This window comes from Aethalodelphis obliquidens, unplaced genomic scaffold (assembly GCF_003676395.1).
Source record: "Aethalodelphis obliquidens isolate GAN/ISIS:26980383/991018 unplaced genomic scaffold, ASM367639v1 scaffold4, whole genome shotgun sequence".
NCBI classification, from domain to species: domain Eukaryota; kingdom Metazoa; phylum Chordata; class Mammalia; order Artiodactyla; family Delphinidae; genus Aethalodelphis; species Aethalodelphis obliquidens.
Window position 1 is genome coordinate 73,595,060 of NW_020837948.1, and position 144,179 is coordinate 73,739,238.

At 41.4% G+C, this 144,179-nt stretch overlaps 1 long non-coding RNA gene across 3 annotated transcripts; it reads left to right on the forward strand.

Moving 5' to 3' along the window:
- The first annotated feature begins 41,993 nt into the window (after positions 1–41,993).
- LOC113617528 (uncharacterized) lies at positions 41,994–102,557 on the forward strand. 3 transcript variants are annotated; one of them, XR_003431681.1, is made up of 7 exons: positions 41,994–42,108; positions 45,692–45,907; positions 46,087–46,217; positions 47,786–49,058; positions 67,150–67,250; positions 100,306–100,365; positions 100,904–102,557. It is a non-coding gene; the product is annotated as an uncharacterized LOC113617528 (long non-coding RNA). The 3 variants fall into 3 exon arrangements; XR_003431682.1 differs by lacking the exons at positions 67,150–67,250; positions 100,306–100,365; positions 100,904–102,557 and adding an exon at positions 63,077–63,171 and having other exon boundaries at positions 47,786–47,887; XR_003431683.1 differs by lacking the exons at positions 67,150–67,250; positions 100,306–100,365; positions 100,904–102,557 and adding an exon at positions 60,002–63,014 and having other exon boundaries at positions 47,786–47,887.
- Positions 102,558–144,179: the final 41,622 nt, after the last annotated feature.

The following is a 144,179-nucleotide window of genomic DNA, read 5'->3' on the forward strand; positions in this document are numbered from 1 at the left end:
AGCCTGTGGTATTTTGTTGTAACAGCCTGAATGAATTAGGACAACTAGCACACTAAACACAGCGTTTTTCAGTTTGCTTTTCTTCATTCAACAATATTTTGAGATTTATCCATCCTGAAATGCGTGCGTCAATTTATTCATTGTATTCATTGTTTATCATTCTGCTGTATTCACATTGAGTCAAAACATTCAAATCCATTTCTTCCATGAGGGCCAGTTAGGTTGTTCAAAAACTTTAAAAAAGTTAAAAAAAAAAATAACAAACAGCACTGCCACAAACATTTTTGCACACATCTCACGCAAACAAGAATTTTTCTAGGTTAGAAAACTAGAAGTGGAATTGGTATCATAGAGCAGGTTGGGAAGTGATAACTTAACAATGTAACCTGGACATGCAGAACTGAAGTGGATGTAAACAGTAAGGGACTACTTATTGGAACTATCACTAGTTACTTGATTAGATTATGTGTCATTTTTACTAGATTTATTCTAAGGGCTGCTGTTTTTTATTGTAAAGATGTGATGATGGATGAGTTTGACCATCTGTTGTCATCATTTGATTACATGGCTGAATCTTCTAGAAAGCAGGCCTTCCAATGGATTGCTGCCAGCCTTGGCCTTACAACTTCCCAAAGTATTTTGTCACTTGTTAGACAACTTGAGATAATGATATTGTAAATCCAATCAAATTGGTTTCAGACTCCTGAAATGGTAAATACAAAGGTATCCTCAATTTTGAAAAATAGTTTTTTAATCAGGAATCTGAATTAAGATAGAGTGGTTATTATAGAAGCAGATAACTCAGAGGCAGTTGTTAACTGAAATCAGTTAACCTCTTACTTCTCCAAAAATGTGTTTGGCAGAGGGACTGCATAAAGGACCTTATTCTTAGCCTCTGATGTGGCATTACTGACCTGGATGCCGAGGCAGCACACAAGACTGTCCTCTCACCTGGATGGCTGGTCATCAAACAATGAGAACTGGTCGACTATATACCAACATTGAGAATCGGCCTCAGCCGGAAGTTCTTTGCAAGACCTACTTTAAACTTCATTAAATGCTTTCATGTTAAAATAAACATCACACTCCCCAACATTCCAAACCAGCCAAAGACAATAAAAATAAAACCTGACAAAACCTGGTTTTTGTGGAGAGTAAAATGGTAGTTACCAGAGGCTGGGGAGTAGGGGAAAAAGGAGATACTGATCAAAGGGTATAAACTTACAGTTATAAGATGAATGTATAGCACAGTGACTATAGTTAGCAATTTTCAAGAGATCTCAAGTGTTCTCAGCACACACACACCAAGAAAACGTAACTATGGGAGGTGATGGATATGTTAATTAGTTTGATCGCGGTAATCATTTCACAGTGTAAACATATATAAAAACATTACTTTGTATACCTTAAATATATACAATTTTTATTTGTTAAAAATAACAAATTTTTTAAAATTTTAAAAACTGAAAAGACCTATCCTATTTAAATTATGATTTTTAATAATATTGCTATTGGCTTTTATAGTTCCATAGATTTTATTGAATTTCTTTTTAAAATTTATTTATTTATTTTTGGCTGTGTTGGGTCTTCGTTTCTGTGCGTGGGCTTTCTCCAGGTGCAGTGAGCAGGGGCCACTCTTCATCGCGGTGCGCGGGCCTCTCATTGTCGTGGCCTCCCTTGTTGCGGAGCACAGGCTCCAGATGCGCAGGCTCAGTAGTTGTGGCTCACGGGCCTAGTTGCTCCGCGGCATGTGGGATCTTCCCAGACCAGGGCTCGAACCTGTGTCCCCTGCACTGGCAGGCAGATTCCTAACCACTGCACCACCAGGGAAGCCCTTTATTGAATCTTTTGATTGCTACATGCCTGGGTCAATTGCAACAGAGAATATCGTTTTACATATAAAAATCAGACCAAAATCTTTAGAAAGTAAAATAGATGTTCAAAAGCTAAGTCATTGAAGTTGCCAGAATGTATAATTGCTAATCCCATCGCATATCAGGCTATTTTTCATCCCAGAAATAGGTAGACCCTGTCTGTGATGCAGAAAGCCATTAGGAGATGCTTCCGTTTGAACTAGTGAATCGGTATATTAGCAAGATTGCTCGTTTGATTTGAGCCAGAAGGCCTGGGATTGAAGCCTGGTTCTGTCATTTACTATTTGGACAGTATTGGGCAAGTCTCTCAGCTTGTCTGAATTCTCAATTTTCTCATCTATCGAAAGGTGATGACAAAACCATACTTACCTCAAAGGACTGTTCTGATGATTTGACAATATGGTGCATGGAACCATTGCTGAGGAACTGTAAAATCTGTCAATTGTCACATAAACGTTAATGGTTCCCTAGTAGTCACTGAATGCCCAGGTCCTGAGCGAGAGTAGTGCATTTGCTACATATTGATTATGTTATCGGTATGAAATGTCATGTTCTGGTTTTTTTCTTGTTTCTCTATTTTCTATGAGATTTTGATTTTTGCCCACTTCCGTTGTGCTAACCATGATGCAATTCATGGACCTAACCCAGACAGATTGATAAGGGATTATATTACAAATTGGGGCCATGACCTTGGAAGAACAATCTGTCTGAGGAGTGGAGGTTGTTACATTTTTTTGTTTGGCTGAAGTTTAACCAGTTGTTTCGATAAGACGTTCAAGAGTTTTGAGATAAAGGCAGTTAAGCGTCCCCAGCTGTTCATCCTGTGAAGTCTAAATGTTCTCAGGTCCTGGCTGACGATTGCTCACATTATAACGAGTCACAATAATTTGTGCCAAGGCATGGGTTATGATCCTGACAAATTAAATTGTATTAATCCCGGACGTTATTCATTAGATGTAAGGAACACAAAGTGCTTGTGAAATGAACAATACATATATCACATGAAACATGACAAAGGATCAAACATTCCACGGAGATGTTTTGATACAGCTGGTGTGGAGAAATCAATTTTGCCAACCATCCTCCCACCCATACACGCCAGCACAGATCTATGATTCAAAACAGGATTTCCTGTACGCTACCAGAAGCATTCGTCGTGACCCTTTTTTTTTTTTTTTGCCAATTCTAAATTTCCCCATTTGGGCCTTTCAATCTCTTGCACACATTCTTCCCGAGCCCCACGTGTTATATGTGCGGGCTCTGCCTTGCAGAAGGGCACCTGGCCAAAGGGAAGAGCGAGGGCTGAAATCTAGCCCTGCGCCTTCACATGTTTGTGTGTGCTCAGAGAAAGGGATGCCTCCTTCTAATTTGCATAAAGCTGTACGGCTAGCAGAGGCTGTGCTGTCTTAATGTCTGTCTTACCTACATTCTCCCCCATACCCTATTTTCCATTCTCAGGCCTTTAAGCTGCCTCATCACCACCCATGAAGCTGATCTCCTTCTAGGAAACCTCTTACCCTCTGTGTCTCTCCAGGCATCCCAAGGCCATCCCAAAGCTCCCTCACCCTCTTGTTTCCAAGGAATCTCTTCTAATTCCACTACCTCTTATAAGATGTATTCAAGTGTATTTTTAATAGCATCATTCAAAGCACATGAGATCAAACAAACTTCACTAGTTTGGTGCGTTCATTTTCATGACTACAAAAACAATTTAAAAGAGGAAAGCTAGGTTGAGCTGAAGTGTAAAATTATCAAAAGCAAAACAGGAAACAAATGTTTGCTCAGCCAACCATTTCCTACTGAGGGCTCTCTGTGGAACGTGGTCTATGAAGGGCTCACTGTTGAACCTTAAACAGATTGAAGTAATCCATGTGGGGAAGTAGCACCAAATCCAAGGGCTGCATGGAAGCAATGTGGAGTGCCAGGCCCCTGAGCCGCTGCAGAAAGGCAGGCTGTGAAGGGCTCTGTATCTGTGAGGAAGGGAAGTCTTTGAAAGCTATCTTTTTAACAGGACGAATGTGAAAGCCACTGGGAGGGGAAGAAAAAAAAGGCAGCACAAAACTGGCATTTGAGCATTGCTTCCTGCCCATGTCCCTCTAGCTCTTTGCTGACAGTTATTCTTAGGCCTTCTTTGGCTTCAAAGGTTTCCTCTCTTCTATTTTTGGTAGCAGAATATGGATTTAGACCTGCGTTACCCCTCTCGACTATTAATCCGAGCCCCGAAGAGAGTAGGGCTGCTGTTTTCTGTTAGCGATCAGTTCTCTTTCTTTTCAGCACCTCTAAATGATTTTTAATATTAAGGACACAGATCTATGAGAAGGAGCCATTGAGTTTTCAAACTGATTTGTGGTCTCCTAATTTGCACATTCCTTTCTCCAGCAGGGGCATCTCAAGAGATCATCTCCGCGGGCTTGACTTCCGTGATGAGTGAGAGAATCCAGGTTGGTAAAACAGATGGCCATCGAATGAGCAAAAAGTAAGCAAGGATGATTTGCATTGGAGTAACGTGTAACTGCTTAAGCACAATCCCACTTTGGAAAGAAATAATTGATGCCCATGTAATCTAAGATTAGCTTAATCTATATGGATTGCAACAAAAGCTACACGTTTTTGGAATGTTTTGGAATGCTGACGACCCTGACCTGTGCAAAGGAAAACACATTGTGTCAAAGCAACATTTCCACTTTCACGGGTATTTAATTCCAGGTCCTCTGATTCTGTTTCTTGAATCACTTCAGTTTTTCCCGATTTCACGACCACCTAACTTTGCTGGACCACGAATAATAATAATAACCTCGCCTGGGTTGTCTTTCATATCCAGATAACTCAACCTTATTTTATTTTATTTATTTTTTATTTTTTGCGGTACGCTGGCCTCTCACCGCCGTGGCCTCTCCTGTTGCGGAGCACAGGCTCCGGACGCGCAGACTCAGCGGCCATGGCTCACGGGCCCAGCCGCTCCGCGGCACGTGGGATCTTCCCGGACCGGGGCACTAACCCGCGTCGCCTGCATCGGCAGTGGACTCCCAACCACTGCGCCACCAGGGAAGCCCTCAACTTTATTTTTAAGAAAGAAGAAGCATCAAGCCCTTGAGTCCTCTCATAAAAATATGGGGCTGCCCACTTGGATGAAGGCGGAGCTGGGGCTCAGGAATGCTGCCCCCCTCAGCCCAGCTGCCTCTGCTCACATGGTCTTAATCAGGGTCTCCCTCAGGGCTTTCAAAGGGTGACCATCTTATGCTCGAGGAGGATTATTGTGGCAAATTGTAAACTGAAGCATCAAGCCTGTTGCCCCACCACCCCAAGGTTATCCACACGCACCTGGCTTGACCTTCACAACCCTCTAGAAACCATGAACCCACACTCCACCAATAGTCTACGTGTGCCATTGATTTTATTTTGTTTTGCATAGAACAAAATGAACAGAAGCATATTGGGATTGGGGGGAGGGGGTGGAATTTTGAGAATTAACTTTAAGTACTTTGCAAATGGATAACTGAGAAGGAAAAAAAAAAAAAAAAACCCCAAATCTAGGTCACATAGTGGGTTTCCAGCACTGAAGAAGGTGTTTTTAAATATATTTTACATAATGTGTTTGAGCAGCAGGCAGCATTATCTGCTAAGTGGCTGTAGAGACAGTGAGCTAAAAAGCTACAGAATAGAGTTCAAAAGAAAGCCTTCCTTAAGTTTTCTCCAGAGCATTTTTACCCTGTGGAATTTTTTAGGGTTATTTTAAATGTGTCCCAATGTCAGACTTGTTCAGAAAGAGCACTGTGTCTCCCAAGAGAATGATGATTTGCTCTCTTGCTCTCTCTTTTTTTTAGTGGAGCAAAATGCTAACTTTTAATAGACTATCTAGCCTTTTTTTCTGTACAGAATTCCTATGCAAATATTCAAACTCAAGGACTGGGAAAAGGTTAAAAGGAGCTGAAAAAGTCTATAGTGGCTCTTTCTGAGATGCACTCCAACACTTGGCAGGATGAGGTGTTCATAGCAGGTGCTGGATTTGCTATAAATGGACAATTTATAAACAGAGCTGACAACTGGGAAAACAGAGCAGTGGGGAATGCTGGCATTCCAGGGGCCAGCGGTTGATTTCCTATCAGATGCTCCTCAGCATGGAATTATTGATAGCCGCTGCTCTGAAAGAAAGCCAGTTGGCTGGCGCATAAAAGGGCCGTACCTCAATGCATGCCTGATCTGCTGCTAGATATTTTAAATAGGTCAGTGCAAATTAGCTTCTTCAGGTTGGTATTTCCTTAATTAGCAATTTAATTGCAAAGTCTTCTCCCCCCTCCACCTTGACTGAATCTCTCTTCCTTCTCTGTAATGCCTGAGGAGTGGGTCCTGGGAGAAGTCTGACTGAAACAAAAGAGGAGCCTGAGGGCAGCGGGGGAGGATTCAGAGCAGCCTTTAGTGCCCAAGGCCAACACAGAACCTGGCCAGGGCAAGTCCCATGTGCATCTTAAGGCAGCATCTTTGGCCTTGTGTCCTGGGGGAGAAAGGAGCAGAGCCTTTGAGCACTGAGCCCTCTCCTTTCTCTTTTGCTGTTAGTCAAGGGCTGCCAGAACACTAGGACATTCCTGAGACCCCTCAGCAAGGTTCTGCTTTCCAAGTATTCCCATGGTGCATTCCAATAATCACACGGTAATTTCCAGCGTTTTTGTTTTTTGGGAAAATTTTCCCCCCACCGGAAAGTTTGGTGGTGGTTCCTGGATAGACGGCATTGGATGGTGCTGCTAGGTATACATCTGTGGCCTGCACTGGTGCAGGGTTCTGCTCAGGGCTAGTGGAGTGGTCATACCTGTTTGTTCTAGCTGCATGAATGGTTTTTCCAGGAGACATTTGTTTGGCTGGGTCTCTACTTTTCTCCCAACCACACCCTGTTGTTTTTCTCTTCAGAGGAACAGACGGAGGGCCTGATCCTGCAAAGACGTCTGACTTCCTTACAAGGAGTGAAAATTGCACAGGCCTGAGATTCAGTTATTGAACTGGACGCACATCCCAACACGAGGGTTGGCCTGGACAGGAGGCCTGTCGGATTATAAAGCATAGGGCTTTCAGGGAATCCAGAAGAGGGACTGTTTGGTGCTGCATAATGGCAAACATCCCTGGATGAGAGAGGGATCTGAGGCACTGAGGCAACTGATACTTCTGTCAGTGGTAGGAAGTCTTGTCTGTGAGCGGATGCTCCTGAGAATCTTGCTTCTGGGAATCTCAGTTTCATCAACTGTGGTGAGCTCTCTGGTAAACAGGTGAGAAATCTTACTGAGCGTCTATTTACAAAGGACTGTACCAGGGACAGGAGGTACAAGGAAGTATAGGCACAGTACTGCCAGACAGAAGTTTATGATGTGCTTAAGGAGATACACCATATTCTTGTGAAAAGATAGTAACTCGGGAGAAGCAGGACATGTAAAAGCCGTGGATGACAAGGAAGGTCCTAGAAGTGTCCAGGACCTGGTGGGACCTGGTGGGTGTGGGAAGGATTGACAAGAAAGATAGGACTGGGCTTCCCTGGTGGTGCAGTGGTTGAGAGTCCACGGGCCGATGCAGGGGACACGGGTTCGTGCCCCGGTCCGGGAGGATCCCACATGCTGCGGAACGACTGGGCCCGTGAGCCGTGGCCGCTGAGCCTGCGCGCGTCCGGAGCCTGTGCTCCGCAACGGGAGAGGCCCCAACAGTGAGAGGCCCGCGTATCGCAAAAAAACAAAACAAAACAAAACAAAAAACAACAACAAAAAAAGAAAGATAGGACTGAAGCGGGGCCTTGGGAAGTAGGAGTATTTCAGTCATTGGAAATGTGAAAGGGAGACTTTCCAGGTAGGGGAATCCATGCTGTGAGACCTGGCTGAGGAGACGGCTTCTGAGCTTGGGAGGAGAAAAAAGAATGTCCTGGGAAGTAAGGCTGAGGATCCCATAGATCTAGAGGTCACAGAGAGTTTGCAGTTCAACTTGCTAGACGTGTGTGATCGGGGAGGGAGGTGAGGAAAGCAGAATGTCCGGAAGGTGAAGGCAAAGGAGACAGTGGTACCCACTGCAGGAGGACCTCACTGGGTCCAGTCTCAAGGTGGCCAAAGACTTAAGTCTGCAGAGGTTTGTGGACTGCGTAGAGAGCCCTACGAGCCGCTGTGTGTACACGGAGCCCTCTTCCTCCTTCAGCCCCTGCCCACCATCTGACGGGCAGGGCTACCTAAGCTTCTGCTTACGGAGTTTCCCCACAGGCCCAGAGCCAAAGCGAAACAAAGGCAGATTCTTTTTTTTTTTTTAAAGTTCACTGCTTGACTCTTGGATTCCCATTAGTGTCGCCCTGATTGATTTGAGGCCTTACTGGACATTTGGATAATTGCTTATTTTCATAGCTAACTCAGAAGGTCATCTTTGAGATCTGGTAGCATCTGCTCAACTTGGCAGATGGTTGAAGAAAGAGCCATGGATCTTGGGGTGTGGAGGGGTGTGGAGTCTGCCCTGGTCAGGGAGGGCTCATCTACTCACTGCCCTGCCCCCCAAGCCCTGGGAGGAAATGAATGTGGAATCCTCTTTCCTGACACTTTCCCCCCCATTTTCTGACATCTCAACCTATGGCCTATAGTCAGACAGCTTGGGCATCACCTGAGAGTTAGTTAAAGATACAGAATCTGAAGCTCCAGCCTAGACCTCCTGGATCGGGATCTGTGAACTCTGCAAGATCCTGAGGGATTCAGCTGCACATTAGAGTTTGAGAAGTGCTAAGGATCACCTGAGGAGCTTTTAAAACATTCCCTGGCATACTGCCTACCCAAGACAGATTACGTCAGAATCTCTAGGGGTAGAGCCCTGACGCTGGTTTTTTTTTTTTTTTTAAGTTTCTAAAAGATTCCATGAGCAGCCTGAAAACCACTGGTCTGAGTTAGCCACTCTGTTTCCAAGGCACCAAATTCCCCTCATGTTGTAAAACAAAACACTGCTAACCTTTTAGTCACAGACCCAGACGGAGTGAAAATAATGCTAACTAAGCATTTACCCAGAAGCTGGTTAGGAAACTCCTGGCCAAGAGCAGAAGTAAATCACTGGAGTCACTTGAAAGTGTCAAGACAGTAGCTTGTTAAAATTCCTAGTCTTCTCTTCTGGCTTTGGCATGTGGCTCCGTGTAGAACCTGGCAGATGGGTGCCCCTGCCGGTGATCTTGATATCTAAGGAGACGGTTCCCAGGCCTGTGCCCAGAGGAGCCATGTCCCCTGTCCAATGACAGCAGACACACACTGAGGAATTCAAAGTACTGATTTTTCACGCAAATGCTCACTTTCAGGAAACACAAAGATCTGAAAGCAGTTTTCCACCAACCCTCAGGCTAGGGTAGATGTCAAATGTTAATAACTACTGTAGTTATCTCAGTACATTTTCTTTCCCATTGGGGCCTTTCAGTTACTTAATGCCAGGGTGCTGAGAACCTTCCTGGTGAATTTCATTGAATCTCAAGGTAGTCTCTGATTTCCCTTAGTTTACTCCCCCAATCCGGCTCTGCTGTAATATCAAGGATCTTCCACCAATAGATTCCAATCTGGAACCAATCTTGGTCAAAGCTGGGAGGGTATTAGCAACTCTGCTTCTTCTTCCTGGCTTACACCTGGCTCTCATCCCTGGGATGCTTGTGGGTCTGAGCATTGCAGTAGGAGCTTCGGCCTTCCTCCTCATGCCTTACTTTTTGTCCTCTGGGAACCAGGTTTGAAGTGTAGCCTGCTTAGTCGGAGTCTATATGTGTTCTCCTTAATCCTTTCTAGAGATATTTTTTTCTGGGCTAGATCCTGCTTTGAACCAGGACATCCTGGAATTAGTGTGCTGGTACCTGTCTGTCTGGGGTCTCCAGGCGCTGTGTCCACTTAGCAACTCAGAGCGTCATGCATACTGGTCTGTGCTGAGCCTGAGGTCACCTTGCTCCTTTGTACATTCTAGTTCTGGCTGCTCCCCTTAGGGGCTCACTTCCTGCTGGCCACACTTCCTTAGCTTCGGCTCCTTCCTCTCTTGGTTTTCTCTGGGCTTTAGGGTCTCAGCACAGCTCACTGCTCCTGCCCCACTCAAGACACCACAGTAGCAGCACCTGCTCAGATGAGACCGTGGGGACAATGCCACCAAGACCATCGTTCTCAATAACACTGGTAACTTTTTTTTTGCTGATGAGGAAACAGATTTGGGGATGAACCAGACAGTGGTGGTAAGATCCCAACTTCCTCATTTCTAGTTTGAAACATCTGAGGCTTCTCCATCATAACATTGCAAGTCAAGATGACCATGGAAACAATTTGAATAAGTAAATTGAAATCCAGCATTGATGTAAACTGAAGTGACATTTCTGTTTGGCTTCGTGCTTGGTTCATTTTATATATATATATTTGTGTGTATATATATATATATAAATTATTTATAAAAATACATATATACTGAAATATATATATATATACACACATACATACATGTATATACACTGAAAACATACTGGGGTGTTTGTGAAGTGGGCACCAAGTCCAGAAATAAACATTGTTGCTCCACTAAAAGTAAGGAACTCCTTGCTAATTGCGCTGTGAGGTTCCTAGGCTGCCGGTCCTAGGCTCCTTCAGGGACAGCGGAACACTTTACTACTCTCTGGAAGCAGCTTCATGAGGAAGATCAGAGGATTGGAGACATTGTTGCTGTCTATAAAAGAATTTATAATTGCAACTTGCTGTGCTCCCAGGCACTCTTGTTCTGGTGCTTGAAGCTGCTATGCCTTTTGTCCAGACAAGTAACTTCGTGGGCTATTCATTATGGAATTAAAAGTCAAAGCCTTCTAATTTTAAAAGATAATAAAATGTTTAAAGGTATGCTGCTTATAAACTGATTTTATTTTTTATCTTTCCATTTATTCCTATTTTATTGCCTTTTGTTGTGGGCTGGCTGACAGGCCAAGCCAAGCTAATTACTGCCCTATTGCTCTAGGAAGACTAGGTTACACCAAGGCTATTAATGAGTCAATAAACTGGGGCTGCAGGCGAGCCTGGCTGCTTTCCTCTTGCCCCATCTTGTTAGGTGTGTTGTTCTGCTATGGCAAATCTGAGAGGATGGGCACCAGGAAGCTGGCTGTCAATATGACTGAGAGCACTGGTTGATAAAGAAAATATCAAGGTGGGTGGAGACTCCAGGGACCAGGAGAGCAAGAGAGTCAAGTGGACCACCATAATGGGAGAAAGGAAAGGGGGAGAATTCAAAACTGAGAATTCCACCCTATGTTCGTTAGAAAAGTGTCTCTACTCTGATCAAGACTCGAGTCAATCTTACGTTGACTGTTACACATACCTGAACTAGAATGAAATCTGGCAGTTGCATGGTGTCTACGGAAAACATAAATGTTAAAGGGTCAGAGTAGTCTCTCTTCTTCCTATCTTATCATTAAATCTAACCCATTCTTAAAATGAAATCAGATCTAGCAAAACTTTTTATCCTGGACTCTTGCTGTTTTTAAACTTTATAAAGACTGATCATCTATTTTTGGAGGAATAATATAGTGCCTAACACATAATGGCACTTAAAAAATTATACAACAAATGAATTGTTGCTTTCTTGATAAAACTCTATTTTCCCAAGAGTTCTGTTGGCTGTATCTTTATTTTTAGATTTATTTTAAAATTAAAGTGTATTTCTTTTCATTACAAAAGTAATAATGGTAAATACAGAGTAAAAAATTAAAAAAAAAATTATCCCTGCTGTTACAGACCTCCTCTATTAATATTTTTGTGTATTTTCTTGCAGACTTTTCTATCAAGAGGTGCTTTTTTGTTTTTGTTTTTGGTGGGGGGGGGGCGGGCATTGGGAAGGTGGAATGTGGGAAACACACAGTTTTTAATTTAATTCAATTAAAATGAATTTGGTTTGGAGGCTTCCACCAACATTTGGAGTCACTGGGGTGTCTTCAGCACATTGTAAATTTCTGTTCTGAGAATTTTGAATAATAGTGTTCGAGCTGGAACAGAAAGAAGGCTCCTTGTTGATGAAATGAGATGTAGAGAGATTTGATGACCAGTTAGCTGAGTGTAGAATCTCATCTAGGACTCCCAGCCCGTTTGGGAGTCCTTCAAATAAGTATCCTCTTAGTGTAGTCACAGCAAGAGAAGCAACCAGAGAAAATGAAGGACGACCTGGAATTCCTGCAAAATATCTTGATGTGAAATAAGCCAATACATTAGAGAAGATGAAGTGACCTCAAGTAATAGCAAAATGTTTTAAAGCGTGTGTTCAAGAGGTATAGTCTTGGATCCAAATACGGGGTCCACCAAATACTAGCTCAGTGGCCTTAGACAGATTTCTTCAATCATTTCATTATTGAACAGATATGTATTAAGCACCAAGTACGTGCCTAGTACTCTCTGTGCTGGGGATATAGCAGTGGACAAAGCAAAGCCCCTTTCCCATGAGGCTTATAAGCTACAAGGGTAAGATAGACAGCAAAAAATGTAAATGTAGGCTGTGTCAGGTTGGCAATACATGGCAGGGAGAAAAATAAAGCACGATAATGGGGGAGAAGGGAGTGCCAAGGAGGGGTTGCTGTTTTATGAAGGGAGCACTTCACAGATAAGGTAACATTTGAGGGGAGATCTAAAGGAAGTCTCAGTCTTTCTCAGCCTCAGTTTTCTCCTCCTAAATGGGATAATGATAGTACCTCCCTCATAAGGCAGCATTGAGAATTAGAGGATGCATTAAAGCAAAGTGCTTTATTGATGGTAGCCAGAGTTATTATAATTTGTTTCCTCCTCTGTCAAATGAAAAAATTAAGTAGATTTGTAAAGACCTTTGTGGCAATAATACTGCTGTGATGCTTGGTCTTTGACTTGTGTGATGACACGTGCTCTTGATGGAATTTTGGATCTAATTCTCTCTCCCTGCTTATACTTAGCATATCTGCCAAAACTGCCAACCTATTTGACATCAGGTAGAGCTCTTAATGCACAGCTGAGAACAACAAGCCATATACAAAGGATGAGAACTCAACGTTCAATTCCTATGCAATGCAACTTTTCGCTGCAAACTTTAAACCAAGATTCTATCTAGTGGAGGAAATTAAGCTATACTTCTGTTCAGATTTATAGGGATGTTTCTGTGGATACAAGGCACACCTTGCTTGAAAGGATAACATTAAGACTCATTAAATTTTGAGCAAAGTGTACAATTGTGCTTATTATGAAGAAACTGAAAAAAAAAACTAAGGGCTTTACCTGGTTGGCATTTCTAAAGTTAATGCATCTTGAGTTAAAAACCAGCGCTTCCACAAGGTTCTGGAGTCTTCACATTTTTCAACCAACATCTGAGGAATGATTTTGTTGCATTTGAAAGTTGAATAAAGTGCTTAAATCTGTATGAAAATGTCTTTTATCAGGAAATGTGTTTTTTAAAGAGCGATGGGAAATTGTCTTCTAAAGCAAGCATTTGGGGAATTCCTCCCATGACTTTTGAACATGTTTCTTTCTTTCTTTTGAATAAGGACTGCCTTCTCTAAATCCTGTGTTAGGACTTCAGTCAGCAACGTGGGTCACTGAAAGGCACTGATATCCATGAGTGTTTTGACTTCTTCATGGATGTTATGCTAGATCTTTTTTTTTTTTTAAAGAAGATGTTGGGGGTAGGAGTTTATTAATTTATTTTTATTTATTTTTGCTGTGTTGGGTCTTCGTTTCTGTGTAAAGGCTTTCTCTAGTTGTGGCAAGCGGGGGCCACTCTTCATCGCGGTGCGCGGGCCTCTCACTATCGCGGTCTCTCTTGTTGCGGAGCACAGGCGTCAGACGCTCAGGCTCAGTAGTTGTGGCACACGGGCCTAGTTGCTCCGCGGCATGTGGGAGCCTCCCAGACCAGGGCTCGAACCCGTGTCCCCTGCATTAGCAGGCAGATTCTCAACCACTGCGACACCAGGGAAGCCCCAAGATCTTTTTTTATTATTATTAAATTATAGTTAATTTAAAAACTGTGTTAGTTTCAGGTGTACAGCAAAGTGATTCATTTATATATACATATTTCTCAAGATACTCTGGAGAGGACCTTGCAGATCAATCTAAGATTAAAGTTGGACCTGGTTACTACGGCTGTGCATTACAGAACTCCTTCTTCTGGCTAATTCCAGATTTATAAATTGATTTGTATTTATGGAAGAATTTGACCTACCCATTTTAAAGATATTTCTTATTTTAAAGGTACACATTAGCTGGTGTTCCTTTTTTCACTTCTGGCAAAGACGCATTCTGCTGATCTGAAAGAATTTACTGGACTGAAGGAGGCTGAACCCACTTATCAGCAGTGTTTATGTCTAGGCTCAAGCATGGCTAACTTATGGTCAGTGTCTGATTGTTTGAGGCTGCACTTTCCCCAACCATCTTTTCCTTGGCCTCTTCTCCATGAGTCCTCCTGGAACACCAAAGGGTCTTTAAAAATGATTTGACTCTAAAAGTCCTTCAGTCTGTATTTGTAGAAATTTGTAGCAGAAGGAGGTCTCAATACGTTTGGGCTACCTTTTTTTTTTTTAAACAAAAGGGGAAAACAAAATAAGTGCTGTTTTTTCAGTGGTAATAGAAACACCTAGTGTGCCTCTTCCATACCAAGTAGCAAAGATCTCCAAAAACAGGAAATGATATGCGACAAAGACGCAAGAAAATATGAATTTTTTGGTTGTTTGATCTTTGTATAAAGTCAGCTTGCACAGTGAGAGCCTGTGGTATATTATCTTTCTTATATTAACTTTTGTGGCAGCAGCGGGTTCATATGACACTTTCTTTCTTGTTTCTTCTTTTAAATTTATTTTACTGAAGTATAGTTGATTTATAATGTGTTAATTTCTGCTGTACAGCAAAGTGATTCACTTACTTATACACACATATATATTCTTTTTCGTATTCTTTTCCATTATGGTTTATCTCAGGATATTGAATATAGTTCCCTGTGCTATACAGTAGGACCTTGTTTTTTATCCATCCTATATATAATAGTTTGCATCTGCTCACCCCAAACTCCTAATCCAGTCCCCTTCCTCACCCCAGCAACCACAAGTCTGTTCTCTATGTCTATGAGTCTGTTTCTGTTTTGTAGATAAGTTCATTTGTACCCTTTTTTATAAGCTTCCGCATATAAGTGATATCATATGGTATTTGTCTTTCTTTTCCTGACTTACTTCACTTAATATGATAATCTCTAGGTCTATCCATGTTGCTGCAAATGACATTATTTCATTCTTTTTTATGGCTGAGTAGGATTCCATCGTATATATGTACCAAATCATCTTTATCCATTCATCTGTGGATGGACCTTTAGGTTGCTTCCATGTCTTGGCTATTGTGAATAGTGCTGCTATGAACATTGGGGTGCAGATATTCTTTTGAATTAGAGTTTTGTTCAGACATATGCCCAGGGGTGAGATTGCTGGATCACATGACAACACTATTTTTAGTTTTTTGAAGAAATTACATTCTGTTTTCCATGACACTTTCCTTCTTAACATACACCTTGGTGTGATCTACTAGCCTTCGTCATGGACTTTGCGTATCCAGGATTTATAGATTCACAATAATGCCAGATTGCTTTTCTAGCCTCACCAGCATAGCCATTAATTACACAAAGAGGCATGTGGCTAAGGACAGAGGTCACCAGTAATGTGATTAGGAGGCCCACTGTGCTTCAAAATTTTTCATGGATTAACATATGTCTTTTCAGTATCTGTTGACTGAGAAATAACACAATGTAAAAAAAAAAAAAAAAGATGACGCTATTGTGAATTCAGTTACATGGCCTCTTTTTAAGTGTACTTAAATACAACTGTTTATTAACTTCAGTTATACAACCTGTAAAGCTGGAGCCTCCTTCCCATCTCATGACCTGAGCTCCAATTCCAGGCCCCTCCCTGGAAGGAACTGGTATTAGTACCATAGATTGTATCCATCCATAACTTTTCTCTGCTCTCATATACAGATGTGCATCTATAAAAATAGTTGGTACTACTTTTTAACGTGTGGTATATGCATTTTTAACAAACTACATCCTACGGTATTATGCTGCAGCTCAACACAGTGTCTTGAAAGTTGTTTCATGTCAGTTCATAGAGAGCCCCACTTTTTTTAACCCCTGTGTAATATCATAGTTTATTCATTGCCCTTTTGTTGGTCATTTATATTTTCCCTCACATTTTGCTACTATGAAATGTGTTGCACAATCATCATTTGGTGTGTATGTGTGTATCCATCTGTGTGTATGTATATGTAATCTCCTTAGGACTATATGGCCAGTATCTCTGAATTAGACCCCAGGAAGTAGACTTGCTGGTGGATATGTGTTGCTTAGATATTTCTTTTTTTTTTTAACTACCTCTGATTTTGTTGTAGCAGTATAATAAAACCAAAGTTATTTTTTATTAAAAAAAAAAAGAAGTAGACTTGCTGGGAGTTTTACTTTTAAATGAAGTTATATTTCATTAATCACAAAATCAAACAGATATATTCGAAACATAATAGAATATATGTGTTAAGGCATTGCTTATTGAGCCTGAACACAGTTCTTAGTGCCAAAAGGTTGAAGAACACCCTGACTAGGAATCTCTAGCAGAGTGGACCTGAGGTGTAGTTCCAGAAGGGAAAGAATATAGGTCTAGATGTCACCAGCTTTGCTTCATCATGCATTAGCTCTGTGACTTAAGATGTCTGAATTTCTATTCCCTCATCTCTAAAATTGGGAAAATATGTTAACTTCCCTGTCCTGATAAGTAAATGAAAAAATTACATAAAAGTTCTTTAGATTGTTGGTCCCAGAAACATGACAGACTATCATGGAAGTTCTGTACACACACACACACACACACACACACAAAATAACAATAATTAATTTTTTTAAAAAAAGATTGAAATAATGCCATTCGCAACAACACTGGTGGACCTGGAAATTATCATACTAAGTGAAGTAAGTCAGACAGAGAAAGACAAATATCGTATGATATCACTTACATGCGGAATTTTTAAAAAAATGATACAAATGAACTTATTTACAAAACAGAAACAGACTCACAGACATAGAGAAAGAATTTATGATTACCGGGGGAAAGGTTGGGGGGAGGGATAGATTCAGAGTTTGGGATTGACATGTACACACTGCTATATTTAAAACAGATAACCAACAAGGACCTACTGTATAGCACAGGGGACTCTGCTCAGTATTCTGCAATAACCTAAATGGGAAAAGAATTTGAAAAAGAATAGATACATGTACATGTATAACTGAATCACTTTGCTGTACACCTGAAACACAGCATTGTTAATCAACTATACTCCAGTATAAAATAAAAATTTTTAAAAAACCACATAAAATGTTAAAAATAGAAAGTTGTACCCAAAAGGAAGAAAGGGAAATCTCCAGGTATCTGAAAAAAAGAGGGAACTCAAAATCAGAATGATAAGTTCATGAGCAGCTGTTATCACGGCCCAGAAGAGAATTAGACTTTGATATATGCACCAGATGCCTAGGGAGATGGTAGGGTTTCAATGCCCAAAGATCTGTCCCTGGCCTACTCCAGGCTGCTGAGATCCTAGCCTGAAGCCAGGGCCATGGATGCCTGCCCTTTCAATAAAAGGTGAACTTTAAAAACTCCGCAAAGGCCCAGGGAATCTCCAAGGAAGCTCATGAGTACCCAGGGTCCTGGTGGAAAAAATATTTTCCACGACAAATTGAAACTCTATGAGTGTGCTATGCATGGTGTGGAATCCAAATTTACCCTACTTGCTTCTTGGGGAATCCCAAGCTGAAAAAATTAATATAGGAACTTACTGTAGACTAATGAAACCCCTGGGCTTCTTTTACAGAAAAAAATAAAAATCATTCTCTAAATACAGTTCACAGCATACAGAATTCACACACACATACACACTCCACATGCCACAAAATGAAATAGAATAAAAATTAGGAAAATTTATACCCCAGGAACTTATTAAGGCAATATGAAAATTAGGATATTATAAAATAAGTGTCTAAAATAAAATAAGGGGAAATCATAATAATGGAACAGAATACTAAAAAGGACAGGCTTATTTGAAAGATATCACATAACTCTTTAGAAAGGAAAATTACAGTTATTGAAATTGTGCTTTGTAAATAAATACTCATGATAAAAGATAGGGCTTATTATTTTAAGATATAATTATTAGTGACTGAATAGTGAAAATAAAGCAATGATGCATGTTAGGGCATACTAATATGCTATAAATGCATTGACTTGTCATGATTTTCCATTCATCTCATTTTAATACCAATTTTTTTTTTTTTTTTTTTGCGGTATGCGGGCCTCTCACTGTTGCAGCCTCTCCCATTGCGGAGCAGAGGCTCTGGACACACAGGCTCAGCGGCCATGGCTCACGGGCCCAGCCACTCCGCGGCATGTGGGATCTTCCCGGGGGCACGAACCCGTGTCCCCTGCATCGGCAGGCGGACTCTCAACCACTGCACCACCAGGGAAGCCCATAATACCAATTTTTTATAAAGAAAGGACAAGTTCTCCTTACCCACAATATCCCAATCCACACAAATAATAACCCCAAGGAGCAAAATATAAATCAAATCCAAAGTCTTCAGAAACCTCTGGACTTTAAGTCTTTCAGCCTTTATTCTTCTTTGAGTTTGGACTCCTTTTTTAGGGAATAAATTTCCTTGTGGGAATTAAGGGACCATACCTTGTATAAAGTATAAAGTAATTCTGGAGACAAAGGGAAGTGCTTGTAAAAGTTGAACTCTAAACCTTAGAAACATCTTGCGTCCCATCATAACAATAAAGACAATCTTGTTTTGCCTCTGGGACTTGGCATGGCTGTAGCCTGAGGAGCTAGATCCTGCTTTTCTTCAGCAGTAAAGTTGTCCAATATGCTTAGACTGCGAAGAAGTTCTTATTGAGTGTGCTGCTAATGAAACTGTTGCTTATTTTCCATGCTTATGGGACAGTGGGCACAGGAAGAAACCCAAAGAATTTCTACTTTATAATAGACAGTTCAGAGACTTTTCTGAAATGTCCCTTTTTGTTGATGTTGCTGCTGGTAAGAACCTCACCCTCCTCCTGATTCACTGCTGAAAGGTCTAGACCTTTTCTGCACAACTGTCAAGTGTTTTCCTGCTCTTTAAAAATAAGACTCCCCCAGGAATGCTCATATTTTTGTTTCTACAACATTTGTGATGCCAAGTTCTGAGCTGAGCAGAAATATGAAATTTGCTAAATATGAGAGAATATTTATTAGGATATCAGTTCTTGTCTGAACTTTCTAGTCATCTCCTTTGCTTAGGAATGTTTTCTGTTGTTGTTATTGTTAATATTATGTATCGATGAGAATAATGCTAAGTTATTTATTAAAATAAGATGAGAAAGCTAAATTATCGTAGGAAAGGTAACTTTTCTAGAGATCGTAGGGAGAGACTCTGCAACTTTGACTTATTGGACGGCTTAGACTTGTTGGACGGCTTAGAACAAATTAGCTTAAAATGTGAAACTGATGTAACCAGCTAAAGGGAAAAGAAATGAAGTTTAGAATTCGGTTATCCCCCAGAAGAAAAAAAGGTCCTATTAAGTTCATGTAAGAACAACTGAAAGTAAGACATGCGCCATCCATTTTGAAAATAATTGAATTTGTTTCAATCATGACATGTTTCCAGCATTAAAGACTGTAGACTCATGTAGGATCTTGGAACCAGATTCAGAGCTTGACAGTGCAGGATGGGGAGAGAGGGAGGAATGGCTGTCTTGTTGGAAACATTTAACTGTTAATAATTTCTTCTGAACCTCTTTCGGTAGAAACCAAAACGTGCTATGGTGGTGTATACAAGATGCCAAATCAGAATACAGACCCATCTACGGATGCATGCTTTACTTTCATTCCATATGTAGGAACTGTCTTTGGAATGGCAGCCCCATTCTAAGCAAGGATCGGGGAATGGCAGTCAGGGAACAGGGAGCTATTTCTGCTTCCCAGTTGACACTCTCTGAGGCTTCCTTCAGTCCTCCAACTTGCTTTTGCTGGCTTTGCTCCTGCTAAGAACTGCACCCTCTTCCTGCTTCCCTTTGTCCTTGTTTCTCACTTAACCTCCTTGAGGCTCAGTTTCCTCATTTGTCAAAGCCTAGGGCCTGGACCATGGTAAAAACTTAGATAACATTGATTTCCTTCTTAATATACCCTATTTTCTATCCACTTAAGTGGTGATATGATAATAGCAAAATGGAGGAAAATGAGACAGGAAGCTAATTCTCCAGTAGGTTTTCTCCTTTAATATTCCTGTGGTCCCTCGTGGAAGAAGCCTCATCTGTACCTTACCCTTTCACTCTCCTTTCTTACTCTCCAGGGGCCCTAATGTTCAGGGGAGTCATTGGAATGGAATGTTCCTCTGAAATGTAGATGATTGTTTTGTTTCCTCTAGACCCCTGTGATCTCTAATCTCACTTTATGCCCTTACTACCACTGCCACCCTCGTCTTTCTATAGAATATTAAAATTATGGTTGGACTTTGGGCGGAGATTTCACTTTCTCTTTCTTAGTAATCTTTTTATTTTTTTATTTTTGGCCTCGCTGTGCAGCTTGTGGAATCTTAGTTACAGGACCAGGGGTCAAACCCGTGCCCCCTGCAGTGGAAGCGTGGAGTCTTAACCACTGGACCACCAAAGGAAGCCCTCTTTCTTAGTATTCTTAGCAACACAAACTCCTAGACAACCTTAAAAAAGATTTTAAGCTTGTTATAGGAAAAGGAAGGCTTAAAAGAATTTGGGAAGTGGACAAAGGTAGGGAGCCAACCTTGAGGGGTGTCAATAGATGGTGATGGCAGAACGTTGAAGCAGGTAGACCCACCCTGAGGTGCTCAGAGCAAAGTATCTGGAAGGTGACCCACACTGAGAAGGCTCTGAGAAGGAGACACATTTCCCTGGAGCCCTTGAGCCTTCTTTTCGGGACTTTGCTTCTTTGAGTGTCCCGAGATTGCTCTCTGGAATCCTAACTCCTGCTGCTGGGTAGCTGGGGTGAAAGATAAGAAAAAAAGTCACTGATCTCACCAAAGTACTCTGAATTCATGTTCTCCCAGTATGATTATTACACTAGTATATGGTACCCCTAGCATGGCATATTATGCCTCTGGTTCATTGTCAGGTAGCTACCGCTTAGATCTTGTTTCTTTGGGAGAATGTTTTCTGAGAGCTCCAAACAACCAGGTTGAAGCCAAACATTGGGAACCAAACATTGGGAATAAAAGCTGTTCAAAAGTTAAGTCCAACTGATAATGCAGTCAATTACACAAATTTTTCTAGATAACCATATGGTGTGATGCTATGCCATCTAATGGGATGAAAGGTTTCAGATGTTTGCAAGTAAATAACCGATAGCTAAGGACATAGTGCCATCCCAGGTCATGACACAACTAAGCCAGCCTATTGTAACACCTAAAATCACACAAAACAAGCTATCTCTTATTTAAAGGAGGTGAACTTTATTTGATTGTACATATGGCTGTTTTGAGAAATACAGCCGGCTTAAGTTTCCTCGGTAGTTTATACCAGCAATAAATCTTTCCTGATGCTCTCAGTTTTAGTGTTTTCAATTTAATTGGCTGCACTTAAATTGTCTGATCTTGAAAAGCAATAGGAAAGTGCATTAAGATGAGTGCAATCAAATACAAATGGCTCAAGGTTACATTAAAAAGGGGAAAAATCCATATATTATTCCATTTAATCTATTGTACTCAATGTTAAAGTCTGAATAAGAATAGTAATTATAGTCATTTAAAAAATGTGTTTTCAGAGAATATTTCATGGCTTAAGAATATGCTGTCATTATATTGAGTGGAAAAAAGATCACAAAACTGTATTTTGGAATGATCCCAATATTGTAAAATAACTGATTATATGTACAAACATACGTACAATATATGTATATGCATATATACATGCAAACACAAAGAAAAATTAAAAGACTTGAAATCAATAAAGACAAAGATTAACAGTGGTAATCCATGTGGTGGGATTAGGTATGACTTTAATTTTTTTCTTTGTATTTTTTTCTGTATATTCTATAATGGACAACTTTTAATTTATTTTCATAGATTTTTTTAAAGAAAAAAACATTATAGGAGAAAAGAAAATTAAAATGAATGTAATCTAACCCTAGTATGAAAGGAAATTTCCATTGCAAAGGAAAACAAAATACTTTCAAGTAAGGAAAGAAGCTGCTGAACAGGCAGGGAAAAAAAGAGTAAGGAAGATAGTCAATGGGTCAGGAATATATACAACTTTCTCCTTAAAGCATGAGCATTTTTCTTTCCACAACTGCATCCTACCTCTCCAGAGCTAATTTCCTTTGATCTCTGGAAGGCAAGTTTCTGAACTAATCAGAAGAAAGATCACTTTTGGCCCTGACGAAGCGGCCCAACTGGCATTGCATTTGTGAGCAGTGTTCGTTTCAGGGTTGCTGACTGTACAGGCTGCTTCATGGGCTACTTTTTGGGCAGCTGTCCTGATCTGGTTTTGTGTGGCGTTGCCATAGGCTTTCCTGGTTTCCTCCGTGCACCAACAGGCACATTGGAAAACTTGCGTCTGATTCCGTCAGGATCCACGGCTGTCACACTGTGAGCCTCCTGTCTCCCTTCAGCCTGAACTGGTCTCCAGACTTGACAATTGTTCCACATTAACTTGTGGTCGGGTCTCCATCTTTTGTTCCCAGATATTCTCTTATTCAGCTTATTCAGATCCTCAGCTTTTATCCTGAGATCTAGCCACATGGTGACATTGCTCTGAGATTGCCCCAAATGCTGATCCCCAAAAAGAAATGTGCACTTCTGTCTGGGCCTGCCAGCCACACCCAGTGAAGTCGGACTTTTATGTAAAGGCTGGGTTTTCAAACAAAAGCATGAGATTGAGACAAGGACAACTTCAAGGTTGAGTTTAGAGGACTGTGTTATGCTCTTTTGGCTTGTTTCTGAGCCAAGATTTTATATATATATACATATATATATGTATATATATATATATATTTAAATCAGGGTTTGCAAAGTAGCTGATAAAGTGGCTGTAATTATTTTGGTGAAATAATTTCTCTAAACATAATAATCTCTAGCATAGATTCTGTGCTATAGGCATGAAGGTAAATCTTTGTTCCAAATATGATTTTCAAAAGAGGTAATGCATGTAGGTGATTAATCCGTAGAGTAAGCATTCAATAACTGTTAATTCCTTGTGGTTAGCTGAAGCACTAGGGCTGTATGTTGCAAGCAATGGGCCGTGGTTCCTCTGTGTCACAGAACAATTTTAATTTTGGCAGTGGTGCTTTTGCTTCTAGACTAGAAATCTGTCTCAACTCTAAGGTATTTATGTTATTCACATTGTAAGTTCCTTATGGAAAACATTTCCTCTTGGGTTACTATCAATTTCTTCCTTTATGTCTGTTAATATTTGCTTATATATTTAGGAGGTCCTATGTTGGGTGCATATATATCTACGTGTGTTATATCTTCTTCTTGGGTTGATCCCTTGATGATTATATAATGTCTTCTTTGTCTCCTGTAATAGTCTTAGTTTTAAAGTCTATCGTGGGGACTTCCCTGGTGGCACAGTGGTTAGGAATCTGCCTGCCAGTGCAGGCGACATGGGTTTGAGCCCTGGTCTAGGGGCTTCCTGGTCCAGGAAGATCCCACATGCCACGGAGCAACTAAGCCCGTGTGCCACAACTACTGAGCCCGCATGCCACATCTACTGAAGCCCACGCACCTAGAGCCCATGCTCCGCAACAAGAGAAGCCACCACAATGAGAAAAGTCCACACACAGCAACGAGAGTAGCCCCCACTTGCTGCAACTAGAGAAAGCCCACGTGCAGCAATGAAGACCAAACGCAACCAAAAATAAAATAAATAAATTTATTTTTAAAAAAAGTCTACTGTGTTTGATATAAGTATTTTTACCCCGGCTTTCTTTTGATTTCCAGTTGCCTGGGATACCTTTTTCCATCCCCTCACTTTCAGTCTGTGTTTGTCTTTAGACAAAGTGAATGTCTATACACTTTATTTATTTATTTATTTATTTTGTGGTACGCGGGCCTCTCACTGTTGTGGCCTCTCCTGTTGCGGAGCACAGGCTCCGGACGCGCAGGCTCAGTGGCCATGGTCCACGGGCCCAGCCGCTCCGCAGCATGTGGGATCTTCTCAGACCGGGGCACGAACCTGTGTCCCCTGCATCGGCAGGCGGCCTCTCAATCACTGCGCCACCAGGGAAGCCCTGTATACACTTTAGACAAAGTGAATGTGATATACCACATTAACAAATTAAGGTATAAAAACCAAATGATCATCTCAATAGATCCAGAAAAAGCTTTTGACAAAATTCAACATCCATTTATGATAAAAACCCTCCAGAAAATGGGCATAGAGGGAACCTACGTCAACATAATAAAGGTCATATATGACAAACCCACAGCAAGCATCATACTCAATGGTGAAAAACTGAAAGCATTTCCACTAAGATCAGGAACAAGACAAGGTTGTCCACTCTTGCCACTCTTATTCAACATAGTTTTGGAAGTCCTAGCCATGGCAATCAGAGAAGAAAAAGAAATAAAAGGAATACAAATTGGAAAAGAAGAAGTTAAACTGTCACTGTTTGCCCATGACATGATACTATACATAGAAAATCCTAAAGAGGCCACCAGAAAACTATTAAAACTAATCAATGAATCTGGTAACGTTGCAGGATACAAAATTAATGCACAGAAATCTCTGGCATTCCTATACACCAATAACAAAAAAATCAGAAAGAGAAATTAAGGAAACACTTCCATTTACCATTGCAACAAAAAGAATAAAATACCTAGGAATAAACCTGCCTAAGGAGGTGAAAGACTTGAACTCAGAAAGCTATAAAACACTGATGAAAGAAATCAAAGATGACATTAACAGATGGAAAAATATACCACATTCTTGGATTGGAAGAATCAATATTGTGAAAATGACTATACTACCCAAAGCAATCTACAGATGCAATGCAATCCCTGTCAAACTACCAAAGGCATTCTTCACAGAATTAGAACAAAAAATTTCACAATTCATATGGAAACACAAAAGACCCTGAATAGCCAAAGCAATATTGAGAAAGAAAAAAGAAGTTGGAGGAATCAGGCTTCCCGACTTCAAACTATACCACAAAGCTACAGTAATCAAGACAGTATGGTACTGGCACAAAAACAGAAATACAGATCAATGGTACAGGATAGAATGCCCAGAGATAAACCCACACACATATGTTAACCTAATTTACAACAAAGGAGGCAAGAACCTACAATGGAGAAAAGACAGCCTCTTCAATAAGTGGTGCTGGGAAAACTGGACAGCTACATGTAAAAGAATGAAATTAGAATACTCCCTAACACCATACACAAACATAAATTCCAAATGGATTTAAGACTTAAATGTAAGACCAGATACTATAAAACTCTTAGAGGAAAACATAGGAAAAACACTCTTTGACATAGACCACAGCAAGGTCTTTTTTGACCCACCTCCTGGAGTAATGGAAATAAAAACAAAAATAAACAAATGGGACTTAATAAAGTGAATCTCTTATAGACAGTTTATATGTAGGTCTTATTTTGGTATCCATTCAGCCACTTGGTGTCTTTTGATTGGAGCATTTAGTCAATTTACATTTAAAGTAATTATTGATATGTATGTTCTTATTGCCATTTTGTTAATTGTTTGGGGGTTGTTTTTGTAAAAAAACATTTTCTCTTGGAAGAATGGGGAAAGGAGGACAGTGACACATAATATGTCACATCCTACTTTTTCTGACCCCCCCCCTTCCTTTATTTTTGTGTGTTTTGTTTTTGTTTTTGACTCCATGGAATGAATGACTCGATCATACAACCACCTGGAGAAAATTTCTCCTAATTCAGATCCCTTCTGGATGGCCAGAGGGACGTAGCCAGTAACCTGGTGAGATGGGCATTGCCTGAACAACAGCCCTCTTTCCTACTTAGTAGGTTATTTACTCAAGTTTTTTTCCTCTGGAGACTTGGAGGCAATCTACTGCCAGCAGGATCTGAGCACTGGGAAGACTGGAGGGTGCCTATCTCTCTTGGAAAGAAAACACTCATTCCATTCTGGATTAGGGTGGGGGTGGGGATTAACATGATTAAGTTTGGTAAATTCCTTCATTAATGTGGCTGTTATCTAGCAGTCAAAAATCAAAATTCAAAGAATCATACATCCTTGGCAAAGTTGCTTCTTCAAGCCGCTCCTCCAGGGCATGAGGAATCTGCTGGGTGGAGCGGGGAGCTCTTGCATCCCATTAGAAGTGGAGAAATGAATAGACTTTCCTCTTAGGGCTCTCCCATTATATCATGCTTGCTCTTGAAATCTGTCCCTTTTCCTCACTTCCTCTTAAACTTGTGTCAAACCAAGAGAATTAGGGATTTCATTCCTCCTTTCCTCTTTCCTTCTGTACATTTTTTGTTTTGCCTTTTCCTTTGAAGGGACACACTTTTCATTCATTGCCTTTTTTTTGAGTATCCACTCTGTGATAGCACCTTATTTCTAATAATATAGAACAAAAATATTCTATCTCCTTCAAACTCCTTTAGTTCTGTATCTCAGAATATGCCCCCTCATTGCTGGAAAAGGCATATGCAGGAGACCAATGAACATTACACAGTGGATGGTTTCTTTTGGGAAGGTTTTCCCATCAGATTCTCTGTGAACTCCTATGTTCTCTCTCATTGGAATGGGTACTTGCTGGGATGAGAATTTGCCTAAGTGGTACCATTATTATGATTGTCAAAATATTTTTGATTTCACCAAAAATGTTTGCCAATAATTCCGAGTATTTGTGTGGTCACTTTAAAATCTTTAAAAATACCTATCTTTTCAGTAACAGCATGTTCTCCTTAGCATGAAGTTTCTACTTTCTATTAAATATGATGGTTTTGTTATTTCTGCTTCAGAGGAGAGTACCCTACCATTGAGCAGAACCCTGGGTGAAATGGCTGTAAAGGAGGCAACATTTTAGGTGTCCCTTCTTTATAGGAAAGGCAGAGATGCGAGGTTTGATAAAAATGGGGGGTACATATATACAATGGAATATTACTCAGCCATAAAAAGAAAAAAATTAATGACATTTGCAGCAACATGGATGGACCTAGAGATTGTCATACTGAGTGAAGTAAGTCAGAGAAAGACAAGTAATTCATATGATATCACTTATATGTGGAATCTTTAAAAAAAGGGTATAAATGAACTTATCTACAAAACAGAAATAGAGGGGCTTCCCTGGTGGTGCAGTGGTTGGGAGTCCACCTGCTGATGCAGGGGACACAGGTTCGTGCCCTGGTCTGGGAAGATCCCACATGCCGCGGAGCGGCTGGGCTCGTGAGCCATGGTCGCTGAGCCTGCGCGTCTGGAGCCTGTGCTCCTCAATGGGAGAGGCCACAACAGTGAGAGGCCCGCGTACCGCAAAAAAAAAAGCAACAAAAAAAAACAGAAATAGAGTTACAGATGTAGAAAATAAACTTATGGTTACCAGGGCGTAAGGGCGGAGGGGGGGGGATTAAAGTGGAAGATTGGGATTAACATATACACACTACTATATATAAAAGAGATAACCTACTCTATAGCATAGGGAACTCTACTCAATACTCTGTAATGACCTATATGGGAAAAGAATCTAAAAAAGAGTGGAAATATGTAGATGTATAACAGATTCACTTTGCTGTACACCTGAAACTAACACAACATTGTAAATCAACTATACTCCAATAAAAATTTTTGTTGTTGTTGTTGAAAGGAGGTGAGAATGTTGAAAGGAGGTGAGAGGATGTTGTTTCTAAATATAAAATGTATATTAACTGCCATGGACATAGAAGGAGATGATTCACTTCACAGGGAAAGCAAGCAGAGAGAAACCAGAAGATCATATGATTATAAATGGTGATAGACCTCTGAGTCAAATCTCAGGTTAGTGGTTTCAGAAATCAAGGTGCTTCTCTTAGATGCTGGATTCAAAGTAATCTTGTAACCTAATGGACCTTCAGCCCACTTAATTAATTGTGTCAACAGATCCCCACAGTCCAGTTCTGTTTGCTCTTCAGTTTTAATTCATGGGTCCTGAGCAGTAGTTCTCACACATGAGTGTGCATCAGAACCTGTGGTTTATTAAACAAGAATCACCTGTAGTTTATTAAACGTGAAGCTTCTAGTGTTCTACCTCTGGAGAATCTAGCTCAGCAGGGCTGCCAGAGGGCCCTGGAAGCTGTATTTATGATGCACACTCTAGCTGGTTCAGCCATGGAATGAACTATGAGAACCAATGATTTAGTGGTGTTTGGGATTTAGGTAGTTTTGACAGGGAAGAAATATATGAAGAATAATCAGAAAATGATTGGGATGGACTGCCATAACCTCACAGAAAAATCATTTAAATTAATCCACTCATCTGACTAAAGCAAGATTGTACACATCTTATAATTATATTCAACAAATGTTAAATAAATGTTCAAGAGTCTTATCCCAAATATTATTGAAACATTGTTTTTAGTAATAGTTACCTGTTTGCTTCCTGGACATTCCTAGAATCATGATGATTTTGAAAACTTTCTTATAGCATTCAAAATATAAATGGAAATGAACAGGTTCATAGACCCCAACTCACTTTAATGAACACTTGCTACATTTCCACCGGAAACCCTGTCCTGGGTTAATATCTGGCTTCGCCTTCATGTCTAATGGTAGGAGACAGAAAAAATGTCCCTGCTAATTACAGAACAATGGAATGTAGTTGGTACCATAATAGATGGACCTATAGAGAACAGGTGAAATGAGATGAAGAAGCAAGTTTTTCGACCTAAAAGAAACTTTAAAGATAATTCTTAAGTCTATCAAAGACTTGTTTCACAAAGAAAAAATTGGGGTTCAGAATTAGGGAGGCTTCAATGTCTTCCTTCATTTGTGTGAAAGACCTTAAAACTCTACATCATGCTTTCTGTCCCACCCACATGAACTTTGTAAATGATATTCTAGGGGGTGTATATATGTGTTTTGGTATGTAAATGAAAGAAAACTGTAAATATAACTATAACATTGTTTTCTTTAATTTAATTTACATGGGCCTTTGGATCTTCTGAAATATCTTGATCACTGGGATTCTCATACCGTCTTTTTTTAACATGGTGGATTGTTTATATAGCTGGACTGATCAGCACACACGTGCTTCCCTAACCCATGATTTCCCAGCTACTGGGGACCAGACGTGTAGAGCTATATGGAGTTAGTGTCAGATATCAGGTTTTTCTTTCTGAAACCTCACGCTGTCATGAAAATAAATGCATTTTGGGACAGGATTTGGTAATATTTTGACGTGTGGCATATTTAAAACCTAGGTACCCAAAGCAAAACAACAACAAACAAAACTAAAAGAAAAAGGAACAAAGAAAGAAATGCCTCTCTACACCTCCCACTTCTTCTAAGTCTCTAGCAGGGCTGGAAACAGGCAAGGAATGATCCTTTGAACTCTATTTCTATGGATAACGTCCCAGTTGATTTTTGAGTAGGAGGCTACCAGAGCAAGGTCACACAACACAGATATGCAGGGATAGAAAGCTTCCTTCAGGGGTGAAGTTGAAGCAGTTAGCAATTGTTAAATCTCTTTCCTGGCAAGCTCTAATCTGGGGCTGACAGGGAATTACAGGTCTTAATGGTTTATAGCAGAGCTCTTAGTCATATTATTTCTAAAACACAAAGCAGCTAACAAAACTTAGACTAGGTAAAATGCACAACTGCACAATTTTGCTTAATTCAAGTGTTAAGCTCTAATTTGGGGCTTGAGGGCAGAGCAGAAATGTGATAAATGTTCATAATCTGCCTCCCCAGAAGTCTCTTTCTTTAAACTCAGTAGGGATCAGCTAGCTTTGCCTCTCTGCTCTCTAAAAGGAAGGATGTAGTTGCTAATTTGCTAAATACTTTGGATAAATTCCCAACTTCGTTTTAGACAACTGGACCAATTATGAACTACTTGGAGAACACCTCACAGAACAAGCTGATAGAATAAAACAGCAGAGTGTTCTATCCTGATTTAGGGATCTTGGAGCGAGCCCAGGAGTTAAGAGGCCTGGGTTCAAATTCCTGCAGTGTAGGGGTGGGTGGGACTTTAACATAAAGCGTTTGGAATTAGACAGACCCAGCTTTATACAATACCTGTTACTTTCTAGCTGGGTGAACTTGAATTACTGAGCTTTTGAAGCTGCAGATTTCTTATCTGTGTAATGGCAGATAGAGGGTGTTTGGAAAGTATCTGTGGTGAGTGACTGCTTACTTCACTGAGTGGTTAAGAGAATTAAAGGCATGAATTCACATGTGGCATTTAGGATGGTATTTGGCTCATATATAGCAATACTCAATAAGGGGTAATTATTTTTCCTATTTCTAGCTTATGGTTTTGCACAAATCACTTAATCTGTCTTAATCTCTCTTTCCTTTATCTGAATCATATTTAATGGAGTTTTTGGATGAGAATTAATGGAAAGAATTTTATGAAAATGCCTGGCTCACAGTAGGCCCTCAATAGAGGAAAAAAGAAAAGAAAAAGAAAAAAGACAAATGAATCTGCCCCTGGGTATCTGGGGTGCTCAGAGCTTCTAAACATGCCATTTTGGAGCATTAACTCTTTGTGCAATCCATCAATTATCACTACTTGAAAGTGGAGAAGTACTTCAACATGCAATGCAAGGATGTGACCAAGAAAAGGAAGCTCGAACATATTTGAGGGGGAGTAAGTGAAGCCAATCAGAGTGAGTGGATCAGGAAGGAGGCCTTAAAGGCTCTGGTTTAGTTGCTTAGCAGGACCTAGCAGAAGTAGCTTTCAGTCTAAAGATGTCAAGTAAATAGGACCTCAAGGGCCAAGAAAATATCATTTGTTCTTTTGGTAGTTTCTACAGTTTTATTAGGAGCACAAGTTGAGCACATGATAGGCAACAAATAAATGCTTGTTGATGATACACACTATTGGTTGTGCACCCAGTGGCTATTCTCTTTTTCCTCTTGGTGATAGAAACCTGGTTTTGATCAGGCAACAAAAGGTCCAGCCCCAGAAAAATGACTCATGGTTGCTCTAAATCAATCATAGCAATTCTATTCTTCTTACCCAGTGATTGGTCTAGAAGTGGTCATATAACACAGTTATGGCCAATAAGACATCTGCTGACTATTTCTGGGAAATATTTTTCTTCTGAAAAGATAAATATTCATCAGGAGAAGTCACCCCCCCCCTTTTTTTTTTTAGTTTTGCTCTCATCCTATGACCTCCTGTTTAGGATCCTATTGCCTAAAGAACTTGTAATTGAAGCAGCCATCTTGTGATGAGGGGAAATTTTGCCAATACAATGAGAAATGCAAAGAGGAAGGATGGGAGGAGCCTGAGTCCTTCATGATATCTTTGAGCTGTAAACCAAACCCAGGGGCAACACACTTCTTATTAAGTAAATAATGTGTGTTCTTATGGTTTAAGCCACTGTTAATCAAGTTTTCTGTTTATTACAGGTTAACCCTGGTAATAATAATAATGATAACATTTAGAGTCCTTACTATGTGCTGAGAATTTTCTAAGTGCTTCGTATATGTTTGTTCCTTTTTTTTTTTTTCTTTTTTTTTTTTTGCGGTACGCGGGCCTCACTGTTGTGGCCTCTCCCGTTGCAGAGCACAGGCTCCGGATGCGTAGGCCCAGCGGCCATGGCTCATGGGCCCAGCCACTCCGCAGCATATGGGATCTTCCTGGACCCGGGCACGAACCTGTTATTAGCTTGCCCGGTGTTACAAACATAGTAAGTTACAGAATTAGCATTTACATCTAGTTATCTGTTTCTACTACTATATAAGCTACTTCAGTACAGCTGAAATATTTATAATAACATAAAAATTGTCAGATTGAATTGCCTTATGTTGGCCAGAGAGCAACAAGAAAACACCTGAATCCTAATTTATTAATATAATATCAGGAATATAATAGCCAAGAGCCTATATAATGGCTATTTCATATATCTGCTAAAGAAATTAATATAATTTTTCCTGTATTTCGAAAATATGTACAAATGTAACCAAAGTACCAGGAAACATGTAACAAAAATGTTATTTTATGGGGGAATGGTTTACCAGTTAGCAATGATTTGAAATGGTTCAAAAATTAAAATCATAAAAATGTAAATTAAAAAAAATTTTTATTTATTTTTGGCTGCGTTGGGTCTTCATTGCTGCGTGTGGACTTTCTCTAGCTGTGGCGAGCGGGGACTACTCTTCGTTGCGGTGTGCTGGCTTCTCACTGAGGTGGCTTCTCTTGTTGCAGAGCATGGGCCCTAGAGCACACGGGCTTCAGTAGTTGCAACATGTGGGCTCAGTAGTTGTGGCTCGTGGGCTGTAGAGTGCAGACTCAGTAGTTGTGGCGTGTGGGCTTAGCTGCTCCAAGGATGTGGGATCTTCACAGACCAGGGCTTGAACCCATGTCCCCTGCACTGGCAGGCAGATTCTTAACCACTGCACCACCAGGGAAGTCCCGTAAAAATGTAAATTATAATAGAAGACTGGATTTCACTCGATAACCATGCAGTTAGAGTCCTGGGAGGAGCAATGGAAGGATCTGTCATTGCTTCAGCAAGTGATACTCCTAAATGAAATAACACAAGCTTGGAAAGAGCTATTTGTCTATCTTTTTGATAGGGTTTGCACTGAAAATATTTATTTACAAGGTGATTTTTTCATGAATAAAACCAATAATAAGGTATCCTAATACTAAACCTAATAGATGAAAATGAAACTTTTCCTCCTCTGCCTCTTCTTCTTCACTCATAGTAAATGATAAGAAAAAACCCTTACAAGAACTGGAAAGGAAAGAATTGCAATTTGCTATCTTTGTACACATGCTTAAATGGTATTCTAAAGAGAAGAGGACAAATTAATTGGAGTATTGGTTCAAATGTTTGTAGTGACAAGCAATAGAAAATACAAATCAAAATGACTTAAACCATGCAGAAAATGAATTATCTCACTTTTTAAGAAGACATGATGTAGGGACAAATATAGACCTTATGTTCTAGAATTGTAATGAAAGAAAAAAGAATGATTTCCTGTAAAACCCTTGAAACAGAGCACATAGCTAGCATTCAATAAATATTAGCTACCATTATCTCATCAGCTAGGTTTACGTCACAAGTCCATGTCTGTACCAATCACTGACAAAGGGAATGGCACTTTCATGGTTATCTTAAAGTCAGCCGGATTTTTTGTGTTTTTTTTTTTTGAGCTAGTGAGATAGAAATAGGGTCACCTTGTTGACAGAACAATTCTATGAGCAAAGAAGTAGGAGAATGGCTGCTGGTTGAGAACAAATAGTGCCAGTACAACTGTGTTTAATGTAACTGGGGAGAAGATCTTTTAAAATGCTTTATTATATTTAGGTATATTGATTGTCTGAGGTCTACAGGAAACCAGTAATACCAGTATGAAATTGAAGAGGCCCTATTGTATGAGGGTAAGTCTAGAGGAGGAGGGGGGCAGAAAACTTACCACTCAAAACCCATACATTTGTCATATCAAGGGACTGCCCCTAAACTGGCTTGAGAAGTTAGGGATCTCAACCTCTTTTTCCCACCCAATGACATTCTCTAACCACAGTTGGCATTTGGCTAATCTTAGTCTCCTGCTTTATTCCAGTTCTTTGTGCTGATTCCAAAGACCATTCTTACTCTCCCATTATTCAACACCCATCTTTATAGTTGCTTAGTTTAGAAGCAAGAAGAGGGAACAGCCTTCTACCCAGGGACTTTTGGTTATATGGAAGAGAAACCTACTCAAGCTGGTTCAAGTAAATTGGTTGAGGGATACTACATCAAAATAAAAATAACCTTCATGAAGTCCAAATGTCACCAGGCCTCAGAAGAACTCTGGGAAAGTGAGACTCAGGCTGCTCTCTTTCTCTTTGGGACTCTGCGGCAACTTACACTGATCTTACTGTATAGACCCAACATGGCACCCAGTGTTAATTCTATACTATTTAGCACAATCTCTCAGTTCAAGTTCTCTCCACTGACTCAGTCTCTCATTGTCCTAATTTTAAATTCCTGAGACACAAGTTTGATTAGTTTCACTTATCAAACCAGGTGCTGGTTATCATGGAGATGAATTAGTGACTCCATATGTAGGGAATACTCTATTGTAATTGGATGGAAAGTGAAAATTATTCAGAATATGTGACAGATTATGGTAAATGGACTAAGCACTGAACTGAGAGTTTAGAAACCTAAGTTCTAATTCTGATTATGTCACTACCTGTTTGTAAGGTCTTACTTCTGCAAAATATGAAATTAAAATAGATGTTTTCTAAGGTTCCTCTCACCCTAATATTCTATAAATCGTCATTTTGTAATCTGTGACGTAATTCCTGAAGTTATCAATTATTGTACATTGACTATGTCGTACCTAGATTGATTCCTTGTAGCAGATCAAGAACTTTAAACTCAGCAAAAATGTTTTACACAGCCCACCGTGGAGTGGCTAACTTCTGGGAGTACTTTCTGTAGAGTTAATCTAAGGTTAAAAATCTACCTGAATTTTTATTTATAGCCAACTTAGAAGATGCTAGAGAAGAAAGTATATCAGAGGTAAATCCAGGACCTCTGGATGAGGGAGCAATTGACTAAGATGCACAGTAGGAGTCTATTAGAGTGTTTATTGTTATTTTGTTAATGAATAAATAGTAGATGTTCAGTATTTGTATCTCGCTAAATTGATAAGAACGTAATTATTACTTGTATTGCCATATTTAATAAGATTCACTGTAATCAATTCAACATTTCGTGTGCATGGATGCTATTCTGAACATAGAAAGAGTCCCAGGCATTTTTTTCCTATTAAAATAGAGTTAAAGTTGAATGGCTTACTAGACTATATTCTGAATTCTCTGCTTCTACAATGACACAGGATTAGGAAACATATGCATGGAATTATGAAAGGTTTAAAGCAGAAAAAATTTCATATGTTTAAGTGTAAGTGGAAAATTTGACACTAGATTGGGTGCCTCACAAGGGGGTGATGGGCATAGAAACCACATTCGTATCAGTCACAGCAGAAGGAATAGGAGCTGCTTGGGCTGCCTTCATGTATTTGGTTATAGTGGAAGGAGAAGATGGCATTTCCTTCTCCAGTGGGAAGCCTGGATGAGGAAGCATTACAGGGTAGTGGAGACAAGTGAGGGCCCTGGAGTGAGACATCATCCTGAGTGTGTCCCTGCATCTCTGTGCCTTTGCCTCCTTGTCTTTGTTAGGTTTTCCAGAAGTAGACCCAGTGATCAATCAGGTTCAAGTGCAAATATTGGGAGGTGATCTGAGAAAACACTGGTAGGGGAGTGGGGAAGTAAGCAGATGAAGGGAAAGTGGCCAATAAAAGCTGAGTTATCAAGCGTGTTACAATTGTGAGACCAGAGCTTCACCCTACTGGGGAACTCTGAGAGCCAGTGTAGACCACACACTGCAGAGCCAACCCACCTGAGGAGCAGTCCTCTTGGTCATTGGTTGAGGGATGCTTCTAAGGGGGTGTTAATTCTCTGGCACTTCTGGTCAAATATACTGCAGGAAAGTGGGCTCTGGCCCAGAGATGCAGGTGTGTCATGGGGGAGTCCTGCCAGCATGCACTAAAATGACGGGTATGAGAGGCGATGGTCAGGGCACAGGCAGCATCTGCTAGAGTCTTTGCCTAGAAAATGGAGATGATGATTGTATTTACCAGAGAAGGTACTTGTGAAGATTAAATGGTACATGGCAAGCTCTTAGTACGGTACTTGGCATATAACATTCAATAATGTTATTATTTTTTAATTTTTAAATATTAATAAAATCAGATCAATTTATGTTTGGTAGAAATGCCAAGCAGTGAGCTGTCTGGTGATAACATCTGGCTATGTCAAGGGAGGAGAGGAGGAGAAGCTGCCCATCTGTCAGCGATCTGCAAAAGTATCCCTGCACTGCATGAGAGGCTGAGCCAGGGGGCCTCTGAGGTGCTCTCCTACTCTGAGTTTCCATGGTTACTCAAACCTGTGTGCCTGCAGCAGACACATTTTATGCTCTTAGCCGCATGCCCTCCGCCCACCTCATTCCTGCTGCAGCTGTGCTGGGCAGGTCCCGGTGTTTCTCCTGGGAGCCCATCTCAAGCACCTGCTACATCTCTCTGCTTCCAGCCTTGGGGTTTTTTTAAGGCAGGGTAGATTGGATGTGTGGGGGAGTTAATGCCCCTGGGGGGAAGGGGATATGAAATGAAGACCCAGTCTTTATCCTCTGAGGGATGGTGAGGCCTGGGTAGAGGTGGTAAAACAAATGAAGTTAAAATATACTTGCTAAGTTAGAGCTCTGTTTGAGGTGCTCTGAGCGGAGCTGGGGTGGAGTGGGGATGTTTGAGAGAGGAGAGCTGAACTGTGAAGGAATTCCAACAGAAGCCAGACAGGCAGAGAGAAGGACAGGTTTTCCATTTGGAGAGGCCAGCAGGTGCACGGGAGTGTTGGAGGGAGAGCAGGGCCCAGAGTACATGGGGCAGGGAACTGTCGGAGATGGGAGAGAAAGGTAATCCGGGTCCTATGAGAAGGACCTTCCCCTGCAGGTATGGGGAGCTTCTGAGACTTTTAATCAGGAGAGGGACTGGATGAGATCTGTGCTTTGCTAAGTTTGCTCTGGCAGCAGTGGGGAGGGTAGACCTGAGAGAGGAGATGCTAGAGACAGGCAGTTCCAGCAATGGGGAAGACAGATAAGGACAGCCTGACCTAGGGCAATGGAGCAAGTGGGGGCTACGGTGATTTGCATCATCAGTACTTTTAAAGAACAGGAGTAAGGCGGTGGGGGAAGGGAAGGGAGGGAAGCAGCAGAAGGTTAGAGGCCACAGCAAAGCATGTGAAGAGAACTTCCCTGTCAGTTGCTTCCTCAAATGGTTTGCAGATGAAACAAGTCTCTTTTTCCCCCCTCCCTTGAAATGGGCCCTAGAAGGACAGTTCTGCATCCTTCTTTTAAATCCACTACTAACTCATACGCAGATTTATTTCTAGAAGCCTTTAGTTCAAGTGAACCAACATCAGCATCTTCTTCAAAGGTCTTTGGACAGAATATCAGATTCCTTGGCTGGGTTTTGTTTCTTGGTGCATGGAGCTATTTCCTACATGGTACGTGGAAAGATGTCTTGGAACGACATGCGTTGGAATGTGAGGGAAATAACGTGGACTCATGCCAGACATTTGCAATGGCCCCGATGAATGGGTTGAAGAAAGACTCTTGCCAAGTTCATCCTTCTACTTGGAGACTGGGTACATATCAGGTGCAATATAAATAGAGTCCTTTAGGGAAAAGTCAGGGAAGAGGGTCCTCCATTACGGATGAGCCAAAAACTGATACGTACCCCCTGCAATTACACAAAGACTGAAAGACAAGGCAAGGGAGAGTTATTTTTATCATGTGATCCACAGAACCCCAGAAACCCATCTGTAACAGTTTATGATTAGAAGAGTGCAGAGACACCAACCCTTGGAAACATCTATGTGATACATTCCGGAACAGTAATGTTGTATTTTACCCTTAATGAAATAATAACTATGCAGTAAAGGAAAACTTGTCTCAGCAATCCACTGATTTGTGTGCAAAGACAATAACTTTATTCTTGGACCTTACCATCCCCAGTTTTCTTAGATTGTGTTATTTTAACTCCAGATGTGCACAACATCTTGAAAATTACACTAAAGTAATAAACTGAATGTTTGATCTTGAATACCATTTTGTAATACATGCTTGCTTATGTTCGCAATGTAGAGAGTATTTTAATGATCTTTATGTATCTTAATAATTGTGCATTTGATGGAGAATATCATGGTCTGTAGCCCTGATGGGTCTATAAGTCCCTGTTGGCTCTGGTTCTACTTGTTAATTCTGCAGACCTTCTGGCCCTGTTTTCTAAACTGGGGTACTCAGTGCATTTGGGGGGGGATGGTAGGCAAAGTTAAGCAGTAAAAACAGCACATCTTCTTGTAGTGTGTTTATTTGATCAAAATTGAAAGAATACAGATACATTATGGAACAAATGTAAAATGTGTTTGTATTTCAGAAATAACATGAGATCACAAAGAAATTTTGTATCTAGAGCCGGTTGCTCAGAAACACTTCCTGGCCCTCTAAAACTCTGTACCCCCTCACTTCCTCACCCAAGTTTGCTTTCGCTCTGCTCTTGTTACAGGTGCTTCAGAGGAGGAACATATTAAAGCATTAGCCTTGGAAATTCGCTGGGACTGGAATCAGGATAGCCTTGTCCTGTCCACGTAGTAACGATGCTGCCGTGCGCAGCGAGTTTTAATGGTTCTGAGCTTTGCTTTTCTATCTGTAGAATGGAGATGTTCTTCCCTATCCCATAAGGTCACTAAGATGGAAATGTAATTAGATTGCTAATATCAAACTGGATTTTGGTCTTTAGTGAAATGAATATAAAAATTCAAAATATAGATCTTTCTTTTAAAGATCATTTAATTTAAAAAGCAGGCTTCTTGAAGACTGGGCCTGAATTTTTCTGTTTGCTCTTCCATAATTTTTACCTTGGTTTATTTCGTAATAGTGCCTGAGTTCTTTTGACACAAAGGCCCTTTGCATATTAAATACATTGAAAGATTTTTTTCCCTTCCACAAAGAAATACACTTTCTCAAAGCTCACTCCTCCAGTTCATTCTGATTTCTGTTCAAATGCCACTTCATTGGAGCGGCCTTCTGTGACCAACATATCTGCCCCTTCACCCCATCCCGACCCTCCACCCCTACTCTACCCCTGCTTTTTTTTTCTTCTCATATTACATACCACTCTCTGCAGTGCTATTGTATTTTTTGTTTATCGTCTCTCTCTTACAAATAAGAAACGGCTTGACAGGGGGAGGAACATGTCCATTCCCCCTGACCCTGCCCTTATATCCTTAGTGTTTAAAACAGTACCTGGCTCATAGTAGGTCTTCAATAAACAGTTGTAGAATGAAGCAAAGAATGATTTTTTTCCTCTTGATATATAATCCTTCAGGTCCGTCATGTCCCCGTATTTGATAGTGACATTGGAAGAAGATATTTCTTTCCTATAAAATACCAACCTTGTAACCCTTATGGGAAATGGCAGCTGATGGGAGACTTCAGAGCAGAGGAGAAGGGGAGGCTACGGGAAGTGGCGGGGACTGTGTGTGGGGAGGCAAGGCCCACCTCCCCTGGACCGTGAGATGGCTGTCTGAAATTTACCAGCTCTGGACTCGTATTTCAGCGGTGCAAATCCAGATTGCACCAAATTATCTCCTAATTTCTCTTAAAGAAGACAGAAATCGCCATTGTTTTTTTGGGGGGTGGGGGCTTTTTGTGTGTGTGTGTGCTACAGGTTCTTTGTTTTGTGTTTTTACATTTATTTATTTGTTTGTTTGTTTTTGGCTGCGTTGGGTGTTGCTGCGTGCGGGTTTTCTCTAGTTGCGGCGAGTGTGGGCTACTCTTCATTGTGGTGCGCGGGCTTCTCGTTGCAGTGGCCTCTTGTTGCGGAGCACGGGCTCTAGGCACGTGGGCTTCAGTAGTTACAGCACGCGGGCTCAGTAGTTGTGGCACATGGACTCAGTAGTTGTGGCACATGGACTCAGTAGTTGTGGCTCACCGGCTCTAGAGCGCAGACTCAGTAGTTGTGGCGCACGGGCTTAGTTGCTCCGCGGCATGTGGGATCTTCCCGGACCAGGGCTCGAACGCATGTCCCCTGTGTTGGCAGGCGGATTCTCAACCACTGCGCCACCACGGAAGCCCTCTCCATTGATTTTTTAAATGCTAGCTCAAAAAAAAGAAAATTGCAGGCCAAACACAATACTGGGTCACTTTTGACCTCTGAGGTACATACCTTTCCTTCTCTAGGAAGCCTGGAAAATAGAATAGGACACATATACATGCTTAAAATGTCCTTGATGGGTTCTTGCCCTCAGTGAATGGCTGGCTGGGTCCAGCAGGAATTTACATGTTATGCAGGGACCTGGGGCCACGAGCCCTAAACTTCCGATTCAGAGTTAGCCTGGTCCCAAACCGCCTTCCTGGGCTGGCCTCACCTTACCACGCTCCCTTCTGCAACTCCTCAGCACTTCCCAATTTGTTCCAGTTTGGTTTTGCTCTTGTAAATTTATTAGTCTTAGACCATTTCACATGCATACACACCCTCTTTTAAGCTCTGACAATATCCCGTTAAAGCTCCTAACTCAATAAATATTTACTGACTGCATGACTGCTTTCCTCAGTACACATCTTCTGTCAATTGAGCAGCCTTTACCGGCACTGAATTTCCATGATCCGTGCCTTCTTGCACACAGTTCCAATCCGTCCATGGTGATGTGAAGGCCCATTAACATCGATAGATAAGAGCCACTCTCTTTAAATTCTTCTACTAGCAGCAGCTCAGCACGAAGGACAATTTTCTACGTGAAAATGTAACTTTTAATGTTGGTATTTATTAGGTAGGAAATAATTTTATGCAACACTCATGTTCCATGAACTAAGTTAAAAGAAAGTCTTCAAAAATGAAAACAGTTCTTAGTTTAATAGCATTCATTCTCATCACAGGAAAGCAAAAGTGATGATGACCAGCAGCTTCCAAACTCTGTTAGTCAGGGTAGCCACATACAGCAACCAAAGGAATCCCAGAGCAGTCTCACCCCTGAGGTTGTTCACCTAGTAGTTTACTTAGCTTGTGGATGCTTCCCCTCCCGCCTGCAAGATTTCCTCCTCTCTGTCCATCCCCCCACACAACTCCCCGACAAATCCACTTAGCAAGTGACTTTCAATATCAATTGAATTGCTGGGAGGAGAGATTTTCCCTTACCGAAAAAAAAAAAAAAAAATCCGCCTCACACAGGTGCAATGGCCTGCCTTGATGAAGAAAGGCTACCTGGATGCCTACAACAGAACCCGTTTTTATACAATAACCCCCCGCTGCAATGTGAGGCTCTAGGTAATGTGATCTGTTTTCACACAGCCTAGTGTTAGGGTGCTACTGCCACTCACTGTAAAGGTTACTATCTCTCTTTTATTGTAATTACAAAAGCTAACTGCAAAACCCGAAACCTTGCTGGGAAATTGCCTACCTACACAAAGAACACAGAGACCCTATCGTTTCAGAGTTCACTTCTTTCCGAGCTTTTTTATAAAGGAGTTTTTGTCTGCCTTGCAAGGCTCAATCACGGAGAAATTGCAAATCCAGGTTAGCTGATGGCTTAGAGGGTTTCAATGGAGGAGGTGCTCTTTGGTGGTTTGCATAGGGGTGCTTTACACTTTAAGTCACAAAGTTAATTAACACTACAACCCTGATACATTTTAGATAGTGGGAAGGGGGAGGGGGGAAGGGAGACAGAGAGAGAGAGAGAGGGAGAGAGAGAGGGAAAGGGAGAGTTTCCTACTAAGTGATGTCTCCTGTTTTTTCAGATCCTATCAGCTTTCCTTGAAGGAGGCATTACAGTGCGTTCATTCTCCTGCTGTTTGCTTTCAGCACCCTCGGGCTCTAGGTTTGGATACTGTAATCACAATGCAGAGGGTGTTGGGAGGCACTTATTTTTATCCCCACTGCCAGCATCATCACAGTGTGTGTGATCCAAATTCACACTCCTCATACACGCAGCCCGTGGCACTGCTGGGGAGCCAGCTGCTTTCCCCAAGGCTGAGATATGGTCAAGGTTCTTGTCTTGCCTCATCAAAAAGGTGATAGCAAAAATGTGTGAGTGAAACCTACACTCACGGTAGCTTACTTAACAAATTTGAAACGTGTTTCAAACGTGTGATTTGCTCTTCAGTGGGAGCCCAGGATGAAGACTGCATGTCTGTATGTGTGTGTTTACGTGTGTGAACTTGTATTAGCTGTTGCAGACATGGTGAATGCTCTAGATGGGCTCTCCCTCTCTCCTTACTAACAGAAACTGGCTTTCCCAGGGCAGCAACGTGTTCAGCTCAGAGATCGAGTTTCCCCTGAGGTAGGTGTGGCCGTGTGACCAGGTTTGGGCTGGCTGGATGTGGGCAGAGTATTCTGTGGAACTTCCAGGAAGCCTTCTGCAAAGGGAGGGCGGGCGCTTTTGCCCTTCCTGTCTCCCTGCTGACTGGAAAGCTGATATGAGGCTGGCGCCCCAATTAGCGATGCTGGACCTTGAAGACACAGCTGAGGGTTGAGGTGAGGTACAGGAAGAGAGAAGGTGCCTCGGTCCCTGAAGCTTTTGCTGAGTTGTCACACCAGCCCTGACCTGCCTCCTCTGGTTTTTCCTTATGAGAGAAAATTCCTTTGTGTGTTTGGGTCATTATTTTTGTTGTCTCTGTCACAAGTAGCCAAATGCAATTGCTAACTGATATATCAACCTGAGGTTTAACGTTAACGAGGCCTGATTCGAGGGGTGAGTAAGCCCAGAGGACAGAGAATAGTGCCTGACACCAAGGTTGTGTGCAAAAAAGCTAGCTGTTAATGCCCCTTTGGGGAATTATTACATTTGCCAATCATCTCTGAGTTTACACTTTAATTTAGGAATACCCATTTTAATTCAGCTTTGTGTTGCAACTAAAAGGGCTCTAGAAGAGTGTCGACTCAGCTTGGTTGTCCTAACTGATATGTTCGACCCACGGAATTTGAGTGTATGTTAAGTTTCTTCATTTATTCATTCAGGAAATGTTTATTCAGTGCCTGTTTTGGGTGAGGCACAGCTTTAGATATCGGTGCGGGTCCAGGGGGTGGTTATATAAAGGAAAATGAGAGGGAGACTGGCTTCAAACTTATAGACTAGGGAAGGAGAGAATTAATAAATAGTAATAACAGCTAATGTCTGCTGAGCACGGATGATCAGCTGCAGTATTTTACCTGTATCATCTCATTTAATATTGATAACAGCCCTTTGAAGTACACAGGTGCTCTTATTTTTCTAATTAAACAAGCAAGGATCTAGAGGTACAAGGAAATTAAGTAACCTGTGCAAAGTCATAGTGAGTGATGAAATTGGAAGTTGCAAATGGTATTTGTGTGCTCTTAATCACTATGCAACAACTATAATAATTCAGCAATTTATTGAGCCCATTTTATGTGCAAGACCAAACATCGTGTTATAAGGCAGTGGTTCTCAAAGTGTGGTCCTCGGACCAGCAGCTGCAGTGTCATCTGGGAAACCCTAGAAATGCAAATCATGGGCCTCACCCCCAAACCTGCTGCATCAGAAACTCTGGGGTAGGGCCCAGCGAGTTGGGTTTTAACAAGACTTCCAGGTGATTCTGATGCCTGCTGAAGTTTGACAACCACAGTGGTAGGGGATGAATAGATAGGTGAGACTAAGTTTGGAAGAGGGTAAAGCAGGTATATAAATAACTATACCTCCAGGCAGATAAGATGCAGAAAAGACTAGAATCCTATTGAGTTTGAGTTTCCTGCCAGATTTTCTGATTTTTCGAGAGAAATTGGAAGCCAGATTTTGATGGGAAATCTCTCAACTTTATCATTGGAGTCAAAATAAACTTTTTAAAAAATAAATAGGCAAAAATAAAACCTGTCTGCAAGGCAGGCAGCAGCCTGTGAGCCCTGCTGAGGACAGTGGAGAGGCATAGAAGCTTTCAGTGGTCTGCCCAGAGCAGTCCGAGAGTTAATTTTCCTAAAGGCATTGTGGGAACTGGACTAGAGCTGTAAGACGTGAATTCACTGTATTGGTTTGCTAGGGTTGCAAACAAAGTACTATAACCTGAGTAACTTAATCAACAGAACTGATTTTTCTCACAGTCCTGGAGGCTAGAAGCTTAAAATCAAGGTGTGGGAAGGCCTGGTTTCTTCTGAGGGCTCTGAGGGAGAATCTGTTCGTTGCTCTCTTAGATTCTAGTAGCCCCAGGCATTCATTCCTTGGCTTGTAGATGCAAACTCCAACCTTCCGTCTTCACATGGTATTCTCCCAGGCTTCACATGGTTCTTTTCTTCTAAGGACACCAGTCACATTGGATTAGGTGCCCACCCTACTCCGTTATGACCTCATCTTTACATCTGCAATAACCCTATTTCCAAATAAGGTCACATCCTGAGATGGTGTGGGTTTGGACTTCAACATATCGTTTTGGGGACACAATTTAATCCCCAAACATTCAATTTTAGGTAGTGTAATTCAATAGTTAAGCTCTTTGTTTTCCTTATAAGTGGAGGCTAATTCATTAATTTTTTCCTTGTTCCTTTCTATGGGAATTTTTAAGAGGATATGATATACCTTAATGACATTTTATAGTCAATGTGTAGTTATTTGAGGACTTTACAATCAACTGGGACATGGAGCTAATGGTAAAGCAAATGACCTTTGCCTTATGCGAAGTAAAACACACAAAACAGAGCTCATTTAGAAGATACTTGAGAGGCTTGTGATTTTTGAGAACTTGGGTGAAGAAAGGCTACTTTGATAGAAATCCAAATATTCTGTTTGGCTTAAGGTGAGGTTAAGGCCCAATGGCTTTAAAGGGTCCCTCGAAACACTTGTAGTATTTGATTAGAGTCTGGCTAGCCGTGGAAATATGGGGAATTTTAAACATGGGATGATAAATCCAGCAAAATTTAGGAGCACACAGACAAGATTCTACCTCTCCATGTACTTTGTTCCCCAAAACTAATAGGAAAGTCTGACACAAAAGTCAAAAGATAGGCTCATGTATTCTGAGAATGTCCTCACTCCTCAAGAGCTGGAAAAAATATAAAAAATTTAATTTTACCTTATTTTAAGACATAATCTTCAATTGTATACTTCTAGATTTTTGCATATATTTTTCCCTGTCTTTTGTGTGTGCACACCTCCATGTGTATGTTTTGTATAATTGAATCCAAAGTCAACCAGCTTAAGCCTAATGTCTGAATTGACATTAAAGATTTACTGCTTTGGAGGATTTCTTTGAGGATTTCTAAATTGAGAGGACAATACTTTTCAGCACTATCCACATTTTCATTTATCCATTTTCTAATGTTTTTATTTAAAATAACATAGGTAAAATGCATAAGAAGGGTTTAGTTTAACCCCCCCCCCCTTTTTTAGCTGAAGAATTGTTTTTCAAAGGAAATCCAACATGTAAAAATAGATGTCAGGGGAGTTGCTCTGACTGAACCAAGAAGGGTTGAGGGGTTACCTTCCAGGAGCTCCACCTGGGACCCCTTGGAGCATCATTTGAAAATCACTCCCATGAACTATTTGCAGAAAGAAATGCCGAAGTCCTAATAAAATGGTTACGATGCCAGTTGCTGGCCGGAAGATAGCAGCACAGCACAGTAGCTTGAAATGTACGTTTCTCAACTCACTCATTCCATAAATATTTGTTGAGTGTCCCAGGTTCTGTGGCTGTGTGAAGTCTCAATAATGGTATATGAAATATAAATTAAGGGCTTGGGAATTCCCTGGCAGACCAGTGGTTAAGTCTCTGCACTCTCACTGCTGAGGGCCCGGGTTCGATCCCTGGCCGGGGAGCTAAGATCCCACAAGCCACGCTGCCTGGCAAAAAAAAAGGGGGTCAAAGTTTGGCAGATTTGCTAGTTGCCTTCTATGATAGTCAGCCTCCAAGATGGCCCCCAACAATCCCCATCTCCTGGTATTTGTGGCTTCATGCAAGCCCCTGCTACCATGTGCCAGGGTGTTCTGTGTGAGCAGTAAGGAACAGCAGAAGTGAAGGAATGTCACTTCTGAGATTAGGTTCTAAGAGGCTGTACTTCCATCATGGGCATGTTGCATCTGTTTGTCGTCGGTCTCTCTCTTTCTATCTCTTAGATCCCTTACTCTGGGGGAAGCAAGCCTTGTGAGCAGCCTTATGGAGAGGCCCACATGGTTAGGAAATGAAGTTTCCAGCCAACAGCCAACAAGAAACTGAGGCCTGTCAACAGCCATGTGTGTGTCCTTGAAATGGATCCTGAGCCTTCAGTGACTACAGCCCTGGCTGACAGCTTGACTGTAACTTCATGAGCGACTCTGAGCCAGAACCCTCAAGTAAGCTGCTTCTCCATTCTTCTACCTCAGAAACTATTTGAGATAATACATGTTTGTTACTTTAAGCTGGTAGTTTTGGGGAGGGGTAATTTGTTATACAGCAATAGATAACTAATTCACCTACTCAAAATCTCTTCTTTCTTTTCTTCTTTCTAACAAGTCTCAAATTTCTTTCAAAGCATCAGTGTGCCCAGAATAAAAACCAACCAACGAACCAACCAACCAAACAGAAGTTACCCAAGAAGAAAAGTGGGACTCAATCTACAGAATCAGAGCACCTTGGGTCTTGGCTGCTGAAACACAAAACAAAGTAAAACACTTTTCTCAGTTGTATTTTAGACTCATACTTAAAACAAAATAAAACAACAACAAACATTTTTGACTCCTCTGGGGAGCTTGAGTGATGAGGAAATCATCAGAAACTATTTCTGTTTGTCCCTCCCTGGTCCCCATCCCAGGAACCAGACTATTGAACTTGGCCAAGAATAAATGGAACTTGAGTTTCAAAACCTTCCTACCCAATAATGTTTCAAATTTGTAGCCTTTGAAGACTGTGAAGATGTGAAATGTAGCAAACTGAATTGAACATTTACCAACAAGTGTTTGGAGAATTCTCTTGCCTTTTTGAGCAACTGTTTATAGACATGATTGTAAGAACCGTCCTTTTTATTCTCCTCAGTAACTGGGGTTGCCCAATGTCTGAAGCTCTCTTATCTGCCCAGACATTCTTTGATCCACCCACCTTAAACAGAACAGGAAAAAGGGTTTGTTTTCATTTTGTTTTTAAGCATTGTCACACCCTAAAGGAAAATTTTTAGGTTGTGTGTTAGACTAGACAAATTAAAAACATCTAAAACAAAACAAAACAAAACAAAATAAAAAACATCTAAAAACAACACCTCAAAATGTGTTTATAATTTAATGTGGAAATGAATAAAAAGTGGATTCAATTTTGGGTTAAAAATTAACAAAAAATTGTCTTACTGGGGAAACTCCTTTTTTTTTCACATTCTTCTTGTTCTCTTCAGTTCCTTCCTCAACTTTTCACTGTCATTTGAAATTATAATTAATCTGCTGAACTCAATGTCTATTAAAATCAACTTCTTGTAACTGTTAAAAGTCTTCTATATTAGGACTTTAAAAAATAATATCAGCTCAGTTATTTTGATATTAAAATATTTTGGGGAGGGGGAGATGAAGAAGATCTGTAGAACAAAAGAAACTGCACAAGAGATCATGAAAATTAAATTAATTTCCAGTTGTGTAGTAATCATAAGAGAAAGCAAAACATACCTCCCAGAGAAATTGTTATCATATATGCAATCATTTCCCTTGAAATAACATAAATTAACAAGGGAATCTGAACTTTTAATCAGTTCTTTGGCATTTTCGCAGTATGTGGTTATCTAGTGGTATATTCTTAATAGAGGAACTATTAAAACTTTTGGAGCTAAATTATGTCGAAAATATCACACTTTACTTAAAAAATACATAAGAATGAAGAAATGGAAACTGAATACGAACTAGGATTTCTGAAACCTAATCTGAATTGAAATGAGCTAGGAACATAAATTTTGGTTGCTAGGTGAGGACTCACATTGTTTTACTTTGAAATGGGGACATGAACCCTTGATACAATTTTTTTTTTTAATCACTTAGGTAATAAAAGGACCTCTCACATTGATCATTCTTTGATCGGCCCAAAACCCAGCTTCAACTTCCTATAATGCTTGGAGATAATTCTTATGGCCCAAAGTAAAAGTTAGTAGAATAGAGCATTTCCAGGTTGTAATGTTAAATGTATTGATATGACACGTGGTTGCCGCTTTTCAAATGTAGCTATGAGATTCTAACTCTGCACTGTAACTTGTGTTACAGTTTCCAGTGGAAAGGAAGCCATAACCTAGATTGTGAGACGGATTTTGGTGTCAACCCTGAATAAAATCTTGGCTTTACTACATTTTAGTTTTGTGACCATAGGTAAGTTAACTTCTCTGAGACATAGTTTCTCACCTGTAAAATAGATATAATGGTATTTTGTGAAGATTGAATGAGAAAATATGTAAATCACCTGCTTAACAGAGGTCATTTCCCCATTGTCCTTTTCCATTACTCACAGTATTGTAAAGCTGTAACATTAAGAATTCTCACACTTTACAGTTCAAAGTGCTTCCTCGGGATTCTCTGGAGTCTTTCTTCTCTCTTGATCTCCTGTATCCTTCTTCCATGGATGTTCTTTTTCAGGCCCGTTTTTCCCTTCTTCATGCTGCATTCAATCTCAATACTATTTAAACCTCTTATCTTGGTTTTTTCCACACACACACCCATGACTTTCTTCCCCTTTTCTTCTCTGCAACCAAATGACTGCTTTGATCCTTAGCGCTTTCTCATTCTCTAAGGACAATTCAGGTACGTATATTTCTTGTAAAAACATTGTGGTATTATAAATACTTTTCAAAGAAAAAAAATCCACTCATGTTGTTTTTCAGTCCCTGTCATATATTTACATTAAAAAATGCGTTTTGTACATAGCCAAGATGAAGCTGTCCGTGGGATGGTGTGGTGCAATGGCTAGAGCACAGGAAGAGAGAAGCTGCTTCCTCTTCTGCTCTGGTGACCCTTGTGGGTCCATTTACTTCTCAAGGTCTCAGTTTCTTCATCTCTAAAATGAAGAAGTGGGAGAGATTACTCCTGAGGTTCCTTCAGCTCCGAAAATATTCTAAGACTTGGTAGTTTTATAAAATGGGAATGTTCTTCCAATACTGCCTAACCCGAGAGTACAGCTGACCACAGTATCGTTATTGAATTTTTTTTCCCTCAGTTCCTGTGCATGAGTGCAGAAAATAAGCAGGAGATAGAACCCTGCAGGCACAGATAGGAGTACTTTCTGCCGGGAGGATAATTACCTCTTGGCCTTCTACCGTGGGGGCCTATTGATCTCGAGCCACACTGATGCTCTCGGATGGCTCCAGGTGGGCGCTCTTGCTTGGTTCCCCTTATCACAGATCTGTAACTGCTCTACAATGAATCTGTGAAACGGCTGGACAAGATTAAAGCTTCAAGCTTTGCCCTAGAAGAGAACAGATCTATTGGTCTGTGCTGGAGACAGACCCCAAATATCTCTGTGCTGCAGTGAGAAGCAGAGTACTGGGTATGTCAGCTTTGGGGGATGGAGGGGAGAAGGTCAGAAGTAAACATGTTAAGAAAAATGTCCCCATTTATCCACTTCCTGGTTTGGTTTGTTTTCAGAGTATTGTCAAATGCTTCCCTTCCCCCTAATGACAGTGAACTGAAGAGCCAGCAGGACAGAGGTTTCTGTGTTAAGACATGAATGTGAAGTCTTACTGTATTTTGAGTGCTTAAGGAAAAGCTAATGGGAACTTTCCAGGGAAGATGGTGGGTGTTATTAACATGGAAATATGTATGAGAATTCCTAAATGAAGGCTTTATAGGGTGGAGTTGGAAGCTAATAAGACTCTGGCTGGTTGGGGGTGGGCAGGGTGTGGGACTTGTTGGGAGTGGGGAGAAAGGGTAGGGAAGAAAGCCTTCTTTTGGACTCTGGGGACTCCGTGGGCCTGTTTAAAGGGCCTAGAATGAAGGCTGGAAGGGAGACTGAGCAAAGCAGGGGAGGTGCTAGAGAAACTAAAATGACTGTAGCACAGGAGGGGGGCCCCTGGCCAGGGCAAGAATGGGAACCTGCAGCTGGAGGTAGAAAATACTAGGAGTTTTTGTTTGTTTGTTTTGTTTTTTGTTTTTTAAAGTAATTCCTGAAGGTAAGGGCCACACTGGGAAGGACCTATGGATTCAAAGGAAAGTGGGCTCTAGGAGTCCCAGCGAGTGGCCTCAGCTTTGAACCTGTGGCAAGCCAATGGGCATAACAGTCAGCTTGGTTCCCCCGCCTCCAGGCCTCTAACCTTTGCAGCTAAGGTCACAGCTGTCCAGTTGGCCCAAGGCTCTGGAGCCAACCCTGTTTTTACAAAGCAACTAGAACTGAGAGCTCTAGTCTATTGCCATCATGGTGACAAGGCTTCTCTTTTTACTGCAGGGTCTGCTCTGATTTGTAACTGGCCTTTTGTCTTATTTCCTTTTGCCTAAGCCTCTGTCTTGGGTCCTAGGATCTGCCTCTTTTTCTTATAATGATATTGCTAGCATTTGATTAAGCACCAGCTATTGTGCTGGTCCTCATACTCACTATCGTATTTAATAACCCTATGAGAAAGGTAATATTATTCCTATTTTGCAGATGAGAAAACTGAGGCTTAGAGTGTTTTTTTTGTTTGTTTGTTTTTTTGCGGTACGCGGGACTCTCGCTGCTGTGGCCTCTCCCGCTGCGGAGCACAGGCTCTGGACGCGCAGGCTCAGCGGCCATGGCTCCCGGGCCCAGCCGCTCCGCGGCATGTGGGATCTTCCCAGACCGGGGCACGAACCTGTGTCCCCTGCATCGGCGGGCAGACTCTCAACCACTGCGCCACCAGGGAAGCCCTAGAGTGTTTTATTTTATTTTTGTTGTTGTTCTTTTGCTTGCCCCCAGTCATGGATCAGAGCCAGGGTTCGATCCAGGCAATTTATAGCCGGAGCCCAGTTGTGTACCCACCATGCCACCCTGCTTCTATATTCAGTCTCTGCCTTGGTTCTTTGTCTGCCACTCTGATTATACTGGGATGGGCCTCCTGTATGTTCTTCTCCTTTCAGTTTTGCTGCTGAACACCTTCAGCATGTCTGCCTCCTTCATCTTTCTTTAGTGATGCCCCGCTCAGTGGTCTGCCTACTTTCTGGGTCTTGACCATTTCATGTATACTGGTCCTGCTGCTTATAAAGAATGCTGCTGGTGGCCCCTGAGATTTCCTATGAGCCGTGACTGAATACGATTCTCTCTTACTCTTCAGTAGAGTCTAGTCGTGCAGGTGTAGTCACTGCAGACAGACTGGAAGCAGAGTTTGGCTGGATAAGATGAGCACTCAGGGTGTGAAGTTGGCTGGAGTGTGGATCAGGGCTTCAGTAGCCCCAGCTAGAAATGAGTTGTCCTGGTTTGATGTCTAGATGAGCTGGGGAAGGACCTCTTCCCCTTTAGTGGTGAATTGGGGTCATTTATTGGAATCTGTGGTGTGGCTTGAAAGATTCTGCCCTTCAGCTTGAGTGGGGCCTACCTTGGAGCACGGTGCCTGATGCTACACTCTGACTTCCTGTTTTGGTTAGGGCAGAGGTTCTCAACCTCACTACCCATCACAGCCACCTGCAGAGCTCCTGAGAACGGCTGAGCCCTCTACTCTATCCTCAGAAGTTCAGTTTCAGATGACCTAGGGTGATCTCCAGGCATCCATGGTTTTACAAAAAAGCACTGCAGGGGATTCTAATGCACAGCAAGGGTTGCTAACCACTTATGTGCTGGGTGATTCTTGGCCTGAGGGTATCACCAGTGAACGGGAGCAAAGCAGCGTAGCCTGGGAAAGAAAGATGTCTTTAGTGTTGCTTATCACCATGAACCCTGAATATCGTGGGATGTAAATCTGATCAAAGAAAGGCCATATAGGTTCTTCAAGTTGTCTGGGACTGCTAGAGGAAGCACACCATGTGCTTGAAAAGTGCTGTGGTCCAGGGATTTAGAGAGGATGCTGGAGCTAGAAGGCTCCTCTCTGGGGCTGGGAGCTGCTCAGCTGCAGGGTGATTGAGGGAAAAGTTTTTGATTCTATCCTAAAGTGGCCCCTAGTTGCCCTGAAGCCTTGGACTGCCGTCCAATGAACTGCCCAAATGTGTTAAACTCTTAAGTCCGTCAGAATTGCAAAGGCAGAAATGCTGAGGAGAGGCCAAGTAAAAGCATAGATCATTATTTAAAATGTGGTGGTCTTTGCACGATGGCTGTGATGATCCACATTTGATACAAAAGCAAAAGAAAACCAAATATGTTTTAAACAAGATTTAAGACACACTTACAAGGTCAAGGGCTTTCTTAGCAGAAAGATGTCTGTGATGTTTACTTGGTTTTGCTCAGATTTTATTTTTTAATATTTTCAGTTCCTGTTTCTTAGCTTTTATTTTTAAGCCTGTGGACTTAAAATGGTCAACCTTAGGTTAAGTGGTGTATTTTCTTTTGATCAAAGTTTTGAAATAAAACAAACTTCTGTGATTAAAAAGAGTAAATCTCTGATCACTTTCATGTCAGACAAGGGGTCTCTGCCCATCCAGAGCTCTGTGACTATCAAGGCAGGAGTGTGCACTGCTTTATCTTGTTGGACCTCATCTTTAATGAGGGGGTTGGAATTGGTGACCTGTAACCATGGAATAAAGGCTGACAACTCTTGAGCTACTATATGTCAGACGCTACGCTAAATTCTTTACACGGATTATTTCATTTATTTCTTACCATGACCCTAGGATGTAAGTACTATTTTTATCACTGCTTCTGTTTTAGAGATTAGGAACAGAGGCTTAGAGAGATTAAGTAACTTTTTGGAGGTCACACAGCTGGTAAGTGCTAGAGCTGGGATTCTGAGGCCAGACCCGTGTTTATAATCACTATGCTTATATTATCTCCCTAAAGAACTTTATCACCACTTCATAAAATGAGTTTTGCAAGGCCAGCCCTCTGTGAACCTGTTTCCTCCTAGGCAGATTGCCTCTTCATCTGGGCTGTGAGATGAATGGCTACACCTGGTCATGACTGGCCAACAGGCTAAGATTATTCCAAGTGTAAATAACTGGATAAGACGGACTGAGATTAGTTTTTCTTGAGAACGTGAATGCAAGACTATGAGCTGAAATGAACACTGCAGAATGTAACCAATTTATTTTACTTAAGAGCAATTTGCTAGTACACTCATATTCATAGCAGCATTATTCACAGTAGCCAAGAGGTAGAAGCAACCCAAGTGTCTGTGACCAGTGAATGGATAAACAAAGTGTGGTATATACTTACAACGGAATGTTAGCCATAAAAAGGAAGGAAATCCTGACATGCTACAACATGGATAAACCTTGAGGATGTGACAGTACATGAAACAAGCCAGCCACAAAAAGACAAATACTGCATGATTCCACTTATCTGAGGTGTCTAAAGTGGTCAGAGTCCTAGAAACAGAAAGTAGAATGGTGGTTGTCAGGGGTTGGGGGAGGGGGAAATGGGGAGTTGTTTAGTGGGTACAGAGTTTCAGTTTGGCAAGATGAAAAAGTTCTGGAATGGGTTGCACCACAGTATGAATATACTTTACTGAACTGTACATTTAAAATTTGTTAAGATGGTAAATTTTATGTTATGTGTATTTTACCACAACAAGCAAAGAAGTAGCATTCCCCTATAATGATCAGTGTGCTGAAAATAGGTCTTAAACCAAAGTAACATTACTGTCACAGAACTCTAAACAATATTTAACGACGCCTTATTATGTCAGGAATTGCAAATATAGATTCTGTTATTTTTCTTGAATGTTAATTTATTACTCTGAGTTTATGGTGCAGCTATGAGGGTTAAAGGGGATGAGAATTATACCTACAACATAGGGATTATATGATACATTTAAGGCAGTTAGCATGGAAATCGCACAATAAATCTTAATTAGTATTATTGCTATTGCTCTCTTGAAAAATAAAATATTTGGAGCAATGCAAAAAAAAAACCCAATTTGCTAATTATTATGAGAAATACATAGTTTTTCTAATTTAATGACACCTAACAGTGAACAACCATCCACCAGACCTTTCAGCTCTAAAACTGCAAACCTGTGATTATCATACAACGATTATACCGCTGACTGCATGGTATGTTTCTGAGGGACTATGGCTTTTTCATTACTGTTCGTATAGGCAGGATGGGAGTCTTTATAATATTTGCACAAGGCAGTATCCCACATTGATTCTAGAGAAACTGGAGACAGGGACTGTGAAGGATTTTTTCGGGCTGGGTTTTGTCACCAGTTGGCTTTCTGTGGAGAAGGCAGTGCAGTGCGGGGACCTGGGCTGTTCTCCCAGTTCTTAATGGCTGGGGGGCATGGTGCACAGTCCAGTAACTCTCCGAGCAATTCACTTTTCTCATCTGTGAAAACATACCGTTGGACTAGGTGAACATTGTGTCTCTTAACCTGTCCCTACTCCTTCTGTAGACATACCCTCAGAGATCTGGGGGGACTGTCCCCCATAGGGTCATAGGTATGCCCTTAGGGTCACATAATTAGAAATGGATTGGCCTTAGAAACTTTTTACTTGGATGAAGAGAACTTGTCAATTATGCTTCAAGACTTGTCTGGATTGGATAAAAGGACAGCAAATGATAATGTGAGGACCAGAACTGTCTTTTTGGATAATTTAATACAAAATTATGCCATGCCTTCTGTATAGATGAGTGAGTAGAATGAGCCTTCCCAGGTAAACAGCCATTTCTCTGAAAATCGAGGTGGAAATGCATATTCAGCTGTTCACACTCCAGTAAATTGTAACATGGGGGACGTGTCCCATGGTTGTGTCTCCACGTTCCTACAACAGCAGCAGCTCCTTCTAGAATATATGCCTTAATGGACTTCATTCAGGGCTAATGAATTCAGGCTTAATTGACTGGAAGACTGTTGAAATTTTGTGTGTGATTTTAAAAGTCACTGAATAAAAGATTGGGAGGGAGCCATAAGAAACTGTCTAGTTAATTACACCACAAAGGCGGGATGTCTTAATTCCCCAAAAGCAAGCTGGTGAGAAGATCTCAGGTGCAAGTTGTTTATTTGCGAAATGAATGAGAGAACAGGGAGAGAGTGGCAGAAAGGCAAAGGGTATCATGGCTGCTGCGGTGGGCAAAGGGCCCTGATGACACTGGGGTTCTGAGAAGCATATGGGGTGTCTCCAGGATTGTCCTTTGGAAAGCATTTCTCCAGGTCCCCATGGCCCATTGGTTGAGGACTTCCAAGCCAACTTGAACATGGGCTGAGTGGGCTCCTGCACTTTCAGAGGAAATCATGAGGCAGGAAAGCAGAAAATTGGCCTGAGATTCATGGAACTTTCTGCCAAAATGTGGCTGAAATCAGAAGTGGGCTGAGGGGATGTGATATGGGTGCCAAGAAATCACCAATCATGTTTTCTACCCTTTGTCCTTGTGGCTTATACAGGAAAGGCAGTGTGGTGTAGTGGTTAACCTTGTGCGGCTATAGCAGAGCATCTGGGTTTGAATCCTGATTCCACTTTTACCAGGCACATGTTCTTGAGCAAGGTACTTAACCGCCCTAAGCCTTGGTTTCTTCATCTGTGAAATGGGGCTATTGAAATCTTCCTTGAAATATTGTAGGGATGGATTATATTATCCAGGTAGAGCACTTAGCAGCCAGGTTTGACTCTCCCAGGGCCTCACAATAACTTAGAATAAGTTAATCAGAAAACTTGTGTAAGCTATTTAGTCAAAATCGCAAATAAGGTCAGACTGATATGTTAGTACTGGAAGGGATTAATGGTCTTAATTAGATGGCATGGAAGTAAGAGTTTTCACCCCCTCATCTAGGATGGATTTGGTGGATTCCATAGAAGCCGAACAAGATGACTTTTTAAAGTATAGATTTGTATTCCTACCTTCCTCAGGAATCTGCTAGTTTTCACGGTTGATGACATTCCTTTAAGGAACCATATCCCAATGAGCCATAGGACATGAAGAGCTGTCCTGGAGGTATGGCCGCAGGCCCTTTAAGTCGAACCTCCAAAATCATTCTCACTGTGGAGAGGTGCCTATACCTTAAGGAAACACACCTGGTCTTTTCTACTAGATTTTTGGGTTTTGTTTATCGTGCAGTAACCATTTTCCTCCATTGGTAGGGGAAAGTGAATCTGGAGAGGCTGGTTTAGAAAGGGCAAGGCTAATGTCTTTATGGCCATAGACCCCTTGCAGAAACATCACAGATGTGGCCGCAGGAAGCCAGTGATTGAAGTGAAAAGCCCAAATTTAATTTTGAGCCTGATGTTCAACCATTTTTCCTACATTGGGAGTTTTTATAATGGAAATTAGATATGAGGTGTTTTATCAATTGAGGAACATTTTTGTATTATGTAACTGCCTCTGGTTATGTAGGTGACTGAGGGACTAGGAACCCAAGAAGAGGGAGGAAAGTTATGGTCCTGCAAAGCCTGGGAAGATGCTGCTGTGTGTCACCCTGGTGAGCTGTTCTGCTGTTTGGTGTATACTCCTTTGTCCTTTGGTTTAAGATTAGGGGCTCAACAAACAGAATCGCAAAATAAAAGACAAAGGGCATGGAGAAGACTGTGAAATTCCTGAGTATGTGGAATGCAACATTTGGGTGTGTGTTGTCATCGTTGATCAATGGATATATACATTTTAGATTATGATAATAACATTTACTTATAACTATGGGAATTCCTCTGTTGTTGGTTATTGTGACTGAAACTTTAATCCTAACCTTAATACCTTCCTCTTCCACAAAAACAAGTCTTTTAATATCACAATTTTTGGCAAACCAGGTTATTTTTAGGAATCTACATATCCCATTATAGCAGAACAAACAGTAGTGTTGAAAGCTCTGAGAGTCTAATTCCAAATTACTATGAAAGCTTCGATCTGTTCTTTGTTTTGGTTTGTTGTTCACAGTGATCCTGCCCATGTTTATTACCATTTATGAACTGTGTTACCATCAAGGTATGTTAGAGTGTAGTGGTGACTTGATCTGTGTTCTAATGTTGAGAACCATCTCCATAAAATGTACACTCACTGACCTGGATGTGATTTTAGTTTCTGTCCACCATCTGCTTTTTTTTTTTTTTTTTTTTTTTGCGGTACACGGACCTCTCACTGCCGTGGCCTCTCCCGTTGTGGAGCACAGGCTCCGGACGCGCAGGCCCAGCGACCATGGTTCACGGGCGCAGCCTCTCCACGGCATGTGGGATCTTCCCGGACCGGGGCATGAACCCGTGTCCCCTGCATCGGCAGGTGGACTCTCAACCACTGCACCACCAGGGAAGCCCCCACCATCTGCTTCTAAAGCAAAACAGAGAAAGAGAAGGCACTGCAGTAACAGAGGTCAGGGAAGACCGTGGCTCCATGATGTGTAGTGCTGTAAGGGAACGTACTTCTGGTGATGATCGTGAGCTATTGAAGGGAAGGCCACATGGAGCAAATGAACCACTGGGGAGGGTGTGAGCACCTACTATGAGCTCAGCACTTTGGTAGGGGATGCACAAGAAAGCACAAGTGGTCTGTCTTCCATGACCTTCAAATTTGGGCGGAAAAATAAACCATGCATGGTTGGGGAGTCATTAAGCCCCTATGCAGGGCTCTGTGGAACTGAGTCCAAATGAGTGATGTGCCCTAGGAATTCAAAGCCAGGAGGCTGTCACTGTGGGCAGCACGGGGAAGGATGGGAAGAGTACCGTTAGGCACAGACAGGAGGACCAGAGAGCAAATTCTCCGGGAATTATTTTTCAAGAAGTGATATGGTCTGGAATTTTAACGAAATGAGTTCATCCTACTGAAGGTGCACTCCAGGAGAAAACCAAATCTTTGTGCATGGGGTCGTTTCAAAGAAAACAACAATCACCCCTCTTGTTTTGCTTTATCTGCTACTGGTATAATACCAGCATGACTCATAGAGGATTTTGACTTCTTCAGGTGCTTTTGGTTACACTGGCCTTCTACTGATAGCGTGGGAGACTGGAAATACTGCCTTTCTTCTGACAAAAGCATTTTTTCCCCATGGCCAGCTCTTCTTGAAATGACACTTCTTTCTTGTTTATCCATGGCTGGAAAACTACTCCTTGCATAGGGCTTCTTTGATAATGATAGCAGTTTTATTTGGAGGGAAGTTGTTCACGGGCTAAGAACTCTATCCCTTTATTTGGATTTTCTTATGTAATGTTTTTCTTTTGTTGCCTATGTTTGTACTTGTTCTTCCCTTCTGTACTTTTGCTCTTCTTGGTGGGATTGTCTGTCTTGGATTTTTGGCTTCTTCTGTAGTTCCATTTTTAGGAGAATTATCTTAGAATTCCTCATGTATGAGATATAGCTTCACTTTTCTACCTTTACCTTGTCAAATCTGAGGTTTCTGGTCCAATGCAAAATGGTACTGTCACTTTGGAAGGCAGTTTGGTGGTTTCTTTCAAAGCTAAGCATACTCTTCCCATACAATTCAGCAGTTGTGCTCTTTGGCATTTACTCCATAATTTGAAAACATATATCCACACAAGAATCTGCATATGGGTGTTTATAGCAGCTTTATTCATAACTGCCAAAACTTAAAGGCAACCAAGATGTCCTTCAGTAAGTGAATGAATAAGTAAACTGAAGTACATCCAGACAATAGAATATTATTCAGTGCTGAAAAGAAATGAGTTATCAAGCCATGAAAAAACATGGAAGAAATTGAAATGCGTATAACTTAAGTGAAAGAAGCCAATCTGAAAGAGGTTACATACTGTATGATTCCAACTATATACTGTTCCAGAAAAGGCAAAAATATGGAGACAGTAAAAAGATCAGTGGTTGCTAGGGGATAAAGGAAAGGGGAACGATAAATGGGTGGTGCACAAAGGATTATTAGGGCACTAAAAAGATGCTGTATGATACTATAATGATGGATCCATGTCCTTACACATTTGTCCAAACCCATAGACTGTACAACACCAAGAGTGAACCCTGATGTAAACTATGGGCTTTGGGTGATAATGATGTGTCCGTGGAGGTTTATCAATTGTAACAAATGTACCACTCTGATGGGGGAGGTAGATAATGGGGGAAGATATGCATCTGTAGGGACAGGAAGTATATGGGGAAATCTCTGCATCTTTCTCTCTGTTTTGCTGTGAGTCTAAAACTGCTCCTGCTGCTGCAAGAAAATAAGTCTTTAAATATGAAGGAACATCCAAGAATACCACTGATTTGGAGAAATTTAGTAAAGAGACTCCCGTATAAGCTTTGAAAATCATGTTATTCATATCTGTATGCAATGCCTTCCCTAGAATTTCTTAACTCACAATTTTACTTTCTAAAAAAGGTTCTGGCTAAATGTTTTCTCAGCAACTGATTTTTTTAAAAAAACAAAGAGGATAATAAAGGCTTTTAAAACTCCATTATAAAAGCAACATATCCTGTGCAGCTCAGGAGTAATAGTTCAGGAAGGGACCCCTCCAGTGGCAAGTCTACAACTCGCACGGTCCCTTCCACTGGTTATTGGAGGGACGCTTGAAAAGTATCTATAGAAGCATTGGATTTAATATTTGTAGTTAACAAACTTTATTTTGGTTTTAGATATCTGTAACATGCAAAATATGGTAGGTTTTAGGTGTAGATTAAATATGACATATTTTCTATATAGGGCTGGCAAGTCTAGTAGACCCAAAAGAGGATACAAGGTACAAGTGGGCATATATATCTATCTGCGAACGCATATATAGTATGGACATCTTTCCAGTGGACTCAGAGGTGGACCTTGGCTGTGGACCCACAAGGAGAGATGCTGGGGGCTGGCCATGAAGGGGAGGGGCGTTGAGATGAGGGAGGGAAAGGAGTGGGACAGCTTTCAAGCTGGACTGCAGAGCCGAATGGGACAATGACAGGCCCTCTGAGCCTCCAGAATATAGATCCCCCTCCCTCCCTTCCACATCCCCCCACCCCCCCACCCCCCCACCCCCCCCCCCCACCCCCCACCTCCAAAGCACTGGAGAAGAGGCTCCGTGAGTGAGCTGCATATTAGGTGACAGGACAAATGGGCAATTGACTTAATCTCCCTGACCTCCAGTTCCTTATCTTTCCCATGAAGAAGTTGGATTGAAGCTGTGAATTTTCAAACTTTTCTTTTTTAAGAGTGATGCTTTTTGTTTTTTGCAATTTTGAAGTAAAAGATAAAATATCCATACAGAAAAATTTTGAAGGATGAGAAACAAAACATTACTAGCATCCGAAAATTTCCCATAGTTGCCACCCACCCTGAGTCCTGATTACAACCTTCTCTCACCCCACAAAGGAAATATTCTTGAGACTTTTGTGATAATCATTCATTTGCTTCTTCCTAAATTTTATTGCCTGTATGTATACCTCTAAAAAATATAGATTCATTTTGCTGGTTTAAAAATTTTATATAAATGCAATAATTCTGTTTTCTTTTTTGTCTTACCTTTTTCATCCAGCATTGTGTTTGCAAGTTCATCCATGTTGTGGCACAAATCTCTGGCTTATTAATTTCTACTGCTGTATAGTCTCCCATTGTATGAATTCACCACAATGTATCAATCCATTGTACTAAGGATGGACATTTGAATTGCTTCTGATTTGGAGCCATTATGGACAACAGTGCTGTGAACATTCATATACATGCAGTCTGGGGTACACAGGTACACATTTCTCCAGGATACATATCTAAGGAGCAGAATTGCTGGTCATAGGGTATGCATGCCTCAAATTGTTTTTCAATGTGCTTATAGTAGCTCTTTTCCTCCCTAAACCAAACCTGATGCATAAGGAAATAAAGTAGATGACAGCACAGCTCTGATCGAAGCAGGGAGCAGTCCCAGGGCTAGCTTCCTCTGTATGGTGCTCTTGTTGGTGCTTTCTTGTGGGTCTAACACACCCTGTTCTCCAACATTCTATTTGCTTCTATATTCCCTCTGTTGCTTTAAAAGACAAGGGATTCCAGTGATTTCCCATTCCAAGGGCAAGGAGAGATTCTGGCCTTCTGAACCCACAAATAGCATTTCTACTAAGGATTATTTTAATTTAGAATCCCAAGATTCTACTTTTAAAATAGGTATTTCCTTAGACCCTCCCTAAAGAAATTCCTATTGAATAAATAAAATTTTTAAAAATGCATAAGATACTCCTCCTGGGCCTATCTGTCTTTATTATGTTCCTGAATTAGCTTGACTTGGGTCTTGGCTGGAAGTAGAAAAATTATATCCAACAGTTATGTAAGAGAATAGCTGAAAGCAATTGGATTAAAATATTTGAGCAGGTTAAGCCCAGAGAGGATATATCAAAATGTTGAGTACCGCTGGGGGTGTAAGGAGGATATCTGTACAGCATCTGATGTACTTGGATGTTGACTCTCTCATGGTCAGGAATCCATGGTGGTGGTTTAAGGTTTAAAGGGAATTCATGTTGTTAGGAGTTATTATCCCCATCAAAATGGCAAAACATCGAAATGGAGACTTTTCTCGATGCTGTCTTTTGCCAAAACCGTAATAGTAAAGCAGGATTGAGGCTGGAACAGTCTGGGCAGTAGACAGGCCAATGCATGTAATGCATATGATTAAAAATAGTTAGCACAAAGAAATGGTTGTTATTGTGCTTTGTCCAAGTTGGACTTAGTAACTAATTAAGTATAAGCTCCTTCTTCTTCTTCTTTTTTTTCCCCATGGCCATATGCAGTTTTTGAATTCTTAAAACACAAACTTTTTAGAAGAAGAAGTTAAATACAGAATGCATTGAGTTTGGTAGAGAAAGTTTAAAGGTCTGCGTTTTCCCACCAAAGCTATTTAATATCAGCTGCAGAGTGGGTGTGTGTGTGTGTGGAAAGGTTGTGACCTCCCTTATTTTTACAACCATTGCCATGATTTCATAATACTGGCAGCAGTCACCCAGAGTGAAATAGACTTTATTACAGTAATTATATGCCAGAATGTGGGTATTAAAACAGAAAAACTTTTCTACTGATAATAAATGTCAAGGGAAAAATGACTTTACCCAACAACTAGCCCTTCATCAGTGTTTTTAATGTATTAATGGCCTCAGTGAAGATGGAGACGTGTCCACAGGGATAGAAGTTCAGACTCCATATAGCTTTTTTGCCTTATTTGCAGAATGTTAAGTAGGGCAGTTGAAAGATAGAGGCATGTTTTAGCAAGTTAGGTTTATTTTTCTCCATGGCATAAAGTCATATATTTTCACTTGAGCAGATATAGCTATTGTTTTGGCAGATTGATTAATTATGGCCGTAACTGAATTAGTCTATTGTTTCTAGATCACTTCATTGATTTTCCCTGTTTTGGTGGGTTTTTGAGAACTGGGAGAAGTAATGCAGCATGAGAATTTTATCTTGAAATATGGTAGTTTTCTGAATATTAAAAAGAAAAAGCTCAAATAAGGACAATGAAAGATTTGAATAAGTATCAGAAGGTATAACTTTTTGAAAATGACCATATCTAAATTATAGGCTTGTGGCTGCTAAATTATACTCATCTAGCATTAAGTGTGGGGTTTATCAGTACGTCTCTGAAATAATAAACATGGTCTAAATGTGGAAAGTATACCTCAGGAAAACATTTAATCCACTTCGCAATTAAATTTAGTGAAAGGTTGATTAATTCCAAGAAATACTAAAATTATAGTACTTCTTATCTTTGATTTCAAGGGACTTTGAAGTGGGCAGCTGGACTTTTCTCCAAAGTGCCCTATTAGCTGGCATAGAGAAAGAATATATGCAGAAAACCAGTAGCAAAACTCAGAGCAAAATATGGGCTCCCAGCCTCCATTATGTAAGAGTCTAAAGGTCATACTTTTCTTGGATTTTTACACACTGTTGGAAGGTGACCTCCACTTTTCTCCATTAGTGTTTATTCCTGCATACAGTTGGTGCTTAACAGATTCAAGGGGCTGATGAAGATGATTTTCATTTGGCGCCTGCTCTAGACTTCTGCTTGGCCACATGGAAGGATCTGGGTTCAGAATCTCCTGGAGTGAGTTGACTGTTGATGGTGACCTGGGGCAGCATCTCAGAGGAGCCATAGGCCTGCCGGCAGTCATCAATCACTGACTCACAACAGCCTTAGGTGCTTGCTACTCCCACGCAGTCTCATTGCTCAAAATCGAGACCAGTCCTCCGAACAGGACACTGATTCCTCTTATGTGTTTTCTCTGTTTTCTGCAGCGGGTTTGTCTTTAACAATGAGCCATTCATGGGCACCCAGGGAGCTACCCAGGACCAGGGAGACGGCTGCAGGCCCCTGCAGGCAGCTGGCCATGTTCCAGTCCAGATATTCTTGGGAATGTGGAATTATTTGAATCAAAGGGAAATAAATCTTTTGCAAATGTTAATACAAATGACTGTGGGAAGGGCTTGCTGCTAAAAGAGAAGCTGAGAATTCTTGGTGCCTACTGAGTTATTTTTTGGCAGGCAATACTACTAGGTTGCTATGGGAATGATGAAGACAAAATAATAGTCATATTTTTAATGATTGCTCTTACTGTGTCATCTTCAACTGCCCTAGGTTGAAAAAACTTCTGCTTGGGGCTGCCCTGGTGGTGCAGTGGTTAAGAATCCACCTGCCAATGCAGGGGACATGGGTTAGATCCCTGGTCTGGGAAGATCCCACGTGCCACAGAGCAACTAAACCTGTGCGCCACAACTACTGAGCCCATGCGCCACAACTACTGAAGCCTGTGCGCCTAGAGCCAGTGCTCTGCAACAAGAGAAGCCAACGCAATGAGAAGCCCACGCACTGCAACAAAGAGTATCCCTGGGCTTCCCTGGTGGCGCAGTGGTTGAGAGTCCGCTGGCCGATGCAGGGGACACGGGTTTGTGCCCCGGTCCGGGAAGATCCCACATGCCGCGGAGCGGCTGGGCCCGTGAGCCATGGCCGCTGAGCCTGCGTGTCCAGAGCCTGTGCTCCTCAATGGGAGAGGCCACAACAGTGAGAGGCCCGCGTACTGCAAAAAAAAAAAAAAAAGAGTAGCCCTTCTCACCATAACTAGAGAAAGGCCACTCTCGGCAACGAAGACCCAGCACAGCAACAAAGACCCGACGCAGCCAAAAAAAAAATTTTAAAAAAAACAACAAAAAACTTCTGCTTGAATCACTTTGACTACTCTTGTGTTATGTTTTGCTTCTTTTTCTCCTGTACTTATGTTTGCAAACATATCTCTCTAAATCAGTTCATCGATCCAGCCGTACCATATTTTCTTTGAGCATAAAGGAACCATTACTTTTGAAGTTTATATCTTTGACTATATGCTTTCTGTGTCCTAGGTTTCAGTTAGAAGAGCTGTAGCCTGGGGACCCGAAATTCTGTGCACTTTTCTGATGGGATGGAGAGGGAAACTGTGCAGTATGGGACAAAGGTCAGCTGACCTGGGGCAAGTTTCCCCTTTGCCACAACTGGCTGTGCCACCTCAGGGCGATTAGTAAACGTTCCTGAACTCAGTTTCTGCATTTGTAAAATGGGGCTCATTATACTACCGCTGGAGTGTTGTTAGCCCCACTGAAAATGTATGTAGAGTCCTATTACAGGGATCATGAATACCTAGCAGATACGAAGCCAGAACTTCTCATTCTGTGTCCATGGCAGAAACTGCGACTCAATCTTTTTCCTTAAGCTAAGAGGCAGGCTTAGACTCCTCAACACAATGCTCCAGGTAAGCGCTATCAATCCGTCAGAGCTGGCATGGGAGATGTGACAAAGCACAATCCTTGGTACTTGATAGACACTCAGTAGGTGGTAGTTCTTAATTGTTACTATTCTTTTATTATTACTATTCACAGTAGGTTGTGGATATGACAGCAGGAGACACAGGCAGCTACTTTTTACTTTGCCCATTATAACTGAGCTTGCATCCAGAACCAGCAGCTTTGGATACAGCTGATCACTCACCTAACTAGAAAATACTGGTCTCTGATCTTCGTATCTCTCTCTTGGTCCCTTCCTCCACCTTCTTTGCTGGTTCCTCCTCACCTTACTGACCTCCAAATACTGGAGTGTCTCAAGGCCCCTTTTCTCTTTCTTTTTTTTTTGCGGTACGCAGGCCTCTCACTGTCGTGGCCTCTCCCGTTGCAGAGCACAGGCTCCAGACGTGCAGGCTCAGAGGCCATGGCTCATGGGCCCAGCCGCTCTGCGGCATGTGGGATCTTCCCGGACCGGGGCACGAACCCGTGTCCCCTGCATCGGCAGGCGGACTCTCAACCACTGCGCCACCAGGGAAGCCCCCTTTTTTCTTTTTTAATCCACCTTCACTATGATCTCATTTGATCTCATGGCTTTCAATATCATCCAGATGCTAACAATAACAACATTTGTATATCCGGTCTAGATTTTAGCTCTGAACTCTACTGTATATTCAACTGCATTCTTAAGACACATTTCTAATAGGATGTGTCTGAAATAGGATGTATCTATTAATTGGATATCTAAGAGGCATCTCCAGCCATACAAGTTTAGCATTGAACTACTGATTCATGATCCCCTCCCCTGCAAATCACTCCTCCCATAGGCTTTCTCATTGTAGCAAATGGCAATTCCCCCCAAGAGTTTCTCAAGAGGAAAAGCTTGAAGTCATGGATTCTTCTCTTTTCCTCACAAGCCACGTCCAATTCACCAAGAAGTCCCATGGTTGTACCTCCAAGGATCTTACTCCTTCTTACAACCTCTACCACTACCATCATGGTCCAAGCCACCATCATGTCTCACCTGGATTATTGTCAGAGCCAATAATAGGCTACAATTGTTTTTCAACACGTAGGTAACGTGATTCTTTTAAAGGGAAATCAGACCATGTCACTCCTCTGTTCCACGTCTTCCACTGCCTTTTCATCTCACCTTGAGTACAAGTCAAATCCCCTACATTGCTCTAAAAGGTCCCACACAGTTGGCCTCAACCACCTTTCAGACACCATCTCCTTCCACTGCCCCCTCACTCATTTTACGCTAGCCACACTGGCCTTCATGCTGTTCCAAGTACACGCCGCTCCTGCTTCAGGTCTTTGCACTTGTTGGCTCTCTGCTTTGAAAGCACTTCCTTCAGATACACACAGAGCTTGCGTTCTCATTTCTTTCATCCCTGTTATTCAGCAAGGCCATCTTAAATATAAACCATAGCAACTACCCTCCCTACCTCTTCAGTCGGGCACCTACTGTCCCACCTCCTCTACTTCCTTTTTCTCCATGGCACTTATCAACTTCTGACATATTATGGCTTTGCTTGTTTCTTTATTAGAATGTAACATCCAAGAGGGCAGGACCTTTGTTCCCTGCTGTATCTCCAGCACCTAGAAAGTTCTGGGCGCATAGTAAGCCGTTTTTGCTAAACTATTAAACGAATGAAACAAATGGCTCTAAAGCTTGAGTTTTTCTGAATTATTATTGGAATAGTTCTTTACAGGATCACATAGAGTTTATACAACTTCCTACATTTGATTAATTCTAGCGATCTTATTATCTCAGTATATTTACCACTAAGAGCAGAAGAGCAGTACGGCTACTGTAACCATGAGTAAAAATATCTGTGTTTACTGTAGTCTTTCAGTATCCTGATTTATTTATTTTGGTAAATAGAGACAGAATACAACATGGAAAAATGCTGAACATTTCTAGTTGATCTTCTTGAAGCTTACCAACTTTGGGTGGTTATAAAACACACACAGATATTTAAAATTGCCCAGATGCTACCTGGCTGTGTTTGTACTGGGCTGGGCTTAATTGGTGGCTCCTGAATTTCTATAAAGGAGTGCTAATCTGGTTGGAAAGGAGATGTGGGTCTTCAAACCTTATTGATGTGGTTATAAGACCATGTGAAAAAGATCAGTTGCCCATCTCATAGAATGAAGGAGTGGTGAAGCCTGCTGGATGGGGTTTGAGGCAGAGGAGGAAGGTACCAAAGCTCTCTCTGAGAAGCATAAACATACGGGATTTAGTCTTAAGTAAGTATACGACTTCAAAGCAGTCATTTAATTTCTTTTGGCCTCAGTTTCCACGTCAATAAAGTGAGGAACTTAGAATACAGCAAGTATAAGGTTAATTCCAACCCTGTCTTTGGGTGGTATCATGAAAGGTCTCAGATTCAGACTCAGATATAACCTGCATTTAAACTGGAAATCTCTCTGAGGTCCAGTTTCTTTTTCTGTAAAGTGAATAAGTTTGGCTAAAACAGACTCTAAGGTTTTTCTCAAGTCTAACATTCTTTGCTTTGATTGTGCTTTTGGATTTTTTTTTCTTACTCTGGTGAAATTAAACCTCTTACTTTTTTTTTTGTTTGTTTTTTTGGTTTCTTTGAGGCTGTGGTCACACACAAACTGTGAGGCTATGTCACACACTTGTAGATGTAGTGTGCATACTTTGCTGTTGGTGAACACTAACTCTGCTTTTTGGCAGAGTGTGGAGCAGAGGTGGATCTGTGTGGTTTGTTTTATGCTCTAAACTTGACAGTGAGAGGACAGGAAATGGTCCATGGAGAAAATGGTGACAAAATATGTCTTTAACCTCAATTCTGCTCAATTGACATTAGAAACTGTAGCATTTTAAAACTGTGCGTTTCCACTTCACTTAATTCCCATTCCTTTGCCTCCTTTTAGGGCATCTAGGTGGATGATTCAGGCCGGGAAGCTCTTCAGTCAGCTGAACGACAAAAAGGACCTGGTCACGCCTGTGACTTAGCTCCGTGCCTCAGTTACAGGTACAGAGAAATGGAGGAAATAGAAACTGCTACGTCCGTTGAGCACTATGTTTGAGATTTTTTGATAACAGACTTCACAAAAGGGACAATGTTAATCTTTAACAAATGTGTGTGTTGTGCATGGGGTCAGGGCCCTGGAAAGATAGCTATCAAATCTGCAACCCTTTCTAACACAACTTTATAGGTGAAAACTCTTTGAGAAGAATTATCAGAAAGGAAAAAACAATGGTATAACTGATTAATTATGGGTTTACATCTTACTTTTGATCAATTTAACATCATTTTCACTCACAAAGCTTGTTCTTCTAAATTCAGTTTGACAGACATATATATATAATGCATCTGCTGTGGGCCAGCATCCTCTCCCCAGGCCTTTCACATCCACTGTTCTATTTCATTCTCTCTCTTTTTTTTTAACGTCTTTATTGGAGTATAATTTCTTTACAGTGTTGTGTTAGTTTCTGTTGTATAACAAAGTGACTCAGCTATATGTATAGATATATCCCCATATGCCCTCCCTCTTGCGTCTCCCTCCCACCCTCCCTATCCCACCCCTCTAGGTGGTCACAAAGCACAGAGCTGATCTCCCTGTGCTGTGCAGCCGCTTCCCACTAGCTATCTGTTTTACATTTGGTAGTGTATATATGTCCATGCCACGTTCTCACTTCATCCCAACTTACCCTTCCCCGTCCCCGTGTCCTCAAGTCCATTCTCTATGTCTGCATCATTATTCCTCCCCTGTCCCTAGGTTCTTCAGAATCATTTTTTTTTTTTTTAGATTCCATATATATGTGTTAGCATACGGTATTTGTTTTTCTCTTTCTGACTTACTTCACTCTGTGTGACAGTTGCTATGTCCATCCACCTCACTACAAATAACTCAATTTCATTTCTTTTTCTAGCTGAGTAATATTCTATTGTATATATGTGCCACATCTTCTTTATCCATTAATCTGTTCATGGACACTTAGGTTGCTTCCATGTCCTGGCTATTGTAAATAGAGCTGCAATGAACATTGTGGTACATGACTCTTTTTGAATTATGGTTTTCTCAGGGTATATGCCCAGTAGTGGGATTGCTGGATAGTATGGTAGTTCTATTTTTAGTTTTTAGGGAACCTCCATAGTGTTCTCCACAGTGGCTGTATCAATTTACATTCCCACCAACAGTGCAAGAGGGTTCCCTTTTCTCCACACCCTCTCCAGCATTTATTGTTTGTACATTTTTTGATGATGCCCATTCTGACTGGGGTGAGGTGATACCTCATTGTAGTTTTGATTTGCATTTCCCTAATGATTAGTGATGTTGAGCATCTTTTCATGTGTTTGTTGGCCATCTGTATATCTTCTTTGGAGAAATGTCTGTTTAGGTCTTCTGCCCATTTTTGGATTGGGTTTTTGTTTTTTTGATATTGAGCTGCATGAGCTGCTTGTATATTTTGGAGATTAATCCTTTGTCAGTTGCTTTGTTTGTAAATATTTTCTCCCATTCCGAGGGTTGCCTTTTCATCTTGTTTATGGTTTCCTTTGCTGTGCAAAAGCTTTTAAGTTTCATTAGGTCCCATTTGTTTATTTTTGTTTTTATTTCCATTTCTCTAGGAAGTGGGTCAAAAAGGATCTTGCTGTGATTTATGTCATGGAGTGTTCTGCCTATGTTTTGCTCTAAGAGTTTTATAGTGTCTGGCCTTACATTTAGGTCTTTACTCCATTTTGAGTTTATTTTTGTGTATGGTGTAAGGAAGTATTCAAATTTCATTCTTTTACATGTAGCTGTCCAGTTTTCCCAGCACCACTTATTGAAGAGGTTGTGTTTCCTCCATTGTATATTTTTGCCTCCTTTATCAAAGATAAGGTGACCATATGTGCATGGGTTTATCTCTGGGATTTCTATCCTGTTCCATAGATCTGTATTTCTGTTTTTGAGCCAGTATCATACTATCTTGACTACTGTACCTTTGTAGTATAGTCTGAAGTCAGGGAGCCTGATTCCTCCAGCCCTGTTTTTCTTTCTCAAGATTGCGTTGGCTATTCGGGTCTTTTGTATTTCCATACAAATTGTGAAGTTTTTTGTTCTAGTTTTGTGAAAAATGCCAGTGGTAGTTTGATAGGGATTGCACTGAATATGTAGGTTGCTATGGGTAGTATAGTCATTTTCACAATGTTGATTCTTCCAATCCAAGAACATGGTATATCTCTCCATCTGTTTCTGTCATCTTTAATTTCTTTCATCAGTGTCTTACAGTTTTCCGCATACAGGTCTTTTGTCTCCTTAGGTAGGTTTATTCCTCGGTATTTTATTCTTTTTGTTGAAGTGGTACATGGGAGTGTTTCCTTAATTTGTCTTTCAGATTTTTCATCATTCATGTATAGGGATGCAAGAGATTTCTGTGCATTGATTTTGTATCCTGCTACTTTACCAAATTCATTGATTAGCTCTAGTAGTTTTCTGCTAACATCTTTAGGATTCTCTATGTATAGTATCATATCATCTGCAAACAGTGACAGTTTTACTTCTTCTTTTCCAATTTGGATTCCTTTTATTTCTTCTTCTTCTCTGATTGCTGTGGCTAAAAATTCCAAAACTCTGCTGAATAATAGTGGTGAGAGTGGGCAGCCTTGTCTTGTTCTTGATCTTAGAGGAAATGGTTTCAGTTTTTCACCATTGAGAATGATGTTGGCTGTGGGTTTGTCATATTGGTCTTTATAAAGTTGAGGTAGTTTCCCTCTATGCCTACTTTCTGGAGGGTTTTTATCATAAATGGGTGTTGAATTTTGTCAAAAGCTTTCTCTGCATCTATTGAGATGATCATATGGTTTTTCTCCTTCAGTTTGTTAATATGGAGTACCACATTGATTGATTTGCATATACTGAAGAATCCTTGCATTCCTGGGATAAACCCCACTTGATCATGGTGTATGATCCTGTTCATGTGCTGTTGAATTCTGTTTGCTAGTATTTTGTTGAGGATTCTTGCATCTATGTTCATCAGTGATATTGGTCTGTAGTTTTCTTTTTTTGTGACATCTTTGTCTGGATTTGGTATCAGGGTGATGGTGGCCTTGTAGAATGAGTTTGGGAGTGTTCCTGCCTCTGCTATATTTTGGAAGAGTTTGAGAAGGATAGGTGTTAGCTCTTCTCTAAATGTTTGATAGAGTTCGCCTGGGAAGCCATCTGGTCCTGGGCTTTTCTTTGTTGGAAGATTTTTAATCACGGTCTCAATTTCAGTGCTTGTCATTGGTCTGTTTATATTTTCTATTTCATACTTGTTCAGTCTCAGAAGGTTGTACTTTTCTAAGAATGTGTCCATTTCTTCCAGGTTGTCCATTTTATTGGCATAGAGTCGCTTGTAGCAACTCTCATGATAATTTGTATTTCTGCAGTGTCAGTTGTTACTTCTCCTTTTTCATTTCTAATTCTATTGATTTGAGTCTTCCCCCTTTTTTTCCGGATGAGTCTGGCTAATGCTTTATTAATTTTGCTTATCTTCTCAAAGAAAGAGCTTTTAATTTTATTCAATTTTGCTGTCATTTCCTTCCCTTTTTTCATTTATTTCTGATCTGATCTTTATGATTTCGTTCCTTCTGCTAACTTTGGGATTTTTTGTTCTTCTCTCTCTAATTGCTTTAGGTGTAAGGTTAGGTTCTTTATTTTAGGTATTTCTTGTTTCCTGATGTGGGATTGTATTGATCTAAACTTCCTTCTTAGAACTGCCTTTGCTGCATCCCATAGGTTTTGGGTCATCGTGTTTTCATTGCCATTTGTTTCTGGGTATTTTTTTGATTTCCTCAGTGATCTCTTGGTTATTTAGTAGTATATTGTTTAGCATCCATGTGTTTGTATTTTTTACAGATTTTTTTTTCCCTCTAATTAATATCTAGTCTCATAGTGTTGTGGTCGGAAAATATACTTGGTACAATTTCAATTTTCTTATATTTACCAAGGCTTGATTTGTTACCCAAGAAATGGTCTATCCTGGAGAATGTTCCATGAGCACTTGAGAAGAAATTGTATTGTGTTGTTTTTGGATGGAATGTCCTATAAATATCAATTAAGTCCATCTTGTTTAATGTGTCATGTAAAGCTTGTGTTTCCTTATTTATTTTCATTTTGGATGACCTGTCCATTGGTGAAAGTGGGCTGTTAAAGTCCCCTACTGTTTTTGTGTTACTGTCATTTCCCCTTTTATGGCTGTTAGCATTTGCCTTATGTGTTGAGGTGCTCCTATGTTGGGTGCGTAAATGTTTACAATTGTTATCTCTTCCTAGATTGATCCCTTGATCATTATGTACTGTCCTTCTTTCTTTCTTGTAATAGTCTTTATTTTAAAGTCTATTTTTCCTGATATGAGAATTGCTACTCTAGCTTTCTTTGATTTCCATTTGCATGGAATATCTTTTTCCATCCCCTCACTTTTAGTCTGTATGTGTCCCTAGGTCTGAAGTGGATCTCTTCTAGACAGCATATATATGGGTCTTGTTTTTCTATCCATTCAGCCAGTCTATGTCTTTTGGTTGGAGCATTTAATCCATTTACATTTAAGGTAATTATTGATATGTATGTTCCTATTACCATTTTCTTAATTATTTGGGGTTTGTTTTTGTAGGTCTTTTCCTTTTCCTGTGTTTCCTGCCTAGAGAAGTTCCTTTAGCATTTGTTGTAAAGCTGGTTTGGTGGTGCTGAATTCTCTTAATTTTTGCTTATCTGTAAAGGTTTTAATTTCTCCGTTGAATCTGAATGAGATCCTCGCTGGGTAGAGTAATCTTGATTGTAGGTTTTTCCCTTTCATCACTTTAAATATGTCCTGCCACTCCCTTCTGGCTTGCAGAGTTTCTTCTGAAAGATCAGCTGTTAACCTTACGGGGATTCCCTTGTATATTATTGTTGCTTTTCCCTTGCTGCTTTTAATATTTTTTCTTTGTATTTAATTTTTGATAGTTTGATTAATATGTGTCTTGGTATGTTTCTCCTTTGATTTATCCTGAATGGGACTCTCTGTGCTTCCTGGACTTGACTGACTATTTCCTTTCCCATGTTAGGGAAGTTTTCAACTATAATCTCTTCAAATATTTTCTCAGTCCCTTTTCTTTTCTCTTCTTCGTCTGGGACCCCTATGATTCGAACGTTGGTGCATTTAGTATTGTCCCAGAGGACAATTGAGATTGTCCTCGATTCTTTTCATTCTTTTTTCTTTGTTCTGCTCCTGACAGTTATTTCCACCATTTTGTCTTCCAGGTCATTTATCCGTTCTTCTGCCTCAGTTATTCTGCTATTGATTCCTTCTAGAGTATTTTTAATTTCATTTATTGTGTTGTTCATCATTGCTTGTTTCATCTTTAGTTCTTCTAGGTCCTTGTTAACTGTTTCTTGCATTTTGTCCATTCTATTTCCAGGATTGTGGATCATCTTTACTATCATTACTCTGAATTCTTTTTCAGGTAGACTGCCTATTTCCTCTTCATTTGTTTGGTATGGTGCATGTTTACCTTGCTCCTTCATCTGCTGTGTATTTCTCTGTCTTCTCATTTTGCTTAACTTACTGTGTTTGGGGTCTCCATTTCGCAGGCTGCAGGTTCATAGTTCCTGTTGTTTTTGGTGTCTGCTCCCAGTGGGTAATGTTGTTTCAGTGGGTTGTGTAGGCTTCCTGGTGGAGGGGACTGGTGCCTGTATTCTGGTGGATGAGGCTAGATCTTGTCTTTATGGTGGGCAAGACCATGTCCGGTGGTGTGTTTTGGGGTGTCTGTGAAGTTTTTATGATTTTAGGCAGCCTCTCTCCTAATGGGTGGTGTTGTGTTCCTCTCTTGCTAGTTGTTTGGCATAGGGTGTCCAGCACTGTAGCTTGCTCTTCGTTGAGTGGAGCTGGGTCTTAGCATTGAGATGGAGATCTCTGGGAGAGCTTTTTCCCCTTTGATATTACGTGGGGCCGGGATGTCTCTGGTGGACCAATGTCCTGAAATTGGCTCTCCCACCTCAGAGGCTTGGGCCTGACACCCGGACAGAGCACAAAGACCCTGTCAGCCACATCTCTCAGAAGAAAAGGGAGAAAAAAGAAAGAAAGAAAGAAAATAAATAAATTAAATAAAAGAATAAAGTTATTAAAATAAAAAAATTATTAAAAATAAAAAATAATTAAAAAAAGAAGGAGAGAGAGAAAGAAGAGAGCAACAAAACGAAAAAACAAATCCACCAATCTTAACAAGTGCTAAAAATTATATGTAAAAAGAAAAAAAAATGGACAGTGAGAACCCTAGGACAAATGTCAAAAGTGAAGCTATGTAGACAAAATCACACAAAGAAGCATACATATACACACTCACAAAAAGAGGAAAAGGAAAAAAAAATATATATATATATACATTAAAAAAAAAAGGTAGAAAGCAACCAAATCAATAAACAAATCTACTGATGATAATAAGCTCTAAATACTAAACTAAGATAAACATAAAACCCAAAACAAATTAGATGCAGAAAGCAAACCCCAAGTCTACAGTTGCTCCCAAAGTCCACCGTCTGAAGTTTGGGATGATTCGTTGTCTATTCAGGTATTCCACAGATGCAGGGTACATCAAGTTGATTGTGGAGATTTAATCTGCTGCTCCTGAGGCTGCTGGGAGAAATTTCCCTTTCTCTTCTTTGTTCTCACAGCTCCTGGTGTTCAACCTTGGATTTGGACCTGCCTCTATGTGTAGGTCGCCTGAGGGCATGTGTTCCCCTCCCAGACAAGACAGAGTTAAAGTAGGAGCTGATTAGGGGGCTCTGGCTCACTCAGGCCAGTGGGAGGGAGGGGTATGGAATGTGGGGCGAGCCTGTGGTGGCAGAGGCCGGTGCGACGCTGCAACAGGCTGAGGTGTGCTGCGTGTTCTCCCAGGGAAGTGGTCCCTGGATCACGGGACCCTGGCAGTGCCGGGCTGCACAGGCTCCCAGGAGGGGAGGTGTGGATAGTGACCTGTGTTTGCACACAGGCTTCTTGTAGCTGCAGCAGCAGCCTTAGGGTTTCATGCCTGTCGCTGGTGTCCATGCTGATAGCTGCGGCTCATGCCCATCTCTGGAGCTCATTTAGGCAGTGCTCTGAATCCCCTCTCCTAGCGTACCCCAAAACAGTGGTCTCTTGACTCTTAAGCAGGTCCAGACTTTTTCCTGGACTCCCTCCCAGCTAGCTGTAGTGCACTAGCACCCTTCAGGCTGTGTTCATGCAGCCAACCCCAGTCCTCTCCCTGGGGTCTGACCTCCGAAGCCCGAGCCTCAGCTCCCAGCCCCTACGTTCCCCCGGCGAGTGAGCAGACAAGCCTCTCAGGCTGGTGAGTGCCGGTCTGCACCGATCCTCTGTGTGGGAATCTCTCGCTTTGCCCTCTGCACCCCTGTTGCTGCGCTCTCTCCCGTGGTTCCAAAGCTTCTCCCCCCACTGCCCACCCCCCATCTCAGCCACTGAAGGGGCTTCCTAGTGTGTGGAAAATTTTCCTCTTTCACAGCTCCCTCCCTGAGGTGCAGGTCTCGTCCCTATTCTTTTGCCTCTGTTTCTTCTGTTTTCTTTTGCCCTACCCAAGTATGTGGGGAGTTTCTTGCCTTTTGGGAAGTCTGAGGTCTTCTGCCAGTGTTCAGTAGGTGTTCTGTAGGAGTTGTTCCACATGTAGTTGTAGTTTTGATGTATATGCAGGGAGGAAGGTGATCTCCACGTCTTATTCCTCCACCATCTTGAAGGCACCTCTCTATTTCATTCTCACATCAACCTTTTGAGATAGCTATTTATATTTTCCACCTATGTCTGAAGATATGGAGGCTTGGAAATGTGAATCTGCCCAAGGTCACATAGAACAAGTTGGGATTTAAACCCCAATATTCTACCTTCCATCTCCTTTGCTTACTCTCCATTACAATGGTTATATGGTACAGTGGGTATGTGAGGGAACAGATGTGAATTTAAAAAACACAAAAATCAGTTTTTAAAATCATCACCTTGTACACCTTAAATTTACACAATGTTATATGTCAATTGCATTTCAATAAAGCTGGAAAATTATTATATTTATTTGAATACACATTGACTTTACATATGCAGATCCAATTTAGCTTTTTATCCACAGTAAGTCATCTGCTGCCACAACTAAAATTGTGAGAAATCAAAGGAGTAGAAACATTCCGATTACTTGGAAAGGTTTTGTATTTTTCCTTTTTGTGGAGTGGCTTTTGGAAATTTAGGATGAATCTGGAAATAAGCATTAATGCAAAAGAATTGACCATGACTGTGAAGAGCCCTAAGCCTCACCCTTCCCTGCCATGACCTGGATCAATGAGCAAGGACCCTTAGGCCTCTTTCTAATGCTGGATAAGTGCTCATCTAGAAGAACTAACGTTCCCCTGTGTGTGTCCTTCAGAGGTACTCCAGTCATTGAGATGTCCCTCCTGAGTGATGAGATCCGGCTAATGTTGTCTCTGTGGTCTAATTTGATGATGTGATCTGTGCTCATTTCCTTTGAGACATTAGAGTAGACTGAGGTTGATTTTCAACCTCAGAATTTGATTTTATTTCAGAATTTCCCCTAAAATGGTGGGTAAAGAATTTGGACACCAATTCCTTCAAGGAACTCAGTGTCACAGAGGTGTTTTATACTGGGAATGATGCTTTGGTGTTCATGTATTGAGAACAGAAGTGCCCCTTTAATTACCCAGTTTTACCCTCCCAAGGGAGTCTCTCCCCTTCTTATATCCCCCAAATCCTACCTATTCTTCTGGAATTAACTGAAATCCCACTCTTGTTAGGCCTCTGTCCCCCACTCCCATCAAAGGTGTTATGTCCCTTCTCAAACTCCCAGAGTTCCCACCATCCAGCCGTCAGTTCATTATTTGTGGAGTTTGGACACCTCTTCCACTGATGGGACCAATATCTGGATATTTTACTGTTCAACTTTTGCACAAGCTTATATATTTGATTTCCTTCACTAGAGTAGATTATACACTGGTTTGGAGTGAAGAAAGTAATTCCTTGGGTGGCTCAAGGAATTGAACCATATCTGGCACTCAGTAAATGTATGTTTCTGTTAGATTTGATTAACTTGCCAATAAGAATAATGGATGAAAGTCATGAATTCTACCCTGAGGAAACAGATTTACACTGCCTTCTTAGTAATTATTTGTTTCCTTTCATTTTTTTCCCCAAAAAGAAGTTAGCTGTGAATTAGGTCTCCGATGGTGCCAGCAAAGACCATAGAAACATAAGTTCTTTTGTGTGTGTCTGGCTTGAAGATTTTCAGGGAGAAGAAATCAAGTTAGAAGGAACAAAGAAGAATGTGTTTTAGGAGTCTTAAAGGGAAGTGGTCAAGAAAGTCAATATTTCAGGGACATACTTATGATATTTCTATTTATGATGGGGTAGTAGGGTAGAGTCTAGTAAAAAATGCACTTGTAATCTGTCCCTTGGAAATTGACTTACCTCCAGAGTGATTCTAAAAATGCACATTCCAGGGGTGGAGTCAAGATGGCATCCTAGGAGGACACGGAATTCACATCTCCACACAACTAGGGCAGCTACCAGGCACCAGTAGGGGACCATGGACACCTAAGGGGATGGGAGGAATCCGCAGCCACTGGCTTCCGCGATCTTGGGTTCCAGGCTGGAGGACGGACCTGAGCTCCCATGGTGGGAGCTCCAAGTCCAAACCGCTGGACTAACAGAGAACCTCAGAACCCAGGGAATATTAATCAGAGTGAGGCCTCCCAGAGGTCCTCATCTCAGCACCAAGACCTGGCTCTATCCAACTACCTGCAAACTCCAGTGTTGGACATCTCCGGCCAAACAACCAGTAAAATAGGAATACAGCATCACCCAGCAAAAAAAAAAAAAAAATGAAATGACAAAAAAATATGTTACAGATGAAGGAGCAAGGTAAAAACCTACAAGATCAAATAAATGAAGATGAAATAGACAACCTACCTGAAAAAGAATTCAGAGTAATGATAGTAAACATGATCCAAAATCTTGGAAACAGAATGGAGAAAATACAAGAAACATTTAACAAGGATCTAGAAGAGGCAAAGAACACACAAACAGTGATAAACAACATAATTACTGAACTTAAAAATACTCTAGAAGGAATCAATAGCAGAATAACTGAGGCAGAAGAATGGATAAATGACCTGGAAGATAAAATGGTGGAAATAACTGCCAGGAACAGAACAAAGAAAAAAGAATGAAAAGAATTGAGGACAATTTCAATTGTCCTCTGGGACAATACTAAATGCACCAATGTTCGAATCATAGGGGTCCCAGAAGAAGAAGAGAAAAGAAAAGGGACTGAGAAAATATTTGAAGAGATTATAGTTGAAAACTTCCCTAACATGGGAAAGGAAATAGTCAGTCAAGTCCAGGAAGCACAGAGAGTCCCATTCAGGATAAATCAAAGGAGAAACATACCAAGACACATATTAATCAAACTATCAAAAATTAAATACAAAGAAAAAATATTAAAAGCAGCAAGGGAAAAGCAACAATAATATACAAGGGAATCCCCGTAAGGTTAACAGCTGATCTTTCAGAAGAAACTCTGCAAGCCAGAAGGGAGTGGCAGGACATATTTAAAGTGATGAAAGGGAAAAACCTACAATCAAGATTACTCTACCCAGCGAGGATCTCATTCAGATTCAACGGAGAAATTAAAACCTTTACAGATAAGCAAAAATTAAGAGAATTCAGCACCACCAAACCAGCTTTACAACAAATGCTAAAGGAACTTCTCTAGGCAGGAAACACAGGAAAAGGAAAAGACCTACAAAAACAAACCCCAAATAATTAAGAAAATGGTAATAGGAACATACATATCAATAATTACCTTAAATGTAAATGAATTAAATGCTCCAACCAAAAGACATAGACTGGCTGAATGGATACAAACACAAGACCCATATATATGCTGTCTAGAAGAGACCCACTTCAGACCTAGGGACACATACAGACTGAAAATGAGGGGATGGAAAAAGATATTCCATGCAAATGGAAATCAAAAGAAAGCTGGAGTAGCAATTCTCATATCAGACAAAAGAGACTTTAAAATAAAGACTATTACAAGAGATAAAGAAAGACACTACATAATGATCAAGGGATCAATCTAAGAAGATATAACAATTGTAAATGTTTATGCACCCAACATAGGATCACCTCAATACATAAGGCAAATACTAACAGCCATAAAAGGGGAAATCGACAGTAACACATTCATAGTAGGGGACTTTAACACCCCACTTTCACCAATGGACAGATCATCCAAAATGAAAATAAATAAGGAAACACAAGCTTTAAATGACACATTAAACAAGATAGACTTAATTGATATTTATAGGACATTCCATCCAAAAACAACAGAATACACTTTCTTCTCAAGTGCTCATGGAACATTCTCCAGGATAGACCATATCTTGGGTCACAAATCAAGCCTTGGTAAATTTAAGAAAATTGAAATCGTATCAAGTATCTTTTCCAACTACAACGCTCTGAGACTAGATATCATTTACAGGAAAAAAATCTGTAAAAAATACAAACACATGGAGCCTAAACAATACACTACTAAATAACCAAGAGATCACTGAAGAAATCAAAGAGGAAATAAAAAAATACCTAGAAATAAATGACAATGAAAACACAATGACCCAAAACCTTTGAGATGCACCAAAAGCAGTTCTAAAAGGGAAGTATATAGCAATACAATCCTACATCAAGAAACAAGAAATATCTAAAATAAACAACCTAACCTTATACCTAAAGCAATTAGAGAAAGAAGAACAAAATACTCCAAAGTTAGCAGAAGTAAAGAAATCATAAAGATCAGATCAGAAATGAATGTAAAAGAAATGAAGGAAACAATAGCAAAGATCAGTAAAACTAAAAGCTGGTTCTTTGAGAAGATAAACAAAATTGATAAACCATTAGCCAGACTTATCAAGAAAAAAAAGGGAGAAGACTCAAATCAACAGAATTAGAAATGGAAAGGAGAAGTAACAACTGACTCTGCAGAAATACAAAGGATTATGAAGATTACTGCAAGCGACTATATGCCAATAAAATGGACAACCTGGAAGAAATGGACACATTCTTAGAAAAGCACAACCTTTCGAGACTGAACCAGGAAGAAACAGAAAATACAAACAGACAATGACAAGCACTGAAATGAAAGTGTGATTTAAAATCTTCCAACAAACAAAAGCCCAGGACCAGATGGCTTCACAGGAGAATTCTATCAAACATTTAGAGAAGAGCTAACACCTATCCTTCTCAAACTCTTCCAAAATATAGCAGAGGCAGGAACACTCCCAAACTCATTCTACAAGGCCACCATCACCCTGATACCAAATCCAGACAAAGATGTCACAAAAAAAGAAAACTACAGACCAATATCACTGATGAACATAGATGCAAGAATCCTCAACAAAATACTAGCAAACAGAATTCAACAGCACATGAACAGGATCATACACCATGATCAAGTGGGGTTTATTCCAGGAATGCAAGGATTCTTCAGTATATGCAAATCAATCAATGTGATACTCCATATTAACAAACTGAAGGAGAAAAACCATATGATCATCTCAATAGATGCAGAGAAAGCTTTTGACAAAATTCAACACCCATTTATGATAAAAACCCTCCAGAAAGTAGGCATAGAGGGAAACTACCTCAACTTTATAAAGACCAATATGACAAACCCACAGCCAACATCATTCTCAATGGTGAAAAACTGAAACCATTTCCTCTAAGATCAAGAACAAGACAAGGCTGCCCACTCTCACCACTATTATTCAGCAGAGTTTTGGAATTTTTAGCCACAGCAATCAGAGAAGAAGAAGAAATAAAAGGAATCCAAATTGGAAAAGAAGAAGTAAAACTGTCACTGTTTGCAGATGATATGATACTATACATAGAGAATCCTAAAGATGTTAGCAGAAAACTACTAGAGCTAATCAATGAATTTGGTAAAGTAGCAGGATACAAAATCAATGCACAGAAATCTCTTGCATCCCTATACATGAATGATGAAAAATCTGAAAGACAAATTAAGGAAACACTCCCATGTACCACTTCAACAAAAAGAATAAAATACCGAGGAATAAACCTACCTAAGGAGACAAAAGACCTGTATGCGGAAAACTATAAGACACTGATGAAAGAAATTAAAGATGATACAAACAGATGGAGAGATATACCATGTTCTTGAATTGGAAGAATCAACATTGTGAAAATGATTATACTACCCAAAGCAATCTACAGATTCAATGCAATTCCCATCAAACTACCAATGGCATTTTTCACAGAACTAGAAAAAAAAATTCACAGTTTGTATGGAAACACAAAAGACCCCGAATAGCCAAAGCAATCTTGAGAAAGAAAAACAGAGCTGGAGGAATCAGGCTCCCTGACTTCAGACTATACTACAAAGGTACAGTAGTCAAGATAGTATGGTACTGGCTCAAAAACAGAAATACAGATCTATGGAACAGGATAGAAAGCCCAGTGATAAACCCATGCACATATGGTCACCTTATCTTTGATAAAGGAGGCAAGATTATACAATGGAGAAAAGACAGCCTCTTTAATAAGTGGTGCTGGGAAAACGGGACAGCTACATGTAAAAGAATGAAATTAGAACACTTCCTTACACCATACACAAAAATAAACTCAAAATGGAGTAAAGACCTAAATGTAAGGCCAGACACTATAAAACTCTTAGAGCAAAACATAGGCAGAACACTCCATGACATAAATCACAGCAAGATCCTTTTTGACCCACTTCCTAGAGAAATGGAAATAAAAACAAAAATAAACAAATGGGACCTAATGAAACTTAAAAGGTTTTGCACAGCAAAGGAAACCATGAAAAAGACGAAAAGGCAACCCTCAGAATGGGAGAAAATATTTGCAAACGAAGCAACTGACAAAGGATTAATCTCCAAAATATACAAGCAGCTCATGAAGCTCAATATCAAAAATACAGAAACCCAATCCAAAACTGGGCAGAAGACCTAAATAGACATTTCTCCAAAGAAGATATACAGATGGCCAACAAACACATGAAAAGTTGCTCAACATCACTAATCATTAGGGAAATGCAAATCAAAACTACAGTGAGGTATCACCTCACACTGGTCAGAATGGCCATCATCAAAAAATCTACAAACAGTAAATGCTGGAGAAGGTGTGGAGGAAAGGGAACCCTCTTGCACTGTTGGTGGGAATGTAAATTGATATAGCCACTGTGGAGAACAGTATGGAGGTTCCCTAAAAATCTAAAAATAGAACTACCATACTATCCAGCAATCCCACCTCTGGTCATATACCCTGAGAAAACCATAATTCAAAAATAGTCATGTATCACAATGTTTATTTCAGCTCTATTTACAATAGCCAGGTCATGGAAGCAACCTAAGTGTCCATCGACAGATGAATGGATAAAGAAGATGTGGCACATATATACAATGGAATATTACTCAGCCATAAAAAGAAACGAAATTGAGCTATTTGTAGTGAGGTGGATGGACCTGGAGTCTGTGATACAGAGTGAAGTAAGTCAGAAAGAGAAAAACAAATACTGTATGCTAACACATATATATGGAATCTAAAATTTAAAATGGTTCTGATGAACCTAGGGGCAGGACAGGAATAAAGACACAGATGTGTAGAATGGACTTGAGGACACGGGGAGGGGGAAGGGTAAGCTGGGATGAAGTGAGACAGTGGCATGTACATATATACACTACCAAATGTAAAATAGATAGCTAATGGGAAGCAGCTGTGTAGCACAGGGAGCTCAGCTCAGTGCTTTGTGACCACCTAGAGTGGTGGGATAGGGAGGGGGGGAGGGAGACGCAAGAGGGAGGGGATGTGGGGATGTACGTTTGCCCATAGCTGATTCACTTTGTTACACAGCAGAACCTAACAGAACATTGTAAAGCAATTATACTCCAATAAATATGTTAAAAAATGTATATCCCCATTTCATGGAATTAAATATCTTAATTGGAATGTGTTAATTGTAAGGCTTTTAGGACGTTGGTAATCAAAGAGCAGAGGTGCAGGTGGGGCGAGGAGAGACCAACCCCTGTTGTGGGCATCTGGCCAACCTAACAGGAATCCCATTTCTGATAATTGTGCTGAGGAAGGTGAGGCCAAAGGATGGGTTCTGAGTGTGCAGGACTTGCATCCTCCTCCCTTGAAGCCATGGACAGTGATAAAGGTATTAGTCATCATAGAGCTCTGTTGACTTGTCTGCTCAAGTCAATAAATATTGCCATTTCCTGACTCATTTAGTGGAAAAATGAGGACAGTCAAGACAGAGGGAGGGCAGGGGTGGGACAGGAATTTTGTAATTTATCATAGTATATTCCCCCCACCCCCAGTATTTTATTATGAAGATTTTCATACATACAGAAAAATTGAGGGAATTGCACAGTGAACACCCATACATGCACTTAGATTCTATGATGAACATTTTGCTAGAATTATTTTACTACCTATCTCTTCATCCCTCTCTCAATCTGTCTCAAGAGCAGCATTCTATGAGTTTTGACAAAGGCTTTCACCTGTGTGACCCTAACCCCTATCCAGATATAAAATACAACCTTCATCTCAGAAAGTCTCTTCATGCCCCTTCCTGAGCAATCCCTGCTCCCAACTCACTCCCAGAGGCAACCACTTCCCTATTTCTTTTATCGTAGATAAGTTTCATCTATTCTAGAACTTTGTGTGAGGCTTCTTTCACTCTACTTTTGAGATTCATCCATATTATGTATATCCATTTTTTTTTAAACTAAAATAATCTCTATTCATTTTCAGAAACTCTCAGGTTAGCAATGTCCTTAGAAAGCAGTAGGTAAAAAGGGAAAACAAAGTTTTTGTTTTTTTTTAAAAAAGGAGAGTTGAAAGGGACCCTAGTGACAGCTACATTGGCCCTTATTTTCTATATGAAGTGATCTGGGACCAGTGATTGCTCAGGGTCAAGTAGACTAAGCTGAAACTAGAACCCAGGTCTCCTGATCTGGTGCTTGAAACAGTTAGAGAGGCAGCTGAGTGGGGTGTTGTTTTGAGCTGAAGCCATGTGAGACTCGAGAGTTTCGACAGAGATTTGCTTTAAAGGATGTGAAACTCCACTAACCTCATGTGACAAGAAATCCTCGGAGGCCTTGGTGTGGAGCCAGGGGGGCAGTCTGACACGGCTTCTGGTTACCAGCTCCAAATCTGAATCCACTGGCTCAGGGTGACTTATGGTGAGCTTCCTGATTTGCAATAAAACGAGACATGGGACAGGGGAAGTTTTTCTACACCAGCGTACACAGGCAGGCTAATGATAAAGGAACAAAAAAGGCCGAGAAAGGCACCTTTAGCCACATGGTCCTCCCATAGGAAGGGACATGGAGATGAAAATAAAACACCAAGGGAAGGAGGGAGGGATGCCACGTTACACACAGAGCCTTTGTCTCCAATTCAGCCCAGGATGACAATGACCTGGCGGTGCCTGCCTGCCAGCTGTTGGCTGGCCTTTGTGAAAGTCCCGGATCTCCAGGCCAATGCTTAGTGGGCAGGTATCCATATCATGAAGCCAACTGGCACTGCTGCCAACTTTGTTGGTGAAATGAGCCCAATGTCAGGGAACTAAGGCTGCTGGGCCACTCTTGCTACCAGCCAGCAGGTGCGAGCCCCCATGGGCAGGTGCCCTGGGGAGAGAGGTCTGGCGTTACCATGGTAACGGATCGAAAAAGGACGTTTCTTCTTCAAGGTCGGTTTGATCTCTTTTCTGCCTGGGGAATGTTGTGAAGAAGAAGAGACTTTGTGGCGACTCTGACTTGTGTGTGAATGTGTGCCTCGTCTGTTTTGAATGCATCACTTCTCATTGGATCTTATTAGTGTCACCTGCTGGGCAAATCTGGGGGTTGGTGGATCTCTTGGGGGATGTTGTCATGGCAGAAGATCAGGTCACCAGAGAAGTCCCAGGAGAGACAATCCAGTGTAAACCAAGCAGGACTGAATAAAGAATTCCAAAGGCGTCTCTGAAGGGCAGCCAGTCAGGTTCGACAGGTTCTCTGGGCTATTCCGGGATAAGAGATTAGTGCTGACTGTTTGCGGCTTGTCACCCTAAATGTCCTTTGGCCAAACTGTCCTGGGCGCAGGGGTGAAGGAACCGTTGTCAGCTTGCTGGGTGCCTCATCAGTCTGACACAATGAGTTCATTGTAAAGAAGCAAGCTTTCCTTATCACCGTTGTCCTCTCTGTAACTCTTACACTCATGCCTTTACCTTGGGCAAATACATTTTCTGGCTTTGATATAAAAGTTTAGTTTCTCCTTGATGTTTGTATTTCTGCTTCTCTGATACAAGTGGCTCTGACTCAGGTCATTAGGTTGGGGAATGTTCCCACTTCCCATCTCTTGCGTGTGTGCACAGGATGAGCTCCACTTTCTGTGCCCCGAGATTCGTTAGGAGAAATAATAGTGTTGTAAGAATGGGGGCAGGGAGCTTCCTGAACCCCCTGGAAAATTTTACTCCTTTCTTCCCACTGGGATGCTATCAAAATTATTCAGATGGGATGGCACCCTGACAGTAGGAAATATTAATGATTCTTGATAAACACTGACCAAATTGCTTACAAATATAACCATGGAAATGTCTCAGTCTCCTGATGTATAAAATAAAAAGATTAGATTGAATGATCTCTTTAGGACTTTGCCTGCTAGTTTCCTAAGATTTTGCAATTCAACACAGAAAAGCTCTAAATAGATCGAACAATCAACTGACCTTACTTACACACAAACTTTTGCACTAGAGACTTACATTCAGTAAATATTTACAATTCATCTACTAAGTCTAGGCACCCAGGATATAGAAACAGGCAAAGCATCATTTTCTGTCTTGAAGGATCTCATGGTCTAATGGGGAGGGGTAGCAAGAAGAAATTATTCTCAAAATTGGCAGTAGTTTGAATGCAAAATTCTGCTTGGAAAAGAAGTTGCCTTTTGGTTTGGAAAAGCACTTTAACGGGCATATTTAATGTAGAAAGATGAGCCCCTTCCACCCCCCAACCCCCAAGTGGCAGGGTCAGGACTATGTGATGTGAGATACTTGCCTTGGTCGAAGAAATAAGGGGATGCTAAAAAACACAGTGATCAACATAAATACTATTATAATGTAATACTTAAAAAATAAAAAAAATCCATGATGAACAAAGTATGCACATTTTAAATAAAGAGAGAATCTGATCCTACACATGTATAATCTTGCCTCACTTTCCTCACCCTAATTCTGGTCCTGGTTCCAATAAAACTTTATAAAATATTCCAATTTGATTTTTTAAAACCATTGGATTAAAATATCTAAAGATTTAGACAAGCGTGGTAACAGAGTTTAGGGTTTTAGAGGTTTGTCTTTAGAAGGAGAAGACCCTTGAGGGCACGGGGTCCCCCTGGGAGATGGCAGTGAGCACAACTGAGAAATTCTTCATGGTGGAGAATGGTTGATAAATATTTATGAAAGAGATGCCTAAAAAAGGGTTTGAAGTTGTTCCTTACACTGTGCTGCAGTTACCCCCTCTGCCCCCTACCTGTCTCTTAGAAGTCTGATACATACAGTAACCGAAGGATTCATGCTGCTTTGAGAAAGAGGAAGGAAGAAGGGTGGTGTCTAGCATGGTAGGAAGTGGTCTAGTGAGAGGAGGGCAGATGGAGGAACAAGACAGGGTGAAGCAAGGCCCAGCTCAGGAGAAACCTCGCCCCCTGAAATCCTTTGAAGAGAAGATGGAAGGAGTCTGGACTTTGCAGTGCATGGGATAAAGCTTTGAGTTCTACATGTTTTGCAATATTAAGGGAAAGAGGGCACCTCAGGTAACAGACACTGGGGCTGCGCCTGTAAATCAATAATTATGTGACTATACTGGATCTCTGGTTTACCCCTCCAGGTCCACTCACCCAGGTCCACTCACCATCCTTCTCTCTGCTTCATTCCTGGGAGGCTGCCCGCTATGGCCCACATCCTAGGGCTCTCTTGCCCCCTGGCTTCCAGCTGGATTTGGCCAATGATGAGCACTAGGTGATATTTGGAAGGAGGGAGGAGAGTGAATTGGCTCCTTCCCTGAGGGTTTGCTATAGGCTGGCTGCATCGATCTACTGATGGCTGCAGCTCCCGGCAAGCATCCCTCTAATTCCTTTTCCAGGCTCTGGGAACCACTCCCTCCTGTTACCTTTTCAGGCTAGCGGTAGTAACAGAGCCCCCTCTCCATTTCCCTGGGGATGCACTGTCTTTTGTGGTTTCCTTACACCCTGCTTTTTGTAAAGAGTCTCTGTAATAAACTCTCTTCAGTATAGGGGCTCTAGTGGTCTCTTGCTGAGACCCTGACTAATACAGCTGTGAGAGGTATTTAAGAGGGTTGTACAGAATGTTATAGGTTGGAGGTGGAGGAAGCAACCAACTGCCCAGTGGAAAGGAAGATGGGTAGGCATAGAGGACTTCATGGGTGATGGGGTGAAGTCTGAGCTGAATCTTGTGGAATAAGATATTTCCCTGGGATTAGGTTAAGCCCCAGCCTGAAAACAGTCTTGCACCCACCAGGCAGGTGTTGGTGGTTTGCATGGTCTTGATGGTTTGCATGGTCTTAAAAGGCAGTGATTATCCAGTTGGCTTGAAAAGCACAGGAAAGCTTAAGCAATAAAATGGCAATCACCCATATTCCTGTAATCCCTGTTGATAATCTGGCATGCTTTCTTCCAGACTTTTTACAGAGTTGAAATCACACTCTATATACCATTTTGGATCCGGGTTTTTTTTGAAAATACATAATAAGCAATTTTCCCACAACTGAAAAAGCTGCAACTATCTGATCAGAGGCTGCTCCTTTTAGAGGTAGCAGAATAACCTTAAAGAACTGAATGCTATTACCTCATATAGACGTACTGTGATTTAAAAAAAAAATAATGCTCCATTAATTTTGCATTTTTATATCATTAAAAAAATTGCTAAATTTAAAAAACAGCTCTAAAAAAACCTGACTACAGACATATCTGTACTTCAGGATGGCTGAATTATTGTAGAATTTTGGTTGGTTGTTTTCTTTTTTATAATATTAAGGAAGATTGAGTTTTCCCTTGGTGGGTAAGGAAGAGAGGAAGCGGTACCTGGGACTCCATTCTGAGGGCAGGCCCAGTAACTTGGCCAGGCAAGGACTATTTATGGATGGACATTAACAACAGTGATGTCAGAGTTAGATTTTATGTTGTGTTATATAATTCCTTTCCAAATTTTCTACACCTTCGGTGTTAGTCACACAACATGGACTTATGTTGACGGTGACTTGTAGAGAGAAGAGGCAAGAACAGAGACTATGCGAAGGACAAAAGGCTGTAAAGAGTGGACAAGCGGGGCAGAGCTGGTTAGGAGGAGCCTGGGCCAGGGATTTGGGGAGAGCGGAGACTGGCAGTTCCCCAGGGGAAGCAACCTGTGGCTGATCTTTTGAAATACTGGGTGGGCACTTCTGCAGTTCCAAGAATCATATCTGGATATCAAAAGGAAGGGCAACCCCAAAGTCTGAAGGACTCAAGTTATATGTCATTCCCATAGGAAGTAATAATGGAAACAAAGGAGGGGATGGATGAGGAGATATTATGAGGGATGGATTTGGTGACATTGTGTGGGAAGGTGCTGGGGGTTAGAACTGGATGAGGGAAGTAATATTTTATCAGAACAGTTGCTGTAAAATGATTGAGAAGAGTACATGATAAATTGAACTGGGTTTGGCAAGGGAAAAAGGTAAACTCTGCCTAGAGGAAGTAAGCTTCCCTTTATAAGGTTGAAATATGGCAAGGTAAGCTACGATCCACCTTATTATTTATAATAGGACCTTATAGGAAAGGGATTAATATTCCGATGGATTTGACCTCCAGAAATAACAGAATTACTTAGGTTTCCCTTTGGGTGTTCATCCCATGATTAGACTAGTTCAAAACCTGAACTTGGCTGTGCATTTCTTTTTCAGTAAATTTTTTTTTCCATTAGAAACCTGAAATAAGTGAATTATTTATTCTCATGTTATTATCCAATCCATTTTTCAGCTCACACTCAACCTCTGTTAGACATGAAGCTGGGGAATGGCTTAGAAAAAATATCTGGTTAAGACTTTTTTTTCACATGACTTTGCCAAAAGGGTTTCTGCATTCAAACTAGGAGGCTTCCACCCCGAGAACTGCCTTAACTGAACATTCGAATCTGCTCTGCAAAAACTTGGATGTGGAATTCATGATAGTTTCTGAAAATAATTTATAGAGTGGTCTTCTTTTTCTCTGGGAAATGAGAACATAGTGCCTCTTTGGGAAGGGTTTGGAGAATTCCAGGAAAATACAGGAGTAAGGTTTCGATGTGGCTTTTATTGTCATATTGATTGGATAGGCTTTCGTTCAGGAGTCTGTTTTAGAAAGAAACATATAGGATTTTGGCAAGAAGGCTGTTTTAATAAAAAGTAATCTTTAAAGATCAGAGACCCATTACTTAACGCATAAGGTAGGTTAAAGGGCCGTTGCTTCTGCTGCATCCGTAGAATCTTATGTTTGCATAGTCTGAAAAACAGTACTGACCACCCCTATCCAAAATCATCTAAAGAAAAACATAAAAATACTTCCTTCTGTCCAACAATACGGTATTCTTTTCTCTGAGGTGTCCCCGGGCTGGCAAGCAGGAGTGAGCTTGCAGCATTCTAGAATCTATTTTTCTTATATTGACATGGTTTTGAATATGGCGTTGTTAGGTCTCTAACAATGGGTTCAGGACTCTTCATCTGAGCCTGTCAGTGTTGCCTTCTCTTTTCTTAATATTTTGAATGCAAATGTAGAACACACATTTGGATGTTTGTAGATGACATAAATTTGGGAATAAATTCTACTACTATTACATAAATTCTACTAATTGAATCAATACTCCTAAAAGACCTCCACATGTTAGATTGATGGACTGACACAAAGGGGATGAAGTTTAATAAGAAATGAATATTAGATCTTAGGTTAAAAAAGATCAGTTGACTGGAGATGACTGACTTAACAGAAGTTCATGGGAAAGGGCTCATGAGTTTTATCACTAGAAAGTTCAGTGGGAGTCCAGTGTCACGTGATGAGCACCAGCTCTCAGAGTGCATTCATGGAGGTAGAATTCTTCTATCAAGGATGATCCTATATTTTAACCCTGGTCAAACCTCAGCTGAATTCCGTATCTTTAAAAGTGTCCAAGACAAAAATCGTGCAACTGTATCATATAGGAAACTGTTGTAGGAATTGCAGAAGCCACAGTTTAGCCCAAAGGGGGAAAGCTCAGGAGGAGGCCTGGATGATTGCTGTGTGGAATTACTTATCTGAAGGGTTTAGGGTTTCCTGGAATTTGAGCGTCTAGCACTGGGACAAGACTGGGATCAACCTCTGGAGAGTGCAGGGAAATCCTTTGGGGATTGATATAAAGAAAAGTTCCCTGATGAACAAGATTTGTTCAAAAGTGAAATGCACTGGCATGGGAGGAGGGGAGTCCCCTGGTCCTGCAGAATGAGGCCAGATATCAACCACCTGGCAAGGAGGTTGTGGGGAGATTGAAGTGTGAAGCTATACTAGATCCGCCTTCAGATTCCATCCATTGCCAAGAAGGCAGTTTGTCTCTGGAGCTGTCCCGTGTCCCCTTTATCCCAGCTGTTATTCTGGGAACGACAGGATCACCTGCATCCCACCACAATATTAATGACTTATAAGGCTTGAGGTCTTGAGAAATTTATACTTCAGTAAATTTCCACCAAAGAGGCACGCTTCCATTCAAGCCGACTACACTAGCTTTAGCCTAAAAACAAAGGAAATGTCACAAGAATGGGAGATTTTCATGTGCAAGAATAAGCTCCTGGAGGGAGACATTTGGCAGGGGTCAACTTGCACCTCTTAAATGAGAATATATAATCACATCTCCATATCCTATGAAAGCAGGAAGTCAGGGACGATGCATCCTCACCCGCTTATTCTGGACAGTATGCTGGTCTGTTTTCCCAGGGCAACAGCAATCATTACATAATGGGTACTGCAGAAATAGAGTATTACTGTCTACCATTCCTTTGCATTGCTGTGGATTAAAAGACCAATAAGAACAGTAGCTGTGATCTTGGTGTCTGATGGGAATTTTTTAGCCACCTTCTTACTCTAGGTCACTTTATCTCAGTCTTGGAAGTGGGCGATAAGGATGGAGTATTTGAATATGGCTTCAATCATAAATTCTCAGCTCATTCCTCCTCTCTGTTCTCTCTCCCAGCCAGCCAGAAGGGTGGAATAGGGAGGGTGTCTGCCCTGAAAGAAGGCAGGATACCAAATATCTAGGGGGTGAAGAGCTACCATCCCAGGATATGGGAGAAAGGCCTGGAAAGGAGAGGAGAACTGAGGAGTATTCTTCTCTCTCATCCAGGAGGCTCCTAGGGACCTCTTTCTGAACCCAGCAATCTTCCTGCTAGTCTCTTAGCAGAGATGTGCAGGGGCCCTGTGGAGTTCCTGAGGAATCCTGCAGCTGCTGGGGGCTCGTAGAAGATGGGCAGTGTGTCTCCCGGGCCTTGTTAGCCCCACAAATGGCCCATTGAGGGGAGCAGGAGAAGGGAGAGGCATCCAGGGCTGGCCCCGGGGTCCCTCAATGGGGGCACTGTTCAGGCTTGGGTGGAAGCCAGCCCTGACACCATGCTAGTTGTTAAAGCCTCATTCTTCTGAAGGAGGCGGCTGGAAAGGCAGCAGAGCAGCTGAGGCTCCAGAAAAGGTACTTCTCTTGTTCTCCTCAAGGCCGGACTGAAACACGAGAGGAAGCCACTTCCTTTTCAATTATTTTCTGTTGCTCATTACATTTACATCTCAAGCATTTTTCCTCTTCCTTCTTACTCTTGTTTTACTATTCAAGACCCCACACTGATGGGTTTTTTCCTTCTCCCCCCAGTCTCAACTGACACTTAGAAATGATGTCAAATTTCTCTGTTTTGTACCCGTCCCTTTGGGCAGCCCATCAGAGAAGCACCTTGAGAATGGTACCAGTATGGCTGTTGCTCCTGAGCCCCAGAATAGTTCAAAGTCTCTTTCAAAATGAAGACTGCGCCTTTGGAGATAGCAAAGTACTGAAGGAAACCTGTTGTTTATCCTACTCACCATCCACACTCATCTTTTTCATAACACTACCTCGATTTTCCTTTAAGGGCCACGCCCTGCCACTCTCAGCCCATGGGTGTTGATGGGATTGACATGACCACGAGGCCCCCTGGTTTCAGGGTGGGCACAGCACCCTGGCCTGCATCTTCTATCCTCCTGGCTTTGGGTGGGGGTAGTTGGGACCTAGACTGGGCCACTTTAGAGCCAATCCTGAGCAGAAAGATTTGGGGGAAGTATTAGGAAAGAGACTCCCCATTTTCACTGAGGTGTTGACTATGTAGACTCTAAGCTGGAAGCTGTGGTGATCACCTTTGCTACCACGTGGAAGGGTCACTCTGAGACTATAGGCCACAGAGGAAAACTGGGCCAGAGTGACAGACCCTAGATAACATAGGGTGTAGACTGGATCGAGCTATGCCTGAAACCCACACCCTGAACTTTCAGTTATGCTGGTCAGAACATTCACTTTTATTCCTTTATCTCACTTGAGTTGAGTTTCTGTTAACTAGTTTCTGTTAGTTCAATTCATTTAGTTGAGACTAAAAGAGTCCTAACAGATGCTAACTTTTTCTGCTTCCTATTACCTGCTCAGGCTACCCTTATTCAGTTATTTGCTACAGTATCTTGCAATTGCCCCAGACTGTACCAGTGCTAAGATGTACTAACATTGTCCAAAATTTCAGCCTAGATTAAAACAGGAAGACTCATTTACTTAGTTCTTCTCTGATTAGATGGGATAATAGGTACCACTGGAATCCCCACCTGGGTCTTGGGTCTATGGTAAGAACCCCAGCTTTGTTCGTTCATTCAGCAATCATTAATTCTGTCACTGCCACATGCCAAAGAATTGCCTTCAACAGCTCACAGTCAAGTAGAGAGACTGGTGGTATGAGTGCAAAGAAGTAGAGCAGGGTTCTTGATGAGAATTTATATCCACTTCCATGGGGGACCTAAGGAGGGAGTGGCCAGTTCTTATCTTAGTAAGACAAAGAAAGACTTCAAGGAAGAGGCAATGCTTGAGATGTATCTTCAAAGATGAATAGAGATATTTTTTTAGCTTAAAAAAAAAAAGTATGGGGCCGCTTCCCTGGTGGCGCAGTGGTTGAGAGTCCGCCTGCCGATGCAGGGGACACGGGTTCGTGCCCTGGTCCGGGAAGATCCCACACGCCGCGGAGCGGCTGGGCCCGTGAGCCATGGCCGCTGAGCCTGCGCGTGCGGAGCCTGTGCTCCACAGCGGGAGAGGCCACAACAGTGAGAGGCCCGCGTACCGCAAAAAAAAAAAAAAAAAAGTATGGGGGAGGAAGACCAATCCGGTCCAAAAGAGAAATGTCAACTGTAAACTGTTGTTTGACTTAAAAATCTACCACCTGCAGGCTAGAGAAGGCAGTTCAGTATTCCTTGTTCAGCACATGTCTGACTGCTGTATTATGCTGTGTAGAACACAGAAATCTACGGCCACACTCATCCCCTCCTTCCTCCCTTTCCAAAATTCAGAAAATGCGTGTAAAGTTCTCTTGCTGGTGAGCAAGGCCATAGAGATGTTAGAGTCAGCTGTGGTGGGTAAATCCAGCATCCCATGTCTAGTCTCCAGCTTTGTGGGTGTGAGTCAGTTGTGAGCAGATAGCAGTGTCAGTAGCAGCAGCATCTGCCCTACTTCCAGATAAGAGTTATAACTGTATAACCTTGAAATAAATGGTCCAGTGGTGGTCCCTTGACTTTCTTGTCAGCCCTTCCAATAGTTTTGTAAGCACTCCATTCCCTACACTAAATCCCTTTCAGTTGGAAATACCTTGAGTGGGTTCTGTTGTCTGCACTGAACTCTGACTTAATACGAATTCCCACTGTAAGGTCTGGAAGGGCCAAGACCTGCTCTTCCTGTTCTCCAATGCTTCCCTAGTACCAAGCACAAGGGTTGGCAGTAGCAGGTTCTCAGTAAACAGTTTTTGAGTAAGTGCCTTAAAAGTTGTAATATGAATATGGATGCACAAATGTATATACAAATAGTTAAACAATTCAAAAGATGCCATAAGGCTGCACGTGGTCAAGAGACACCTTTCTAGTAATGAGTGTTATCTTGTCATAGGCTAGTGGTTACTCTGGGCTACAGTGTTCGTGGGCGATTTGATGGAGAAGTCTTGATGGAAAGGGACTGGATTCTGAGGGATAAATAGAGATTGGGTAGGAAAGAAAAAGAGTGGGACATTTTAGAACCAGCCCTTAGTGCTAATATGACTGTACACCGATGACTATTGTGTACTAGCTACTGAAATGAGGACTAAGTTCCCTTTGAAATGCATATGGACTTAAAAGTGAAGGGAAAAGGTCTTGGCATGATGTTCTTGGGTTTTGCCAAACCCTAATGTTGTGTTTGGAGCCCTTCGCTGTCCCATAGGCCGCAAGAATTCCCCTGTCCCCATCCCATACCCACATCAAGCGTGTTTCCGAATCTTCTGGGAAGCCACACATTGAGCAGTCAGATGTCTGATCCTGCTTCAGAACAAGCAAGGCGAGATCTAAGTTCAACCAGCAGAAATTTCCGTTGGGAGCCTTTACCCAGGATGTTGGCTGACAGCCTCTGGTCCCCCTGAGTTCCAGAAGGGGGTGAAAGGTTTGGTGGACAAATATCTCTTCATTATACAGTGATTATAAGGGAAGTGATATGACTGAGGACTTCTCTACTTGCCAGTCAAGCTAGTCAGCTGTCACCAGAAGGTCACAAAACGTATGAGCTCTTCTTTACATGGGAGCCAACACAACCAATGCAAGTTTCTCATTCCATGGTTTAGCTATAACAATAAATCATTATTGCCTTTTAAAAATTGAATATAAGGAAATTCTGGAATTGCGTTAAATAAACAAACAAGGGTTTACTATAATTTGTAGCCCTGACATCAGATCGACTGGGGATAATCAAACTAATCAGAGATGCAGCCTTGTTATAAAAGTGTAAGATAGCAAATGTCTACAGAAGCTTTGCAAGGCTGCAACATCGTTTCTTACACCACATTCAGGTTAATAAAAGGGGTAGATGAGTGAGGCAAAAGCTGTATGGCTTCTACACATCTTGTAAGAAGGCACCTGAACACCCGAGGAGTTGAATAGCTGAGGGCCAGGCTGTTCCTCTGGACCCTCAGGCTTCATTTGATTGATATGAGTCCTTTCTCTCCTGTGTTTAAATGAAGTCAAGTTTGGTACTAAGAGTTTCAAATTAGGAAACTCCTAATTATAGGGGAGAAATGTGGGAATCTATAGCTGCCATATTTGGTATGCTCTAAGACTTTATTCCTTTGTTGTTTAACCTAACCCTCCATTCTATTGATTACATTTCTTAATCTCTCTAAACTTCGGTTTCCTCATCTGTACAGTCCTTGTTGTGAGGGTTAAATGAGAAAAATGCATGTATATTTCTTAGCCCAGAGCCTGACATGCAGTAGACCCTCAGTAAGCATCAGCCACATTCACTGTTATCACACTATACAAGGCCATTAGTTCACAGAATTGTGGACAAGTGAATTGCTGAACCTTGATAGATTAGAGGTGTCATAAATCTTGACGTGGTTCCTGGTCTCTGTCCTTGGCTTGTTGTGTAACTTCAGTCACTTGCTAAGTCCAGGGGTAAGGAGAGACGGGACTTGGCATGATAAGGACTTGGAGGGGGTGTGGTTGACCAGAAGCTCCACAGGATGTAAGTAGGTTGATCACCTGATTGACTCAGTCTGAGGCTGTGTAGGGTTTCTAGGATGCATAATAGGGACGTGGTGGCTGGACTCACACTTGAGCAACAGGCTTTGAGAAGAATAGGGACAAATTAGAGGATGTTTGGGATGATGATTGTTCTCTGAACCACATCTCCTAAGGTCCAGTGGAGGGAATGGAGAGAGAGATTTAGGGAAGTGCAGAAGAGGGTAACTGACTCAAGCTTCCAGTAATTTGAAGGTTGTTCCAGGGTAAAAGCTAAGACTGCTGGGTGGAAGTTCTGGGGAGACATTTTCAGCTTTATTGTTGGTTAGGATGAGAGTGGTAGAACCTTCTAGAAATTAGTAGTGGAATGCTCTACCTTTCAATGCAAAGTCCCTAAAACCATTAAAGCTGGGCAGGCTGGTTACCAGGGAAGCTGAGGAAAGTTCCTGTTTAGGAGCATATGAGAGGGACTCTTAGTATAGTCTTGTGGGTAGAAGTGATGGCCAAGGAAGATTTTCCCCAGGAAAAAGTCCCCAAGAAGGAATAGACATTAGGCAGACAAGGTTGGGGGTATGGATGTGAAGAGGAACAGGGAAGGAGAGAGCATGATGGGTGCTGGGAACTGCAAGTATGGCTGGGCATAGGTGATGGGGAGTGATTAGTGTGGAGAACAGATCTTTAAGGGCTTTTTATATTATCTTGAGGAGACAGGACTTTATTGAGGGTATGTGGAGCCACAGAAAGGCTTTAAGCAAGGGAGTGACATGGCCAGATGATGCTGTAGAAAGATTACTCTCACTCCATCAAGAGCCTAAATAAAGGAAGAAGAGAATCAACATTTACTGAGAACCTGCGTGAAGTGGGTGCTTCAGATAAATGATATCATCTTCCACTCACAACCACCCTCTGAATGGGTATCATTTTCATTTCATAGTCAAGGACATTAAGGACCAGAGAAGTCAAGTGACTTTCTCAACATTGTCCAGTTATTAAGTGACTAAGCAAAGACTCAAAAGCAATTGGGTCTGATCTTAAAGTCTGTGCTTTGTTTCACTTCAGTAAAAATAAAACAAAACAGAACAAATGCCCTTTTGGAAAATATGACCAAATCTCAAATCCTAGGAGGAATATTACTTGTCTGTTCTATAAGACTGCAATACACCCAAGGGTGCCTAGCCATGAACAATTCTCCTTTCATGTGACCTGCTGCTATAAGACCCTCTTTCTTCTGGCTGGAGATAATTAGACAAGGGCCAAACTGACACTCCTTCCCAGGAATGTGGGATTGGGGTTCTGAGACAGCCAGTTTGTCTTTCTATGTAACTAGACACTTGGTTACTAAGGTGCAGCCACATCCCCCCATGCAGATGGAGAAGCAGAGAAAACGGACTGCAGAGAGAGAGGAATGCAGATATATAAGCAAAGAGGAGATACAGAGACAGTCCTGCCCAGACTTTCCAGTTCGTTCTTTATTTAGTTAGTTAGTTAGTTGCGCTGGGTCTTTAGTTGTGGCAGGTGGGCTCCTTAGTTGCGGCTCGCGGGCTCCTTAGTTGTGGCATGTGAACTCTTAGTTGCAGCATGCATGTGGGATCTAGTTCCCTGACCAGGGATTGAACCCGGGCCCCCTGCACTGGGATTGGGGAGTCTTAACCACTGCATCACCAGCAAAGTCCCTCCGGTTCTTATAGTCCATCTGAATTTCCTGAGACCCCCTGTACCCTCATGACAGACTTCTCCTTTTGGTTTAAGCTAGCTGGAGTTAGTTTCTGTTCAGTTGGAAAGAAATGGATTCATCAGAGATCCTAAGAGGGGCTGAGAAAGGCAGGCAGTAAGAGAATGTGGACTCCACTCCCCCAGGGGCTGAAAATGGTGGAGAGCCATTTTCATGAGCTATGCCTTCTCATCACACCCCAGAGAGTTACTAACCTCGTGAAATGCCTGGGTTTCAAAGATGGGGGTGGGGTCTGAGAACATCCTGGTGTGGAGCTCCATTGAGACATTGCACGGGGAGGCGGTGGGGCACAGGCAAAGAGGAGAATGAGGCACGAAGTCAGGACACTTGTGGGGAGGGGATGCACATATCTCAAGTCTCGGGAGGAAGGCTTAGGCCAAGGTTAACAAATTCAAGAGAGTAGAAAGGCTTGAGCAGACATCTGGTTTATAATTGAAGTCAGAGGCTTAACTAATATGATATTGCAAAATTCTATTTATTTTATTTTATTTTTAAAGAAGCAGTGCATGAAGGTATTCTTGTAGAATTCCAAGTTATAAATATATGTGGAGTAGAAAATGAAAGCCCCTCCCCCATCTCCAGATATTTAAGAGTGAAATTCCAGGTGGAACCTGGCCAAGCCCTGAGGAGTCAAGCTGAGGGTGAAAAGTGTCCCAGGTGAGAGATGCGTGCACAGCACTCTCCTTCCTCCTGGTTGCAGGAGCAAAGCCTAGGGCAGGATTTGCTTTTACTTAGCATCTAACAAGCATACATTTAGCATTATCTGTTATCTCATCAAACATTTTTGTTTGTTTTTTGAGAGGAAGGTACAGAGATTTCTTATATATCCTCTGCCCCCCCATATCTGCATAGCCCCCCCCATTATCAACATCCCTCACCAGAGTGGTACATTTGTTACAGCAGATGAACCTCCATTGATACATCATAGTCACCCAGAGTCCATAGTTTACATTAAGTTCACTCCTGGTGTTGTAGATTCTGTGGGTTTGTACAAATGTATAAGGACATGTATCTACCATGACAGTATCATACAGAGTAGTTTCACCGCCCTAAAAATCCTCTGTGCTCCAACTATGCATCCCTACCCCCACTTCCAACCCCTAGCACCCACTTATCTTTTTACTGTCTCCATAGTTTTGCCTTTTCCAGAATATCATATAGTTGGAATCATACCCTGGAGCAGGATTCTAAGCCTCCTCATCTCTTTCCCACAGTGGGTACGGCCCAGAGAGAGAGGCCCGTTGGTTCAGATCGGTGGGTGCCTGTGCCCACCAACCTCCCTGCTGCCCTGCTCCCAGCCCCACCCAGACCAGCCTCCACCTCAAGGAAGCAGGGTGGAGCTAGTGGCTGCTTATTCCAAAATCCCACTTTATTGCCCTGCAACCCAGCCTTTCTCAACTCTTTTTGAATGAGTCACTGGGAAAGGGACTCTCGAAAGATTGAATTTTTGTCTTTTGTCAACTATTCTGTTATGGAGCTTTCTCTATATTGATATATCTCTATATCGAAGGTTTTACTCAGTTTGAAGGATTGGCCAGTTGGGACTGGTTAGGTGAACCTTGTGTTTGTCTTGGGGAATTCTTGGGCACCAGCAAAGTGTTAGCAACCAGCATAGGAGGTATAGCCAGAGTTTAGTTTGTTTATTTATTGATTTTAAAATGAATGTTTTTTAAAAATACACTTGGTAAAAAATTAAGACAGAAAATTTTAGACAAAAAATAAAAGCCTCTCTCTTTCCTCACCCCCAATCCTACTGAATATCTGTGTCCCCTCCAAATTCACATGTTGAAATCCTAATGCCCAAAGGTGATGGTATTAGGAGGTAGGCTTTGAAAGTTGCTTAGGTCATGAGAGCAGAGCCCTTATAAAAGAGAGACCTCTACCCCTTCCCCTTGCTGTGAGGACACAGAAAAAAGGTGCCAGCTATGAAGCAGGAAGGGGGCTCTCACCAGAAAGGGTCCGTGCTGGTGCCTTGGTCTTAGACTTCCAGCCTCTAGAACTGTGAGCTATAAATTTCTGTTGTCTATAAGCCACCCAGTCTGTAGTATTTGGTTATAGCAGCCCAAGCAAACTAAGACATCTACACTTACCAGTATCTTTAATGTCCTCTCAGAATTTAAAAAATCAATGTAATAGCCTATATATGCACATTCTTTTTTGTTTTTCATTGCAAATAAAGTTTCACTGACAAAGTTTCCATCTTTGTACATGTATCTTTGTGTACTTTATATCTATAGAATACATCTTTCACAGTACAATTTCTGGGTCAAAGTGTACGCACATTTTAAAAATTTTGCTAGATGCAGCCAAATTTACATATATAAAGCTATTTTTACTGAACAGTCCTACACTAACAGTATGGGACTGCCTGTTTCACCCATCCTTACCAACACTGGGGACGACTAAACCTTTAGTATTTTCCAATCTGATAGGAAAAAGCAGTGACTGGTTTTGATTTTTATCTTTTAAATGTTGAGTGATCTTGTCCACTTATTTTATCTCTATTTATTTTTTATGAGCAGATAGTTAATTTTCTTTGCCCTTTTGTCTTACTGACTTATAAAGACTCTTTGTTTATTAAGAAGCCAGACTTTTGTCAGTCAGATATGTGCGAGGACTTTTCTCCAGTTTTTAATCTGTCTTTTGACTTTGTTTATGATGCACACCATATTTGCCATATGAAAGTGCATTGTTTTATTTAATTTATTTTATGGGCACATTCATCAGCCTTTTCTGTTATGATGGCCTGAGTATAACACCCCACGATGGGAGGAAGAACACCAAGGAGGCCTTCAAGGAGAGGGAGAGCTACAGCTCAGCTATCACTTCACTATGATGGCAACATTGTGTCACCTGAGACTTCTCTAAAATCATAAAAAAGAGCAGTGCAAAACACTTTTCTTGTCCTGCATTGGGGTGGGGGTGAGGAGATGTTATAGGAAGGGATGGTGAAAAGTTGAGAGGAAGGAACATGCCCAGATGCAGCCTGGCAAGGGAATAGGTGAATAGAAGCTAGGTCGGAAGTCAAGGAGACAGCCTGCTCTCATGCTTCCAAGTTTGAATTTGGGGTGTGAGTGGGTAGGGTGCAGTAAGGAGGCTAATTGCAGGAGTGGGCTGACCACCTCCTTAGGTTCCACTGCCTCTGAAAAGTTGACCCTTCCTCTCTGCTCCCTCCATCTCTAGCCCCTTTTCTCTGCAGCTCAAGCACAGCCTGGAGACATAGAGTATCATACAGGGGTCCTTGGGGATGGAAGCTGATGATCCTTGGCAATGGAGGTTGATATTTCTATGCCTCTTCCATGCTGGTTTTACTGCATGACACTTCTCACTGAAATGCCCAGAAAAGGAAGGAAAATTTACAAGATAAGATGCTATGAGAATGAACTATTTGGAGCCCTGGCAAAATCCTGCATTTGACCTTTGTCCTTTCCTATTAAGAAGTTGATTTCCCAGCTTGGGCATCACCCTTTGCTTCTGTTTTGTTCCCCAGGTATCTGACGCTTGAACATGTTGGATCTCAGGCTCACTTCTACCAGAGGAAAAAGAGAAGGTACATTACAAACTAAGCAGGTTTGCCGCTTCCTAAGCACGCAGGATTTGGTGTGGCAACAAGCAAATGCTAATATCTCAATTCAAGGTTTGGGACTGTGTGAATTTGGGGTCAAGCTAACAACTGAGGATGGAGGTGGGAATAGATGTGGGAGGGGAGGAGAAGGGTGGGGCAGGGCAGGGTGGTGGTGGGCAGGGGTGGGTGGAAAATAAACAGAGGAGGCTGGGAGGTGGCAGCCTTCCTAGCTCTGATGTTGAAATCGCACCTGCAAAAGAAACAGCGAGGATCCTAAAGAGAAGAGAGGCATTCCTTCCTAACAGTTGGCTTGCAGAACGTATGGGGCAGCTAGTTACCCAGATTGGAAATAGGGGCGTTAAAAAGAAGGGAGAAGCAAATGAGAGAAAATCTTGCCCTGCTGAAGAGGACGGGAGGCCTCCGTGAGTCCTGGGGGTTGTAAATGAGGACTTTCTCCAAGCTGATTAAATGGAATTAACTCAGCCTGGGATCTTACAACCTCCTGTTGCTCTCTTCTCTCCAGACCCTTGTTCTACCTCTTCAGAGCCTACTAGAACCCTGAGGAATTTATTAATGAGGTCCAATTACAGAAAATTTCAGGTTTTTAATCAACTTCAGATGCACAGTTGAAGGGTTCAGCTCAACCCCCCTGAGAAAATGTACATTAAACAAGATTTCAGATGAACTGCACACTTGATTTTCCTACTGCTTCCCCACATCCAGCCCTCTCCCCACTTCCAATCATCTATAGCATCTCCACCCTTGCTCCCCTCATTTCCCCTCTGCCCTCATCTTCCCTCCCCCAGATTTCACAAAGAGCTGTGGACTTCAGCTGCCCCTTTTGAAAAAAAACTGCAGGACACACAGAGCTCTGCAAACTGATCCACCAGGCTGGTTTCTGCCCAAGCCCTCCCCAGCCCTAATTTGTGGCTTTCACCTAGGTGTGCTGGGAAGACTTTTCCTGGCTGTTTCCACCCTCGTTGACTGCTAGCAAACAATCTTTGTTTCCTCTTCGAGGATATTTTTGAAGGCAGATTAGAGGCTTGAAAAAACACTTGGAATAACTCTTTAAACAGGTTTTCCAAACACTGGTGGAAGGAAACAAGCGAGGTGCGTGGGAGCATTCAGCCTTGAATAACGTTCTATTTCTCATCCTGTGTTGCCTGGGGCCCTGCGCAGCTTGGGTTCTCCCTACCCTGTGGAAACTTTGCAAACTTCCAGGGCTTGGTCGCTGCGGAGGCTGCTACTCACCCTGGGAGAGCCGGGCCCTCCACCAGCTGCTGTGGGAATGGCACATCTGGCATTCCGGCAGCCACTTCCTCTCCAGGGAAAAGCCTGGGCTCCACCCTCTGTGGTTTCACATAGTGACGCTGGGGCTCCTGGGAAGGGGCAGGAGCGGCTGTGAGCTGTGAACATCCTCCAGAGCTCCTGTGGGGAGGGGCAGGCTCCGCTCAGCTGATTAAACATTCTTCATCTGGGGCGGACATTTAAAGGGACCATTGCATGGCATGGCCAGATTTTCCATAGCAGAAAATTCTATTTAACGAGGTGGGAAGCCCAGTTTAAAAAAAAAAAAAAAAAGCAGCAGCATCTAGGTAGGCTGGAATATTAGTCCTCAGAGGTAGTAGCTTGAACCTTGACGAAGAAGTCCACTCTAGCTGGCAGGGATCTCTTTAATAAGCCAAGATTCTTTGGGTTGCCGGTGACCGGAAAGCAACTTGATCTATACGGACAGACAAGGGCATTTGTCAGCTCCTGAAATCAGGACGGAAATATAGCTAGGTCTCAGGAATGAATGGAACCTGGGGTGTGCTGGATCTGGCCCCTACTGGTTCTTGAGAGCTGATTGTTCAATTTTCAGGAATTTTGTGAGCCAGTTGTTAAGCACATCCACTGTTAAAAATTAAACTATATAAACTCAGGCTTAACAATTATATTAAACACAAAGTTAGTAAATTCTTAAAACTCATCACTTCCTAATTATTTTGCTGCACTTTGCTATTATCTTTGCTCTTGAGAGTCTTTACATGTATTGTATCCGTATGGTGGAAACACTCTAGAATGGTGTGCTGTTGCCCATCACTTTGCGACTCTATTTTTCAGTGGTATTATGTTGGAAGCTTGAAATTGGCCATGGTAGATGCAGAAATTCGCAAATGCTGCAAATCAGGGCTTGATCTACTGCTTTGTTGGTTGTCTAGAGTCTAGACTTAAGAATGTGATGGACGGCTTCCCTGGTGGCACAGTGGTTGAGAGTCCGCCTGCCGATGCAGGGGACACGGCTTCGTGCCCCAGTCCGGGAGGATCCCGCATGCCACGGAGCGGCTGGGCCCGTGAGCCATGGCCGCTGAGCCTGCGCGTCCGGAGCCTGTGCTCTGCAACGGGAGAGGCCACAACAGTGAGAGACCCGCGTACTGCAAAAAGAAAATAAGAATGTGATGGAAAAAAATGTTGATAATGCAAATTAAACTTAAAAGTATGTCACATCTATAGTTTTTACATTGTGAATGGCATCCAAAAAAATGAGAAAATATTCTTTCCATTTTTGAAAACTGTTCTCTACAATCTTTGATCTAGGACAGATTTACAAATGGCCACTTACCTGGAATATATATTATTAGTTGTGTCTGGCTGGTAGGAACTTTACTGTTTTTATTGCCTGTGTTTTACCTGGGGAGAGACAACCACTATCCTCTCTTCATACTACATTGCTTTTCTTGTTGGTAAAAAAGTGATTTGGGGGTTATCTTGGTGGCCCTCAAATTCCAAGCCAGTGTCTATCTCCAAAGAGTCAGCCAGCGAGTTTGAAGTGTACATGTTTGCTCTCCTTTAGAACCTTCAGTCCACGGCCTTTATCATCACCGTTTTCCACTGATACTAGCAGACAAACTTGGCCCTCTTTCCCAACCTAGGTCATGAGCAGAGCAGCTCATGAAGTTCTTGTTCAGAATCCTGATTACAGATGATAATCTCTGTGAACCTCCTTGAAGGAGAGCACTTCTGCTGGGAAAGTGGGAGCGCTCCTGTGGATTGGCACAGCTGGTGCGGCAGAGCGGGGTGGGGCAGGACAGAGCAGGAGAGGTGATCCTACACAGGTCATGCAACCCAGGACTACGGAAGGGGAAGGGATCACTGAACCCATTTCTGTGCCTCCTCACTGTTTTACCGAAACCATTTAAAGAGCAGCATATAAAAGGAAGACTTTTAAAAATCGTAATTGTATTCAAGGATACATTCCAATGCCTTATCTAAATCTTTCCTTCTATACTGTAAGTTGATTTCTTCTTATTCAATTTTCCAGTCATCTACAAAAAAAAATTGTGTTTTAGATATTGAAGCTTCCTAAAACTCCCCGTTCATCTTCTCTTCTGAACAAAACTTTTTTTAAAAGAGCCTTTTAAATTTCTCCCACTGTGGTTTCACGGCATCACTTTTCGGACATTTGGTTTTTGTCTTTAAGACAAAGGGCTGCTCTAATTTTTCTAATATTTTTTTTAAAATTTGGCCTCGTGAAAACTTTTATACTTTCTTCCTTGCTGATTTCTCCCTTCTTTGAATTTTTAAAGAGATCATGGTCAGTGCTACATAATTTATTTCTTTCTATTTGTTTCTTGTGTGGAGCTCTTTTCTATACCCAAGAAAAATATTGGGTTGGCCCAAAAGTTCCTTCCGTTTTAAAGTAACAATAAAAGACACATTTTCATTTTCACCAAGAACTTTATTGAACAACGTAGTCACCATTTATTCCACTACCTTCTGCCATTTTTTCAGGCAACTTCATAATTCCATCTTCCCAAAACTTTTTATCTGTTTGAGCAAAGAACTGTTCCAGGTGCCTTTTACAGTCTTCCAGGGAATTGAAATTTTTTCCATTAAGAGAATTTTGTAAAGACCAAAATAAATGGAAATCTGAAGGTGCAATGTCTGGTGAATATGGTGAATGAATCGAAACTTCCCAGCCAAGCTGTAGCAGTTTTTGCCTGGTCAGCAAAGAAACATACGGTCTTGCGTTATCCTGATGGAAGATTATGTGTTTTTTTTGTTTTGTTTTGTTTTGTTTGCGGTACCCAGGCCTCTCGCTGTTGTGGCCTCTCCCGTTGTGGAGCACAGGCTCTGGTCGCGCAGGCCCAGCTGCCATGGCCCATGGGCCCAGCTGCTCCGCGGCATGTGGGATCCTCCCGGACCGGGGCACGAACCCGTGCCCCCCGCATCGACAGGCGGACCCCCAACCACTGCGCCACCAAGAAAGCCCAGATTATGTGTTTTTTGTTGAATAATTCCGGACACTTTTCATCAAGTGCTGCTTTCATTTGGTCTAATTGGGAGCAGTACTTGTTGGAATTAATCGTTTGGTTTTCTGGAAGGAGCTCATAATAGAGGACGTCCTTCCAATCCCACCATATACACAACATCACCTTCTTTGGATGAAGACTGGCCTTTGGTGTAGTTGGTGGTGGCTCATTTCTCTTGCCCCACGTCTCTTCTGCTCCACATTATTGTACAGTATCCACTTTTCATTGCCCGTCACAATTTGCTTTAAAAACAGAACGTTCTCGGGGACTTCCCTGGTGGTCCAGTGGTTAAGAATTTGCCTTCCAGTGCAGGGCGAGCGGGTTTGATCCCTGGTCGGGGAGCTAAGATCCCACATGCCTCGCGGCCAAAAAACCAAAACAGAAGACAGAAGCAATATTGTAAAAATTCAATAAGGACTTTAAAAATGGTCCACATCAAAAAAAAAAAAAGGAGTGTTTTTGGGCTTCCCTGGTGGCGCAGTGGTTGAGAGTCTGCCTGCCGATGCGGGGCACGTGGGTTCGTGCCCCGGTCTGGGAGGATCCCACATGCCGCGGAGCTGCTGGGCCTGTGAGCCATGGCCGCTGGGCCTGTGCGTCCTGAGCCTGTGCTCCGCAACGGGAGGGGCCACAACAGTGAGAGGCCCGTGTACTGCAAAAAAAAAAGGAACGTTTTCATTATGTTTAAGTAGAGAATTGCATGTGGAAATACGGTCAAGAAGGTTTTTTTCGCTTATGTGGAACCCAAACATCAAAGTGATTAACATAACCAAACTGGTGCAAATGATTTTCAACCTTGATTTGGATATTTTGAGTATGTCGGCTCTCTCCTGCGTCGTAATAACATTGATTGTTCTCAATTAATGTCTCGATTTGATCGCTATCAACCTCAACTGGTCTACCTGACCGTGGAGCATAATCCAGCGAGAAATCTCCAGCACGAAACTTCTTTGCAAACCACTTTTGACACGTTTGATCAGTCACGGCACCTTCTCCATATACTGCATAAATCTTTATTTGCATTTCAGTGCGTTTTTACATTTCTTGAAATAATAAAGCATAATACGCTGAACATGTTGCTTTTAATCTTCCATCTTCAATATTAAAATGACTACACAAAAATTCACCAATTCTGATAATTTTTTTTTTACATGCACGCTGATTATGACAGCTGTCACAATACAATCTAACAAAATTGTTTTGAATGAAGTTAAGGACAACTAAGTGCTACTAGAGCCATCTTACAGAAAAAAACAGACGAACTTTTTGGCCAATCCAATATAAGCTATGGAGGACAAATATAATAGCTTTTACTTTTCTGTCCCTTAACAACTGCTGAAGTGCCAGAAAAGTAGTTAACATTCAAAATGAACTTGTAGGTTTGCTGGCTTGTTGGCTGACGGCTGCAAGAACCTGTCTTCTTTCTAATGTCTGCACACTTCTGATTCGCCACTTTTCATCTACTGACAGTGGGAGAAATCAAATGAAAAAGCTTATGAGAATTGTGGACAAAGTAAGGGTATCTTATCTCTGAGTGATATTCTGAAAGATCTCTTAGGAAAGAAATTCGTGACTATTAGATATAAATGTTTAACATTTCTGTTTTGTCTACTCACAATCTCCCCCAACCCCTGTCCTTAATATTTGGTCATTACCATTGTGGACAAAGAATGTTGCCTGCCATCCTGGGAAACAATGAATGCTGCCCGCCATGAAGACATCAGCTACTGATGTAGCAGCAGTCTCCATCCGTCCCCCCCCCCCCCCCCCCCGCCACCCAGTATGTCATGAGGGAAATTCAGGATGGAGAAAAACAGAGTACTGGTCCTGTATAGTTAAGATGTATATCAAAGGAATAATTTCAGTGAGCCCAGATTCTTACAACTTCCCCTATATAGAAAACCACTAAAATCGTTAATTTGAGATGTCTGTTTTTGTGATTAGCAGTAATCTTTGATGTTTGACTACATTGTTTGTGTTTCAGCAAAAACTCCTATATATCCTGGCTCCCCTCTTACCTCTTTGGGACAGTTCCTCAGAGCTATCTGAGAGGCTGTCTCCTGGGCTATAGTCCTCAGTAATGTCCCTGAATAAAACATAATTCTCAACTTTTAGGTTGTGTGTTTTTTCAGTTGACACCATGTTTTGAATTTGTTGAGGTTCTCAGTAAGAAATGTCACTATCATGGCCTTCCAAGTAAATTTATTAAATTAAAAAAAGGTTTTTTTTAATCCAGGGAATAGGGACTCCTTTTGACTTTCTAACTCCTGACTGATAAATGCTTGGCTGAATTTTTGGTAGAGTTATGAAAAATCTAATGAAAATGTAAGATTTATAATCCAAGGTACACTCTTTTGTTTTCAAATAGTTGAAAGGACTAAAGCATTTGCCTTCTAAAAATAATCTGAACAAATCCATAAAGCATGGTAATACATTCAAGTGTCTGCAAGACAATTTTATAAGAATTTTTTTCAATAAATCTCTGTAACTAATAATTTAGTATTTGGTATTTAACGAAGTGATAAAGTTCATGACAGTATTCTCCTTTGTTTATAAATACAGGATATGATGGGATTTGGAAAATCAACCCAAGTATACTGAAGAAGGAGAGTTACAACTGCACTTAAATAGAGCTTTCATACCCAGGGATTAGCATTTATGTGAGATAATATTGGATTTGTTCTTATGGAAAACCCAAGTTGGCTTGGGTACTGTGGGCATTGGATATAGACTTCTTCCATAGCAAGACAACTCCACTACATTTACTGAGTGCTACTGTGGGCAGTATTCTCATGCAGACTCTCAACCAACTATTAATCAGATAAAATATTGGTTAGTTTCAAAGATCCATTGAAATTAGGGATATAAAGGAAGATATGGCTTTATACCACTAAGCAAGTATTATTGAGTGCCTACTGTGTACCAAGAACTGTAGTATTACCTTACATTCTTGATTATAAATAAGCAAACTGAAGCTCGGAGAGGTTAAGATTATGTGTTTAAAGCCGGAGTTTGTAGTCAGGTCTAACTCCCAAGGCTGAGTTTTCCTTTCCATCCTATTGCCTCTCATGGGGATGAAACCAGTATTTCCTGTCCTGATAGGATCCTTCTCCCTTTCATTGTACTGGGGGTGAAGCTATGATCTGGGAAGGAATGTCACCCACAGCTACATGGGATGGAGGCAGAAGAGCTCAGACCTCAGCAATGGCCAAAATACCCTATGAATGGGAATTTTAGTTCCCTGACTTACAGGAATTTTGAGAGAACTGGCACTTGTATTGCAAGAAGTGCCTTGAGATTTTCAGACGAAAGGCTCTAGGTGAGTATTAAGTGTGGCTATTAGAGACAGGCATGGAATTTTATATGAAGGAGAGTGCTTACTAATTAAGAGATAGCTTCTCATTTGTAGACTTGTTTTCTAGTTTAATCTCTTATTGGTGCTATAATAAGGGCTAGCAATGTGCCCAAAGGTTTATGACCAAGACTCAAAAGCTAAGTCCTGGATAGAACTATGTGCTTAAAATAATAAAAACAATAATAGTAATTATAATAAATCCTGTTTACTCCTTGTCTTTGCTTGAATGGCTTCAGAGTCTCTACAAACTTTAGCCTTTAGTAACTATATTTGTTCATTGGCCTATGACTTATCTGAACATCTGAGAACACATTAGCAATAATAGGAAATGACAGGACCACAGAATTAATTAGACAATGTCTTCATTTGGAGCATACCTGTTGGGGAGAAGAGAAAAGCTGAATATATTTTTATGTAGCTTGGATGGCCACAAATCTTCCAACTCCTTTTATCTTCTTAGCCAATCCTGGATCAGCCCTGGAGGTTATTATTATAAAGTTCCCCCCAGGTTAATGTCCCTTTGTCTATTGTTTATTTTTAAATGACCCAGGCAGTGGCTCAGAAAGGAATGCAATTTTCATAAAGCATTTTCCCACATTAAACAATTAAAAATTATTTGGGGGCTGGGGAAGAGAGAGAGAAAGCAAGAGAGGGAACCTGGAGTTTTAGAGAAACTTTTATAGAAATTTGATTGGTATTTTTCTTTTGTGGCTATAAATAGAAAGTCAAGGACATGTCAAGTGCCATGGCCAAGGTCATAGAGTAGATGGGAGCCACTAAATAGGGGTAGATATGGACTGACTGGGTCATGATGTGCAATAGTACATGCCTTGTTAAAAGCCATAATTTGATATTATTTATTCTGAGACACTGGATTCAAAGACTGTCCATAGATACCATCTGCCAACCTCTTCCTTCTCCCAGCTGTTTCCACTTTCTCTCCTTATAATTCTCACTTTCATTATTCAAAAAGGCAGACAGAGGGCTCCTCAGTTACCTCCCCAACTCATCCATGCTGTGTTAATTAAGGTAACGATAACTGCTGTAATAAACTCACCCCCAACTGGATACTGGCTTGAACACAATGGACTTGTTTTCTCTTGCTGATGTAAAGTCTAAAACAGATGTCCTGACTGATAGAGTTCCATCTTCCCAGTAGTGAGGCAGGAACCTGAGCAACTTTGTCTTCTGTCTTCACCATCTTCAACGTGTGACTTCCAAAGTCACTCTGGGCATGAGCACGCACCCTCTGGATTGGAAGATAACATGGAGGAACACAGGTGGAAGGTTTTTATGTGCCTGGTCTAGCTAGGAATGACCAACATCATTCTGTTTTCCATTAGTTTGCTAGAATTCGGTCACAAGGCCACACCCTTTGCAAGGGAGTCTAGAAAATGTAGTGGGTTGCATGTCCAGGAAGAAGAAATGGGATTGTTATCTGACCAGACAGCCTGGCTTAGGCCTTTTCTCTAGCTTTGAATCTGTGGTTCATTTTCTTTTCATCAGTTCTTCAGAGATTCCTTTACTGTTCCTCTCCTTCTTATGTCCTTTCAGAAGAGAGTACAGTCGACTCTTCTTAATTCACTTTTTTTCTTATTTATTAATTTAGTATTTATTTACTTATTAAATTGTGGTATACAACCATCACCACCATCCATTTCCATAACTTTTTCATCTTGCAAAACCAAAACTCTGTACCCATTAAACAATAACTCCCCCTTCCTCCCTCCTCCCAACCCCTGGTAACCAACACTTTCCTTTCCATCTCTGTGAACTGACTTTTTATCTTAACATTCTACAAAACCTACCTCAAGATAACAAAGGCCATATATGACAAACTCACAGCAAACATCATTCTCAATGGTGAAAAACTGAAAGCATGGTATTTCCTCTAAGATCAGGAACAAGATAAGGATGTCCACTCTCACCACTATTATTCAACGTAGTTTTGGAAGTCCTAACCACGGCAATCAGAGAAGAAAAAGAAATAAAAAGAACCCAAATTGGAAAAGAAGAAGTAAAACTGTCACTCTTTGCAGATGACGTGATACTATACATAGAGAATCCTAAAGATGCCACCAGAAAACTACTAGAGCTAATCAATGAATCTGGTAAAGTTGCAGGATACAAAATTAATGCACAGATCTCTTGCATTCCTATACACTAATGATAAAAAATCTGAAAGAGAAATTAAGGAAACACTCCCATTTACCATTGCAACAAAAAGAATAAAATACCTAGGAATAAACCTTTATGCAGAAAACTATGACACTGATGAAAGAAATTAAAGATGATACCAACAGATGGAGAGATATACCATGTCCTTGGATTGGAAGAATCAATATGATGAAAATGACTATATTACCCAAAGCAATCTACAGATGCAATGCAATCCCTATCAAATTACCAATGGCATTTTTTACAGAACTAGAACAAAAAATCTTAAAATTTGTATGGAGACACAAAAGACCCCGAATAGCCAAAGCAGTCTTGAGGGAAAAAAACGGAGCTGGAGGAACCAGACTCCCTGACTTCAGGCTATACTACAAAGCTACAGTAATCAAGACAGTATGGTACTGACACAAAAACAGAAATATAGATCAATGGAACAAGATAGAAAGCCCAGAGATAAACCCATGCACCTATGGTCAACTAATCTATGACAAAGGAGGCAAGGATATACAATGGAGAATAGACAGTCTCTTCAGTAAGTGGTGCTGGGAAAACTGGACAGCTACATGTAAAAGAGTAAAAGAATAAAATTAGAGCACTCCCTAACACCATACACAAAAATAAGCTCAAAATGGATTAGAAACCTAAATGTAAGACTGGACACTATAAAACTCTTAGAGGAAAACATAGGAAGAACACTCTTTGACATAAATCACAGCAAGATCTTTTTTGACCCACCTCCTAGACTAATGGAAATAAAAACAAAAATAAACAAATGGGACCTAATGAAACTTAAAAGCTTTTGCACAGCAAAGGAAACCATAAACAAGATGAAAAGACAACCCTGAGAATGGGAGAAAATATTTGCAAATGAATCAATGGACAAAGGATTAATCTCCAAAATATAGAAACAGCTCATGCAGCTCAATATTAAAAAAACAAACAACACAATCCAAAAATGGGCAGAAGACCTAAATAGACTTTTCTCCAAAGAAGACATACTGATGGCCAAGAAGCACATGAAAAGCTGCTCAACATCACTAATTATGAGACATGCAAGTCAAAACTACAATGAGGTATCACCTTACACCAGTTAGAATGGGCATCATCAGAAAATCTACAAACAACAAATGCTGGAGAGGGTGTGGAGAAAAGGGAACCCTCTTGCACTGTTGGTGGGAATGTAAATTGATACAGCCACTGTGGAGAACAGTATGGAGGTTCTTAAAAAACTAAAAATAGAATTACCATGTGACCCAGCAATCCCACTACTGGGCATATATCCAGAGAAAACCATAATTCAAAAAGACACATGCACCCCAATGTTCATTGCAGCACTATTTACAATAGCCAGGTCATGGAAGCAACCTAAATGCCCATCAATAGATGAATGGATAAAGAAGATGTGGTACATATATACAATGGAATATTACTCAGCCATAAAAAGGAATGAAATTGGGTCATTTGTAGAGACGTGGATGGATCTAGAGACTGTCATGCAGAGTGAAGTAAGTCAGAAAGAGAGAAACAAATATCGTATATTAACGCATATATGTGGAACCTAGTAAAATGGTACAGATGAATTGGTTTGCAGGGCAGAAATTGAGACACAGATGTAGAGAAAAAACATATGGACACCAAGAGGAGAAAGCAGTAGGGTGGTGGGGATGGTGGTGTGATGAACTGGGAGATTGGGATTGACATGTATATACTGATGTGTATAAAATGGATGACTAATAAGAACCTGCTGTATAAAAAATAAATAAATAAATAAGAAATTACACTGGGCCACCACATTGATGACATTATGCTAATTAGATTGGATAAACAGGAATTAGGAAGCACTCCCCCCACCATCACCCCAAATTGGCTTTAGGCTGATGCTTCCCCTTAATCTCCAGATGAAACGTAAGCTTCTGTCTATGGTCTCTCAAACCCTCTGCAAGCTGTCTCACTCCAGTTCTTGGTCCTCAGCCACCATTTAGGTAATACCACTTGCAAAACACTTTTGAACTTGCAGAAGAATTTCTCATATGATGATGTGAATCTCACAAACAATCTGAAAGATATACATCATTCATGCCATTTCACCCATGTGGAAACAGATCCAGGGAGAAAAGTGACCTTTCCCAGGTCACACAGAACATATAGGTTGAAGACTTGGCTCCAGTTTATACAGAATAAAGTCTTAAGTTCAAAGCCTATCACTCCTATGAGTTTCTTAGAGCTCTAAGTTTTTTCCACCTAAACCATTGGTTGCCAGTACTGTCTTCATTTTTCATCCTTGCTCGCTTCATTTTTCCCACGGCTCCAGCCTTTTACCTCTTCGTTGTTTCTAGCAAAAACTTAGAGCTCTTTCATGCTCTGCTGTCACATCTTTAAACTCAAGTCTTCACCGAATGGAATGGAATGCCCCTGAAGGAGCATATGCTATATGGCTGAAACTTAAATGGTGAAAAGATTTGTTGACTGGTTACTTATTTATTTTTTCCTCTAATGTAGGAAAAGTAATGTGTGCAGAATGTGGAACTATGGGCATTATATAAACAGAAAGATAGATAAATAAAAAATTAATCCCCCACTCAGCAAACAGTTTTTGAGTCCCAGCTAGATAAAATTTGTTTGGACTTGTGAACAAGTTAAAGAATGAATGAGAGTCCCTGCTCTCAAGAAACCTTAGAGTAACAAAACAGATAAGGCTAAGGTTTAGATAATGGTGATAAAACATGGAAAATGATTGGTGCCAGCAGGAAGCACAAAGTTCACGAGTCACTTCAAAAGATGACTAGCAATATATTCAGCTGGAGAAGCTGAAGGTCGAGCTAATGAAGGAAGTGAAAATCTGAACTGGTCTTTACATTCATTAATATCATCATTAACTTGACCATTAATCTAAGCACTAATCTACTACTGGTCCACTGCTAGACATATGTCAAAGAACATAACACGTGCAGTCCCTATCTTCAGGGGGCTCATTATCTAGTAAGGGGGAAAGTCAGGCCACAGTGACTACACTGTAAGTATGTAATGACAGTAGGGATAAATGTTATGAAGGAAAAGTACACGGTGTATAAGAATGTAGAACAGGGAGCTATACAACAGGGTTTGCACCAAAGGAATAAGATTTGAATATACTGAGAGAGACGGGGTCGAGGGAGACATCTAGGTGGAAGGAGGAAAGCATGGAACTACACAATAAGACAGTGTAAGTTGGGGTGAAGCGAACAGTAGGACAAGTATTAGTACCAGTCCCCAGGAGAGGCTCCTCGAATGTCAGGAATCTGAACTTGATTTGTTAGAAAATGAGGAAACCCATGTAGTTTGAGGCAATCAAGGAGAACGTGTGTGACCCAGACCAGAACGAGGCCACGTGAGGAGGAATGACACAGCCTTTGCTTTTGTATATCAAATCATCCTGGTCTATGTGAGAGGCAAGACAAGACAAGATCAGCAGCAGAGCAGGTGGACTCATGGTACCTTTCCATGGAAATCCTTTCTGCGATTCGTGACTGAAAGTCTCGGTCTATTTGCTCATCTCACAGTGAGAAGGGCTAGAAATAGGAGCTTTGAAAGCGGATCAGGAAAGAGGGGAGAGGAATGTATTTTCACATCCATGTAAATCTGCAGATGAAAGGCGAGTGCTTCCCAGCACATCCCAGGGCAGTGCAAGGAACAGCCATGAGGAGTACTGCTGTTTGTTTTACACCTTGGACAGGACAGAACGGAGACCTTTCTCTGGATCCTGAATGATTTTCTTTGTCTTCCTCAGGTAGAGCGGTTTGGCTGGGCCCACCTGTCTCTGTTCCACCACAATGGATACAGCAGTTTTGAAGTGGGACTATTTACCCAGTGCAGAGAGGGACGCCCCACCAGAGGGAACATCACCAGGTCTTCCTGTACAGTTCTCCCTGAATGTCTTCTTTAGCAAGGTAACACCTGGCACACAGACCCTATCTGCTCCCTGCATTCCTTACAAACCCAAACCCACTGGTGGGCAGAGTGGTAAGATGGCTGGCCACCATCCAGATGGTGAACAATAGAGGCAATTATTATGCAGCCATTAATCTTGTCAATTACATATTAACCCAGGCAGTGGGTAAACAGAAGCACAACCACTCCATTTTTTCCCCCCTCTCTCTCTGCCTTTTTTTCCCCCAGAAAATAAAAAGTGACTGCGTCCTACCACGTTCTCAACATCATCACTGCTTCCACATTTCCATTTATGGAAACAATCATACCAACATGGAAATTCCTTTAACATGAGTATTGATTTTATCTTTCATTTTTCTGTGATTTCTAATACATACAACACTCTAGTGGGTGCACAGGAAGCTGATTTTTTTTCTCTTTTTTATAAATCTATGGTTCCTTTTCCGCTTTAAGGTCTCCAGTAGAAAGGAACATACTAATGTAAAATATCCTGATTAAGTAGTACAATAATCAGTATGCAGGCGTATCACATTTTGAAATCTCTTTCTAGTACACCTGCTTATAAGTAACTATTTCCCATTCATATTCATCTAGGTAGATGCCACGCTAAGACATCCTTGTCCGTTAGAAAACCAATAGCAGTTACCTTTGTGGTTAAAAGTGATTAAAGAAAAAAAAAATGAGGAATGGTTCAGGAAGCAATTAAACATAACATTGTTCAGCGCAGACCGTGAAGGGGTCAGAGTTTTTCTTCATTGTCTCCAGTCTTCCTTTTTCTCCCTTCAGTGCCCTTGACCTCTCCTTTCCCTCCTCTTTTTCCAAAACCTGTTCTAGGAAATGACCCGTATCAGTCATTTATCCCTTTATGTGTATTAGTTAGTCCAGAGATTGCTGAGTCCTGCTATGTTTACCCTGAAAGCCTTATCTTTAATTGTGGAATGAAAGGAATTTCAGGTATCAAATCACAACTCAAAGTTCAAGTTTTCAAGTTCTAGTCACACAGAGGTCTGAAAAAACAATTTCTCATTGGAAGGAGGGCAGTTTTTAGCAGGCTCCCTTCCCAGACTCCAGAGGTGACCCGTTTTTGTCTTCCCCTCTTTGTGGAGCCACCCTCAGAGGAGAAGGTATGAGGCTGAGGTGAGCAGGACAAATAGCACAGAGAGATTTCTAACATGTTGTTAGAGATAAGGTGTTTGAGACCTATTCCAGTGAGCCCTAATGAATGTCAGTGAATCAAGAATGTGAAAAAGATCTGTAATTGACCCTCTTTGCCCTTGGGATATAGCAGGAAATTCTCCAGGAGGCATCAATGTTCAGGGCAGCCCTGCCACCTCATTTTGTGAGGGGGGTGGGGGGTGGGGGGGGCGAGCTGGAGTGAGGTCTTGCTTGCTTAAATTACCACATTGTTTCCAGAGAGTTGGGAACATTTTCGTCTTTCTGAGCATGAACCTGCAAGCTCATTTTCTTAGATTTGGTCGTGCACATAGGGTAATACAGTGTGTTTACTAGAAGAGGGCTAGACTTCATGTTTTGTCTCGGTTCTGCCTCTAGATTAAGGCTAAGGCATTTATTCTGGAGCTCAATTTTGGTTAAAATGGAGTTGACTAATCAATCATTGAGGTTTCTTTTACCTCCAAAAATCTGATGATCTGTGAGATCTCTGAAATAAAATTAATGGGTGCAACTTGATATAATATTATTTAAGCCAAAATGCTTAGGGTCAGAACTCTGGTAAAAGGTTAGAAACCAAGAATGCAAGGGATAGGGTCCATTTTCCATGGATTGTTGCCTCTCAAATTGGAGTGATTCTGAAACAGAAGGGAAGGGGACAGGGCACAACCTTTGAAAGAATGATACAGCCCAAGGACTTGACATAAACTGATTAGAACAAAATGGGTGCAAGATGGCAGACAAGTCAACTTTCACTAGACCTGGAGCCTCAGTATACGCTCATTGCAATACATCACTTTGTCTCTCACTGAATTCTTTCTGCGATGAGACATCAAGACCCTGAGCTTCAAGTCCTGAAACCAGGTGTGTGATCTCAGTTGGAAGATGGTGGGTTTTGGCCAGGCTTAAGTCCCAGCTGCGTGGGTTCAACTCCCAATCTGAGGTGCACGGTTTCAATTCCAGGGTCATGGGAAGAAACCATAAGCTATTGGTGGCAAATCAATACTAACTGAATCACCAATAAGATTGTTCAGGGAAATACTTTTATAAAGGGTGGGAAAGAACAGACCGAGTCTGGGAGAGTTAAGGGAGAGGCCAGTTTCTTCAAACAGCAGTGGTTTCTGCTGACAAACAGGCAAGATCTTTGGTGAAATGATTAAACTGAGACATGGGAGAGTTCCCTGAAAAACCAAGTCATAAGTCAGCACCAATCAGATGATCAAGGAGTGTTTATTTTACAACTGACCAACTCTTTGAAAAATACTCTTAGCAGCCTAGCTCTTCAGGTTAAAGGTGTCCACTAAACACTGAATCTCATGAATAAATGGAAGGGTCATAGAGAGAAATTTAGAGAAAGCTGATGATTTCAGGGTTCATAAGGATTTCTGTCTTCAATGTCATCATGGGTCTTCAGTAGCACATCTGGTTAAAGAATGGTGTCAGTGAAGCCAAGGTCCAGTGTTGAACTCCATGGGCCAGTCATCTCTAATTCAGTAATAATTGACAAAATCTCCTATGTCCTTAGGACTTTGCCAGGAAAGACAGAACGAAAGACAAGATACATTCACAGGCTTGGAGGAATGTAGAATTTAGAAGAAACTGCAAAAACATACTTATAGTGGATGACAGACTTGGAAATCTTTTAACCTCGCAGCTAAAGACTGTGTTACAAGCCCTGATAAGCAATCTCAAGAATGGAAAGAGAGATTGAATGGGTTGGTTGGATCATGGTAAACTCATCATCATTCCAGAGCTTGTGTATTTGAGGGGTGAGGGTGTTTGGTGACATCATTCCATACGTGAAGACTCATGCATATTCTAGTTAGAATGTTGAGGGCTATTTCTTTTCTCATTAATAAAGTTAAAGATTTAGTGATGAAATGACTCTAGCAACTGAGTTCAATTTCCTCCAACTTCTAAAATGACCAAATAAAGATGAGAAAGGGATTCAATGACGTATAGGTGATAGAAATCTGTTGATCTGCCAATATTTATTGAAAATCTATTCTGTGGGAGGCCGTATGCCAGCTTTTGGATTTCTTTTATTCTCTCTGCTCTTATAATCCTATGAGATTTTTGATCCATGTGTTTCGATGCTCAGAAAGGCTCTGCCCAGGGCCTGTAGCAGAGAGTTGTATTGGCTCTTCGAGCATAACCTGCTTTTAGAAGTCAGATGATTAATGGGTACTTGCAGCCCCTCTCAGTGCCCCCTTGCCTGCAGGCAGGCCTGTTCCTTTTGCAGACCTGGAGTGGTATACACTCACTGAACATGAAATATGCCAGCGTTGTTCTGTGGTTAACAACTTCAGAAGGTGTAAATGTATTGGGGATTTCTCCTGCTCTTCCCTGCTTAGTCCCAGTGAGTTTTCTTCCCTTTCCTCTTTATAGGCGAACACTTGTAAAAAAAGAAAAAAAAAGAAGAAAATCCTTGTATTTTACAGTCAGTTTAAAAATTACTAAATTAATAGATTAGCAAATTCTTTCTTAAAACATTATGACCAAGTTGCATTTATTCCAAGAATTCGTATTTATTGTACATAAATTACCACATTAACCAAATGAAGGAGGAAACCCCATACGATCATATGAATAAATGTGGGAAAACTTGACAAAAAACCAGCATCCATTCTTGATATAAACTCTTTAGGAAACTAGAAATAGAAGGGAAGTCCTTAATATGACAAACAGTGTGTACAAAAACTTAAGGCAAACATCATGCTTTGTGGGGAAACATTGAGTGTCTTGGGTCAGGCTCCTCAGAAGTAGAGATGGAGAAGGGGACTCTTAAGGAAGAGTTTTCTGGTGAAACCTGTCAGAAAGGGAAGTAAATAGGATAGGGCAGGGGAAAAGGTTAGGTAAAGCTGTGTTTTCAGCTAAAGCTAACCTAAGCTAGTGAACAGGGAACTCTGAAACACGAATAGTACCACAGAGTTATCCTACATTGAGGTGAGGAGGCAGGTCTTTTTGGTATCCCATATTTGTTAGTGGTTGGCTGCAGCCCCCTGCAGGGCAAGGCATAACCTCCCACATATTCGTGTCCAAGTGGCTGCCACTGGTCAAGGGCAATTCTCAGGGGTACAGTGCAGCTGTGAGCCGATAGCAGCCCTTCCCCCTCCAGCACGTGGGTGAAGGTGCACTCGCCCAGTTAGTGGGGTCAGTGTGGAGCACCAACAGAGTATACTAGATTGACTTTTTTATATTAAAGATAATTTCATTCACCTAAAGCTAGGAAAACCTTCATTTTAACCATTTCTGGGGTTCTGCCTGTTTTATACTCCAAGGTTTGATCTAGTATCATTTTCCTTCTTTCTATCTGTAGAACTTCCCTAAACATTTTCAGTAGTGTAGGTCTGCTGGTAACAAATTTTGTTTTTATATGTTTAAAAAAGTCTTCCTCTTTCATTTTTGAAATAAGTTTTCACTGGGCATAAATTCTGGGTTAATAGTTCCCCCCCACCCCAGTATTTTAAAGCTATCTGTCTTCCGGCTTGTATAGTTTCAGATAAGAAGCCTACAGTCATTCTTATCTTTGTTCCTCTGTATGTAATGTTTCCTTTTTCTTTGACTGTCTTCAAAATTTTCTCTTTATTTTTAATCCACTTGACTATGATGGTTCTAGATGAGTATGGGTGGTGTGGCTTTTGTTTTCCTCTCTTTCTTCTCCTCCTCCTTCTTCTTCTTTACTTTGTTATTTAATCTGTTTTTTTGTTGGGGAGGGGGGATCCTCTGAGCTTCTTAGACCTGTGGCTTACTATATTTCATGATCTGAGGGGAAATTCTCAGTCTTTATACCTTACACATGTTAGACCCATAGTTCTGATGGCTCTGTTTAATTTTTGCTTTTCTTCACTGTTTTTTTGTCTCTTTGTTTTAGTTTGGGTAGTTAAAAATTCTTTTTATTGAAGTATAATTGACATACAACATTATATTAGCTTCAGGTGTACAACATAATGGTTTGATATTTGTATATATTGTGAAATGATGACCACAATAATCTAGTTAGCATCTGCCACCACACGTTGTTACAGAGTGTTGCATTTTCTTGTGATGAGAATTTGTAAGGTCTACTTTCTTCGCAACTTTTAGTGCAAACAGTATTATTATTTTTTCTTTTTTTTTAAATTAAAGTATAGTTGATTGATGATGTTGTGTTAGTTTCAGGTATACAGCAAAGTGATTCATACATATATATATACTTTTCCAGATTGTTTTCCATTATAGGTTATTACAAGATATTGTGTAGAGTTCCCTGTGCTATACACTAGGTCCTCTTGGTTACTTATTTTATATACAGTAATGTGTACATGTTAATCCCAAACTCCTAATTTATCCCTCCCCCCCACCCCTGCTATCCCCTTTGGTAACCATAAGTTTGTTTTCTATGTCTGTGAGTCTACTTCTGTTTTGTAAATAATTTCATTTGTATCATTTTTTAGATCCCACGTATAAGTGATATCATATGGTATTTGTCTTTCTCTTTCTGACTTACTTCACTTACTATGATAATCTCTAGATCCATCCATGTTGCTGCTGCAAATGGCATTACTTCTTTCTTTATTATGGCTGAGTAATATTCCATTGTATATACGTACCACTTCTCCTTTATCCATTCCTCTGTTGATGTACATTTAGGTTGCCTTCATGTCTTGGTATTGTAAATAGTGCTGCAACGAACATTGGGGTGCATGTCTCTTTTCGAATTGTGGTTTTCTCTGGATATATGCCCAGGAGTAGGATTGCTGGATATATGGTAGCTCTATTTTTAGTTAGTTTTTTTTTTTTGCGGTACGCGGGCCTCTCACTGTTGTGGCCTCTCCCGTTGTGGAGCACAGGCTCCAGACGTGCAGGCTCAGTGGCCATGGCTCACGGGCCCAGCCACTCTGTGGTACGTTGGATCTTCCCGGACCGGGGCACGAACCCATGTCCCCTGCATTGGTAGGCGGACTCTCAACCACTACGCCACCAGGGAAGCCCGTATTTTTAGTTTTCTAAGGAACCTCCATACTGTTCTCCATAGTGGCTGTACCAATTTACATTCCCAACAGTGTAGGAGGGTTCCCTTTTCTCCACACTCTGTCCAGCATTTGCTATTTGTAGACTTTTTGATGATGGCCATTCTGACCAGTGTGAGGCGATACCTTGTTGTAGTTTTGATTTGCAATTCTCTAATAATTAGTGATATTGATTATCTATTGATGTGCCTTTTGGCCATCTGTATGTCTTCTTTGGAGAAATGTCTATTTAGATATTCTGCTCATTTTTGGATTGTGTTATTTGTTTTTTTGATATTGAGCTACATGAACTGTTTGTATATTTTGGAGATTAATTCCTTTTTGGTTGCTTCGTTTGCAAATATTTTCTCTCATTCTGTAGGTTGTCTTTTTGTTTTGTTTGTGGTTTCCTTTGCTGTGCAAAAGCTTTTAAATTTAATTAGGCCCCATTTGTTTATTTTGTTTCTATTTCCATTACTCTAGGAGGTGGATCCAAAAAAATATTGCTGTGATTTTTGTCAAGGAGTGTTCTGCCTATGTTTTCCTCTAGGAGTTTTAGAGTATCTGGTCTTACATTTAGATCTTTTGCCCACTTTGAGTTTGTTTTTGTGTATGGTGTTATGGAGTGTTCTAAGTACATTCTTTTACATGTACCTGTCCAGTTTTCCCGGCACCACTTATTGAACAGACTGTCTTTTCTCCATTGTATATTCTTGCCTCCTTTGCTATAGATTAATTGACCATAAGGCCATGGGTTTATTTATGGGCTTTCTATCCCCTTATATTGATCTATATTTCTGTTTTTGTGCCAGTACCATACTACAAAAAGTATTATTAATTACAACTGACACGCTGTCTGTTTTATATCTGTGAGCATGTTTTTTCTTTTTTTTTTTAAGATTTCACATATAAGAGAGATCATATATTTGCCTTTCTCTGTCTGACTTCCTTCAGTTAGCATAATGCCCTTATGTTTCAACCAAATTGTTGCAAATGGCAAGATTTCATTTTTTTTTTTTAAGATTTTGTGTGTGGGGGCTTCCCTCATGGTGCAGTGGTTAAGAATCCACCTGCCAATGCAGGGGACACGGGTTTGAGCCCTGGTCCGGGAAGATCCCACATGCCTTGGAGCAACTAAGCCCATGCACCACAACTACTGAACCTGCGCTCTAGAGCCCACGACGCAGCTACTGAAGCCTGCGCACTGCAACAAAGAGTAGCCCCCGCTCACTGCAACTAGAGAAAGCCCACAGGCATCAACGAAGACCTAACGCAGCCAAAATTAAAATAAAAAATATTGTGTGTGTGTGAGTGTGTGTGTACCATTTTTCAAGTCTTTGTTGAGTTTGTTATAATATTGCTTCTGTTTTATTTTTTGGTTTTTGGCCCCGAGACATGTGGGATCTTAGTTCCCCAGCCAGGGATCAAACCCACACCCCCTGCATTGGAAGGCGAAGTCTTAACCACTGGACTGCCAGGGAAGTCCCCTAGATGTCATTCTTTTTTAATGGCTGAATAATATTCCATTGTATAAATTTGGGTAATTTCTACTGACTTATTCTCAAGTTCACTAATGTTTTTTCCACTTCTTTTTCCTTTGGCTTGTTGAATCTATTGATCAGCAAGTTGAAGGCATTCTTTTTTTCTCTTATTATTATTTTTTATTTTTAGCAGTTTCATTTTTTCCCCTATAGTATGGATTGCTCTGCTGAAATTTTCCAGCTGGTTTTGCATGCTGTTCACCTTTTCTACTAGAACCTTTAGAGATATTAATTCGTTATTTAACATTACCCCTCTGATAGTTGCAACATCTGGTTCATCTCTAAGTCTCTTCTGTTGGCTGCTTTGTCATTTGAAAATGAGTTGTTTTCCTTGATTTTTGTGTGTGTGTATTTTTTAATTTTGATTGTCTGATCTAATGGATCTGAGGTCAATATTTTTATGCCTAGATATGAACATGTCTCTTCCTCTGCTAGGCCATTAGTGGGGGAAGAGGGTGATAGTGTCAATTCAATATAATGAGTTGATTTTGTATTTGTTTCTTTGTTTTGCTATAGTTACCTTCAGTGTACCACTGGCTTCAAATTCCTCTACTACCTTGTGGTGGAGGTTGAATTACTGAAAGGGTTTTTTCAATGTTCTTGTTCCATCTTTAGCTTTAAGCCTTTCCTGTACCTCAGAGGTTTTTCTCCCTGCTCCTGATCCTCAACCAGCAATAGACTCTTTTCTTTTCTTTTCTTTTTTTTTTTTTTTGCGGTACGCGGGCCTCTCACTGTTGTGGCCTCTCCCGTTGCGGAGCACAGGCTCCGGACGCGCAGGCTCAGACGCCATGGCTTACGGGCCCAGCCACACCGCGGCATGTGGTATCCTCCCGAGCCGGGGCACGAACCCGTGTTGCCTGCATCGGCAGGCGGACTCTCAACCACTGTGCCACCGGGGAAGCCCAGCAGTAGACTCTTCTTGTTATCTGGGGCTTGCTAGCCTGGTGGTGGGAGCAAGGGATTTCTTTGTTGTCCTGGTTTAGCTTTTGTCTTAGAGAAGCCCTGTGGCCCTGTATCTTGAGGGGTCTTTTAAAAAAAGCTTTTCTGTGTGGAAAATATGTCCAAACTGATTCAACAAGTGAAGTCTTGGGCACTAAAGCCAGAGGAGATTCCAGCACTAGCATTGGGGTCAGAGCAACAAAAGGACTTCTTCACTAGCCAGAGTCTCTGTTGTTCATTTTGCTCTTGTATAAACGTGAAGCAACAGTCTGGGGCAATGCTGCAAAACTCCAGGGGAGACCATCACACAGAAAATAGTACAAATGGTATCTCTGGAGTTGTGCGAGCCACTGATACTGAGAGAATATCCTAGACCAACGTTGGGACGTTGGGGAAGTTGGTTGGAGGTTGCAGTGCACTGGGTCATTTCTGGATAATCAACAGACCTCTGGCCAATAGACTTCCAGTTTTCACGGAGAGGAGGGAAATGGTAGTAGTTAGTGAGATGGGCAAAAAGGGGTACTGAACATCTTTCATGTTGGTGATGAGGTTTTCTACCCTGTTAATCAATGTGCTGTAACCAGAGAGAGCTCTCTCTAGACTGTCTTTCAATTGCTTTATGACCCAGTTTAAGGGAGGAAAGTATAGGGAAAAATCCTACCTCTATTTGCCTATTCATAGAATAGGAGCTATTTTACTTTGTTTTCACAGTTGTGTCGTGATGTCATTAATATTATATTTTTTAGTGCTTTTTCATAATAGGAAAGTATTGGAAGCAGCCTAAATGCTTGAAAATAGAGGTTTAATTAGGAATGTAATATTTTGTATTTATTAATATGTATGAAGAATTATTAATGACATGGGCAAGTACTCACTGTATAAGGTTACTTGAAAAAAGTAAGTTTAAAAATGTGTACAGAGACTTCCCTGGTGGCACAGTGGTTAAGAATTCACCTGCCAAAGCAGGGGACACGGGTTCAATCCCTGGTCCAGGAAGATCCCATATGCCATGGAACAACTAAGCCCGTGCACCACCACTATTGAGCCTGTGCTCTAGAGCCTGAGAGCCACAAATACTGAACCCGCATGCTGCAACTACCAAAGCCCATGTGCCTAGAGCCTGTGCTCTGCAACAAGGGAAGCCACCGCGATGAGAAGCCAGCACACTGCAACGAAGAGTAGCCCCTGCTCACCACAGCTAGAGAAAGCCCACACACAGCAACAAAGACCCAGCGCAGTGAAAAATAAATTAAAAAGAAAAGTGTACGTATAGTTGGTTCTTTTTTTTTTAGTAAGTTTATTTTTATTTATTTATTTTTAGCTGCATTGGGTCTTCGTTGTTGCGTGGGCTTTCTCTAGCTGTGCTGAGTGGGGGCTACTCTTCGTTGTGGTATGCAGGCTTCTCATCACGGTGGCTTCTCTTGTTGTGGAGCATGGGCTCTAGGTGCCTGGGCTTCAGTAGTTGTGGCATGAGGACTCAGCAGTTGTGGCTCGCAGGCTCTAGGGTGCAGGCTCAGTAGTTGTGGCACATGGGCTTAGTTGCTGCGCGGCATGTGGGATCTTTCCAGACTTCCCAGGGCTCGAACCCGTGTCCCCTGCATTGGCAGGTGGATTCTTAACCACTGTACCACCAGGGAAGCCCGTAGTTGGTTCTTAACTCTGAAAAAAGATAACGTTTATTTAAGATAAAGGCTGGAATGAATCTACCAAAAAAAAGTTAAGGTCATTAATTCTGGGTAGTGAGATTATGGCTGATTTCCCTTCTTATCTTCTTAACCTTCTTAATTTCCCAGATTTTCTTTAATGAGCAAATATTACTTTTAAAATCAGAAAAAGAAAAATGGTAATAATGTAAATGTGACATTTAACATTTACTAAGGACTAGAACAAGTGGCAATTTTTCTTTAGTGATTATCTTCATGCAAAAGCCCTTAATTTTTATACAAGTATGAGAGAAAGCATACTATTTTTGCTTCAAATGTTTTCATAGCTATCTTACATAATGACATTAGCCACATGACTCATCAATTCTGGATCCTGTTGCTATTTTCAAAGTACACCACTTATACCTTTTACATACACAAAGAAGGAATTAAATGCTTTCTGTGTTTATGTCTTACCTCTCTCTTCTTTGGTTAGAGGCCAACTCTGTGTGACTTAAATGATGTATGTGTTTTTGCTTTTAATATTTTCAGCCTTAGGAAGCTCTTCTTTCCATCCAGACTAAATCCCTTCAACTCTTTCTTGGGTGGAAAAACAGAAAAACCAAACACTGTTTCCTAATGAGAAATGTTTCTAACGAGTCCCAAAGACTATTGAGGAGATTTTTTTTTTTTATTCTGGAGGTACAAATCATCAGTAGATCTAGAAGCATTTTTCATTTTTAGGGAACAATCTACAACTAACACAGTGTCTGACCTGTAGGAGGTCCTCAACAAATACTATTATAATTATTGACCTTTTTTTTAATTACTACTAAATCATTGTGTCTGTGGACCATCATGATGTCCTGTAGCAGATGTGATTTGGGCAGCCTATTTGTTGCAAGAAACAGATCAAGTGTTTCTACATTACTTTTTTCTTTGATTATTAAAGTTCAAGGTTTTATTTACCTTTGTTTTTCCAGATTCTGACAAATTAATTATTTTCGTTTCATTAGGGTTTTTTTCCCTGAGGTTTTACCTTGTTTTTTCAGTTTGAACATATTCCTCTGTTTCCTCATTTTTCTTGACTCTCTCTGTTGGTTTCTGTACATTAGATAAAACAGCTACCTCTCCCAGTCTTGAAGGAGTGGCGTGGTGTAGGGAATGAACCTCATCATTCAACCCTGCCCTACCTCTTTGTTGTCTCTCAAACCTTTGTGATCATCCGAGACTATTTTATTTTATTTATTTACTTTTTTGCGGTACGCGGCCCTCTCACTGTTGTGGCCCCTCCCGTTGCGGAGCACAGGCTCCGGACGCGCAGGCTCAGACGCCATGGCTCCGGACGCGCAGGCTCAGACGCCATGGCTTACAGGCCCAGCCGCTCCGCAGCATGTGGGATCCTCCCGGACCGGGCACGAACCCGTGTCCCCTGCATCGGCAGGCGGACTCTCAACCACTGCGCCACCAGGGAAGCCCAGGGCAGCAGCTTTTAAAGTATGCCAATACTGTGGGCCCACGAGCATAAACCCCCTGGCCACCTGCGTCAGGCGATCTGAAGGTGCCTCCAGGGGCTCCAGGTGCGTGGAGTGTATAAGCTTCTTTCAGGAAGATCCCAGCAGGCTGTAGGCAGGCAGAGGGAGAGCAAAGATGGCTCCCACCAGCCTCTGCTCTGCGAGAGCCGCTCCTCTAGTTGTGTGGCAGCCGGAAGCCTGACCCTCAGGTCAAGGCTCCAGGCTGAGCAAATGGGCCTCCCTCACAGAAAGACTGGGCTGTGTTACTGTTCGCAGTCTGTGCAGTGCCCTGGGGTGGTAGCCTGCCAAGAACTGTCTTTCCAATTGTTGCAATCCTCTGAGACCCAGGAACGTAAGCCCCCCTGGTCAACAAAGCCAGGAGGTCAGGGGCATCCCCTGCTCTGCAGTCTCAAAACACTGGGCACCAGACGCTAAAACCTCCCCTCCCAGAGCTACTGGCGCCCTGGAGCGTGGAGATGGCGCCTACCAGCTGGAACCTGGAATGAGGCAGAGGGAGCGTGTACAGATGGCGCCCAAGGAAAAAAGAGGACAAAAAGAAAGAGGGAAAAAAAACACAAACTCGTATTAAAGAAGAAAAAAAAAGACGGCGTCCACTGACTAGAGCGAGGATTGAAGATGGCGCCCGCAGCCAGCAGGGCCCAGGGGTGTGCTGAATTCGATGCTTGGCCCTCAGGCCAACGTTCAAATGAGCCTCATTCACAACAATCTGGGTGCCTGTCCGTCAGCTGTGGAGCCCTGGGGCAGGTGAGTCCACAACCAGCCCTTTAAGGGTCATTTCTCAGATTGTTAGCACCTGGTGGGCCTCCAGACGCCTTCGGTATTCAAAGCTAGATGTTTGGGGGCTTGTCTCTCAGGTGCTTGTCTTAAAAGCTGGGGGTCCCCAATGTGGGGTTCAAACCTTCCCTCCTCAGGGAGAAGCTCCGCGTTTTGAGTTCCCTCCTGACTCTGGGTTGCCTTGCAGTGGGTGGGGTTTCTGGTGAGATTGTATCCCAGACTTTTCAGCCCCTTTGATGTGGGCTTCCTCTCCTTTGTTTGCCTGATGCATAGAGTCACTCAGTTTTTAGTTTTTTCTCCAGAGGAAGATGTTCCATATTTAGCTGCAAATTTAGTGTGTGCGTGGGGGGAGGTGAGCCCAGGATCCTCCTAGGTCGCCCTCTTGAACAGGAACCTGTGTTTCCATTATGTTTCATATACCGGATGGACATAGACTTTAGACATCATTTGACTTGAGAATATTGTAGGAGGAAGATGAGAGATGCATGGAGATGATGTTCATGATTCCTTTGATCTTTTTCCCTTCATCAAGGGATAGAATCCTGTATGCCACATTGTTAATTTCCCCTTATGCAACAAAATTTGAGGAATAACCTCCTCAAAACCTGTTTTGTTTTTTAAATAACTTTGAAGTGTCCCTTAAGAATTATTGTACATTGATTCTTCTGGGACATACTATTAGAAACACAGGAAAAAATTTTCTGGGTAGAGTCAGCCTTGCATCACAGATAAGAGTTGGCCCAAGTCAGACACATTCCATTAGAAGACATTTCTACGTGACTAAGACAGTGCAAAAATGCATTTTTTTCACTTTATTTGCTTTTTGGTAGGAATTGTGGGATGCTGGCAGGTAAGTTTGCTGCCAAAACTTAAAAGTTTAAAAAGAAAAACAGTATTATCACCAGGGGAGTTTACAGCAGATCGGTGCTCTAATGTCACTAACCGCTGTGGAGTGGGAGAATTTAATATGCTCTAGCTGTGACTGAATCATAGAATGGATAAGTGACCAGGTCCCCTGCATCCATTTTTCCTGGGGGAAGCTTCTTCCTGCTTCCAAGGAAAGGCTGGATCATCTCTCTGCAGAAATCTCCCTGCTTCCATTCTTGCCTTCCTATAGTCCATTCTCTACACAGAAGGCAGAGTGAGGTTTAAGAAAGATAAATCCGATTATTTCACTCCCCTGTCTAAAACTCTCCCAGGGCTTCCCACAATACTTAGATTAAAATCCAGAGTCTTTACCCTAACCCTCAGCAAACCCCATGACCCATTCTTTGTCCTCCACTCGGTCATCTTCTTATGCTGTTTCCTTTTATCCGCTCTGCTGTAGTCTCAGTGGCCTTCCTTTGGCTTCCAGAGTGATTAAACTCGTTCCTGCCTTAGGTCCTTGTCTCTACCTGCTTTCTGTCAGCAGTGTTTTGCTGCTTCCCTTTTCCTAGCTGGCTCCTTCTTTCAATCAGATTTTACCTCCTCAGAGGTACCTCCTCTTATTGCCTAGTTTACCTGGTAACCATCTTATCCCTCTATTTTTAATTCTCTGCATAATACTTTACACTCTAATTTACTTTTCTTATTTATTTATTGTCAATCTCCCCCCCCACCAGAATAAAAGTTTCATGGTTATAGGGACTTTGTCTAGTCTTATGAATCTCTAATCCTACTGCCTAGTACAGTGCCTGGCACATAGAAGGCTCTCTAAAAATGTTAAATAATGTTCAGTGGAGGTAACAATAAGGTCATAGAACACCATTATGAGGATTAAATAAGATAATGTCTATAAAGTGCTTAAAATAGAAAAGTGATATATAATACACTCAGTAAGTGATAACTACTATTGTTGTTGTAATTATATTTTGTAATTTCTTCAGTGATTCCCTTACCCCCCCATGCAGTCTTTATAATTGGGAAGTTCATTTTTTGATGTAATCCAACTCTTTCTCCCATAGTTATCTAATTTTCCTCTTTCTGGGCCACAGAGAGTTATTCTTCTGAGATATTAGAAGATAGCAAGTTTAGCCCTTGGCATTCTCTTCTTAAGTTAAATAATTCCTTCTTATTAAGTTAAATAATTCTAATTCTGTTTCTCTTTTCTTATACTTGGAGAAGTGACTTTAAAAATTTCTTATGTTATCCCTGTTGGAGTCCTGCACCAGGGCTACTGAATGGAGCCGTCACCACATACCAATGAGAAAATTCCTGTACAGCTCTAATTTTTTCAGACATAAAGGAAGCTACCCACACAATTTTCCCTTGAAAATGACAACTTTGCAATAGTAGTTCCACCTACTCTTAAGAGGCAAGAGTTTCTTGAATAGACATTCTCATATGCACTTTGAAAAATACAAGTAAGATAAATAAGGGGTTTGGTCTTTATTCAACTCTCAGTTCACGAGCTATTTTTAGAGAGCTCCTTCCCCTACACCTTAGCTTCCCCAGTCATGAGAGGGCCATAATGACTGAAATTAGAATCTGTGAAATTATTTCATATCCACAGTAAGTACTGTTATATTCCAAAGGGAACTTAGAAGTGATCTGGTCTGGGTCTTTTAGCATATGCAGACAGTTCTTGTTTTCTGGGGTTTCTTTGTGTTTCATTTAGACCCTAAGGATGGAAAGCACTATGATTGCCTTATCTTTCTTTTGATTCTTTGTGCACGATTCTATGTGAGGGCTCTTGACTTTGATAGTGAACAGTGTTTCTTTCATTAAAAAAGAAAAAAAAAAGAGGTACAAATACATCCTCAATATGTCAGAGGAGTTGATGGGACTTTTGAAACAATCTGAACAGTTTATGTTATAGAATTTTAGAATATGAAGGGAATTTGTCGTCTCACTCTGGGTGTGGCCAGACTTACTCATATTTGGCTATTTTCCTAAATTATTTCTCAAAATGGAATGTACATTTGAGGAAAAGAGACATTACAAATGCCAATTTATTCCTTTGTATTTACACTTTTCCCCACTTCATAGTAAAGTCAAGTATGTTTTTTCTTTTCACTCCTGATAGAAGTTTTCAAAAACTGTGAGATTAAGGCCATCTTAAATCTGATATACTATAGAGCATTCATGACTGCAGCCTGACTAGCACTGCTGTTTTGTTACAGAAATTTAAAATACATTAGAGGCAGTAAAAGAACAATAAATATTGATACTGTGAAGCACCAAAATTAGTGAGCTAAGGATAGGATTGAGAAAAATCACAAAAGTGGCTAAGGAAAAGGCCTGAGTTGCAATAGATTAGAAATGAAATTATAGATATGAAGAATAGCCAGTGGAGATCCAAGACACAGAAGAGAGCTATTCATGGACAAGAAAAGAGAAAAGAAATTTAAAGATTCAAAGATACAGCAGAGGAAAACGTTCCTAAAATTAAAGAAGATCTGAATCTTTAGATTAAAAGGATTTATGGTGGCCCGGGGAAAATTTAATAAATAACAGCTTACATTTCAAGATACATTCTGGTGAAGTTAAGTAAAGGAAAAAAAAAATTCTACAGTGTCCACAAACAGAACAGGTCACTATTACTCCTATTCTCTCCCCACCTCCATAAACTTCTAACCACAAAAACAAAAGCACCAAGCAGTTCAGACTGATCTCTGACTCGTCAGGAGCATTTTCTGATGGAAGACAATGGAATAACATCTGTAGAATGTTAAGGGGGAAAGAGTGTCACCCAGCCAAGGTGTCATTCTCATGTGAGGCCAATACTAAAATATTCTCAGGAATGGAATTATTCACAAACTCTTCCTGGAAAATTTCTTGAAAACATAAACTCAGCCAATCAGGATAAAACTAATAACAGTAGTGTAGAAAGAAAAAAAACAAATTTATAAAAGAAATCAAAAGAACTGGAGAAAAACCATAGAACTGATTTAGCTTTAAAAGTAAGGGATGGGGCTTCCCTGGTGGCGCAGTGGTTGAGGGTCCACCTGCTGATGCAGGGGACACGGGTTCATGCCCCGGTCCGGGAAGATCCCACATACCGCGGAACGGCTGGCCCCGTGAGCCATGGCCGCTGAGCCTGCGCGTCCGGAGCCTGTGCTCCGCAACGGGAGAGGCCACAGCAGTGAGAGGCCCACGTACCGGGGGGGGAAAAAAAAAAAGTAAGGGCAATATTTTAAATTGAAAGTATAGAAAATCTTTTATACAGACACCTGAAATAAATATTTATAAAGTATGATTGAGTTGGTGGTAAGGTTCGAAGAACAATTAGAGGCCAGAAACAGAAGAAAGAATGATTCCACAGGAGGATGTGGCCTTGGAGTGGCATCTGCCTGATGCAACATCTCCTCGTGCTGATCCCTAGTGGATTGTGCCTGGATTTTAATGGATCAGACATTCTCAAGGGATAGGAGCAAAAACTGGAGCTTAATCAAGGTGAGGGTAAATTGAAGAGTTCTGCCTAAATTTGGGACTCCTAAAAGATGTCACCTTCATTAGGTATAAGATCAATGAGGCAAGGATCCAGTTAAAATTGGGTGTCCTGATGAAGAAAAGAAAATAGAAAATGGTTTCCTCTTCATGTCTTACATGAAAATCAATTCCAAATAAATTCATGACTTAGAAATTGAAAGTCAAAATTTTAAAGCTTTCAGTAAAAACAGAGACTATCTCAGTAAAAACAGAGACTATCTCTGTGATTTCAGAATAGGGAAAGGTTTCACATACAAGACAAGAAACTGGCAATAAAGAAAAAGATTAATGTATATAATTATTATAATTTGTATATAATTTAACATCATTATATTAAATACATATTATATATTTACATATTGTTTAGGAAAATACTCATGTGATAAAACTATAAAGAAAAGCAAAGGAATGTTTAATGCTTATTCAGTATAGGATTACCTCGGCACTGAGGAGGACAGACCAGGAAGGGGACACAGGGTCATGAAAGGTCAGAGTGTAGTGGAGGGGGCATAGGTGTCATTTTATTATTGTTCACATATGTAAATTTGTATATATATATGTGTATCTATCTACATTTCTATCTGTCTATCTATCTGTCTATCTGTCATCTATCTATCTACATCTGTGGGCTAAGCGGGCTCAGCTAGGCAGTTCTTGCTTGGGGTCTTTCATGCAGTTGCAGGTAGATGTTGGCTGCAGCTGCGGATTCAAGGTGGCTGTCCTGTGTGGTCAGCAGCTGCTACTGACTATTGTTTGGGAGTCCAGCTGGGGCTGTCTACCAGGGTGCCGACAGATGACTTCTCGTGAGGTCTGGGCTTCTCTTAGCGTGGAGGCTGGTTTTGAGAAGAAGCATTCCACCAATGAGTGTTCCATAAGGCTCAGGGGATACTGCCAGGCTCTAGTGGACTAGCCTCAAAAGTCACACAGCTTCATTTCTGCCATATTTATTGTATAGCCAGTCACTAAAGCCAGCTCAGATTCAGAGAGAGAACTGGCATACACAGCTTGATGGGAGAAGCAGCAAGTGTGTGTAGGAAGGGAAGGCGTTGGTGGCAACCACCTTCCATCTTTGGAGAGCATTTGCCACTCCCACCTACCCGTTGCCTGCTTATTGAGCCACTCAGGGGACAGCAGGGCTCAGATTTCCTGTCCCCAGGAAGGGTGCAAATCTGTTCTATTGGATCTTGACCTTAACCCACCATGTAATTTGTGCTTCTGACCATTTTTTTTTTTTAATCATAACTTCTTTTTCAAAGCCAGCTTACTTCTGGCAATCTATAGTGATTACCTTTTGCAAATGACTGGCTTTGATATTCATCCTTAAACTCATCTGGACAGGGAAGGTGGCATTGGAGAAATGGTACCAGCGCCTGTTCCCACCCCCAGCCCCCAACGCCCTTTTGCATTGTACCTTGCTGTTCTTGAATTACAGAAGATTTCACCATGTTCACATGCAGGGTGTGAGTGGGTGGTTGAAGGTCTGTCACTTCACTACACTGGGAAAACACTTTGCATTTGACAGTTTTGTATGTATTTGAAAGCTTTTATTTGTGAGGTTGAGCGGTCCAGAGTGTCCTTGTGTACAAGCCCTGCCTTTGCTTACTCCTGTTATTATCTTGCCTTGGAAGGTCATGCCAACTGCTTCATTACACGGAGAGTTATGAAACAGGGCACCAGAACACTATTCAACTGTGGGTTCCTAAAGGAAAATAAACTCTTCCTCTTCTTGCACTGAGGACAGCTGCCAGTAAACCAGGCATGCTTGTCTGTTTGTGGCCACGTATCTAGCTCCCTTGTATAAAGAGATTCCATGGCTGGGCAAAAATCCTGGATTCACCTCTCCTAACAGCACCAGCAGTTAGAGTAAAATAGAACCGTTTTAATTCAGAGAGAGATTAAATCTGAGGACTTTGAGTCAGACCTTTCCTTTCATTGAATGTAAACAATAAAACCTCTTTATGAAGGCTTTCCTGCTTCTCCCAGAAATAGGCTAATATATTTCATGTGTACCTGTAATCAGACACATCAGGCTCAATAAAAATGTGTGTTTATTAAAGAGATGATTATGTAGTTTAAGTTCCCATAGGCCACCTGCCCCCGAACCATCCACCTTCAGGAGGAAACTGAACTAAGAACACCCAGGTGAGGACTTTTTGTTTGGTTCAACCTGTCAGATTCCTGTTTTGGTCCAACTCTCGCCTTGAGAACACATAGACTTGGTATTTCATGCATTGCCTTCGCTTTATCTGCTTTTAGGCAGAAGAACGTGCTACTCCTAAAAGAGCTCTTTGCAAAATTAGATGCTGAAAGAGAAATAGAAGAGGAACAGATTCTTTGAGAAAGAGCTTCTCTCGTGAAGAAGTGTTTTCCACAAGGCGCTGAGCTAGCCACTAACCCTGCTCCTACAGGAAACAGCTTGCCCTGTTGCATAGGGTGGAGCCCTCTCTTACTTCTCTAAACACTTTTGGAGAAAAAAAAAAAAATCAGGCTCAAATGCCAAAAGACTACTTTAACCCTCAAATCCCAGAACCCAAGGTCAACCAAAGGTCACACATGCAGTGCTTAAGCCAGAAGGTTGGCAGGCTCTCCAGGCAGTGTCTGTTCCTTCTGAAATCTATAGCTAAAATCGAAGCCATGGAAACACTGCTCACTCATTCTAAGTCAGAGCTATTTATTAAGTGGTATGACGTTCTGGTCAGGGCATTAAGTTAAATATTGAAAAAGACTCCTGCTCTCACCCCTACTCCTCCTTCTTGAAACCTAATTTAGACAATATCCAAGTTTTTATAAAGACATTCCTAATACCATTGTGCTGTAAATCCTGTCTGAGCTAACCTTCAAATATTTATGTAAACTGAAATATGTCTGGGAAGAAGTCAAAACAAAACAAATATCTTCCCCATGTCGTTACCCAGGTCCCTCCTCCCTCATTTACATTCAAGGGTAAACCTCTCCAACTGGCTCCCAGCTGTTAGGGCTGGTTAATTAGTGATAATTGCAGAGACAATTTCTTTGAATGCACTTAGTCTTGCAACCAATTTAGCTTGGAGTTTTCAGCATGTGCGAAATGTGTTGGTAGCAGTTTTTTCTTTTTCTTTCTTTTTTTTTTAATCATTACAGATAAGGGCAGTTGGTTTAGTCTCCCTACAACCTGCTGTAGCAATGAGTGCTTTTAAAACAGCTGCAGGTTGGTCACGATGTTTTCCTTAAACTGTGAATTCAGCCTTTACTGTCATTACAGTGAGCTGTTTCTCCTGGGATCATTCTGGGTGAAGTGTCAGATGCAGTTTCAGATGCAATTTGCTAATGATAATTTGCATCACTTGCAAGTTGTAGCAACATCAGGATCTCATGGTCTATCTTTTGGCTCCTGATACCATGTAATTAGAGTGGAAAACAGGAAAGAATTTTAAAAGTGATTGTACTCACATTACAGTTCTGAAACCAAGGGAAGAAAAGAGGAACCATTATTTGTGTTAATGATGGAATACTCTTTGGAAGGTACTAGGTAACCTTTTGATATGGGAATTAAAAATGGAATCAATGGTTTTTTTGCCCTCACAAAATTGATTTGTTTATGTTATAGTGGTTTGGGGTTTTTATTCACTCATCCAACATTTGTTGAATACACTGTGCTATGTTTAGAAAGATGAGAGAGTAAAGAAGAGTGAGTGGGGCAAAGATCCTGCTTGAAGGGGTCACTCACATATCATGTCTTATTTGAGAATTACTGTAATTCAGTGAGGTATGCAGGGCTGGTGTTCATTATCCCATTTTACAGGTGAAGAATGAAGCTTGGAGAGGTTAATTGACTTGCTTGGGGTCACATAGCTAGTGAGAGCCAAGGTGAGGAGTCAAAGCTCTGACTCAAAGCCTAGTTTTTCTTCCTTGCATATTGAAGTCTCAATGGGAAGGAAATGGAGAAAATGCAAATAGGCTTGTGAAAACAAAGCAACCACAGCTGCACGTCACCAGTCTGTTCAGAGCTACACACACCAGAGTTGATCTTCTGGGCAGTGAGAAGTGCAAATAAACAGGGAGAACACTGGGGTGATGGGAGTCCTTGAAGGCTTCACCCCAGAGCATATTCCATGCCTCTGCTACCTCCTTATTTCCCCTCATACCTCCAGTATCCTGACATCGGCAGGGAGAGTGTCCCCTTTTGCCCTTGCCATGCTCCATCTGCACTGCATTGAGCAGAGCTTTGAAGAGACGGCAGTCTAGGTGAGCAGGATACTGCAGAGGAAGTGAATGGCATGGGAGACCTAAAGTCTCACAGGAGGACAATGGCAAATGATTTTCTTGTCCTCGGCAGAGAGCTGGATTGAAGCAAGAGATGGGGGCAGTTGTAGGAGTATTGGGCCAGAGTGGTAGTGCTGGTGTTGACAGCTCTGTGACCAGGATCAGGGCTGGCTTCATGGGCATATGACTTGTGCAGATAGTACTTAGGTTTGATGCTCTGCTGTCACCATCTTGAAATTCTTAATACTTTTTGAATAAGGGGCCCAACATTTTCATTTTGTACTGAGCCCTGCAAATTATGTAGCCTGTCCTGACCAGGTGTTCTACTTCATTGTTTATGCTGCTTCAGTGTTTGAGTATTAGACCAGTATTAGTAGTATTGAGTATTAAGCCAGTTTGAGTATTAGACCAGGATTGAAAATTAGCGAGAGCTAGACCACTGAAACCCTTGAGGCTGTATGTTGGATCAACTGGAGAAGGCAAGGATGAAAGAGAGAAGAGGGACACATTTTTCTTATACTCAGCTGACACAAAATAACCTTAGCTTGGTGGAATAAAAGCAGGGAAAGTACTAAAAGTACTCAATTACTGGTTTTGTTTAAACTTAACAGGGCGTAGCAGTAAGTCTCTGTATAGGGACAAGAGAAAAGCACTGCATTGATTTATTTGACCTATGCTTTTCTTACGGTGTGTTCAAGATCCATTGTAAATAGAGACTTCTTATCCTGAATCCCTTGAATTTCCACAGTATCAGAGGAGTTGCACAGAATGGAATGCAAAAGATATTTGGCTTAAGAGGTCTACAGAATAGTCTTTTAGATCAAGATACATACAGAGAAAATCTGAGAGACTTATTCAGATACTGGGGACTTAAGTGGTAGGGCAAATATTTCTTTATCTTCTATTCCTAATAGACAATAGAAATTGCTTCAAGTTTGTGAATTTTCTTAAGGAAGGTTTGGCTGATGGCAGGGATGATGATGATGAAATAAATAATAGCACTTGTAACAACAGTCACAGGTTCTGTTTAGTGAGTGTTCACTATATGTTAGTTACTTTTCAAGTATGAACTCACTTAATGCTTACTATCGTTATGAGGTAGGGACTCATATTATCATTCTAATTTGATAATTGAGGAAACAAGCATGTAGAGTCAAAGAACTCTGGTCAAGGATGCACAGCTGATGTGCTTTGCTGTTGGATTTGAACTGGCTGTCTGGCTCCAGCACTAATCTCTTAGAACCAAAGTCTCCATCAACACTTGCCCCACCATTAATTCTAACCCAGATGGTGCAGGGAAGGGGTGAAACAAAGCACATTTGGGTACTTACTGATGTGGATTCTGATTTCAGTCTTGGGAGAAGGAGGTCAGGACTAAATGGGGAACTGTGAGATGTGGTCATCATTTTTCTCATTGACTCTCTTCTCCCTATAAAGTTGCTTGGAGTGGTGGGGCTCACACTGCCCTTATGCACAGTCTGAAGACAATTATGGCTGACTTGTCCCAGGTGGTCAGGGAGGGGCCTGTTAAGTTCTTTGTGACTCATCAGTGTTCTCTAAGTGGGGAATCAGCAAATAACAGGTATATCCGCATTAGCGAGGCCCACCCCGGAGTCAGAGGCCTCCACTTCCAGACTTCTAAGGAGCTGCCTTTCCCCATCTGTTTTAGCACTATGAGTGCTGCTGCATAGGTCTTTTTAATGGGCTAATGTCCTTTAAATAGGTGCACAGTGTACCTTTATTGACTTTTCTGTTGACTGTTGCTCTTTCATCCAGTTCAGTCAACTTAGCTTTGCACCATTCCATAGAAAGAAACAGGTATTGAATTTCACTCAGACTTCCATTTTAGGCTTATCTTGACCCTTATCCTATGGTCTCTTAACTTTCAATAGGTATTCAGCATTTAAAATGCATGCTTTTAAGTGGAATGTTTATTCAGTCTCCTCAGGTACTAAAGGAAAGATCTGGCAGTCCAAATAGATTTAAAAACAAAGAGGGAGAGTCAAAACAAATTTGAATAAATGTTTGTGACTAATGTCTTTGAGTTTAGGCACTCAAAGAGTGCTTAAGAAGTCACTCTGACTTCTTAAGAGATTTTCTGTTTGAGATGGGGGTAGGGGGGAGGTTTAGGGTGAAACTGTGCTCTGGGTCACCAAGCTGCTCTCGCCTGGGACCTGCATTCTTGTCCTGCTTAGAGATCAGTTCTTTTTGCAGCATAAAGTTAGCAGGTTTGAGAAAACTGAGTGGGTCTACCCCCTTGTCTTAGGTGAGTTTGGGAAACAGACCCTGAGAAGAGGATTCCCATGTAAATGGTTTAGTAATAAAGTGCTCTAAGGAGAAACCAGGAAGGGGGGTGGGGAAAGAGGGGGGCGGGGAGCAGGACAGGTAAGGCAGAAAAGCTAAGCAAGTGTGTGACTTCAGGTGAGGACCCATCCTTAGCCTGGTCCCAGGAGGAGTGCTGAAGTCTAAACTATACTTCAGAGTTTGTCCTAGCTCCTGGCAAGAGAGCTGGGCTTTCACTTTCCCGCATCAGGCAGCCATGAGCCCTGGGTGGCAGAAATGTAGACTGCCAGGCACTTCCGGCTCTGGGTGTTTCCAGGCCAAGTGATACTGACAGCTCAAGGAAGGCCTCTGGAGAAGATTGCAAGTGACAGCAGTAGCGGTGAAGCATGCAGAGCTTGGTGACAAGCACATAGTCCCAAGTGGAGCACAGCAGAATTTGCTATAGACCTTATTCCTTCAAGCATGGACTTGGGAGGAAGACGGCAGGTGTATTCCTAAAGGCTCATGGAGGGGGGATATACCAGGAGAGTTCTGGAAGGGGAGGAATAGATAAATGTGCTTGGAAGCATGAAAAATGGTGGAGAGCACCTCACATCATGAAGGCAACAGGGTTTGGAGTACATCTGCAGAGTAGGAGGACCAGTGCTTTGCTCATTCCTGGAAGGTCAGAGAGGTGGTAGGACCACTAAGGGAAAGGCTGCCAGTTTTCATTAAGGCTGCAGCCTTGACACAGAAGCAGGACAGCCACTTGTTTTCGATGGTTAATTAGCATCTCAGAGCTGACCACAATGGAGAAAATCTGGAGGCTCTTCCAGCATTTTCTGGGCATAAATCAAGCTCCTGATTGCCCTGGATGGAGAGGGAGAGATCCAAAATAGGGCTCCTGATCCCATTTTGTGTCTGAGAATTTTTGATGAGCCCAGCGTATGTCTGTAGCACTGTACATTGATTCCTAGAGAATCTCAGTTGAGCCCCTACAACCATTACTTTCAGCAAGTGGGACTTACAGAGTTTATGCAGAACATAGCTAATTTCATTTCTTCCCAGTGTCCCTTCAGGCCCATCCTGAAGGCTGCACCCTCTCAGACAAGTACTCTGGTCATTCCTAGTCAGATAAACAGTCTCAGTTTAGTAATTATTATGCCCAGTCCAAGGTAATAAGGAAAAATGTACACTTCCTTCAAAGTTAAAGCTTCTCCCTACCACTGCCACCCCACCCCAAACTCAGACCTGCAGTGGAAGAGGAGGACTATTGCTTCTCCATTGTGCTCCTTGAGTTTCTCACCCCTTCTCATCTACTCTCTAGGCTGCCTCTGGTCTTCCTGGGTTGGAGACAGGGAAAGGAGAAGAGGGAAGGAAGCAGGAAAGTTCTTACTTAACTAACACCGGGAGGTGTATCAGAGCCTGCAGGTGGTTGTAGCCAGTCTTCTGGGGGGAACTTTGTGAGTCCTGCAGTTACGGTCTATGCATTCTGGGGATAGTGTATGCAGTTCTCTTGCTGGTGGCTTACAGTTTTTCACCTTGGGACTCTGATGGCATACCTTCCAATGGTATTACTTTGCCCCTACAGACAGTCCTCTTGTTTAGGATCTAAGGTGATCTCAGGCCAGCTCTCTCTTCTGTGCGGCTGATATCTGATCCAAGAGGAACACTCATGTCACTTCTACTCTGAGTGTCTGGGAGCACTGTGCCATCATGATGCAGCCATCCTCTTTTATTCCTTGTGACAGCGGCCTGCCAGCCCTTACTACTTGCCCTCTACATGTCTCAGCCCTGAGACAGACACCTGTCCCCTGTGACAGCCATATTCAGGGCACATGGATCAGTCTCTTAGAGTGGACCAGTTATGGCTCTCTTTGACTTCAGGTAAAGGGAAATCACCTCCAACCCCTCCCACATGAGATGGACCTGAGACCCAGCGCACATCCATAGTTCTCTCCCCAAATCCTCCTCTCTTAAATGCCCATTCACCTTTTAATTTAGTGGGGTGTGGTCTTAATGTAAGAAGGGGCTAATAATTTTTTAAAACTGGTTTGTAGATACTGTCTTTGCAAACTCTATTTTGAGTGTCACATCTCTTTCGGAGTGCGGTATCTATGATCTGGTTCCTCAGTCCAATGAGACTAAAAGACTTCTGTCTTAACACTCCATCAGATTGTGCCAGAGATCAATGAAGAAACGTTACATTTATTGATTCCATCATTTATTCAATGAACACTGAGTACTTTCATCATGCTGTTACATTTAGAATATAGATATGGCTATATGTCAGTGTACATATTGTATAACTATGAAGTCCCTTGTATGCATAAAAGGTGTAAGTTATGTCAATTGTATAGTTCTTATGTTAAGTGGTAGTTTTGTGGGTATTTAGTATTAAATAAATACATTAATTAATAAAGAGGACCACTCATGGATTAATGATGAGAATGTATCATAAACCAAAGATTATAGCTAATCCAGTTCTGTGCATCCAAGTTAAAAAAGTTAAAGTCCTTTGGGGAGCTCTGAATCCAGACACTAAATACAGTAATCAAGATTTATCAAGTATGACCATGTGCCTGGCACTATGCTAAGTGGCTTACAAACAATATCTCATTTAGTCCTCTTAGCAACCTGATGAGGTCTAAGTACTAATATTCTCTTTCCCATTTTACAAATGAAGAAACTGAGTCCCAGAGTAGCTAAATGCTTGCCCAAATTCCCATGGCAGACTATGGGACCAGATTCAGGTCTGCTGGACAACCAACTCACTCCCGCTTCCCAGACATAAATGTCCAAATATTTAATAAGGTGTGCTCTGAGCGGGAAGAGATGGCAAGTTGGAGTAGAAAGAGCTTTGCAGTCAGTCAGAGCTGGCTTCTCCCATTCATTAGGTGTGTGATTTGGGCCAAGTTCCTTAATCTTAACCTCCTGAATCCGCTTATAAAATAGAGGATAATAATATTTACCTTTTAGGGTTGTTGTGATATGAGGTAATGACTTTGAAGCAGCTGGCACAATGGAGGCCCTAAAAATCATACATATTATCATTTCCATTCCTACTCTTCACCTGAAAATATTTTGAGAGCAAAGAAAAGGAGACAGGCCAGTTGGACCTCAAGCTCCAGTAATCTAGAACTTTTCTGTTTTGGGGATCAAGCTCCAATGATTTAGAACTTGTCTCTACTAGGGAATTATTCTGTTGTTCTTAAGCAACACTGTGCAGCGGAGTCACAGAGCAACCCTGGGGAAATGCTCAGGACCCCAATTTCTTTTGGACTTGAACTTCTGAATATGGCATTCTTCTCCACTCCAGAAAACATACAGTCCTCAGCACCCCTGGTTAGTACATGGTGGTATTAGGCAAAATCTCCTTTTGGCTGTAGAGTGGTTGGATTTTGGCTGGTTTGGGCATAATAATGCTGAGTCTCTCTGCAGGGGATCAAAGGAGAGAAGTCCGAGAAATATCCCCCAGTGTTCTCAGCTGACAGCTGAAGGAGTAACAGCTAGAGAGGGCAGCTTCATTCTGCCATTTTTCCACAGACCCACACAACCTTGGCTTCCCTATTGTTGCCCACTGGCATCTCCTACTGAGATGGTGGCAGGGGCTTGGCCACATAGAACTTGAGTTGTGACAGTGCGATTGATGCTTCTAGCTCTGTCCCCAGAATTCCAGCTGCACAGCTAAAGTCTGGTTTGGAGTGGGGAAGCCAGAAGAGTCATGCCTTCATTCCCACTCTTCTCTATCCACAGTTTTCCAGTATTGGAACTGGAGTATGGAATCCCCAACATCTAGTCAGCAGGCAGCTTCCTGAAACCAAGATGTTCAGCCCTTCTGCTCGTTCCCCACACCACTCCCCTTCTTCCCCTGACTTAAGTTGTTCATAGAGCCTCTTCCAGATCTAAGAAACTAATTGTGAAATACCTTTGTGATTACAGTTTATACATTTAATTAGAAGCAAGGAATTAAGCTCCCAAACACCACAAAATGAAAGCTTGAGATTTTCCTAACAAAACCTCCGCTTTCCACAAATGGGGGCTGACTCATCCATCCATCTTCTCCACAGCCCTTTCATGCTGAAGTCATCCACTTTCTTCACCTGGATTTGGAAAACTGCTGAGGTCTGGTTCAGCTTCATTCCAAAGTTGTCCATCAATAGCAGAAAGTAACTGCCTGTCGCAGGGAAAACAGGTTAAGGGCACATTCCTTGAGTTTGGGAGTCTCACAAAGACTGTTAATACCTTGTTCCTACTAATGAGAACAGACTAAAAATGCACAATTAAATATGAAGCAGAAGGAATATCTTACTCCTGTGATTTCATTTTAAATGTATCTAGAAGACTGGGTGATATTGAAATATGTGACTTATTTCCTTCTATGAGTTGAGATAAAATGGTTCTAATTTTCTTGCTGTTTTCTGGCTTTAGGGCCCTGTGAAAGAATGTTTCTTCTTTGGCTTTTGGTGGGAATTGGATGTTTGTCGATTTAGCATATGTTTAAAATATTTTGGCTTTGGGAAGCTGCACTGATAGCTGTTTCCCTCTAGTCAATTTTTTTTTTTTTTTTTGCGGTACGCGGGCCTCTCACTGTTGTGGCCTCTCCCGCTGCGGAGCACAGGCTCCGGACGCGCAGGCTCAGCGGCCATGGCTCACGGGCCCAGCCGCTCCGCGGCAATGTGGGATCTTCCCAGACGGGTACGAACCCGTGTCCCCTGCATCGGCAGGCGGACTCTCAACCGCTGCGCCACCAGGGAAGCCCACTCTAGTCAAATTTAATCTCATCTTCCTACAGCTCTCATAGCTTGTGGCTCCAATATTAGCACTTCTCATATTCTACTTTATTCTATGGTGACTTATATTTCTGTTTCTCTTCTACATCAGATCTGCAGTGCTACATGGGGAAGAACCATGTCTTACACATCTTTGTATTTACCTGAGTCTAGTCTAGTACATTATATATACTCAGGTATACATATACACACGCTCACACACATATATATACACACACATACACCTGAGCCTAGTCTAGCACATTATATAGCATAGGCATTCAATATGTGTTAAATTAAATTGAATTCTGAAAGATCACCCAGAGAAGGGGGGCTCCAAGTGACTGTAACAATCATCTTCGTAGCAGATGCCCCAGGGTTCAACTGTGGACAGCCTGTACACATAGACAAGTCTCGCTTCTCTCTGCCTGAGGATATTCTCTGGCCACAAATGTGAGCTTGGAAGCAGACAGGTTAGGCTGCAAGTGCCACGAGTATTGCCTGAGGAGCAAACCCTCAGCCGAGGAGGGACAGGCCTGGGTGGTTAAATAAGTTTGCTTCTCTACCCTCATTCTGAGGAATGTTCTACACAGTTTCCTAGATGGTTACTACATCAGGAGGTCCTGGTTACCCAACAGCTGCTGCTGCTTTTTTTTTTTTAATTGCGTATAATGGACATACAACTTTGTATTAGTTTCAGGTATACAACATAATGATTTGATACTTGTATATATTGTAAAATGATCACCACAGTAAGTCTAGATAACATCCGTCACCACACATAGCTACAGAATTTTTCTTGTGAGAACTTTTAAGATCTACTCTCTTAGCAACTTTCAAATATGCACTACAGTGTCATTAACTAGAGTTGCAATGCTGTACGTTATAGCCCCATGACTTGCTTATTTTATAACTAGAAGTCTGTACCTTTTGCCTCTCTTTACCCATTTCATCCACACCCCATCTTTCTCCTCTGACAACCACCCATCTGTTCTTTATATCTATGAGCTTCGTTTGTTTGTTTTTAGATTCCACATATAAGTGATATCATACAGTATTTGTTTTGCTCTGTCTGACTGATTTCACTTAGCATGGTGCCCTTGAATTCCATCCATGAGTTTGCAAATGGCACAAGTTCAACAGCTCTTACACACACACACACACACACACACACACACACACACACACACACACACACACACACACACACTACATTTTCTTTATCCATTCATTTGTTGATGGACACATAGGTTGCTTCCATATCTTGGCTATTGTTGATAATGCTGCAATGAACATGGGGGTATATATATATATCTTTTCGAGTTAGTGTTTTTATTTTCTTTAGATAAATACCCAGAATGGAATTGCTGGATCAAATTGTAGCTCTATTTTTATTTTTTTTTTGAAAAAAATACTGTTTTCCATAGTGGGTGCACCAATTTAGATTCTCACTAACAGCACACAAGGATTCTCTTTTCTCTATATCCTGGCCAATACTTGTTATTTCGTCTTTTTGATAATGGCCATTCTAACAAGTGTGAGGTAATGTCTCATGATTTTGATTTGCATTTCCCTGACGATTAGCGATGCTGAGCATTTTTTCATGTACCTGTTGGCCATCTGAATGTCTTTGGAAAAATGTCTGTTCAGATCTTTTGCCGTTCAGTTGCATAAGTTCTTTAGATATTTTGGATATTAACCGCTTATCAAATATGTGATTTGCAAATATTTTCTCCTTTTCATTTTGTTGATGGTTTCCTTTCCTGTGCAGAAG